This window comes from Blennius ocellaris (assembly GCF_963422515.1).
Source record: "Blennius ocellaris genome assembly, chromosome: 16".
NCBI lineage: Eukaryota > Metazoa > Chordata > Actinopteri > Blenniiformes > Blenniidae > Blennius > Blennius ocellaris.
In genome coordinates, this window is record NC_137665.1 from 3,669,254 (window position 1) to 3,791,149 (window position 121,896).

A 121,896-nucleotide genomic window follows, 5' to 3' on the forward strand; every position below is an offset into this window, starting at 1 on the left:
TGACTGGTACAAGGCGCGCTGCGACACAAGACACGGGTTGTGGAGACGGCCGCACATGGAAACACTCTATATATTCAATATAGTACAATGGCTGTTCTGCAACAACAACAAAAAAACGCATAAACATTTACGCCTTTCTGATCTCACCTCCATGAAGTCTTTCCTCTGGATGGACGAATGCAGAGCTGCTGGTAAAGACTGGCCGCACATCTGGTCCCAGTTCTGAGGAGTTAAACAAGTCTCACGTCGTGGCTCTGGAGAAGTGGCCGTCCCACGTTTAGGTTAATAGCCAAGGCTCTTACCTTTTTGTCGGTGAGTTTTTTGCCTGGGTTGGTCTCCTCTGGGTGGTAGAACCAGTTGACCCTGACCACCATGTTGCTGCCCCAGGACTCCCACATGCTCTGGATGCGGCCGATGAAGGGCAGGTTGGGCCGGCCGGCGGACAGAAACACGGCACAGTCCCCGATACGGATCATCTCTCGGCCGCGTACGATGGCTTTATAGAAGAGCTTCTTCGCCTTGCCCTTCATACCGCGCCTCTGCATGGGTCAGAATATTTCAGAACGAGGGTGAAGCACAACGTTTGGATGAAGAGTCCTTGATTTTTTCCGTCGTGTCGGATGGGGTTCTCTCACCTGAGTGGGTTTCCCAAACCACTTCCACAGCTGTCTGGCCGGAAGGAAAGCCGAGATTTTGGGTCTGTTCTCCACGCTGGGGAGCCTCTGACGTTTTGCCAGCTCCTTCGTCGTGGGAAGATGGACGCCCTCTCTCCGCTTGGGTCTGCCCGCCTTCCCCTCATCCCCGCTGGGCTTCGGTTTCGGGGGACGACCCCTCTGCCCCGAACCTTTCCCGCTGGCTGGTTTAGCAGGTTTAGCAGTAGTGGGAGTAGCAGGAGCTGGAGATGTTGGGGGGGACGGAGACTCTGATGGAGGAGACAGCTCCTCTTCTTCTTCCTCCTCCTCCTCCTCCTCCTCTTCTTCCTCCTCTTCCTCCTCCTCCTTTACTTCCACCTCCTCCTTCACTTCTTCTTCTTCTTCCTCTTTTGCCTCTTCTTTCGGTTTGTCTTGTGCCGGAGGTTTTTGGAGGGGACCCGGTGGCGGTGGCGGGGTCCTCTCCTCATCTGAGCTGCAAGAAGAGTCATCGGTTGATGACGAGGATGATGAAGATGAGGAAGACGAGGAAGATGACGAGGAGCCAGAGCAGGATGACGAGGAGGAGGAGCAGCTCGAGGTGCATTTCTTCTTCTTGTGTTTCCCCTTCTGGCCTTCTTCATCCGACTCCGAGCTGCTGCTACTCTGGGAATCCTCTTTCGCCTTCCTCTCCTCTCTCTTCTCCACCTCCTTTCGCTCCTTGTTTTTACATTTCTCCTCCCGAGCGTCTACCTCCGGTCCTCTCGCGGCACTCCCACGACTCTCTGCCTTCTCCTTCGCCAACACCGGCGCCTTGTAATCCTTCTCTGGCAGAGGCGTCTCTGTATCCGGGGCTCTCGCTTTCGCTTTCAGCGGCTTCTGACTGGCTGCCGCCGTAGTGATGGGGGCGTGGTCCCGCCTGACACCCCGGCCCTCCAGCAACATCAGAGCCTTGGTCTTCTTTGTCTTTGGGGACGTGACGCCCTCGTGGTCAAGCTTCACTAGGGGCTCTGCAGACAGGGACTTGCGCCTCACCGCTGAGCCCACGTCATTTTGCCCCGAGCCGGTCTTCGGCCTGGGGATTTGGCCGGGCGTTGGCCTGGAGGGCAGCTGGCTGGATGGCATTTTCAGCTTGGGTCTGGGGGCAGAGGACAGTGGAGAGGATGACGGAGGTCTGGGAGTCAGGGAGGAACTGGATTTGCTGGACGGCAGCCTGGAGATCGGGCTGGCCAGGAGTCCAGAGCCGAGGCTGGGCCTGGAGCCGCCGTGGTGGTCTGACGAGGGTTTCGTCTTAGGTGACGGTGCAGGAGTAGACCTGGGTGTGGACGACGAAACGCCGGACTTTGCTACGGCGGGTGAAGCGGTCGTACCGGGCCTGGACATGGGCCTGTTGGTGGTGGGGCTGACCGTGCTGCTGTTCTCCCTCTCCCTGCGCTGGCTGTTGTAAGAGCTCAGGTTGGGCTCGCTGTACAGATCCACAGTCAGGACTTTACCGTAGGTGGAGGGGTAGAGAGACGGGGGCAGAGGACGGGCAGCTTTCGGGGCAGGAGGCTGCGACGAGCTGCTCTTCCTGGGCACCGGGCTGGGAAGCGTGGGGCTGCTCGTCGGCGACGGAGCAGAGTTCTTGCGGCCCGGTTTTGGTTGCGCTGCCATCGCTGGCCGGGACGCCGGTCGGGGCTTCTCCTGAGCCGTTTTCTGCACGGCGGGTGTCCTGCCCTGGGAAGGCTTGGAAGGAGCCTGAGGTCTCTCAGCGGACTGGGCGGAGGACGGCGGAGGATCAGCCTTCTCGCGGCCATCTGGGTTCAAAGAAGCCTCTGAGGGACCAAAAAAAAAAACAAAGAAAAATTGAGTCCAGTGCTTTAACGAAAAATCCAATCACAGTAACTGAGTTTATGCTGACATTTTCGTTACGAGTCTTCATAATTTTTGTGGTCTGCAGCCTCACATGCTGACTGGGTTAAACAAACCAGCAAGGAAATGTTTCTACAATGAAAACATTAAAACTAAGAACTGCTTACCCACTTGAAACACGGCCGGAGTCAGCAAATAGGCCGTGCCTCGCATTGCAGCTCGTGTTTTAGACACGGAACAACAAAAAGCGGCTGCTTGGGCAAACTCATTAAGCCGAGATCAGCCATGACAGGCATATCTGAAGCTGAGGCTATTTTGGTTGGTTCTTTTGTTTTAGAGAAGATGACTCATCAAAAGATGAGCGGGATGGAAATATTTTTATTTTTACACTTTAATGCAGTCTGATGAAAACACAGAAAAAAAGCCTAAGAGTTCATTTTTATAATGACTTCTGATGAATGAATTTTGTGAGGTTTTTTTTTGTTTTTTTTTAGTGGATAAGAGGCACAGTGTACATGGCGATGATAATGAGGTAAAACCTTGAACTGTCTGGTGTTTCTTTCCTGTCAGCCATTCCAGCTGTCTAGCAAAGCGGCTCGTGAGGCTCACCCGGTTTTGGTTTAGGTTTGCGACCGGGTTTCCCTTTAATCTTGGGCGTCGTCTCCTCCGGCTTCGTTCCTGCATCTTTGCTGCACTTGCGGACCCTCCTCCGGTTGCAGCTGGCCACCAGCAGCGCTGGAGACGGCTCAGCGCCTGGACAGACAAAAGAGTTCACATGCAAGACACAGAACGTCTAGTAATAGTTCCCATTACGTCGGCAATGGTTCAACTCTGTGCACTCTACTCCGCTTGTTCCCCCTTCTTGAAGTCATTACCATGTTGGAGGCGCCCAACGCAGGGAAATGAAAAATATTTATATCAACCTCTTGTGATGTGCTGAAATCAACAGAAGCACCCACAGAGAAAAAGATGCGGTGTTTTCAGACTCGGCGCTCAGAGAGTTTTCATTTTTTATGAAGCAAAGTGCTTCATGTTGTCGCGGAGGCGTCATTTCATCCTCTTGTGTTTGATATGAACATTTGTAAAGCCTGAACCAGGTTTTAGTCCTCTGAGATGAGGTGCACACACACACATATCGACTACTACATGGGTATATTCACACGGCTTTGTGCGTCTTCTCGTATGTGTGCGCACGTGGGGGAAATGTGCGTTTGCGTTCATTTTTCCTTTCAGTTGTTTGTCAGTCGATCGAGATGCACTTTGAAGCGCACTGAACGTCTGAATAGTGCTTTACAAACAAAGTTTGATTGATTAATTGATCGCAAAGCAGACGTGCACAGAGAACACCGACCAATGGCAGATTTGAGTCCGACTGTGGACGTGTAGGTCCGTGTTACAACCATGTGAGCTCACAGTGGATTTTGTAGTCGGGAGGCAGCAGCCTAATGTGGGAGAGCGGGATGCGTCCCGTGTCGCCATCGTCGAACTCCACCGTGATGAGATCGTCATTGTCGTCTATATCAGCGCTACCTGCATGGGGGGGAAAGAAAAAAAAAAAAAAAATTCCAGGTCATCTCGCTTAAGCACACTTTGAAGACCGCACTAACTTTGTATTAAAACCATCACACTGTGTGGCAGTGAAACTGCGTCACACAGTGAGAGAAGAGCTGTGAACATCTCGTACTTTCATTTGTGCTCAAAGCTACAATTAAATCTGATTATGTATTGTATCATATAAGTGAGTTCGGTGCGTGTGTGTGTGTGTGTGTGTGTGTGTGTGTGTGTGTGTGTGTGTGTGTGTGTGTGTGTGTGCCGTTGTCGTACCGTTGACAACTGTGCCTGGGTAAAGGCAGCGGTACTGCTGGCTCCAGTAGGCTGCGATGCGGGTGCCCTCGGGGAGATAGCGCACGGACGGAGGCTTCACGTCAATGATCTGTACATAAAAAAAAAAAAAAAATTAAGACTTTGCATAAACGCACGGCATACACTTCTTCTAGTGGCTTATGTCTCCAGTCTCAACAGAATATCGGGGCAGAGAGAGAGAGAGGGGGGGGGGGGAGTGACATGTAAATGCAGAAGGTGCTCACAGCCTCCTGAAGCAGCTGCTCCAGGCAGTAGATGTGTGGCCGGTTGCCTCGCTCCCCCTCCACCACCACGCTGTATCTGCAAGGGGCAATCATGGAAAAAAAAAAAGAGGTCAAAAGTTTGGGGTCGCCGTGCAGGGTTCACCGCTTTTAACGACGCTGTCAGACAGTCTCCAGAGCTGCAAGCGGTGCTCTGTGAAGTGTAAATGGCCTCCATGTCAGACACAGAGCTGAAAGCCTTATCGCCAATGTGACTGTTCGGATGTGTGGGGGGGAGGTAAAAAAAAAAAAAAAAAGAAGAACGAAAAGTGGAAATATTAACAAGTTCCCCTTGCTGCCAGGTTTTATGTTAAGCTAAGCTGCTGCTGGCTTCAGGCTTATGTTACGCATACAGATGAGACTGTGGCATCTTATCTTTTCATCTCGGTGGACAAGAGAGCAGAAAAACACATTTCTGCACCTGCGAACTTTTGCCTGCGCCGTCCACATAAACAGTTATTACGGCTCATTCCAGTGTTTTGTCCACACGCGCAGACAATGTGTGCTTAGTACAGCAAGATCAATTTTTTATTTTTTTTAATGATTTGGGTGTTTTCAAGACGTCAGGTGTGACGACGGAACTCACATGTCAGGGGAGTGCACGGTGTTGACGTGTCCCGCGTACAGAAGCTGGTCGTCCATCGGGATCAAAACCCGCAGGCCGTCCACGAGAGAGTCCTTGTCCAGCACACACTGCACCGGAGCTGAACACACAACAACAACAACACTCCAACCGTCAGCGGATAGCAAGCGGGCAGGGTGTGTGAGACGGCTGGAGGGGGGGGGGGTGTCGACACTCACCTGGCGTGGAGGATCTCTCCGACACGCTGTTGCTCCGCGGTGGGAGGAGCTCGTCTTCGCTGAAGCTGCTGTCCTGGTTGGGTTCGAAGTCTTCGTCTGCCGCCATGCTCTCCATCAGGCGGCTCACTGCACCCCTGGAAGGCTGGATGGGTGGGGAGGGGGGGAATAAATAAATAAATAAATCGCAAATATTTGTACAAGAAGAGCAATCTGTCCATTGAGGTCATTCTTTTATTCAAGCATCTGCGTCGTGAAAAGTGAATTGGTCTTTTGCAGACGGTGCAATTTTTCGCCGGAACGAGTTTTATTAGATCCCGCTCGGTGCCAAATCAATCTACTAAAACTTGCGTGTGACATTGAGTTTAACCTTACAGTGTCAGCTTTCACTGTCCCGACAGCTAAAACTTCAGGAAGCAAGAATAACGACACCATCCTGTACATGATCTGTAAAAAAATAAAAAAAAACTGCTGGTGCAGACAGAAGATGAATAAATGAGTTACATCGTGAAAACATTTTTCTCTGTCAGGAGTTTCACAATATTGCAGTTTTTTTTTTTTGTAACAATGTGAATCGTTATTCTTTCTTTTGTAGTATTTTCTTGGATCTTTGTTCTTATTTTCCTGTGGTTGAAGCAGCGATCACAAAGTAATGACGGCTGCTCTTAATCATCTGCCGTCGACCTATATTTTTTCATACCGCGACCAAAAAGTGTCATCATCGTTTACTCTTCTTTACGCTGGGAAAAGCCAATATTGCACTGGGAGGTTAATATTTCACAGCCCAACCAAAGGCCGACACGCCACAAGTTAACTTTTAAAAGTCCAACAGTAACATATTACAACACTTATGCTGTTGAGTACACAATCTTTTCTGCTCTCCCACCACCACAAAAGAGCCCTGTGCACACTCGGGCTGTCTTTACTGTTTCCAAAACAAACTCTGGTTCAGGCTGGTGGCAGATGGTGAGCAATACAACACTTTGGCAGAATTCACACATAACAAGAGGTTTACTTTTTTTTTTTCTTTTCCCTTCTCCTCGGTGACAAAACAAAACTGCTAATTACAACACAAGCTCACAGTTCATTTCTTTAGATTTGCAGTATGTGCATAAGCATGCTTGCGCAGCTTTGTTGGCAGTAAAATGCATTGGAAGATTTCAGAATAATCGGCACAACCTCGTCCTTTTGTCTCGCTCAGGACAGGATAATTAAGTTGACACTCATAATGACTTTGCCAGGCGATGCATCATCTCACTGACCTCTCGTGCTCTGGCCTTGGCTTTCGGTTGGCTCTTGCGCGCCGGGCTGAGGCTCAGGGGTGCAGGCAGGTCTGCGACTGGACTGCACAGAGCGGACGGGCTCACCGGCAGGGGAGAGTCCTTCGACTTCTTCTTCTGTTGTGCGAAAGTCAGAGCGAGCGGGGGTTACGAGCATGCATATCAATAAATGGCGGCTGTAAAGCCCCGCCGGACAGGATTCCATCTTTTACACGCACACACTGACACACAGACACACAATGAGGGCGGGAAGCTGCCAGGCCGCCTGCAGTTTGTCCTTTCTTGTCGGCAACACGACACAGACAGCAGGGAAGTGCTGCAGTGACTGAAGGTGGTGTGAGACCCTGCTGGCACTCTGACACACACACAAATATGTCATGAGAGACAAAAGGTTGCAAGGTAATGGACAAGAGTGTTGAATGAAAGGGGGATTTAAAAAAAAAAAAGAAAATTAAATGTTAACATACTTTCACCACGTCTTTCCCCTCTCTGCTGGACGGAGCGGGTTTGGGTCTGGAGGCGGGTTTCGGGGTGAGGGGCGGTGCCGACCCGGAGGACGAGGAGGACGAGGACGAGCTCTGGCTGGAGGAAGTAGAGGCGGATGCGGACGTCTGATTGGCCGAGGCCGTCGCGTCGTGGAGGAAGATTCTCTCGCTGCGTCGGCGGTTCCATCCCTCGTCCTCGCTGAAGCCGGCGAAGCCGGAGCCGGTGGCCAGGTCAAAGCTGAATCTCCGCGGCGACCGGGGCGACGGGCGGGGTTTGGGCAGCGGCTTGCGTTTGACCGGCAGCGCGTCGTCGCGCTTCGTGGGGCTCGACTGGTCGATGCGACGGGAGGCGGGGGGCAGAAGGGGAAGCTCTGGGGCGGAGCGTTTTCCATGCATCAGGGAGGGGAACTTCCTCAGCCTCAAGTCCGAGCCCGAGTCCGACCACTCGCACTCCGACATACCTGGTGAGACAGGGTCAGGGTTACAAGGCCAGTGATAAAATAAGGTGTTAACGTCTCCTCAATCAATTACCGAATCCAAATCATTACACTTCAAACACGTTTTGAACTCTTTCAACCACTTAAAACACAATTGGTCTGAAACTCCATCAGGAAAAACCCAACAAATGGGCAGAAACAGAATCTGACTTTTTTGATTTTCTGTGAGCATGACGACAATAATACAGATTTACACATTTTCTCAGGTTGTTGTTGTTCAGTTACTGCAGAAATAGAAAATCTGCTTAGCTCATTTTACCCAGAGTGCTTTGCCTGCTGGAGTGTTTGCCATCATGGAGGAGACTCTGAGGGGTGGAGCTGACGGGGAGCGCGCTGGCGGCAAACCTCGCCAACAGACCCAGCCCGCTCTCCTCACAGCCGCCTTCGTCCGAATCAGACTCTTCCTCCTCCTCATCGTCATCCTCTTCATCCTCCTCCTCCTCTGAGGTTTCTGCATCAGAGAGAACATTTTCAGTTCAGTGACAAATGTGTTTGCAGCACGAGGCTGGGGGGGCAAAGGTCAAGCAGAGAACAGTGCACCACTGAGAAGATGAATTTAAAAAAAAAAAAAAAAAAAACAAGCCTGGATCTGAGAGAAATCCTTCACACAAGTATCCACCTGAACCGGTCAGAGACAACCGTGAAGCAAGATGCATAGAGAGCTGCAGCTTTGCCTGTACACTGTGAAGCTTTATTAGCAGAGCAAGGATCCTTGAGAATTACCATACACATGCATGTGAGCCTGGCAAACACACACACACACACACACACACACACACACACACACACACACACACACACACACACACACACACACACACTCCTGAGATTAAGAGCTGAAACTGTGACTTGAATCCCCGTCACTGTTTCAATAGATCTGAACAGAAAGAGGCCAAAACGGACGTTCATCCTTCACACGGAGGTCAAGATACGCTTCCTCACTCTGTCACAAACACACACACACACACACACACTCACACAAACGTAAGCAAACTGCCGGTTGGCTGCGTGTTGCTGACAGTTAGCAGTTAGGTCCATGGCAACAGATGAACAGGAGGAGCGACTCCTCGGGGGGGTTAGAGTGTTAACATTGAGGGTAGATACACAGTACAATAGCTGCTCAACTTTCAGACAACTTAGAAAAACAAAAGCGATTCAAACACAACACTTTGTGCAAACTTAATTTCGCTGCATTTTTAAGGTCAGCAGGGCCAGACTTTTAGAGGATGTTGTGTAACTTCTATATACCAAAACAATGGTTTCATTTATGTGCTTATTCAGAAGAAGGGGTTACTTTTTTTGTGGCTCCAGACAAGAATAAAGTACTGTTTAAAAAACTTACGCCAACCACTAAGCTTAGTACCTAAATGCAGGGTTGTACTGTGTATCCACTGTGTGTTAACCGTAGCAGACAGACGACAGGCAGGCACTGAGAGGACAGCCCTGTGAGGCCCCATGTGAGCTCCAAATGCTTCAAGGTGATTTGAGTAATCATGGTTACATCCTCCGACCCCCACTTACGCACCTAAAATTTCTCCTTTAAACTTTTTTTCAAGCCGTCAGGAGAGGTGGAGCAGGGTCGAGCGGAGGCAACAATGGCTACCGTTAAAAAAAATTTAATAATAAAAACTTCAATTTGTGAGAATAAAAATGAATAGAACAAAAAAAAAGATCGATGTTAATGCCCATTGTATGTAGTTCAAATTCAGCATAATCCATGTTAGTGGTCAATATATTGAAGAAATAAAAAAAAAAAAAAGAGGGAGGGGCACTTCCTACTTACAGAGCAGGTGACAGGGGTGTGGCCTCAGGCAGGGCGGGGCGGGGCAGCGCGGCGGCCAGAGCGCAGCCTAGCCGTAGCGTAGCCTGGCCTGAGCGCAGTCTAGCTTAAAGCAAAGCTTTAGCCACAGCGAGGTAGTGTGGGCTTGAGGCTGCGCTAGTCCTCGCCAAGCTTCTGTAATGTCGCAGTAGCAGCAGCAGCAGCAGCACAAGCACATGGAACAGGCTGAGAGACACTCAAAGCATCATGGGTAGGGTAGGGAGGGGGGCAAGGGAGGAGGTCAAAGGTGAGAGGACAGAGCAAGGTGTCTGAGAGAGCAACGTAAAAGGGAGAAGGGTTATTTGAAGGTTTAGTAGACACACAGGAGGAGCTCTATTGTCCAAATATCCCCAACAACTTTCCGCTCACGGAGCGTTTAGTTCCCCCAAAACATGGAACACCAGGCCACATCATCCAGAAACATTCAGTCCCAAGGCAAACCCCCCCCCCCCCCAAAAAAAACCAGACAGCTCAGAAAATTAGAAAACACCCAACTAGCATTTCGCATTTTATGATTTTTGAGCAGAAAAAAAAAAAAAGTCCAATCAGATTAACTTCTGTGTAAAGTCATCCAAGTTTTCCAGAACTGAAAGGTGAGCTGAACATCTTCCAACCTTTGCAGGGAGAACTAAAGGGATATTTGACGAAGAGAGCACAAGGATGTGTGAGGTGCAGTGGCAGCTGGACAGACGGACGGAGACGGACAGACGGATGAAGCAGACACAAGGACCACAGTGCTTTGCGTTCTTTAGCAATCAAGTCAACACCTTTAATAAAGCTTCAAAACTGCAATACAGTACTTTGTGGGACAAAATTCTCACAGTTGATACAATGTTTCTGTGTACAAATGCTACAAAAACAGTCTGCAATCCAGGCAATGTAAAAAAAAAAAAGACAAGCAAAAAAAACCCCCACCATGAAAATAGGTGAACTCTTTAAGAAAAATGGCAAAGTGGCTGAAAAAGCCAGCAGCAATAGAGGTAGAGATCGTCAAGCTAAATCACAGTCTGAAAACAGCTGCCTTAGCAAAAAGCACCCAAAAAAAAAAAAAAAACAACAACAGAAAAACAACACAAGCTGTCAAGGCTCAAAGACACACTGACCGACTCTACAGCGAACGGGCGAGGAGCGGTAAGATTTGCTCAGTAACCTTGGTCGAAGGAGTCGTCGGAGGAGCTGAGGCCCGCCTCCTCCAGCAGCAGCGATAAGTGCTTGTGTTTCCTCTTCTGAGATTTCTGGCTCGACAGCAGCGACGTCGGCGACGTCGCGGACCGCCTCTTCCTGGTCGGGTCGCCGCGGGGGCGCGTCCCTGAGAGAGGGGGCCAGCCCCCTCGTGCAGAACTGTGCTCCTCTGAATCGGAGTCTGGCGTGGAGAAAGTGCGTTTAATCATTCATGAGGTCACGAGGGCGACAACAAAGAGTCAGACACAAAGAGGATTTCTTGCTTTTGACCCCCCCACCCCACCCCTGAATTCGCCGCTTCACACGGAGCTGTAAAGTCAGCCTGAATTAATGTTCCTTCAACGCTCGGCGGCTCCGAGACGCTTAATCTGACCACTCTGCTGCTGCACCGACGCTGGAAGTCGTCGCCATCCACAAGAAACATCCTGTGGATGTGGCTTTCTCAGTAGGAACAGTATTTCTTTAGAATATAAATCACTTTGCGCACAGGTCGCCGGAATAAAAGCTCATTTTCAGTGCTCTTATAAATGTATTAGGTCGGGGAATTTCAAAGTGTCAGATGATTATCACAGGCTCTCTCTGGTCGCACAATCATGAGAACGGCTCAAGACCACATTGTCAAGCCCACCTTTTATCGGAGGCAAACAAAATGACACTGTGTGTGTGTATATATATATATATATATATATATATATATACTGGCCTCTCAAAGCAGTTGAATCACATCAACTGGACTCCATCATTGGTCTTGAAAGAAATTTCTCCCCTCATCCAAGTGGCTTCATCAGTTCATACTCGTCCCTTTACTGATCTTGCCACATTGGATACGTTTCTTATTCTTATGTAGATGATGCGATGACTAATTTGCTTAATAATTAGTATGCTAAGTTGTAAACGCGGATCTTCCTTAGTATTTCAGATCTGGAGGTTTTTAATAAAAGGAATTTCCCCGAAAAAAAAAAAACCTTTTCTTTTTAGATGCTTGACGTCTTCGGAGTTTATTTGAAACCGCCTTTAAATGCAAATAGAAACAACCTAAATTTGTATGATTACAAGTCCCAGTTGGCATACTTGAGAGCTCTTGATCGGCACACTGAACCGTCACTTACATTTTAATTCATATCGCTCTGGCTCTTATTTAATTAGCGACGAGACGCCAGGGCCCAGGAGCATTAAATACAACACTTCAAACTTATTTTTAAGGGCACCTTGATGTGCTGCACACTGGTTTATTTTCACTAAATTGACGCAACATCAATTATTTCCAAGCTGGTTTAGAAAGGGAGTCCATGTGTTGACGGCTATTTCACAATCATTCATTCTTTAGCAACACTTTTGGTCATACGTGCCAAAATTGCCTTTTGGCCACAACAAAATGAGGAGTCTGTTTATAGACGCAATAATGAGGAAATGTGCTTTTTGTGGGGAACAATGTCAATTTTTTTTATTTTTTCTTAGATGTTAAATCTATTTGAATAAGTAATGTGCATTTTAATTGGAAAACTACATTATTGGAGTAAAATATGGAGTAAGTTAAAACAAAAGATGTGACCCAGTCCAACGGAGTGTTTCAATGTTAACTAACCAATAACTTCTGGTCAACAGAACACATGGAGCACGCCGCCACAGTCGTACAAGTCGTGCATGAGTAGCTCCGAATCGTTGGCCGACTGTGATCATATCTTTGTAGCAAGATTTACCTCAGGGTTAAAATAAAAACAAACCAAAAAAAAGTTGTGACTTGTATATTTTTAACTGGAGCTCCACTTTATAAATGATCTGCTTTCTTCTCGTTGGCGGTTTACAATCACGACATGCGGCTCTCAAAAGAACCGGGTGAGTGGATTTGAGTCGAGGGCAACACACGCCACCGGCAGACGATGCAACACAGGCGTCCATTGTTCTCGACGCGGCACACCAGCTGGCGCTGGCCGCACATTATTGTGACTTAAAGAAGCAGCATTGTTTTTATTTGTTTTTTTAAACCAAGCAGCACTTTTTTTTTTTTTTTTTTTTAATCATATTTCGTCTTGTCTGAGGCTTCTCATGTGTGTGCGAAAAAGAATCAGTAAAGTTGTGTGACGTCACCGACGTGATGCAATCGAGCTAAAGGTATAGCCGTCTGCCGTCGTTATACCCCACTTGATCACATCGGACATAGAAAGTGGAGATTTGTTTCCAGGTACTCACTGTTGGAGCAGCTGCTGAGCTCTGATCTCATAGGAGAAAACACAGCGGCCTTCTTCTGACCTTTCGCCTTCCGGACGGCGTCCGGAGCCGAAGCCTTTGCGGCCATCTTGTGTTTCCCTCCTCTGGCGGCCGAGTGGACGCCCCGCTCTTTCATCCGCCCGTCGCTGGACTTGCTCCTCAACTTCTCCAGCTTGGCGGCGGAGGAGAGCTGTCGAGACGCAGCCAGCGAGCCGAGCTGCGAGAGGGAGAGCGCCCGGTCCAGGTCCGACGCCAGCTGCTCCTGCTCGCACATGTGGCTGCGCTTCCCCCTCAGCACCTGAGAACGCCATCAAGATCGGGGGGTTACCTGGAGCGGCCGCGGCTTCGACCCAAGCGAAGGGTCCAAAGGAGCCTACCTCCAGAGCGTGACTCGTGGACGGCTCCTGTTCGGACCAGCTCGTCTTCTTTTTCTTCTTCTTCTTCACCTTCACCCCACCACTTCCGACCTCGGCCTCCTCTTCCTCTCTGGAGACCCGAAACCGCTTTCTCTGCCCTTCCCCAGCTTCGGAGTCCTCGGAGTATTGCACAGTCCTACCCAGCCTGTCAGACGGGGGACATGGTTGCATTGTGGACGCGTGTGATGAAACGGAAGGAAACGGTCGCGTCAAGTCGGGGGGGGGGGGCTCACTCACTTTCCAGACCTGCTGTCCAGTTTGGGAGGAGTGGTCAAGTGTTTTCTTTTCCTGGGTCGTCCTCTGCCCCGTCTGGTCAGACTTCGCCTCTCGTCCTCCTGCTGCAGCCGCTCACTGGTGTAACATAAAGCAGTAATAGGTGAGTTGATGCATGTTGGACACATCCATGTTCGACCTGGACAAACGTGGAGACACACACACACCCACACACACACACACACTCGCCTTGCAATTTTAAACCCTTTGACTCAAATGTACCTCTTTTCGGACTGAGGGAGGAAACCAAAGCATGCTCAGTGAGAACATGCAAACTCTGCACGGAAAAGTTTCCGTCCGTGTCGCAGCCCTTTGAACAAACTCCATCGCGGCTCCTGCAGCAAGCCTGACAGGCGCTTCACACTAAACAACACTAACCGTTTGTCCCGCCGTCTCTGCAGCTTGCCCATCTCTCGCTGCTTTTCCTTGTAGGTCTTCTGCAGCTCAGCCAGGCGAACGCGATACTCCACTTCCACCGCATCCAACACGTCCACGGACATTTTGCTGTACAGCTGCCGAACACAGGGACAAGTAACGAGGGGGGGGAAAGAAAAGTGAGATTTCGGCAGTAGCATTTCACAAACCGACACATTTTGATATTCGAGCCTTGGGCTTACCGGCTCCTCTTTCCTCTGCCTCCAGCTGTATTTCTTGTTGGGGTCCAGCAGTCTTGGCAGATCGATGTGAGACTGCTTCTCGATGGCCTCCAACAGGATTTGTCGGCTCGCTTCAAGAAGGCAATCCAGCCCATCCAGTGTCAGATCTGCATGAGAAGAATAAATAATAATATAGTGAATTTCAAAGGAAATTTTGGGGAGGGGGGGGCTGATCAGATTACTGACCTTGCTCCTGGCACATGTGCTCCAATTCTTGCTGGGCCATTTGGCTGAGCAGGGCCATCCCTTCCAGAGCCACCATCTCCAGAGGCCCCGTGCTGCTGCAGTCTACGTCCAGAGGAGGGTTTTCTATCTCCGGCGTGAGTGTCGGCGCCGGCGGGGTGACAGGACGAGCCTGGGCCATCTCGCTGGCCGTCAGCAGGGCGAGCATGCCCGCCATGGGATCCTCCACGTTGACGGCAAGCGAGAGAGGGGAGTTTGGAGCGGGCGGACAGACGGTGGGTTCGGGGACACTTTCTTTCCGGATGGGAGTGTGCGAGCCGACTGGCGTGTCCGGCTGCGATTGCTCGCACACGACGGTGGCCGTTTGCTCGAGTGGGGGACAGATCTGAGACAGCTCCTGGCTGTGCAAGTCTGCGGCGAGGCACGGCGGATATTGCGTCCGGTCCGGGTCGTCGTTGACCTCGGGTTTAGGCTCGGCTTCAGTGAGGGGAGGAGGAAGGGGATAGGCTGCCTGACACGAGTAAGATGACACTTCCGTTTTGATTTGTCCGCCATCCTTCTCCGCTTCCCGGTCCTCCAGTCGTTCGTCTTGTGGGGGCCGGGGACTGGTCACGAGCAGAGGTAGCGGGTGTTTCTTGGGTGCTTCGTTCTCGCCACCTCGGTCCTGGTCGGCTTTCAGGGAGCTGCAGCCGAGCCGAAGAGGCCCGGCCGGCTCTGGTGTCATATCGTGCCGAGGCTGCTCCACGTCAGGCTCCTGTTTGAGGAACGATTCAGTCTTTGAAGGCTCCAGTTTCTGTGGCTTGACATCTGCATTCTGGAGCCGTGAACGGAGGTGAGCTGAGGGCAGAGGGGCAGCTGGGGTGGGAGAGCAGGGGCGAAGGGGCGGGACGGCGTCTCTGTTGTCTGCCGTGGGTGGATGGTAGGGGGGGAACGGTGAGCCGAACGGGGCAGTGATGGACTGGTATGGGTAACCTGGAGGTAGATCTGTTGTAAAAGCAAGAGTTACAGAATCAATGAAAGTGTCAGACACCAAATATTAATAAAAAAAACTTTTTGGTGCCGTCCGACTCACCAGAGTAGATGCCTTGAAAGGTTGCCGAGGATGGCTTCTGGCCCTCCCTCTGCTCCCTGCGTGCCACGTCCACCTCCTCCGGCACCTCCTGCTTAGGCCGCCGCGGTGAGGACGGGGGAGGAGAGGCCGAGCGAGGGGACGCTGGGTGGGGCAGCGGCTTCGGAGGGTGAGACAGCGCTCGCCGCCCGCCTTCCTCCGACTTGAGGGTGGTCACGGGGGAGGTCAGGGGAGGCAGCGGGGCGAGGGAGGACGTGGACGGGGTGGGCGAGCGGGAGGGAGGGGGAGGCTTGCGGGGGTGCAGAACCGGCGAGGGGGACGGGGAGCATAGCGAGGAGGGCCGGGGCTTTGGGTCGCTGTTCCGCTTGTCTGCCTTGTCTTCGACCTCGGGCCGGTGCTCGCCGGCCTTCAAGCGCTCCTGAAAACACAGCAGCGCAGAAGTTTTCTGGCAGATGTGTGCACGGAGTGTGTACGACATGACACACTTTGCTTTGGGGGTAAAAAAAATATTCGCATTGTTTAGACTTCCTCCGCTCTTTTGCAGCTGCAGGATGCGACGGCTGATTGAAGGCGCTACATACCTTCAGACAATAAGTATTTGTTCGACCCATGCAGGTGGAAGTGCACAATAAATTGATGTGCATACTTGTTCAGATACGGTGCTTGTGCACATGTCACACACACACACACACAACAATAACCCCCCTCCCCCCCACACACTCACCACTAGCTGGGCATTCCTCTGTAGCTCCAGGACCTGCACAGTGTGCTGCTGGATCATGAGCAGCTCCTGCTGCCGGAGCATCTGCTGCTGGGAGAGGAGCTGCAGCTGGGCGGCGTGCTGCAGAGAGCTGCCTGTACCGTACACACCCGACCACATCGGGGCTCCACGCTCCAGTACATCGCCTCCTGCAGCATGACAGAAGTGGGGCCACGAGGAAGAGAGAAAATAGAAATCAATTCAAACTGGACTTGAGGAGCGGTCGTCCGACTGTGAAATGTCAAACGCAGTCGTTTCACCTTCACTTCAAAACATTATGAATTCACACCATCAAAAGAATCGCACAGTTTGGTGATGACATTTTTCTCCGATTTCATGGGTGTTTGTTTTTACCTTTATGTGACTTTGAATCTATTTATTATCTTGGACACAAACACTTCCATTCCTTTTTAATCTGACAAATTTAGTCACTAAATATAAGACAAGAACGGGAAAAATACTAAACCGAAAGCTAAATATTTTTCCAGGACAGTGGATGGAGAGTTTTTAATTGTGCTATAAGAGATCGTAGCATAAATTGTCAGGGATTATCTTATTGTAGACAAGCTGAGCATCTTTTCTCTCAGCACCGTTGAACTATAACAGTGTTTTTTGAGACTTCAGAGCACTGCTGTTAATTATTTTTTCACTAAGCCAACACAAAAAATGTTGTATATGTTGGCTGTGAATGACTTTACTATTAACTTTGAAGAGGGACAGTTTTTTTTAACGAGTTCTTTAAATCCAGTAATCTCACCTAATAAAAATGTATTAAAACGAGACTAAAAAAAACTTAAATTACAGTAATCCCAAAAGTACATATTCATTAAAATGGTACTCTTTTAAGTATGTCTGCTTCATACTATAGAGAATAAACAGGTTTCATTCTCCTCTTTGTGCAGCAAACCGGCAAAAACAAAAACAGCCGCACACAGTCCACAAAAACATATGTTGGCTGTCAATCCTCTCATCTGTTTACAGTAACTACGAGATTCAACATCTGTCTCAAAGCAAGGTGGTAATTGCTCATTTCAGCTGAAATGTAACAAATGGCGGTGACACTGGAAAAAAAAAGAAAAGAAAATGTACAAGCATACTTTTGATTTCCCATGTAAACACGCCCAGGCGACAGCTTTCATACCGTAATGTGGCAGGTGTTCAGTAGGAATGACGATTAGCTGTCCAGACTGCGGGTCCCTGGCGAACTGGTAGGGAGGGGGCATGGAGCCTGGCAGCGAGGGCGGGTAGCCTGGAGGGAGCGTCTGGTGGAGCGACGAGGGGCCCAGGCCTGAACGACGGGTGGATGAAAGGGAGAAAAGAGATGGAAACGGGGAGCGAAACAGGAAAGTTTGATCAGCTACACCGAGTCCAATGTACTCCCAGTCTCATTTTCCCCGTCTGATCTTTATGCCGAACACACGACGACGCGCACAATGGAGCTTCATGCGGATGCATGTAAATTCAGATGTTTTTCGAGGGAGGATTTTGTTTTCTTGCCCCCGAGTGTCTAGACACCGATGGCCCCCGGGGGAGCCGTGTGTCTCTGTGTCCCGTGTTTGCAGACGTTATGTGTAAGCCTGTGTAAGTATGCGAGTGTGTGTCTTGGCACTGGTATTTCTGGACAGCGAAGCGTTTGGAGAAGCAAGCCTGGAATGTCCTGCAAAGAGCAGGAATGTCTGTGACACTTGACCTCCCCCCCCCCACCCCCCGGGTGGCGGCGGCGCAATCAGAGAAGGTTGCGCATGTGCATGCATGCTGTGTGTCAAATGTTTATCTCACTGAGATTCAACCAGTTAGCACCAGGTCGAATAACTGATGTGTGAGATGAACACACTTCGAGATAGGACGGTTGAAGCCCTAGGTTCACGTAACGGATCTAAACTGCTTGTGCCGCTAATTTGTTGCGTGTCGTGACCCCCCCCGTCTGACTGCGCTGTGAAAGTCCCAAAGTCACAAGTCATGCAAAGAAGCAGGTTCCATATTTGCCGCGGAGTCTTTGCCACGTACTGTATGGCGAGCTGGGCAGCCAGACCGGGGGAGCTCCGGGCCGGGGCATCCAGGGATGGGACGTCAGGGTTGAAGGGTCAGGGGGCCACCGGCCCGCCCCTGCCAGGGCCGCCCCGCCCGTCACCATGAGGTTGGGAGTCATGAGACTGGGTGTCATCATACTGGGCGTGTGGCCGCCAGACAGCGGGGCAGGGTGCATCTGAGTATACTCTGCAAGCTCCTTGGATTCTCTGGAAGGAGGGAAAAAAAAACAAAAACACAATTAGCCACTTTTTTTTTTTTTTTTTAAACCGCAGCTGAATTCCAACCCCATGATTCAAGCTTGAGTTGTTAATTTAAGGTTTTCTCCAGGGTGCTGACAGTCCAGCATGCCATGAGGTTTAAGTCGCCACCTGCTGAGCCTACCCAAAGAGGACAATTGTATATTTATTCATAGTTCGTAATATAGTCATTTCGCTGCAGCTGGTAGAAACATTAAATAGTCGGACATGTTTTTTTTTCAAAATGCGGGTTACATAAGGACCTTTCCTCCATCACGGAGTCGAATGAACAGAGGAAACTCGAAACCCCCCCCCGTTGAGAACAATATGCTGGTGTCATGTTATTATAGGACTGTCGGGCCACTGGTTGGGAAACATTGTTTTCTGTGCACGACTTTCCGAAAGTGTGGGAGGATGATCCAACCGCAATTTCTCTTTGAGGGACGCCCCGCACGTTGTGAAGCATTGGTTCAAGCCAATAATAAAGTGAGTGTGTTTTGTCATTGTAGGAGACGTACAAAGAGTGTTGGTCACTGACAATTACAGTTCTTAGAGGCAAAAAAAAAGTTTTTTTTAATTGATGTAACGCTGATAAAGCTGCTTTATTAATCCAATGCAGAAGTTTTGGAGATAATTTTTTCTTTGATTCATGCAGGACTCCAGAAGTCGCCACATGTATTCCACAGAAATGTAACACTTTAACTTCCTGTAGGGAAACCCTGGTGGAATCATTTGGCACAAAGTAAGAGAATAAAAACGCCTACAACCTCTCACCTGAGTACTTTCTCCTGCTCACGTTCCAGCCGGCCAGCCAGTAGTCTGTCATCATGGTGGCGAGCGCGATCCTCCCCTCGCTCCTCATCTATGACAGGTTCGGGCAAAAAGGAGGGTAAAGATTACAAATAAGAAGGTTTAGTATTTGCATCACTGCGGTTTCTTTGCGGGCACGTTTCAAGTCTAATCCCTTCTGTAACAAAAAAATAAATAAAAAATAAGAATATGAAGCTATGAAAGAATTAGACCGGAGCGATAAAGAGGGAAAACAATGTGTGTAGTGGGAGGAAAACGTCAGAGAGGAGAGACGGCGAGAACACAAGGTGACACCAGCTATATAATGATGACACGACACAGTATGTCAGAACGAGAAGACGAGCTAAAAATACAAACGCGGTGCTTCGTCTTCGACGCCACGAGTGTGTGCGCACGTACCGTACAAAACACAGACGAGTTGAGTGACAGCTCTCAGTCCGACTGTCAGCTCTTATCAATTATTAGTGTGGTGCCACTGGAGGAGTGTGAGCACTGCATGTTGGCTACTACTGTATGCACACACACACACACACACACACACACACACACACACACACACACACACACACACACACACACACACACACACACACACACACACACACACACACACACACACACACACACACACACACACACACACACACACACACACACACACACACACACACACGGGGCCTTAACCCTTCGGAGAACACTTATTGAAATAGCATAGGGCTTTATTTTAAAGATATTTTCTTCACGTTTGTAGAAATGACCAGTTTTAGGGCATTTATTATGTATTGAATCAGGTTTTGATGTATACAACTGGCCAGAAATGACACTTTTTTTTCACAACTTGACCTACATTTTCCATGCATTTTCCTCGCGCTAACTGACGTTAACCGTTACCATCCTCTCCTATCACCAGGACAGGATTCAGCAGGGTGCCTCTCATGACACTTGCAGCTGCAAGGCCTTTTCTAACGTCTGCAAAATTCGTAAACCACCAGAAAGCGGAGAAATTAAGCTTTGCTTCATTATCCTAATGTCGTCAGAACCCAGAAGAACAGCAATGAAATCCCAGACGAGAGTCACATTGAGTTACACATTTCTAGAATGAACCTCCCAGTGCTGTTAATAGAAACCCACCATGATGCGATGATCTGGAAAACTATGAAAGTCAAAGTTATCTCGGGGAGGAGGGATTAGCACATTTCTTCACCATTACACAGCCATGAAGTCAAACGTAGTCCAGGCCTCCTCGTCTCCATTTTTCTGGTTTTATCAAGACAACCCACCTGATTAGATATCTTGCAAAAAATAAATTCATATTTTCCCTATTGAAATCAAGTCTGAGATGTTTGGGCAAAGGGAAGGGAGGCCAAATACGACCGTCACAGAGTGATTATGAGAAGTGTAAAGCAGAATTACCATGCACAGCCACCACGTCCATTCATTCTCGATTCTCTACCCAAGCTGCCCCCGTCTCAGCGTCTCGCCCCGCGACTGCTGTGGCTGTTAACTTATTATTAGTTTGGAAGTAATGTGAAGAATTGTAATCACATGGCCCAATAAAGGGTTAACCCAGAGGACCAGCGGCTAAACAGAGCTGGAGAGTATGTGGGGGGGGGGGGGGGGGGATTGGGACTGGAAAGGCAGCAGCACTCAGCCGGGCAATCTAGAATAAACATGAGGATCTCCTCCTCGTACTCTCTCCTGTTAACCCTATTCCATCTCATCAGCGGTGACTGAAGGTCCCCGAGCTGCAGAAGGGTTTTATACAAGTGTGCTGAACCTTTCACTTCGGCTCTGTTTGAGTACATGCATGCATGTGTGTGTGTGTGTGTGTGTATGTGGAGCCTGTAAAGGGACAAGAGACTTTAACAATCCCTGACATGCTCCGCAGGAAAGGTTTCCAGACTGTTACCAAGGTTACAGGGAGCCTGTCCCACATGCTATCCTCTCTGCATCAGAAAAACCAGCGATTAGTGTTGCATGCCCCCCCCCCCCTTTTCTCCCCTGCTCCTCATCACCGGTGCTCCCTCCATCCCTGGCTCGCTTCACGTCCTGACACGCCGCTCTCTTCCTGTCTATCACGCCATCGATCGACATCCTTCTCCCTTATCTGGTAGACCGCCCTCTCTATACGTCCGCCCCGTGCGTCCATCCATCTCTTCATTCATGCATCCATTTGTGCCCCCAGAGTAAATCTTCTGCAGTTTATTTAGAGCCTCTCTTAGCGTGCGGGTGTGTGTGTGTGTGTGTGTGTGTGTGTGTGTGTGGGGGGGGGGTGCACTATTAGACAGATCACTCTGCTTCAGCAAGGAAATGAATAACCCCCCCCCCCACACACACACACACACACACACACTCATCAAGAGATGCACGTGCATGCACACACAAACACATAAACATCCACGGCGGCTCGTAAATACACACAATCCCTCATATACACACACGCACAGTCACTGTGAGGACTGATCCATTGCTTAGCAACGCACCCATGGTCTTATTGTAATTCAAGGCTTGTTTGTAGCTTTTAGCTGCACTCTGTAATGACATGTTTAATGCAGAGGGGTTGGAGGTGGGGGGGAGGAGGAGGAGGAGGAGGGAGGCGGGGGGGGGGGGGGGGTGCACAGAAGAAAAGAGTGGAGAAAGAGCAGGGGGCCTGAGGTGGGACAAGGAGGGAGTGCCTCCACAATGGCCCACTCAGAAAGGAATGAAGGGGTTAGGGAGAAGAGAGACATTCAAGTAAATGAAAAGAGCAAGAGACAGAGAGAGAGACAGAGAGCGAGAGAGAGGCTCCACTGTGGGAGAAAAGAACGAGCTCAATGACACATGGAGCTGAGAAAGAAACAGAAACAAGGGGAAAAGACAGAGACGGAGCTGGAGCACTGTAGCTCAATGACCTTGACGTCCAAGAATAGAGCGCACTCTGGCAGGGATTGCTATGTGGCGCAGAGAGTCGCCAAAAAGAAGCCTTTCAACAAAATACACCCTGCCACATAATTAGCAATTTGCAGGAGGAGGGGAAAAAAAAAAAAAAAAAAAAAGGTTCAACCATTCAAATCACGTTATGTGCACGAACGCCTCAAAGTCAAACAAGGAAGGTGGAAATATGACTTTGATGCGAAAGAAAATGAATCGTCCATTATTCATGAAAACCCAAAATGAGGAATCACTTTGCTCTTGGTTCATTTAACTGAGGGGATCTGCAGTCCCTGCAGTACAATTCCGAGAAAAGTCGCAGTCAAGAGTTGAAAGCAGAAATAACATTTGTACAAAGTTTCACAAATGGTGAGTACACTTCATTTCACTCGCCAGAAGCTATCAAATGTATTAAAAAAAAAAAAAAAAAGACTTGTGTGATCACTTCAGTGGCTGTTAGCACGAGACTCCGAGTATTTTCAAACTATACTTGATTACAAAGTAAATCTTATTTTGAGATTAACTCATGAAATGATGTGTGACATAATACAAACTGAAGTTTCACTGAACTTTCCTTCACTGTTTTTTTGTTGTTGTTTTTTTTAAACTAAATGAACCAAAACACAGCCCCGGAGGTAAATTACAGGTGTGAATCTGAAGCAAAACGTTTAATTATAAAAAATTATTGGGCATCTGAGGATCCGCATGAGATAAGCAAGTATTTTGTCACAAGATAAGCAGTGTCAGACCTCACATCCTGTCCCATTCCATTGAAGAACGGGTCAACGCAGGAAACGCTCGCCAAGTCATTACACGACAAACACAAAGACCACCTCTTTCATACGCTCGCTGCAAAATTATTTAAAGCCATCAACTCACGGCACATTTCTGGACAACTGGAGAGAAGTTACAGACAGAAGATGCAAATACAGAAAGCTCGGGGAATCAAACCAGGGGTTGTTTTTTTTTGCTGCCAGGAGACGGTGTCCACGATTCACCATGGCACCCTTCTTGAAATTCCCCGAAAAGGTTCACCAGGGGTTTTCCCAAACACGATCCACGTCTTAAAAATGTGTCATAGTCTGAACCAACAATCCACAACCCAAAATATTCATATTGTTACTTCTATCGCCGATTTGCCAGAAACCCGGAGCGGTTCAGGCGAAAGTACAACAACAACTTTAAACATTAGATGAGTTTTTTTTTACCTTTGATAGCCGATTGCAGCAGTGGCCTCTGAGCGTCCGATGATCCGCTCGTCTGTTTACTCGTGGTCCCGCTGTCCCTCTGCCGGGCCACGGCGACCGCGATCCCGACGGGAGGGTGACGCACCTCGCCTTCGCCCTCCCGGCCGAACGAACGTGCGCTGTCCGGCCGCTCCTGCTCCCGCTTCAGCTGAGGGGGGACCCTCAACGGCCCCGATCCACTGGACCCGACCGACACCCTCTCCCCGTCTCTCTCCTTCTCTCTCTCCCGCTCTCTGTCTCTCTCCCTCTCCCGCCGAGCGTCCATGCCAATGCAACCCAGTCCTCCGAAGGGTCCCCGGTTGTCTGCGATGTTCTTGGAGGACCCGGGACTTTCGGCGGCAAAGTTTCCACTGTACTTAATGAGGCTCTGCATGGCCGAAACCTCTGTGGGGTCCGAACCCGCTGCCCCGCACCGATCCCCGCCGCCGGACCCTCCCACCAGCGAACCCCCCGGTCGGTAGAGCGCCGATGGATCTAGATAGCGTCTCTGGCCCCCGTCCTCAGCCGCGCGGCCGTGTTGGGAGGGGTGTGTCTGGGGGGAGTGGCTGTGGGAGGACTGTGAGCCGCTGTTCGGACGGTGGGACGCGTGGGGGGACATTTGCGTGTGCGTCGGCTGGCTGTGGGGGGAGGAGAGAGCGTGTCCGTGCTGGGCCGCCAATGCGGCCATGTGACTTGTGGCGTAGTTCGCCAACGGGCTGATGGTATTCCACTTAGGCTCCGCCCCTGTCCGCTCCAGGCCCAGTCTTGCCGAGTGTTTGGGGACGTCCCTGCTCTCCGGGCTGAACCTTGATTGACCGGAGGAGAAAGGGGCGTCCTGGCCTCGCTTACCAATGGAGCCATTGGAACAGATGACGGAACCCTCCTCTCTTTGATTGCTTAAATCGCCGGATTGTGAAAGCCGAGGATGCTCCATGAGGTTCTTCTCATGAAACCTGTAGCTCTCGTGAAACCTGTAGCTCTCCCGCTCCCTGTCTCGGTCTCTGTCATGTTCCCGGTCCCGTTCACGATCCCGGTCCCGTTCACGATCCCGGTCTCTGTGTTTGTCGCCGTGTTTGTTGTCGCGGGCTTGTGATGCGATCTGGATGGGCCCCGCCCGCTCGTCGTAAACCTCCACAGAAGGCACGTACGTGGGCGCGCTGACCCGCTGCTCTCTGGTGGGCTCTCGAGCTGCAGAGAGGTGCGGCGGAGCGGCGGCGGAGGGATGGAGGGGGGGAGGAGGAAGGCCGTAGGGGGCGTGAAGTGTCCCAGGTGACGGGGCAACGGAGTCGTGCCTCCTCTGCCTGTCTGAGTGAGAGTTTGAGTTATTGGAGTTCGAGTTGTGGTGGGGTCGAGGGCCGCCTTCCTCGTCCCGGACCCCCCTGTCCGACTCTAGTCCGAGAAACCTGCCGCCACCGGGAGGGAACGAGGGCTGTGGCGACGACAATCTGAACCTGGGGTCCACTGTGGAGTGTGACTTTTGCTGGTGGGGATGGAAGGCCCAAGCGTCCCTCTCTCTGTCTGCCTCCCGCTCTCTCTCTTTCTCCCGCTCGCGGTCCCTGCTCGCCCGGCGGTCCTCCTCGCTCCTCCCGTCCTGCGTCAGGTCCACCACGCTGTGCGGACGCTGCTCCTCTCGTGAACGCTCCCGCTCCTTGTCCCGCTCCCGCTCCCTCTCCACCCGGTAGGACCGGTCCCTGCCGCCGTCCCGGGACGTCCTCTGAGGGGGCGTGGAGCTGGACGGCGCGCTGGGCGGAGCAGACGGCGGGTGGAGAGGCGACGGGTTGAGCGAGGACGTCAGGTAATATCCCTCTAAAAACAAACGACAAGCACGAGCATGAAATCACAAACGGCGCGCGAAGAACAGGCTGATAAAACAGACGATGAGCAGAACAGCGCTCTGAAGCCCACCGGCCGAGGGGGACATGATAAATATTTATGTTTCCACTTGCCAACGGAATGTAACAATGACACAAACATACAGTAAATCTGCAGCAGCGTCTCCCGCAAATATTATGCAGCTAGAAAAAGAATCGGATCTAAAACTGGTCTGGTGTCAGCCGATTGCTTGGCCCAGCTCCAGGACTGACTGCAGACCTCCTCGTTATACTGTGAAGGTGTAACACAAAACCCACTGCTACCGAAAGAATACGTATACTAAATCCATCTCCCCCCTGCCTCTATGAATGGTGCCGGTGACAGCGACGGACCTTTATGGGAGTCGTAGAGGGGGTGCTGGGAGAGCGAGGGCGGCTCCAGGTGGCCCAGGGACAGGAAAGGGCTGGAGTACAGGCTGCTCGGGAGAGGGGGGTAACCTGGAGACACACAGACGACACATTATTGTAGACATGCGTTAAATAATACAGTGCTTTAATTGCGCGGTTGAGGACACGTGAAGCTTTTGTCGACATAATGAATCGACACAAACGTCACACGTGATTGGAGCATGAAGCACTTCTGCCTCTGCGCCGCTTTTTTTTCACATTTAATGGAGCAAAACTTTGACTGAACAGTAAGCTGCAGGCCGACATCCAGCCGCATTGTTGCGAAGTGATGAGCGAGAACCGGCGAGGCAGGGTTTCGGGTTGTTGCATCATTCTGCAAATTATTGTAGTCGAATGAATTCCTGCAAGATGAAATGTCCAGGTTACACGCTTACACTGAGGGACCTGTTTATCGGAGACACGAGGTCACAGATACAGCTGCCTTCAGGCGTCGTCTTTGGCGAACGCGGTTATAGCAGAATTCTATACCGTCATCCTGTGTGACATCCGTCTCAGTAATTCTGGAAGGTCTAACAGACCCGACCCATTGAGGTCAGAACTGCGAGATGCAACTTGGGACAGCTTCCAGTTGAGGCTTCACTCTGGCCACGTGCAGATCGACATGACATGAAGAGAATATTCCTGGATCGCCCAGCGTTCCGAGAGCGGAGGGTCAATGGTTAAATGTCACTACTGATTGGTCACCGATGTGACAGCAACATCCTTAACCTGGTAATGCTCTTTGGATTAAATGCAGAGAACAGAAATCCCAGTACGACTGTGTACGTTGACAAATTACAGCAGCTTTCCTTTTTAAATCTGGCCTTTGGGCTTCTCCGTTTTCTCTGGACACTCTGTTGTCAGTCCAAAAACATGCATTTCAGATTAATTGGCAATGCTAGGACTGCCCATAAGTGTGAATGTGAGTGTGTCACTGTCTCTCTTTGTTTGTCCAGTAATGGACCGTCCACGGTGTCCCATAGTCATCCAGGCAGCTGGAATCGACTCCAGAACCCCGGTTGGATAATTCTTAGTCATTAAATTTTTTCATCTATTAATGACCCATACAAGCCACACATCAAGGAATCTTTTAACGTATACCCTGAAAACACAAGTACAAGAAACTATTTCATTTCAACCAGAAATGTATGCGAAAATGACGAAACTTGGATGCAGGATGAAAACTCAATGAATATTCCATGTTGGCTTTTCCTATTTTCAGTCCAAATCTACATTATAATCACAATAATTAACTATTATTCCCTGACAGCAAAATGATTCCCGTTTCCTGGCTGGCTGGGGTTTTTATTTCTGTGTGGAGTTTGCATGTTTCCATTGTCCAAGTTTATTTCTTCTCTGCGTGGGTACTGAAGCTTAACGCCACAATCCAATTACATGCTTGTTAGGTTAATTGGAATCCCTAAATCCTGCATAGGTGTGAATGTGTCTTTGCTTTAATCCTGTTACCAACTGTCCAGACTCATTGTCATTGTCAGGTGGGTTAGGCGTCATCCCCATGCCCATCTAGAATAGATAATCTGGGTGCATCAATGGTGATGGATGGTATTATTATTATTATTATTATTATTATCATTAATCACATATACTATTAGATTAATTCTGTTACTCCACTACGATCAATGATCGACTTGTTTTGTCATTGTTAACAGACTGAAGCATACATATTACTTCATAATATAGGTACAGTTTCGGTGATGTCACCTGACGATCATGTTCACAGGTCAGGAAGGGGTGTTAGGCAAGAGTCTGCCCGACAGCCAGCTGCTGCTCTCAGAGACCAGATCTTAATATAGACAAAGCCCTGCGCCTGGTTTTCTGTGTCGGGACCGGAGCTGGCTGCAACTCTTCTGTTGGCTGCTGTCATCACGTTAAGAAGCAAGCAGGGGGGGAAAAAAAAAAAAAAAGAGTGAGAGAGCGACAGAGAGAGAGAGAGAGAGAGAGCAAGATGGGCAATCTGAAAGGGCGAGACATTCCCTGTTCCCACACTCCAGCCATTCCAAGACGTATTAAAGACGCCGCTGCCGTCCCTGCACAAGAGTGCCGGGCAGCGGAGCTGAAGTAAAGACGCGCCTCCTTCCCCGTCTGAGCGAGGAGAAATGGGAGAAGCTGGGGAAGGCGGGAGGCAGGAGGTGGGAGGCGGGAGGTGTCAGCAGTTAGAGTAGAGTCAAGCGGTGGGACACAGAACTATAAGAGGAACGGCGGGTTGAGAGTGAAACCATGCAGGATGGGTTTCTTGCAAAGCTTCCTTTTAAACCAGGGCTAACCTTGATCTCTTACGGCTTTGATCTTTGGATCCCAGCCACATCCAACGTCTCCCTCCATGCTGCTGCCCGGAAACATCTCCAGCTTTTTTAGTAACTTTAGCTGCTATTAAAGCCAGCCACCCGGGTATTAGGAATCTCTCTGAGGCTATGGAGGATTCTCCTTATATCAGAGCGAGTCAAGTCGACGGCGACTTAACTCGGCGATGGCGGTTTAGCCTCCTGAGCGTCAGATACCGACGATACAGTTTCAACCCAACGTAAGCGTCAAGGTCCATCCATCAATGAAGCCTCATCCTCCTCCTCTGGCTGAACGGAAAGTCAGGCATGAGCAGTTTATTTCAGTCACAGGAAGGAGTTAAAATGTAGTCATTTTAAATTTATATATATATATATATATATATATATATATATATATATATATATATATGAACAATAGGACTTTCTGTATGCATGCTATAATAACTCTCTCCCCAGTCAGAATGGTGAAGACTTGTTGTCAAGCAACCATCTTTCACCACATCCTGACACACTTCCACTAAATGTGGCCTGTAAAGTGGCTATAGTGGGACTGATCTAATAATTCATTTGTTTAAAACGGTTTGCTCTCCCCGCTGCATGATGTCAAGTCTCGACCCCGAGCGAGGCTTCGAATTCCAAATGCGGCATGAATGAAGGGGAGCCGGTGCAAAAGCTCGCCGAGCCTGCAGCGCAAGTCGCAAATGACTTTTCTGTTGGCAATTCCTGCAAAAGGGAGCAGCTGAAAAGACGAGAATCCTCAACGTTTGTGTATTTGTTTTTGTGCAGTTACAACTCCACAATATCCAATCACAACGAGGTAAATTTTGCATCTTCTTGAAAATGTATTAAAGCTGCAAAATATGCACAGTCCCATCATTGTAACCCAAACATTCATTACTCGTTTTAACTTGTCGTTACGACATGTAACTTCATGTACTCTTGTTGATCAAACTTTAGCAAATCCAAACACTACTTAATCCAGAATACAGCTGATGATGCACAACATGCCACCCCGGCTTTAGTTTGTACATCAATTTAAAATGCAACTAGTGGCCGAGCACCCAAATCTAAAACCAAACGTTTGATTCCTTATGACACCGAACACATGACTATATCAGGTCTTCTATTGTTTGGAAATGTTGTTTTACATGTTTTCCAAATTCTGTTTGTGTGAAGCATTTTGTAACTTCGTATTGAAAGTATTTTGTTTCCAATTCTGATAAAGATCAATGTAAATAAGCACAGAGTACACGCCAAACAAACCAGGCCTTGATCTGCTCTAAAAGCAACGAGTCAGACGGTAGCTATCTGTAACCGGGCGGATAAGACCAATACAGGCTTTAGCTGACATTGACAAAAAAAAAAAAAATCTGCTCTATGGTGAGTTATTGTTCTTAATCTCACCGGGGAGCAACATCAGCCTCCTGGTGAGACTCTGACCAACAATCAAAGGTTCAAGCATGTGTCAGTGCTGCACCCTTTCACAGTCCTTCAACTTTGGAAAGTACTCTGTTGACAAAATCCCAGGAGGGGAAAAAAAAAACAACAACAAAAAAAACAAAACAAATAATCGCACATGATCCGATTTGCTGTGTTTGGAAAGTAGAGAAGTTGCTCCAACACAGGCGATGCAATCGGTTTCAAAATGAATGTCAGATGAAATCCATTTGTCCTTCTCCTTTTACCTTTCTTGAAATGCACCGTGGGCCCGCATCACTCCTATCTGACCTTCTCCTCGACTGAGATTTGATAAGGCGTCACAAAAAAGGACATCGGAGGATTGAGGAGCGACGGGAAAGATTCAATCACCTCCTGAACAGGCCTCCAGAAAAAAAGCACAGAGACATAAAAGGACAGGACGGACCCAAGTGAAGGACACTGCAAGCGTCTAAAACTGTGTCCCAGGGCCCGAACGGTCGGAGGCGCTTCAGAAAATTGGGACACGAGAGTCTGCGAGGCGTATTGCAATGGAAGCTGGAGAAAAGGAGGAGACAGAGGGGAGATGGATTACAGTAACGGACGCCTGGTAGAAAGAGGGAGGGAAGGAAGCAAGTCGCATTTGGGACAGAGCCGGGAGACAAAAATGGAAGCGGATCCCGGTGGTGTAAGAGATGAGAAAACAGAAGAGGAACGAGCCTCCTGGGCATTGACAGAGTGGACTGTGAGGGATGTCATGAAAAAACACCACGCCACTTTGTGTCGTTGAATTATGCACCGAGACGGGAGAAGAACCCAGGAAAAAAGAAAGAAAAAAGGGGTAAGATTCAAAGTAATTTACCTTCATGGGCGTGCGACGCCCAGAGCTGAGCCATCTGCAGACTGCTGGGATTGGCCGATCTGTACGTGGGGTCGGAGGTCAGGGGGGAGGGGCCTGGGTAACCTGACAGGAAGGGGCTGGAGCCTGCCGGGAAGGCATCGCCTGGGAGAGGAGAAGAAGCAAGTCAGTCCCGCTTCATAACCACCGCAATCATACAAGGACAATCAATTTTTATACTGTGGATGATGTCGGGCTTTCGTGCGCGTGGTTTTTTTTTGGTGGGGGGGTGTGGGGAGCCGAGTCGATAACGCTGATGTTTCTGTGCTGAAGCAGCGTGTTGTAATCACATTACTACCGAGCGGCGATGCACTCCATTTCAGCAAGACAGACCACTGACTGACTGACTGACTGCACTCCCAAGAAATGGACAGTTCATGCAACCGCCAACGAAAGCCCACAATCGTCGCGACGGGAGAGCGACCGGGCGGGAAGCATGTCGCCGAAGCACCGATTATCTGTAAGATGCATATCATCGGACAAGCAAACTGACTATTGTATACTCAAGTCAAAGCCAAAGAATGAAATACCACCACATGTTGTATATATTTGTGTGGAATCACGTTTTTTCCCCCAAAACATCCAACAGTGCCACATTTGGTGCTTTACCAAGGGAAAGAAAAGTGCTTCCACCTTCAGCCACTAGGCGGCCTGCTGGATGGTTATCTACAGCTATTTCTGCCCAAGAAGAAGTTATTGAGACTCGGGGTATCTGTGGCTGAAAAGCAATTTGGGATTTTATCAAACGATTACATTGTTTTTGGGAGTTGATACGCTATCGCAAAAATAATCATGCAAGTCATCCATCATTACTGGACACTCCTCAGATTAGAAATATATCGGGGATTTTCTTTTATATGGGGGGTCAATTTACAGCAGAAGTATGAGATAATGGTCTTATAAAGCTTGGAAAACCGACCATAAGTCAACTTTACAACATCAGTGAGATGATTTAGATTTTTAAGGCCACAGACTTAATAGCCAAGAAAGATGTGATTCTTTGTGTTCTTTATTAGATGTATAATTATTCAGGGCCACTTAATACATGTTTATCTAAGCGCTCTTTACACACAAAAGTATAAAAGCCGAATAGAAAGCAAAAACATACTCAAGATGAGGGGAAAAAACACTTAATATAAAATGTAAAAATGTATAACTTGGACAGAAAAATAAGATCACCATCTACTCCGTGTTTACCTCCAAATAGAAACAACCAGGTAAACATGTATTTAAGCGTGTGACATATGGCAAAGGCAGCGGACTTTCGTGTAAATCAAACAAAATGGAGGAAAGAGAGAACACTTCTACTTCACACTCCCCCCGTGGGAGTTTGGGCCGTAATGAGCGCTGTATATGCAGCTCTGAGGTCACAGATGGACTGATTGCTAAGCTGTGGCAGACGCAGGCTCAGTGATGCATGCGCTGCACGAGGACCGTCACACCAGTCGCCGCGAAAAAAAACCGGTTCCCTCACCGGAGGCCGGACCGAGTCCCCCCGCAACACGGTTCACAATTCAACATTACCGAGCGTTCCTCCCTCTCCATGTGTGCAAACTTCGAACCATTACAGCCCCGCTAAGAGCTGGAAAGGGTTTCATGTTTTTTGCCGAGGATCTCCCCCCCATCACCCCGCCCCGTCTCAGCCCTCCCCTCCTGGCCCATTACTGAGTGCACTGCACAGCCATTACCCTGATAAAACTAACCATGTGTGTAGGGGAAAGGGTGCTTTCTGTATATGGACACACGCAGGGGGGGGGGGGGGGGGGGGGGGGTTCTGTATTAGTCCTGTGGGAATCTAACAGACATGCTGTGCTTGCCGAGTTTCCCCTGCATCTAAATCAGTACATTAAAACCACAGTCCATCAGCGCGTGCATGCAGGCACACACACGCGCACGCGCGCACACACACACACACACACACACACACACACACACACACACACACAGTGGGCTTTGAATCAATACCAAATGCAGCTTTCCAATTAATAACAGCAGCGTGTACACACACACACACACACATACGAACAGGAGCAATGCGCCGGTGCCTTTATTCTCGGCTCTGAAAATACTGTGTAGGTGGAACCTTCCACACCCAGGCCCTATTAAGCACAGATTTATTAAAGTCTCCCTGTATTTGTATGCACGCCACTCTGTGTGTGTGTGTGTGTGTGTGTGTGTGTGTGTGTGTGTGTAGGGATGCACTGCACATGTGTGCACTGAGGCGCTCTGTGTGTTCACCGCCGTGTGATCGCTGACATGTGCAAACACTTCTGTGTGGGTTTTTGCAGTGAATGCCCTTTGAGTCAGAGACACTGCAGGAGCAACACACACACACACACACACACACACACACACACACACAAACACGTGTTAACAAATATGCCCACTTCCACAATTGCACACTCCAGAAAAAAAATAATAACCTGCTTTTTCTAATTCACACACACGGCGCTCCCACCCACGCATCTCTCCACACACACACACACACACACACACACACACACACACACACACACACACACACACACACACACACACACACACACACACACACACACACACACACACACACACACACACACACACACACACACACACACACACAGGCTGGTAAACACGGCGGAGAGCAAGCGCCATCAAACGACTGGGTGTACCACCTGAGCAGTTTGGAACAGACATAATAATGGTAATAAAAGCGGCCGAGGCTTCGCCTGCTTTGATCCATTATGTCCTGCTCACATCGACACTCCACAGTCTCACCATGAAAAGAAAAAGTTTGCGGCTCTCTCCACCGAACAACTGTGTTTTCTTCTCGATTCCGCAGGTGGATGATTGAGCCTCGCTAAGCAGCGGACAGTGAATCGGATTCTTTTTTTTTTTTTTATTTATTTTTACTGGATGCAACATGCATTTGCGCTCAGAATGCAACGGATTCAGACGCTGAACTCGCCGCATTTCTGCCGAGTGTCACTTCAAGGATTTACGAGACAACGGAGCGTTTCAAGTGGTGAAGCCATATAAAAGTAAATTATTGATGAAGTACATCACATTCTGCCCACTTCCAGGGTGTATCCAGGGGCGATCGTTGAAGTCGTAACGACCAGGAATTGGCGTCGTGATCCGGCGACATCTGTGGTTATTGGCGTTTACAGCAGTTTCGGTTCAACGCGACAGTAAACAGTCCCCGAGCAACAGAAATATCACAGAGGAGCAACTGCTGTCTGTTTGCAAATGTTCCAATTAAACTCTCAGTCAATAATTGGGCTTTAGTCACTCCGTCCTGAACAAGAGTGTTCGACTCGTTTTGGTTGTTTCTTCTCGTTTTTTTTGCCAAAGAACAAACCGACTTGTGGCCAAAATAAAAATCTTTATCACAGTTTATGCCAGCTTATCACTTCCCCGTCGCCGTTTTATGTTTTTAACGGAGGGCGTGTAACATGATGCAGCTTTATATCTGCTGTAACGTGTCAAAGGTTGATTAATTCAAACTGCGTTTGTCGTAAATCCTTTTACAGTCATTTTGTTTGTTTTAAATTCCCACTGTAAATTGACTGGCTGTTACAAAAGGGGCAGATTACATAAACTCATCCTCACTTGGGACACTTGTGTTTTGCATCGTATGAATCGTTTTGTTTTGTTAATGAACGGAATAAAAATAAACGTCAATTCACCGGGACCACAGATTTCCTTCGGAAACAATATTAATTCAAGTACCGATCATCTCGGCCACTCGAAATTCAACATAATAACAGATAATAAGTAAATTAGGGGCCAATTTGATGTAATGTGCAACATTATTTTAAATGATTTTAAAGTCATCATGAGAGGGGAAAAGATTATAATACTTCCCCATAAATTGGAGTTACGATTAAATGACCTTAATAGGAGAACTGCATGTGACAAAAAGCCCGACTTCTCTTTAGTTTGACTTAATTGACACAGAAGATAAGGTTGCAAAACAACTTCTGACTGGTTGTTTTAGCCTCCAACCCAGGCAATAAAAAAAAAAAAAAAAAGGTCAACTTCCGACAACATAACAAGCAGCTTTACGACAGCTGGCTGCTTCTGTCCACACGAACAATGACTGTTTTTTTGTTTGTTTTTTTTGTTCTGTGCTTCTGGTGGAAAAGTTTCTGACCAGAGGCGATTTCTGTTTGTTTTCAAGATAATTGTTGCAGGAAGTGCAAAAAAAAAGAGGCACCACTCCACTTTAAAAGAAAAAAAAACAGAAAAACAAGACATTAGGGAACCGTTTCACATCGTCTGTTATTTGCTGAAACACCCTTTTGGTGCGTTGAGCCGAGGTTTGGATGGACGACGCAGAGGAGATCTATTCTGATCAGTCCTGTTTACACTTTAATGGCAGTAATAGACAAGTTTCCTCCAGGGCTCAGTTAAAAATATGAGTTACCGTTGCTTAAAAATGTTGGCAATTAAAAGAATTTATCTTAAGCATACTTAAAAAGCGGTGTTTAACTTTGCTCAGGGATGCATAACATTTAACCGACCCGCCTCAGGGTCCATTCTGAACAGAAACAATAAGCGTCAGAGCTATTTTAACTTCCTTCACTGGGGATTGCGACGCTGCAATCATAAAACAACACTGACGTCGCGGGTCAAGAGGTCAGCAATGAAGCAGTAACCTCAACATATGGGCAGCGTTAGAGCAGTTGTGTGGGTGGAGGGCGAGTTTATGAAAATGTGCAATCAGCCAAACGGCGGGGATTTCAAGATGACGACGGCAACGAAGCGCCCAAAAGACGCAAAATGGGACAAAAAGCGCAACTGAATTTGCAGCAGTTAGTAAAAACCCTCAAAAGGCACCGGCTTCTCTTTAAATCTCTCAACTTCTTCAGGCTTCTTAAAAGGAGAGAAGCGATTGCACGTGTAGACCTTTCCAGAACGTACTTGATAGAGGAGAAACGTTTGAAGCCGTCACTTTAGTGTCACTCTCTAGATCGGATCGGGCTAAATGTGGATTAAACTGAACATGACACCACAAGCTGATCGGCTCTTGATGGATTTCACATAACGTGTGGTAGCAAACTGTCGCTTTGAAACTTTGGTCTTTCACGGGGACGGATCCTAGTCGGCATTTGTCCAATATGTGAGGCAAACCATGACTCATGACCTCTCAGCATGACGCCATCGGGTTAAATATGAAGTAAACAACCAATTACAATGAACAACAAAAAATAAAAAACCACTCTTTCACAGCAAAAAGCTCAACGTTTCACCACAAGGCGATGTTGTTCCAACAAATTATTCTCACCTATCGTCTGCTTTGTAATCGTTACCTGATGTGTGCGGGAGGCATAGCATTGACATGCTGTCACGATGGCTGCGCACACACACACACATACACACAAGACGCATTCACCAGCAGCACCTGTCGGGGGGGCGCGGGGGGGGGGGGGGGGGGGGGGTGAAGTCCTGGTAGGATGTCAGCAGTTTCCATTTCTTCAGGCTAAACATCAGGGTCTCTCCCAACACACACACACACAGATCAATCTAAGCACTACAGCTACAGGCTCCTTTATTCAATGTGTGCAGACTACACACACACACACTACAGTGATGCTCTATGCCAGTGACCAGTGGAGAAAAAAACAATCCCAAATTCCCTTCCCGAACAGTCGAAAGGAGGGGGGAAAAAAGAGGGAGGGAAGGGTAGAACGAGGGAAAACATTTGTGCTCCTTGTTCCAGAAACAACATCCAAATGGTAGCTGAGAGGGAAATGTTTCTTTAAATGTTTTGGAATTACGCTTTCATTACCGCCCCCTCTCTATTTCTCTCAGCCCTTTTCCTTCCTTCCTCTCTCTCGCTCTCTCTCTCTTTTCTCAACTCGTCCCACCCCACTGCCACACACACACACACACACTGCATTTGGCTCCCGGTTCACAACACAGTTAGTTTGCCATATTGGGATACGCGAGTTGCCAAGAAACACGCTCTCTGACTCCCAACACGTTCTGAGCCTCCATTTTCAGATCCTCATAAGAAGCATATCTCAATATCAGAGAAGAGGAAAAGCCTTGCTGGAGATCCATTCTGATAGAGACGCCACTGCAAACACACATTCACACACACACCCACGCACAGGCAATCGGTGAAATCAAACTGAGCAACAAGAGGTTTCATCGCAAATCGATCTAAGATAGGGCTGAAACACAAGAAACAGAATGCAACAATACTGGAACACGTACAAAAAGCACAAGACAAAAATATGAGGGAGGGGGAAGAAAGAAAAAAAAATCTGCAGTGTACACACACACACATGCATGCCACAAACACCTACACACACTCGCACACTCTGTGAACCCATCTGTTATCCATCAGTGGTACTCAGAGCAGGGTTAGCTGGGGGGGAATCACTATTGATCTCTGCTTTTTATTCCCTGAATGAAAAAGAAAAAAAAAGTAGCTTCCAACAGTAAAACTCTGCTGGAGAAACCAGGAATTCTGACTGTAAAAAGCTGGTAGTGAAGCACACGCACACGCAGAGATGTGCAGGATTTCCATACATGCCGGCGAACACGTTTCACTTTGTGTGTTGGGAGGACGCTCATTCAGGGTTCATTTGAAAAGACGCAGATGTCTGGTTTGTCCACGCGGAGAGTCGCAAAGCTCAAAACATTTTTTTTTTTTTTTTAAATAACTCCAAGTTTCTCAATTCCACTTGGAAGTGATGAGGTAATGTTATGACACGGCAGCTTGAGGTTTTTGCAATCTGCACAGCAATGCGTTAGTGTGGCTGCGATAATGTTCACTGATAATGGAGCGTTTGTCAAAGAAACCGCTTTGCAAGATTTGCCAGAAAATGGTTTGCCGTTGCTTTTCCATGCAAATATTAAGAATGCCAAACAGCCACACCGGCAAATTGCCCTTGAAAACATAGATTTGTGTCTCTCTCTCTCTCGCTATTACACCCAGTACGGAGTGCCCGAAGGGACATGGAGGAAAAAAAAAAAAAACAAAAGAAAAAAAAAAAAACTATCTCGGGATCTCGCAATAACTTTTGCGAGATCTCGCAAAAGCATGTCCTTTCGCTAAGCACTGCTTGAATGTCTACATTTTAGGCCGATTTCAAAACAAAACTCAATAAAACTCTCGTACGGGTGGGTGTCCTCCATTAGCTTCTCTCCACAACAGTGGGGTGTACGGTGTCTCTGAAAGGACAAACTTAGTCGAGGGGGGGTACGGTGTCTCTGAAAGGACAAACTTAGTCGAGGGGGGTACGGTGTCTCTGAAAGAACAAACTTAGTCGATCACATACACGATGCGCATATATAACAACATAGTTTTGAGAGATCTCGCAAAAGTTATTTCGTAACCCTGAAAGTGCAATGTGAGAGAAAATACCATTATATTAGACCAGGATTGTACATGTTCTGGGGAATATGTCGTAAATCAGAAGAGTACCACAGGAAACACAACTCTACCTGTTGTTTACTCCGATTTATTTGGTTGACCAAAATATAAATATTATTAAATTGGAGGGGGTCAACATACAAGTGCTTCAACTAGAATGTATTTCTATAACGAGAACTCGAGTCACCATCATGACTGTCATGACTAATAAAGTGACAAACAGGTAATGCAGACAGGTCGGTTAAGAAAACAACCACCATTATTACACCTTGTTTGCTTCGCTGATCTAGTAATTATCATGATTACTTCAGATAATCAAGTTAATACACCAGCACATGATTTTAAGTACTGGATTAAAGTTGGAATACTTTGTGTGTTACAACACAAGCTCATAAAAATCAGTATTAAATGCATCTTTTCTTGGTTTTGACTGTGATGCTCGTATACATTTTAATATAATTTAAAATCAGGTAATTGTACAAAAAAATATATGTTAATGGTCACCACGGTTTGTTAATATTAACAGGAGGTGCATCGGGTCAGAGACAAGCACATCGAACAATGGAATAAGTTGCAGTGATTGCTGCGGCAACCCCGATGAAAAGGGATCCACCAAACAGACACGTATTTAAAATGAACAGTCATATTGCTCAGCTTCATGCGCACGGGACAAGGCGGTTCTGCAAGGTCCTCTTTGGATAGGAAGTGAATCTGAATCCTTTTTCTGCTCGTGCTTTTTTTGAAAATAAATGGAAAAAGACACTGCAGCATCTCGACAGAAATGGACTTGCCTTTTTTTGCACAGTGCATATTTTTAGTCGCGAGTCGCTTTAAACCAGCAACAAGCATTTTTACAGACCGTTTGGTGCATGTGAAGCCTGAATGGTACAGTGAACGGTTAATTATAAACCAGGAATATGTTTAGCGAGCTGGATTGTCATGCGTGGCCATGAGTTATGGAAAAGAAATTGCGTTCAAAGTGTCATCCATCTCCTTAAAGTCAATTTAAGAGGCGCAAACAGAGAAATGGTGTGAAAATGCAATGTCTGCGGTGGCGTCCTCGTAAGTTATGAGAGCAGAAAGAGTCGAAAGTCCGATAAAAACGAAGACAAATGAAGAAGTAGCAGGCCGACAACGACAACTGGAGAAGTTCTAGCGGGTGCAAGAAGGAACTTTTAACCAGTTATTGAAGTTTCCCATGACAAAGCAAAACAATTTTCTTTGAGAAACATATGCAAAGACACCATCACCGCAAGCAAAAAAAACCAAAACTTTTGATTTCCCAATAGCAAGCTTATCTACATTCTGAGTGCCTCAAACACCAAGTTGACATTGAAGCTACCTGAAAGCAGCTCAATAGAAAAAGAAAAAAAAAGAAAAAACCTTCACAAGAACATGTGAACTTTTCAGATAAGAGGGGAAACGTCCCCAAAGCTTCCTTTATGACACAATTAGATAACAAAACCAAATGAGTCCTCTCAAACAATCTGAGGCTGAAAACTTTGCTTCGACCGTTTTATAGGAAGAGAATTCATTCGTGCGTCTTTGAACCTGCAATGTCACACTCAAACCTCCGGTGAACACCGGCAGGTGTTATTTTCGACACGAATGAGGACACGTAACAAGCGCACGAGGAATCACGAGGTGTCGCGGACGAGACAAGTTTTTTTTGCGCGCGCACAGGTGCAAAGAAAGGCTTTGCGCGCGCCTGCAGAACACGGGAGGAACATGGGAGGACTTCCTTGGCGGCTGCTGCAGCGCTGGATGACGTCTGGTTGGCCCTTTGTTTTTGTTTTTGTTTTTTTTTAATCAGAGGCTCAAGTGATAAGATAAGATAAGATAAGCCTTTATTGATCTCACAATGGTGATTGATGTTCTTCAAAACAAAACCGAGGAAATGGGATGGATGTTATCGGCACCATCAGTGACGATAAGTGTGCAAAGAAAGAGTAGCTAAATAAACGAAGATGGGTGCAGGCCAGGCCAGGCCGGGCCGGGCCGAGCCGGGTGACGGTTCAGGAACGTGTCGAGGAGCAGGGAAACAGAACAGACTCCTGTACCTGCACCGTGGCGCTTCCCTCGTCGTGTCACTACACATCTCTCGAGTTGTTATCAACACGTCCTGGGAGGAACATTATTAGGCTTGTGTAATGGGACGCGAGACAGACGCACCGCGGTTTGTGACCTTTGTGCGCTGGAGGCTGTTGTTTGCGCTAAAAGGGAGGGTTCTGGCGGGGAGAACGACTGAGCTAATGCTTCGGGTATTTCAACATGCCTCGGCACGCTTGTCCTCTCTCTCTCTCACACACACACACAGACACACACAAGCATATCACTCTTGCGTTTGACAGCTGTGTGTGAGCGTCGCATACGTGTGTGCGCGCGTGCACCGTTTGTCTGCGTCTGACAGGTTTATTGTAGCGAGGCAGCAGTGCCCTGTGCTTTCTCTTAAGGAGGCTGTTTTCTCTCCTGAAGGATTCAATTAATCTGAGAGGGGACATGTCCAAGCCTCATCTTCTCTCTCTCACTCACACACACACGCATATTTGGGGTGTGTGTGTGCCTTGAATACGTATAAACACACACTCACCGCATTAATTTAAAAGCAAACAGACACGCCAACCAAGCGGCGTGGAAGACAAATTGGTATCGGCCAAGACATCCGTGGCCTGGCCCTGCGAGCGCCGTGAATTATTACACTTATATGCTCGTGCGTGAGGCTGAGAGAGGGAGAGACAGAGAGAGAGAGAGAGGGAGAGCAAGAGAGAGCAACCGAAGGTCTACCACATTTATCTGGCTGTGTGTGAATGTGTTGTAGTATGGATAAATCCCTTCACTCTCTCTATGCACGGTCCCACGGGGGGGGGGGGGGGGGGGGGGGGGTAAAATGCACTAAGCACAATCACATGCTCCTGCTCCTATACACAAGACCTCAATCCTCTCATCTGCGCCGACACGCTCGCGCGCGCACAAACAAGCCACCTCAGCGCTTATCCTTGGGAAGGAAGAAAGAATAAATAAATAAAAACACTCCTCTCCCACCTCCGAGACCGTGCCCGTTTAGTGCTCCTTCCCCATTTGTCTCGAGCCGTTTTCACTCGCTTCTATTGACCTTCCTTCCCTGAACTCACGACAACACTTTTTACAGTTCCCTCAGCGTCTCGTTCCCTTCTTCTTCTCCCGCTTCCTTTTGTCAACGTTTAAACAAGTGTGCACAGAAACGGAGGAGCGGGGAGGTTGCTGGTTCGGGGCGTGTTTCTGAAGTAATAGCCCACTTGAAGTCTTTCTAACGTTTGACATTGAGGTAAAAAAAAACACACACAAAAAAAACAAACTTTACTCTTCAACGCGGCTGCTTGCAGCATTTTCATGTTTTCATGTTTGTTTAGACGAACCGAGTCGCGTGTTGCGTCAAAGTCCAAGAAGAAGAAAAAGAGCACCAAAAAATAAAAAAGCATCAATATTTTACTTCATTTTGAACCGTCTTCACATTTAAAGCTCCCTTGAAAATGTTCTGCTGCCACTGCAAGGGGGGGGGGGGGGGGGGGGGTTAAAAGCTTCCCTGGTCCTGCCTCTTCAGTGCAGTTCCATATCAGCAGGTCCTGCCTCTAATGCTCTCAGATATGAGATGGGAGGAAAGTGGAGGACAGCTGGCCTCAATCCGCTGATGGAGGAACAGGCGGGCTTCCAGTGCGGAGAGGAGCGTTTACAGACGTTTTACATCTATAAACTGCAACCAGGACTTGATCCTGTTAAGATATATACTCGGTGTGTGGAGGAGGAGGAGGGGGGCATATTTCGCTGCTGTTGCCGTGCAGAAGAGAATAGGACGTGTTGATGGAAAATGAGATGCCCTTTCGGTGGCGGAGCTTATACCAGCAGCACAAATGTCAACAAAACATTTGCAGCCTCACAATTCATTAAAAAAAACAGTTAAGTCGCCACAGTCAATCGAGATCTGTGAAAATAAGAGAGATACTGTACTCGGGAAAAGTCAGGAGGAAATCCTATTAAAATTGTACTAGAAACAATCAAATAAGAGGCCACCTGGGAAATAAGAGTGCACTGGTAGCTATAAACAGTCAAACCTGCTATCAAGAGCTCAGCCAAAAACAACTGAGCTAAAAAAAAAAAAAAAAAAAAAAAAAAAAGAGCTTAAATTCCACGAAATGCGTGTAAACAAAAACAGCGGCGAGGCTCTGATTGCACAGCAGGCCCTTGAGCGCTGGATCCATGCTGTTTATTGCAATTAAACTGGAACCATTATGAACATTTGCAATTAACGGGTAATTATTATGTAACAGGGCTGTATAGTGTTATTACGAGCATGGGACCGAGATCTCAATTGGTTTTGGTTAATGTAATGTGCGGGGATTTGATATTGGGAAGTGCCATAAAGCTAAATGACCTGCGTCGTACAGTGGCGTGTGTGTTTTAGTGGGCGGAGGCCCCGCGAGATGAGAGTCAGAAGAGTGAGAAGGTCAGCGTGTGGGCAGAATCAAATGCATCCCGTTTTTTATATTTTTTTTTTAAAGGAGTGTTTAAACTGCCAATCTAGACTGGAACAGTGACTGGGTCAATTCCACTTCACAACCCCCTCCTCTCCCTCCTACTCCTTCTCTGGCAACACATCAAGTTTGCGCCACACAAGCTCGTCTTTACGCACACACCGCGAGCAGTTTCCAGCTCGTTTCGGAGCCACGGGAGAGGGAAGGGGAGGCAAGGCGCATCGCGGCAACTGAAAACACACTGCTGCTGCTGCTTGCGCAGATATTTCTAACCCACAAATTACACCGGCGTTGTTTACACTGGATTCACAGCAACCGATAATGGCACCTGAAAAATATCCCCACCTTATTCACCAGCTGGTTAATTCGGTTCCACCATAAAACTGCGCCCTGGTGTGCGTCTCCGCACACAATTCACCCATCAATCATCCCATTGCACGCACACACACACTCACACACACACACACCTCCTGCTGTGGGTTGATCTCGTCTCCGACACCTTTTCATGCTGGTTGTGTCAAATTAACGCTTCATCAGAGCCCTGCCCTGCAAGCGTCGCCTCACTTTTACGAGAGCCCCCTTGTACTCGTGCTACAAAGCGCCGCATTGAACCCAAAGGCTCAAAGATAAGAACATCATCTGAAACGGAATAGTATTATATTTGGGGGGGGGGGGGGGGGGGGGGGGAGTTTACCTCCGAAGAGAAACCAGAGGAACCGTAATTGTATCTCTGTCTGCAGCCACATGACTTCAGAGGGATGTCAGTAACTTGATGAGTGCGTTTGTCAGACTTTCCATTTTCCACAGGCAGACACGTCGTTCCCACACGCACCAACATATGGTTTGAACATAGATGACAGCGCTCCGACTTCCCCATGTGACCGACCACAAAACTGTATGCAGACGTGTCCCCCTTTTTTTTTTTTTGTTTGTTTGTTTGTTTTAATATATGCATTGTGAGGTCAGTGCTGTCCGCTCTAAAAGCAAATGAGGAATGACTGAGTTGACAGAAAAGGCAAAGAAGGACATCATCAAGTCAACAGGGGGGGGGCCTCTACTGTGGAACATCTACTGAAAAGCATCAGAGCAATACATCCACACGCCCACATAATGTAAACAAACAAATGGAGGGTGAGTTTTGCTTTAAGGAGCATGGTTGGATAGTGCCACACCTTCTTTCTAGTGATTATTCTTTAATACCCGAACACATTTCCTGACAGATTCCTCAGCAGCATGGTTGAGTGGACACACTGCTCCAAGCGCACGAAAAAGAAAAAAGAAAAAAGAAGCAACTGACATTTGTGTAATGTTGCGTAAAAAAAAAAAAGAAGACTTTTACTCAAAATACACACGGCGACACTCCAGCTATGTCTCTCAGCTGGGTTGAGCAGTTGTCTGTCATCCATCTGGGGTCACAACTTCACCCCCACCTCCTCCTCACACCCCCCCCCCCCCCTCCACTCCACCAAACACGCTGCATCTGCCTCTCGCTGCAATGACAGAGTGATGGCTCACATTTAATCAAAGACCACTGCACCCTGACCCGCACACTGGTGCAATAACACCTCCACCACAACCCTCAATAGTCACACCGGCTTGACGCTGATGTGTGTGTGTTCGTGTGTTGCTGGAAACTGCCAAGTAATTTTCCGCTAATGCGCTGCCCATCGCAAAGGCTGAGAATCCTTAACACGATGTACTCGCGTCTGAAACTTGTCACAGCTTTATAACAGCCACTCCTCCCCGTGAATTCTCCATCTGGGTCCATTTTCCCAGCACATAAGTCCGCACCGACATCTGACTGATGACCGCACATGTTGCCACAAACTGTGCGCATTTTTTTTTTTTTTTTTTTTGCGCAGCGTTATTGCAAGTGATCGTTTCAAACACACCCCCCACCCCCACCCCCACCCCTTTTCCGTGCGCTTTCGGTGCAGAATCAAACGCTTTGCACTCACCGTGGTGTGAATGTAGGTTAATGGCCGATGGCAAGAATTTCCCGGAGTGGAGAGGCGGCGGATGACTCGCGCCCAAGTGACCGGGCGAGGGAGGGATCCTCCCGGCCGCGGCTGCTGCTCCGAGTCGGTGAGACTCCATGGCGAGCCCGGCCAACAACGGCGGCGGTACGTGGACGGATCGCGGAGGACCAAAATCTCTGCCATCCATTATCCACAGTGGGGAAAGTTGTTAAAAAGAAAATTGTCCGTTCGGAGTAGGTCCCTCTATTCCGAAAAAAAAAAAAAAACACCCCAGCCAGTTCTGGCTATAATAATGTCTTTAGTTTTCCAGACGATTCGGACTCCCTCTCAGCCATCCTGCTGACCTAGAAAAACAATATAACAAGGAAATTGATACACAATTTTTGGGAGCAAACTGTTTGGAAACTGGTACGTTTTTTTGTCGGATTTCTCTTCTTTCCAGCGAACCCATTACCAAGCAATGACGCAGTTTGGAAAAGCACTTCCAAAAAAAAAAAAAAAAACGCGCACACAACTAAACGCGGATTAGAAACCTGCTCGCCAGTAACACCATATATGTTGCTTCTCGCTGTATCCTAAATGCGGCTCTTGACACGGGGTTTTTAACTTGTATATGTGTGTTTAATATTGTGGCGTGGCGTTCGGGAGCTACTCCGCCCCCCCCCGTCGCACAGCGAGCGTGCAGCCGAGCCAGGAGCTCCGAGGAGCGGCCAGCTGCTCCGCTCAGCCCCGATCCGAGCAAACAACCACCGATCCTCCCCACCCCCTCCGCGATGGAAAAAAACACGAAACCTCGTATATTTACTACCTTTTCTCCGATCACACAGCTGTTTTATTTCCTTCCTCTTTTTTTTTTTCTCCCCTCTAAATCGTAAATTGTGATCAAGGCTACACGGGCCGACTCGCAAGTGTAAACCAATACAACCATAAATACTGGAGGCGCATCAAATATAAATTTGAAACGGGTTAAAAATAAATAAGGTCGCTAAAAAAAAAAAAAAAAAAAAAGCCTGCATCATTAATCAGCCGGGGGGTTAGCGGTGTTTTGTTGCCCGCAAAGGCGAATTTAGTCCGGGGGAGGAACTTCGCAATGGGTGCTGGCTGCCCGGGGAGAGAAATCAAACCCAACCCGTAAACACTTCCACTGTTTTAAAACTCCAAGTCCATTATATATCCACACGATCGACGCTTAACCGTCCGAGCCTCAGTTTGAAGCGACATTATGGCATTGGAATGTGTTTTTTTTTTTTTTACCTCATAATTCAGTTTAATCTGAAGCTGCTCCAAGCAAAAATGTGCGCCTCGACTCTAAAAGGGGGCTCGTCTTAAATAGACTACGTACAACATCTGATTCAAAATAATCTTAGGATAAGACGTTACAGGTTAAAACAAAAACGTTTAAAAAAAAAGAATAAAAGTTACTTAGGGGAGAATATCCACAAACGATCGCGACTTTTACGCGAGACGATTCGAAAGCGTAGATCGTACGTGTGAGTCATCGTGTGCAGAAGCAATAAATAGGGATGAAACACGGTTTAAAAAAAAAACACCTTATTATTTCAAGGGGAAAAACAAACAAGGCGAAGTTAACCTTCAAAAGGCAGCGAGCAAACACATTACAGCGACGACTCGTGATATCCAGGCGGGCGGGATCTGAGGCTCGAGCTCAACTCACAATAAACCTTTTCCCCCCCTTTTAAAAGAAAATATAACAATAAAAACAAAACAAGATCACGGGAGACGTAAATGTTTTCCTCTTGGAGCTCCTAAACAGCCTCCTACAGATATAAACAGCCGGCTCGGGGCTCCATGCGGCACGCAGGGCAGCGGGGGAGCGCTGCGCTGCGCTGCAGCCACGTTTCAAACTTTTTCACGGTTCCATTAACGACACGCGAAGAAACTTTCTCTGGAGGAAACGTCTCGAAAGTGAGACTCTCTGAACCGACAAGAAGAAGAAGAAGAAGAAGAAAAAAAGCCAACATGTCACATACCATTAAACCTCCGCGCCCTTTTCAATCACATTAATGAATTTGCTTTAAAAAAAAAAAAAATACGGAGAAGCTTCACGTTTGAGTTGAATAAAAGAAGCGGGCGAAGCAGGGGAAAAAATCATGCCAGGCGCTTACTTGAATAGAGGGGAAATACTGGGGAAGGACCTTAAAAAAAAAAAAAAATAAGTCACCGTTTCTTAAAATCCGTCTGGGTTGCTGGGAGAACTGGAGTAGTCCATTACAGCCTTGTCCGAAGGTAAACTGGGGGATAAGTTGGGGAGGGAGAGGGAGGGGGGGGAGAGAGAGAGAGAAAGCCCCTGACGCGTCCTCCTCAGCAATGAAACACAGCATTGTTTTGCAGGCCCCGCCCATCTCCTTCGCTACAACCCAACCCAGCACTCCGCTCAGCGCTCCTCTCTGATTGGCTGAGCCGCGCGTCAATCATCGTCCCCCCCAGTGTATTAAAAAAACAACGCACCCTGGCCGCTTGCCAGCTCTATAAAACCAATTATGGAGCAAGGAGGTTGGGCAGTTTCAAGGACCCCCTCTCCCTTCAAGACTGGGTGATCAAAACAAGCAGTGGGTTTCTCCCTAGGTGTGTGTGTGTGTGTGTGTGTGTGTGTGTGTGTGTGTGTGTGCGTGTGTGTGTGTGTGTGTGTGTGTGTGTGTGTGTGTGTGCGTGTGTGTGTGTGTGTGTGTGTGTGTCCATGCACTCACCCACCCATTTCCACGCTGATTATAAACTAAAGACGCAAAAAAAAACAAAAAAACCTGCAGGTTGTGATGACAGGGGCGTTGGGATCTTTTCCCACACTTTTAATGCTGACATCAGTTTATTATTTCTCTCGAGTGAGCACTGTATGTTTAACTTACACTCTGCAATTACTTTCCATTCCAAAATTTACATCCCACCCCCCTTTTATAAAAACTCGACTTCAAGCATTAAATCAACCCTTCAGATAACTATCTGGGTTCTGCGTTGTTTTCTGATTGACACACTCGAAAAAAAAGATTCATTATAGTATTAGAGTAAAGTATAAAACTTGTTCGTTTCTCTCTGATCGTCACATTTTCTGCATTAAAGACCAAAATCGAGCTCTTGATGAGAGGAGATAATACTCGCCCCAGCTTTATGGGACATCGTTATTCCATTATGTCCAATTATCTTTGCAATTCCATTCAGCTCGAGCTGATTAATTATATGCCGTCGCTCAGCAATCGTGGAGAGCAGAACCTTTATCACATCAGCCAAGAAACCGACTGAGAAGTGTCGTTATTGTCGCCTTAGCCATGGCAGCATTTTTTTTCTTTTTTTTTTTCTTTTTTAAAATTCCCGAAAGCCCTCTCACAGCAAGGAATAATGCCAGGCTTTCGATATGCAAATGTCCAAACCAGGCTGTAGGTAAAACAACGCTGGGTGTCTCCTTGCGCATAATGCGCTCTGCGACATGCACCGATTTGCATCAGAAGGCCTCATCATTTAGTACTATTATGTTAAAATTCAAAAGGGGAAGGTGAGAGGACAGAGAGGGGTCAACCTTTGGTCTCCGCTCTGGCGCAAACAACCTGCTCACGTGACCCTGTTGCGCCACTTTTATGCGCAATATCTCTTTTTTTATTATCATCATCATCCATACGTTTCCTTTGAAGTGCATCACTCACTCTCTGCGTTACATAGTTGCAAAAAATGTTGATTTAAAAAGATATATATATATATATCGGAGGCGGTTTCAAGCCGCCCATTGTCTCCTCTTTTCCAGCCCCTCCTCTTGCGTGGGTTGCCGGTTTCAAGGCGGCCCTCTGGTGGAGAGGAGGAAAGCGCTTCAACTGAGAGCAAAGCGCCGGGAGAGAGCGGCGGAGGCTCTCGGTGCGGCTGCCGCGGACATATGCGCGACAAATACATCGTATCCAACTCTCCTTTGGTGGTCGTACTTCGGCGTGACTCTATCTGACGTCCGATCGGACCATAAAAAAATTTAAAAATAAAAAAAAAATCCACCGAAGAGAGAGGAGAAGCCCGTCGCCCCTGACGGGACCCTGGGGAGGGACACGACCAACCGGGCGGGGATCCGCCGGACCGTCCGAGGGGACCAAGCCGGCCTTTTGTTCTCCAAAATCGTTCCGACTGGGAATTGAGACAGTGCCTTCAAATTAGGGCCCCTTTGTTGCTCTCTTTTCCCCCCGCGAGCAGGAGGCAGGTCTCTCCCCTCCCTTGTTGTTGTTGTTGTTTTCCTTGCTTTTTTTGTGTGGGGTCTGTCCCCTCCGAGGTGGGTTTGATCCGTGTGTGGTGGAGCCTTGGTGGCATTTAGAACAAATATATAGAAAGCAGTATTTTCATATAAAACAAACACATTCCGCAAAACGCCTTGTCCAAAAAAATTATTATTATTATTATTGTTTCATGCGCATCATTTAGATTTACATGAATAATGACTTTGTCCCGTCTGTGATATCCATTTGATATGAAGTGAATTGTTGAATAAATAATTGTGTTAAAAGCTAACCTTCAAAATAATGTAGAGTTTTGTGCAGAGTCTCAATATCCACCGTGTTTATTTCTAGGACAAGGCTGTCATAAGCACGCCTTACTTCACAAACAGATGGGACCATTTGGTAGATCATGTTGGGGGTTTTTTTTTCGTTTTTTTTTTTTTTACAGCCCATACACCAACTGGGACCTTGAGCTCATTTTCCATGTGGGAATGTGGTGGAAAAGTACAGCAAAACCATGATTTATAGCCTGAACGCTGCTGAGTCAATATAATACCACAGCCTTTCTGTTTCATTCCTCCAACATGGTTTTTTATTCAGAATGAGAACATTTTTTATTTATCCTCATCTGATTCCAACTGTTGTGTTTTATTTTTCTTGCTTCCCTTTTTCTGATGTGTTTGCCTCCAATCTTTAAAAAAAATTTTCCCCTGAATATCTCACACGAGACCCCAGCTGCGCGCTGACCAAATATCATTGCTGGAGTTTGGGTTAATTCTGTCTCATCAGCTGAAGGATAGGGTAAATGATTTGATTTGGCAGACAGACTATCTGATTTTCTCTGGGCATGCGGCTGCATTAAACCCACAGGGGACTGAGCCTGGAGACGCCATTGATTGATTCAGCTGGGGGGTGGGTGGGGGGGGGGATCAGTCCTCTGAGGGGTAAAAAGGAAACATACATATTTACACACGGGTGTCCTTCCTGCATAAGCACCTTTCAGCGAGAGCGCTTCCACTCTCACTTGTGGATAATAATGTGCTCATCTGCACCCAACGTGCACTCGTGTTCTCCCCTGTGGAACGTAGAATAGCGTACATGAGCAAATGAGGAGCTGCAATGAAACAAAATGTAGTGAGCACTCCCGAAGCACCCCCCCCCTACACACACACACACACACACCCCAACCATAGAGCTGCGTGCCCACAGGGCTAAATCATTCATCATACTATAGCTCGTGCTCCTCCAGAGGAGTTCATGTATTGAAGCTCCTGCACTGCTGCTGCACCAGGGGTTTAAAAACATCTCATTGCAATGCCCATGGTTTATGAGGATTGGGGGGGGGGGGGGGGGGGGGGGGGTGCATGCAATAAACATGTTGCAGTCTGACATGACTGACACCACACACACACACACACACACATATATAAACACACCGACCCCCACTGAGGCACATATAGACACACAGCTCTCATGGGGTACCTGCCAATCATCAGACAGCATAAGTTATCAGGGTTTTTATGGCGAGCTGTGGACTCTTCTGTCCCGCGGGACAAACAGCTGACCGCAGACCGAGGAGAGATGTCCGCTCACACAACTAAAAACCACTGCCACTGGTCGGTATTCCCGCTTTTCGTGAATTTAATTCAGGTGGGGGTTCTCGTTTTTTTTTTTTTTTTTTTTTTTTAGTGTCACAGACAGTTTCCATCAAATTTAATCTCGGGGTGTATTCATCCAGTAGACATAAAAGACCCCCCAGTGACGTCACAGAATATATGAGACAAGAGAAACATATTGGTGCTCATACTATAAAGAACATTTGTATTAAATTTCACGGCAAAAAACAACAACATATATGTCTAAAATACTGTATTGTGACAAAGACATACACTGGAAGCAAGATGGACTGGGGGGAGGATGGCTGCTGGCGTGGATGGGGTGTGTGTGTGTGTGGGCAAGCCTGCAATTGCACAGGGCGTGTGTGTGTGTGTGTGTTTTTTTCGGTGCCTGTTCCTGTTCCTCACATGTGTGGTTCAAGTTCTGAGGAATGGTGAGGTTTCTCTCAAGAAAACCAACCGCGGCCATAAGGAAACACTGATGCAACAGTCACACAAATGTGCTGAGCTCAAAAGTTCTGCGGTAATGTGTCAGGGTCACTGAATCCTTTTAAAAAGCATTTCTGCTGCCACACACACACACACACACACACACACACACACACACACACACACACACACACACACACACACACACACACACTACTGCTAATCCTACATTCTTACTCAGGATTGGCGAAGGTGGGGAATATTTTTGCCAACCCATCTTGGGGGGGGGGGGGGGGGGGGGGATGCTTGATTGGAACGAGATGTGGAACGAGGGCTTTTTAAGGCTTTCAGTCTGTCAGCCATTCACCGATAGACATAACATTTTCCCATCTGCTGTCAGTCAATCAAACCAAATATACACCGGGGGCAAACCACGCGAGGTGGGGGAGCACCGCCCTCTCCGAGCCCGCCGCTCTCTGTAGAATGGAAATCACTCCAAGGCTTACTAAAAAGAGGATGCCCTTTATTTGAATATGATCTATTATTCTCTCCTGGCCTCCTTCTGTCAACAGCGGTAGCCATCTTTTTGCCTTTCACCCACTTTATAGGCCGAACAGGCTCGTGTAGTGCAGCGGCCCCATCTGTTGGGGCGAGATAAGAACTGCACGTGTGGGGGGCGCGAGTCAGTGACCCGACCGGTGGAGCTTCTCTGAAGCTTCACACAGCTGTAGTAAATGTGGGGGGGGGGGGGGGGGGGGGGGCTACAGGGAGCCTCGATTCCTGACAAATTGGTCCCCCTCTGGGTGATATTTCTCAGGAGGGAGACATTGTGCTGGAACAGGCGTTTTTTTGTTGAAGCTCTAATGCTGGAGCGACTCATTCATAAACACCTGCAGCGCTCACACCTGGGCATGGAACACAACACACACACACACACACACACACACACACACACACACACACACACACACACACACACACACACACACACACACACACACACACACACACACCTACGCAGAGGAAAGACAAGGGCGATATAAAGGAGTGCTGAAGGTGCACTCATTCACTCACCATAAATGACACACACAAATACACGCACACACACACACACACACACACACACCAAGCACAGTTTCCCTGGCAGAGTGTTTTGCTGGCGTGGCAGTAAAAGGATATCAGAGGGAAGCAGTCTCAGCAGAATCACCGGGGTGCAGTGGGGTGGAGGTGGAGGAGGTGGTGGTGGTGGTGGTGGTGGTGGGTGGGTGGGTGCTGCAGTGAGATGGAATACATTTCCAACACCCAGCCACACTTGATCTTTCGTGTGTGCGCGAATGCACCACCAATCCCAGTTTGATGCGTGGATTTACAACTTCACCTCCATGCCAGCATATATTTCCCGTATCGGCGACGTGCGCGCGCAGCGCAGGCCCGCCGCGCAGCCCAGACTACTGCAAGGGAGTGGGACAAGCCTGATTGATGGAAGCCAGTGCTGGATCTCTAGTGTGTCATACACAGAAACAAGATATGGTGCACTGAGCACAAGGGTGTGGTTGCACCATCTCTCGCCACCCACCTTTCAACATCCCTCTTATCCTTTCATCTCTGTGAGTCGCACACGTGGAGATCATCTTTAAACGCACACAGGGAAGAGTACAAGGATCCGTGAATGATTTGATTCCCCCAAAAGTAGAGAAATTGTCCAATGAAACATTCGATTTTCACTGATCGGACAGCCCGGCCTTGTGCACTTGTGTCGAGTTCACTATCCATCACACCAATATTCATTTGCAAATAAAAGGCTGGAATTGACACATTTTGCAGATACGCGTATTGAAAAACAAACCAATCTGACTCGTGATTTGTGCCTAACAGTTATTCTGTATCCGAATATTGAGAAAGGGGAAAACAAATTGGAGGGTCACGCCTCATGTTCATGACTATAAACGAGACTTTGCTGCCATCTGGTGGTTCTGCGGTGCAACTGCTGTAAATATAGTCAGTCCCAGGGAAAAAGTGCTGGAGAGGCTCTTGGCCGAACAAAGTCTCAAGCAATGGCTAATAAAGTGACATAATAATCCTGCAAAGGGACGTATAATCACATGTTAAGTTATGACGAGACGCCCCGGTGTCGAAGATAAAGAGGTTCTGATGTGACATTTAGTGACTGACGTCATCGTGTGACTTGGACGCCACGTTAGAGCTTCTGGTGACCTTTAAGCCCTGGTCAGTCGGCTGAGCCCGGTGACTCTGCAGCAAACGGGTCAGCAGCAGCAGCAGCCACCCTGAAACACAAGACGCGTGAAAAGACACACGGTCACGCTTCTGTGAGCGTTTTTTAGAACAAACGTTTGCATTTCATCACAGTATTATTTATTACTAAACTGACGACTGATGTTTCCGTCGTCTGGAGGTATGGACATGTGGACCGAAGGAAAACAATTACTGAAAACTATTGTGGAATACTACAGTTTAAAATGTACCAGATTTCAAAGTGAAGTTAAAAAATAGCATTTAAATTGAATTGTAAATACAGGGCTCTTGATTTAATCTGCATACATGAAATATCTACAATCAAAACACATCTTGGACTAGTTAGATTTTGAATTTTATCTTTTGAAAGAAGACATTTATTGGCTGCAGAAATGCAATTACATGCTGCGTATTGCATTTAGATGTGCCAGAATTTATACAGCCTCTACTTATGCATGGAAAGTACACCATCAGCATCTATGTAGTAGTTAATGCCAAAACATTCTACTTATTTGCTGTAATGAGTTTTGTAAGTTGTTAATTTCACCTGGAGTAATTAAGATAAAGCCACGCAGACTTATCACCAAGATGAATGGATATGTAGTTTATACTAGTTATGCCATTATGAACTGAAAATGAAGCATTTATTACAGGGAAACAATAATTGACTTGCAAATGGGTACTTAAGTGGTGTAGAATTCTTTGTCACTAAAGGTCAGTGCTAAGAGACATGAATTAGGGTGCCTCCATGACTAAAAGAGCCATAATTACCCCACAACCAGAAAATAATGGACTGGCAGTGCAGAACATATCCAGTCACCCATTTTGAGTGTCCCACACACTCATGCTCACACCTACAGGTAAGTTATAGATGCAAATAAACATTTTGAGACTATTAGGAAATCAAACTGCCTGGGGACTTCCAGAAAAACCCTGAACCCCGAGATTGGAACAGGGCATTTTATTACTATGGAGTGTTTACTACAAACCTTCAATATAAGAGTAGGGGACATGCGAAACTTGAAAAGCCTTTTTGAAGCCAGCTGTGCAAGAACATTAAAGTTTCTGGTATTTTATACTTGGTAAAAAAAACAGGAAACATCTCTAGGTTGAACACTTTTTGCAATAACTTCTGAGCCTATTTTCACATACAGAAGGTAGCAGGTCTGGAATCTGTATTAAAGACTGCTCTAATGGGAAAACACTTGTTACTTCGTTAAACTTCTGGTGACTTCAAGTTGTCTTTAGATCATTTTCAGAGGAAACGGCCTCCCTGGTCAATATTTAACTGCATGTTAAGCTTCAGTGTCAAACAAAAAGCAATACAAGAGTCAACAGTCATGTCGGAACACATGTGCACTTTATTGGGATTGTTTAGTCAGTGTACAGGTTGGCCCCACCGGTCTGGCACCCCATGTTACCCCATCACTTCGAGACCCCTTACCCCACCACCCCAGGGATGAAACCTCCATTAGGGGGAAGTAGAGGTCACGATTGGGTTTTGCATAACAAAAACAAAAAAATTAAACAGGACCAAGATATTTTTTTAAGGCTGAAAGTACAAAAAACCCCAGACATAAATTTACATACAAGCGATACTACAACCATGTTTAAGTATGCGCCAACCACTGGGCAGCCTTCACAGAGGCAAATACGTGTCTGAACAATGCAGTTAACATTTGGAATCATGGATCTGGACAATGCAGTTAACAAACATTTGGAATGACTCAAAGAAAAAAAAACAACAACCGTGAACTTTTTTTTTTTAAGTCCCCAGATGCAACTGCAGAACCCTGGGGTGCTTTTTAATACCTAGCCAAAACATTACTGTATCCTTCATCGTTCCAGTTTTAAAATCCTGAGTCAAGCGCCAAAATAACTGAAGCCATGCCAATGAGTTGGTCAGAGGCTCTGCGCCTGAGTGTGTATGAGAAATGTGTGGTGTGGTCGTTTTGCACAGAGCTGAAGTTGTCGGGCGTTTGGTTGGGGAAGGGGAGGAGGAACAGTCTGTTTAGAAGCATTTGCGGTGGACGATGGAGGGGCCGGACTCGTCGTACTCCTGCTTGCTGATCCACATCTGCTGGAAGGTGGACAGAGAGGCCAGGATGGAGCCTCCGATCCAGACAGAGTATTTACGCTCTGGTGGGGCAATGATCTGAGGGGGGAAAAAAAAAAAGGTAAAACATTAGGCTTGATTCTTGCTCAGAGACATTTATACAACGTTACATTCAGTTAAGAAAAGACAGATTCCAAGTCAATATCCTCACCTTGATCTTCATGGTGGAGGGGGCCAGGGCTGTGATTTCCTTCTGCATCCTGTCAGCGATGCCGGGGTACATTGTGGTACCTCCAGACAGCACGGTGTTGGCGTACAGGTCCTTACGGATGTCGACGTCGCACTTCATGATGCTGTTGTAGGTGGTCTCGTGGATTCCGCAGGACTCCATACCTGAGGGCAGACAATAAAGTAAGCACATGCAAGTACAACACATTATGGAACAGGCAAGATGTTCAGGCTGCGCCGCTTCTTGGGCTCAGGTTTGTTACGTACCGAGGAAGGAAGGCTGGAAGAGGGCCTCTGGGCAACGGAACCTCTCGTTGCCGATGGTGATGACCTGTCCGTCGGGCAGCTCGTAGCTCTTCTCCAGGGAGGAGGAGGAGGCAGCAGTGCCCATCTCCTGCTCGAAGTCCAGGGCAACGTAGCACAGCTTCTCCTTGATGTCACGCACGATTTCCCTCTCGGCTGTGGTGGTGAAGGAATAGCCACGCTCTGTCAGGATCTTCATGAGGTAGTCTGTGAGGTCGCGGCCGGCCAAGTCCAGACGCAGGATAGCGTGGGGCAGGGCGTAGCCTTCATAGATGGGCACTGTGTGGGTAACACCATCACCGGAGTCCATGACAATACCAGTGGTACGACCAGAGGCATACAGGGACAGCACAGCCTGGATGGCAACGTACATGGCGGGGGTGTTGAAGGTCTCGAACATGATCTGCAAGTGAAAATTAAACAAAGTCAATATTTTCAGTCAAAGTTAAAACATCCAAGTTTGTGATCACTGCACCCACTCCATGCATCGGTGTGAGGCTCAGACTGAAGTTAGTAGATAAGGTGCAGAAGAGTAAACATTCCTTCACACTTGTGCATGTCAGATGTCTAACAAGTGCTGATCGAGCAGCTCTGATCAACACCAGACACAAGTGCAGGTAAAAGCACACAGTCAAGAGACCTGTTGATGATAGATCATCTTATAGGAGAGAGGTCCTGGAGGAGAGGAGGAGGAGGAGGAGCCAGTGAGAACGGAATGGAGAAGGAAACCAGGGGGAAATGAACGACTATTTGAAGTAAACACTGATCCACCAACTGACATCACTCTGCATGTGCATAAGTGAAGGGGTGTGTACCTGGGTCATCTTCTCCCTGTTGGCTTTGGGGTTCAGTGGGGCCTCTGTGAGCAGGACAGGGTGCTCCTCTGGGGCGACTCTCAGCTCGTTGTAGAAGGTGTGATGCCAGATCTTCTCCATGTCGTCCCAGTTGGTCACAATGCCGTGCTCGATGGGGTACTTGAGGGTCAGGATACCCCTCTTGCTCTGGGCTTCATCACCAACGTAGCTGTCTTTCTGGCCCATACCCACCATCACTCCCTGTGGAAAGACAATTTAGTTCATTAAAATTGATCCATTAGAGATAATTAGAACTGCATTCCAATTATGTTAGCCTTGTAAAAACATTGCGCAATTGTAAAGCGGTTTATAATATAAAGATTGCAGTTTAAACTCCAGAAAATAGTTAAGATAAAATAGAAACACTGCTGGAAATGTTAATGTATAAATTGCATGTCTCCTTTAGCACAAAACTCTTAGCATCCATGGATTTGCTCATATAGTGCAGTTAAACTCAACACGTGGTTCCACTTTTAACTTGGACATGTAGCATTTAACATTAAACTTCGAGGTTCACTGTTTGTATATAACCGACCTGATGCCTGGGGCGACCGACGATGGAGGGAAAGACAGCACGAGGGGCGTCGTCTCCGGCGAATCCGGCTTTGCACATTCCGGATCCGTTGTCAACAACCAGTGCGGCGATTTCATCTTCCATGGCTGAACTGTGAAATAAAAAAAAAAAAAAACGAAACACAAGCGTTACAAGGAGAATTAGAAGCCGTTCCCGTGTAGAGCGACGCAGCATGCGCTCGCTCACTCACTCACTTCCGGTTCCGACTTCTCCTGCAGTTCACTAGACCGGCCACTAGGTGGAGCGCGCGCCCCGCATTCCACACCGCCAGACAAAAGGAAGTGGCGATGCGTTCTGATATTACCATATAAGGACATGGTTCGGGTTTGAGCAGCTTTGCGGCTACCGGCGCGGTGGCGAGCGGCAGAGCATTGGACACGAGACCACTCCCTCCGGTTCTCCAGTCACCCCCCCCCCCCCACCCCCCTCCCCCTCCCTCACCCCCCCCCTCCCATTGTTGCCCAGTCACATCGCGTTTAATGCCCCTTTCTAACCCCCATTTTTTTATACCACTGCGTCATTTACTGCACAGACACGATCTATAGATCCAATTAAAAATCCAAATTAAAACGACTTCAGCAGTGACTCAAGAGAACGAGTTGCATAATGAACTTATGGTTGACTCATTGCATGAATCGCAAATCAGAGGTTCATTTCCTGAGAGCCACGCCTTTATGCAAGAAGCGGATGAGCTGTCCCAACAGCAAATTAACATACAGCCACCCCAGACGTGATCTCACCTCCAGGCTCATTTAAATAAACTTGTCAATTCACAAGTTTAGGAGGCCTTTATAAATCTTAACTTAATCGCCCAAAAAAAGAAAGAAAAGAAACTACTCATCATTGACTGGGATTTCTTAATTAAATACACACACGCACGAGAATCGTGCACTGGTGGAGGAATATTTGAGGGATGTTTTTTTTTTTTTTTTTGCCACCGTTAGGAGGCTGAAGGGCGTGTTAGCACGATGTGGCTATGCTAATGTGCTAAAGTAGGTCACACCCCGACGCAACGGGCGCACAAAGGGAGCAGCCGGGATCCAGACATCAACTCGAAAAAAAAATAATAATTAAAAACCCCACCCTGCTGGGGTGTTGACGAGACGTGAGCCAAATCCCCCCAAAAAATACTGCAGGAGTGGCGACAAGGGAGAAAACCACACAAAGCCCCGGTTTTACCGTTAACCGTTAAGTGCATCATTAACCATAAGCCGGCCTCGCCCGGGACACCTGTGAATCGCAGCTTTCAAATTACTTCCCCGTACAAATCATTTCCCCCCCTACTCAGAGCAAATAAAACATTTAAAGAGCAATAAATTCAATTAGGAGTCCAGTTAATGTGAAAGGACAAAGAGCCTCGTGGCCACCGACATCTTTCGTAATAAAAATAAAATAAAATAAAATAAACTCCTTTGAGCTGCGCTAAAACAAATACCTCAATTGTTTACGTTGTGAATACATCCAAATAACATGTGCGAGGTGGATATATTTGTCTTTCTTACCTTTGGGTGGGGGGGCTTTTCGCTTTAAGGGAACCGGTTTCAGGCAAATGATATCCCGCACGAGCTGCGTGAGACGACGCTCAGAGTGAATCCGTTAGCTGTGGGCGCTCCGCTTTTATACCCCCTCGGTCGCCCGGCTCGAGCCATAAAAGGTAAACTTTCGGAATGGCGCCCTCTGATTGGTCCGGCGTCATGCACTGGGGCACGTCGCGTGCACGCTGTGGTGCACTGAGCGCTGGCGATTTGAGAGGGAGAGAGAGAGAGGGAGGGAGAGAGAGAGAGAGAGAGAGGCGATAACGGGGAAGGATTGAGGCAAATAAAAATTAACGGATTGATGTTACGAGGCCCAGTAGATCTAATCTCTTCATATAGTGTTTTATGTACGGATTAAAAGAGGTATAAACTTCAACCGGGTGCAAAATATGTCTTTCTTTACTCTTTGCAGCATTTGGACATGTTTGACAATTAAAAGAACTCAGCACTTTAAGACTCCTCCCTGTGAAGGCTGCATAGGCCCAAGACTTTCATCCCCCCCCCCCCCCCCCCCCACCCTGCTTCTTTCCGTCTCGCCCAGCCTGATAGTACAGGATATTTGACATGAGACAGGGTGGACATGGTGCTGGTGTTGGTGTCCACTCTTTGAAAGCCAGCTGTAGTGGACTCAGTGGGAGTCACAGCATCACCGGGTCAAACACATGACTCACACACACACACACACACACACACACACACACACACACACACACACACACACACACACACACACACACACACACACACACACACACACACACACACACACACACACACAGGGCTGGGAATGACCACTCATTGTAATGTAGGCCACCTCTTTTTCCACATGCAGCTCTCTCCTGCTTACGAAGTTAGTTTATTGATCAAACAAGCGTGTTGTGCCAAATGGCGACACGACTGTATGTTATCATTGAAGGAATCCGTTGGCAGACTTGCTCATCTCTAATCGCAAAGTTGGGAATTCGATCGTCCACCTCGCCCTATTCGTATGTGTCGAAGTGTCCTTGAGCAACACTGAACCCCGAATTGCCCCGAATGGGGATGGATCACCTTGCATGGCAGCTGTCTCTATGGGCGTGGGTTTGTGAGGATGAGTTAATGTGACGAACGGTATAAAGCGCGTTATAAAATGTGCTCTATACTCTAACTAAAGTCCGTTTATAGGGCCCCTTCTAAAAAAAAAAACGCCGCCGTTGGCGCTTTCGCTCTGCTTCAAGTACGATAGTTTATCAGAGGCGTGTCGTTTTATTGGCATATTTCTATGCTGATCATTGACTACTCTCCTTCCAGCCATGTTGGCTGCAGTTCCACTGTGTCATGGTGGCACTGAAACTCTACTCACATTCAGACCCACCATTCTGGAGCTTCAGCTTCATCCATCAACCCCGACGGGTTAAAACAAGACACACGCCGCCCCTGTTTCCACTTCTTTGGTGGACTTTTTACACTTCACCCCGTCTTATTCACATCCTGCCTAATGAGGCCCGGGTGACACCATCCCAGACTCACGTTTCAGGGCAAAACCGTGGGCTAGTAAACTTTCCATTCTTGATTCACTGCCACACTGAGGTTTATTACTCAATCGCACCCCGGCGTGTTGGGGTTTCTGTACAATAAAGCTCCGCTCCTTGAGTGTACTCTTCCTCATCAGCCCTTCATCCCTTCATCCTTCATATGTAAAACATCTGGTGTACTTATTTATTCATCCACTGCACTCATAAAACATACACACAAGGAAAATGCCAGGGCGGGCTCACTGCCATTTAAAGCCGTAACTGTGTGGCTACTGAGACATGCAGCAACTTCTCTTCTTGGTACCGGATCACTTCCTCTTCCTCTCTCTCTCGCTCTCTCTCTCTCTCTCTCTCTTGGTTGCATCAATCCCTTTGTGTCTGTTCCTCTGTTAAAAAGTGTCTTTAAATGGACAACATAGCGTTCATCCACGTGGCTCAAAATAGGTGCAGATCAGTGATCCTGTATTATTAAAGAGTCGCTTCATTTTCAAAACTGCGGTCTGATCTGGCATTTCCCAGATTTTTCAGCAATAATATGTCGCCTTCCTCCCAGAGTGGCACGAGCATATTCTTTTTTTTCCATGACATCAGTGCTTCACCTTTATATTTATTCATGCTGAGTCAGATTTCAAGTTTGTGTTGTTTTTTTTGCGAGACTCTGACTCACGAGCGCGTTGTTCAGAGTTTACACGGTTGTTAGAGCGGATCAAAGCTCGTCTGGCTCCAAGTGTTTATTTTTGAGATTCCAGTGTCACCGTTGATAGTCCATCTTTAAACCTCCATGTACATTTGCTTCCACGTTTGTAAAAGCATGACTTCGATGACACAAATAAGAGGCCCTTAGGTGACTTTTTTTTTCCCCCCTTCTAACTCATCGACACAAAGCTGAAGGGAGTGTTTCTGCTGTAATGGCATCATCAAGGATTGTCTGGGAAATATTTCATCTGACCTTGAGGGAGTGTCTTATTGTCCAAATTCCCCGCGTGTGGCTGCACTTTAGCACACATACAAAAAGTGCGTCATTCTTCCGGTCAGGCCGGTATTTATTCAGGTAAAGAAAAAAAGAAAAAATGAATAGTATCACCTGTTCCTCTGCAGTTATTCCTGAATAAATAATGAAACCAGAGTTCAGGTTTGGTTTGTTTTTTTTGTAACACCACTGAATCAGTTGTTCGTCAGTTCACACAGGACTTTGGGTCTACATGTGTTTATGTACGTGTGTTTATGTAAGTGTGTTTATGTACGTGTGTGTGTGTGTGTGTAGTGAGAGTTCTCTGGCAAAGTGTCATGTTGTCAACACTTCACTCGGAATTTCTACGAGCCAAGTGCTTGGAATACTGTCCTGGAAGGACTCCTCTTCTCATGTATCACAACAGTGTGTGTGTGTGTGTGTGTGTGTGTTTATCCTTACGCCACCAGTGCCAGTTAAATGTGAATCTCTAAACCTGGACCTTCCCGCCAAGGTCCTCGCCGCAATAGAGCCACCTAATGAATTTTTTTCCAGGATTTCTTATTCCAGACGGGAGTTTATAGTGCGTCGCTTGAGGCGTTGTGCGAAGTAGCTATTACTATGATGAGTGGTTGTTTAACTAAACCACTTGTCAAACTAAGTGACACTTTAATGTGAGAAACAAGTGGAAGCTGCAGGCTTGAACCTGCCTTTTTCCGCCGTCGGGAAGAGCGAGCGTGCACCTGAAGACGGTCATAATTCAGTCTCGAGAGTTGTGTTTTGACTGTTCCGACAGAGCGTGGAAGCCCACACACAAGCCGGAGTGAGTTGGGACACTGTTAGCAAATGTGTAGTTGTTCAACTTGCAACTCTTGCTGGAACCACTCTTCTGTTTTTTGTTTCTTTTTGTTTTTTTGTTTTCCCTCTGTGGCGGGCAGGCAGCCAACAGGCTCCACCTGGACCATCCCAACTCACACTTACTCGGGTCTGACAATGCTGGCATGGGTGAAACACATTCATACGCTTCATTCACTGAATTCATACCCATTCATTAAACGTCTTGGCGGAGAAAACCTTGACGGTTTAGCTTCAGGCCTCTTATCTCCGTCTGTTGGACCTCTTCCATGTGAAGGCCGTACTGCACATATAATCTATGTTGGGAAATGATTATCTTACTACAGGGTCAAAGATTTCACACTTCGTGTAAGTCACTAATTTGTTCTGGTCTTTGTTGACTGTGATGCATGTTTATTCACTTTCTCGCTCAAACAAGGAGCTTCGCTATGAAGCTCAAGCTCAAGCGGGCAGGCGTGTCAGCGAAAATGAGAAAGTACAGCAACGTTTAACCAGAAGTCCGTCCTTTAATAACACATCTTACCCGTGAGCGGCTCTGCAACGACTGTCATTTGTTATTTGTGTTATATAAACATGGACACCTCAAATTTTGCTTCGCAGAGAAAGGAAGCTCTGGTGAACCACACGGATCCTGGTTCGATGAACCTCTTCTGCATTATCTAGACCCAGTTTTGTGTGAACCCGTTCTTCAGTTCTCTAGCTGTGCTTTTCGACTGTACTACATTTCATGTGAAAGTTTGGAGTCCGGGAAATCCTTTTATTTCCTGGACTCTGTGCCCTTGTACGGTTCGCTATTGATTCAGTAAATACTAGTAGAATTACAAAGAAAAATTCCACCTTTTTGTTTAAAAAAAAAGGGACACTTTTTGAGTTTGCTTCAATAGTAATCTTTCATGTGTCTTGAGAAGTTGGGGAGAAAATTTCCCCCACCCTATTGAATAACATGGAGTTGTGCCATTGTGTGCTCGGCGGTTCCTTTGACTCACGTATCTGGTGTATGTTAAAGAGCAGGTCATTTCGTGTCTTTTCACCTTTGACCTGCTGAAGTCAGGACGCACATCAGCCATGTGACGAGTCAATCAGTAACCCACTGAGGACCTGCAGCACGTGTGTTTATATTCTTTCTGTTCGGTTCAGCGGTTCAAAGAACTCTAAACGACAACATCCAGTCATAAGCAAAGCTATTTTTGATGGACTGCACATTAATGTGCGCGAGTAATTTTGGTGTCGGCGATGAGCTGTACTTACTTGTATGGTGCGAGTGAGGGACGTCATGGACGTGTGATTTGCTTTTATTGGCACAAACATCATGTTCACACTACTTTTTCTAGTCAAGATAACAAAACACTAACATCTAGGCAGTACTACTTCAATGAGACATTTCAACTTTGATGATTTAGGTTTGTCATGTATCTCTGACTCTACTCATTGACACCCAAAAGAGCGTGATTTCAAAAAAAAAAAAAAAGTTGATATATGGCACACAAAGTTTTACTTGCGACATGTTGTCGTGTGAAACACAATATGAATGAAATTGATGACTATAGTTTGACTTTTGCTGTGTACATGGTTGTGTATAGCTTCAGTGTTTTCCAGGCTGTGACATCTGGGTGACGTCACCAAGTTGTTTTTTTGTTTTTCTTCTCTTCAAATATGGTAACAGACCCTGTCAGCCATGAGCAGCAGCAGAGAAAAAAACAAAACAAAACCCCAGCCTGTTCTGCAGTGTTGCCACTCCCTGTGTACTAACCCCATCCCATCACAACTTCCTGTTTCTGTAATGAGCAAAGACGGCTGAAGGTTCTCTCTGCACTTAACTCAAAACGCCTTCGTTTGACTGACTTACTTCCACTACCGTCTTTCTCAGAACTTTCTGCATTTATGGTACTTGCTATTCTTCCTCTTTCTGAAGCACCGGGGTCAAACGCAAGAGGTTTTTCATGTTTGCATTGTGGAGCTTGAGGAATCGCGAGAGACCTGCTGCTAATGGGCGAAGCTGGCTATATAGACCATAGGGGGAAGGAATACATGAATACTAGATCTCTTCGTATACCCACTCACTCACGCACATGCAGTTGAACATTTTGCCGCATTGAGTCGAACTCCTACTAGACTGCGGCTCAATACAAAAAACATTAGTCGCAATTAGCCTCGGGCGAGGCTTGAAAGCAAATGTGGACGACAGAGGAGGAACGGGAGGCAAAGGGCACGAGACACAACCATCAAATGGGATCCGAGTGAAAGCCCAGATTGAGTCGGAGAATAGGAGACGTACAAGATGACAACAGATTTTTCTTTAATGTCTTTCTTTGGGGGGGAATTATCCTCTTTGTGACTTCCTGGAGTTTCATTCTCACGTCACTGCGAGGCTGAATGTGAGTGGGGTGTGAAAGGTCGAGGCCAAGACGGGATTCAGCCGTCATCTTGATAAGAGTGCAACAGGAACAAGGGGACAACTGAAAATAAATTCGCATTTCGGCACTTCCAATTCCTTAATCTGAGAGAGGAGGGACCATTTAATGGCTTATTGGTTAAAAAAAGAAAATGTCAGTTGATTTTCATCTTTTAGTTTCCTGATGGAACATAAGACCCAAGTCTTGACCTTCAGTGTGGTTCAAACCCCAGTGAGAAGAAGTGGCAACCCCTGAAAAGGGAAGCAGCCAAATGAGCTCTCATTTGCTGGTATGAATGCATCAATAATTCAAGTTATTGTAACAGAAGTCAGGATGTTTTGAAGGCATTTAAAGCGACAAGCCGCGAACAGGTGGCTAAATGAGACCGTAATGTCTGAATGATGAACGAGACCAGAGAGCGCTGACACTCATCCCGCCGTTTATGGCCGAGTAAACTCTTTAAACCCCAACATGACCTCCAAAGCTTTTCTGAGTTTGCAAAAGAGTTGAGACGCTTCCCTTTCTCCATTTGCGGTGGAATACTCTTTTGAAACCAGTATTTGCACGTTCATTATCTCGATCCGTAAAAAAAAGCCGAACACAAACAAACGGGTCACTCCTCCGATCACGGCCTGATGATCTCATCTGCTTGGGATGAATGTCGGCTCTTTTACTTTTTTGCACGTTAGCGATCGTCACGTTGCCAGTCTTCATCACTGAGTTGATTTTTGTGCAACAGTCAGCAGAAATACACAGTTGACTTTTTGTCTCGGGGGGGGGGGGTGGAGGAGCGATGCTAAACATCATCCCTGCAAGACACTTTATGCTCATTACATTTGCCAGCTGCACATCAGACTGATATCTATCTAACTAAAGACCAACTGGTTGTCTTTCTCTCTCTCTCTCTCGCACACTCCTTCTCTCATCCATTTTGTGATCCTGCTTACCGTGCATTTCTATCAGCTCGTCTCACACACCCCCTCTCCCTCTCTCTCTTGTCTTTGCAGTGAAAAGTGACCGGCTGACCAATTGTTTGCCATCTGTGACTGCTCATAGTTTCAAAGAGGGAAGTCCTATTCAGTTGCCCCCCCCCCCCCCCCTTCCCTGCCACCTACCATCCCCTTCCTGCTTTAAACGCGCCCCCCCCCCCCCACCCCCTTCCTACCCATCAGCCCCCCTTCTTTTGTGCCACAGCCAATAGATTGGTGTAGTGCAGCGTCATTGATCCTTGGGTCACCGTGGTGACAGTCTGACTCAAGGCACGGGCCAGTTACCAGCTGTGTGTGTGTGTGTGTATGTGTGTGTGTGTGTCTCCTGCCTGCCAGCTGGCTACTTCGTGCTTCGATTGGATTAGCTTCCCATTTACAGCCCAAATGGATTCTTAACCCCTCGCCTCACCCCCCCCCCCCCCCCCCCCCTCCCCGCCCCCCTCCCTTCCCCCGCTCGCTAAATGCACACACACACACACACACACACACACACACACTCACATCCAACAACAGTTTATTGGTCACACCCCACTACGGCATCCCAACCAGTTTCTTATGTCATTTATCAAACCCTAATGAATGATTCATGTCAGATTATTCCTCGGTAATTGATTTCTTGAGTTTCATCTCAGCACGCGCTGACGAGCTTCCAAACACCTTTTGAGTCCGTCACGACTTCGACAAGATCTTTTAAATCTATGACTTCTTTTAGGCTGCACTGGACTGTCTCTATGCTTTTTTTTTTTTCCTTTTTCCTCCCGAAATATAATCATATGATTACACTGACGAAATCTCATCAAGAGCTTGAAGTGTATAACCCAGTTTGCAGACTTTTTTTTTTTCAGACAAAGGAAGCTTGTCTATAATGGCTGGACTAACGTAATAACCACATGCAGAGCTTGAGGCGATGCTCCTCTCGTTTTTTTTTTCCTCTTGTAGACCCACACACACACGAGGGACTCTTGTCTTGTGTTCTTCTCTTCCTCTTCCTGTGCACCCACCTCACTTCCTGGCGTCGTCCTGGCTCCCGATTGGCCGGCTGTAGAGATTGAGGTGCCTTTTATGGGTGTGAGATTTCATTCAAGGTATTGAGCAAACCGTGCGGCGGATGACAAAGCCAATTGCATTGCTGCATGTCCAGCCAGTACGTGTTGACATCTTGCTGTGTTTACCAGCAGGAGCCCAGTTGACACATTTGGGAACTTTGTTCAGATTGACCGATTTGCATTTCCTCAATATTTCATAAGCACACTGTCAAGGTTTTTTAAGAAGTAGCATGCGAGCACTCTGACAACATGCACATGTTAATTTGACCATTTGTATTATTCGTCTCGCCCAGTTTGCAGGCCAAAGTGACCTTGAGCAAAACGTTGAACCTCAAAATTGCTCCTAATGGTTGGATGTCCATGTCAGCCGCCTCCATTAATGTGATTAACAGTGTGAAGGGTTTTGAGGGCTGCACAAGCAGATAAACAAACACTATATATATAATCGAAACAATTTACCATAGAGCTGACTTGGATAGTGTCATTTTGCAAGGCTTCCACAAGTAAATAGAAATATTCAAGGTTTTTTTTGTCTGGAACGTATACAACAAGGTCGTCAATAATAAAGCAATATATTATCCTCTGCTCTCGACAAGAGGCATGACAGATCTCTCTGTATTTAACTCTCACATACTCCTTATTCTTTTCCTTGCATGGTGGTTTTACCCAGGAAGGCTTATCTATCCTCTGCCATCTGTCTCTGTCTGGTGGGAGGACTCCTCCTCGCAGATTGGCTCCTTTCACGCGCTGTACCAAGCCTTTGGATTGGCCCATGTGGGAATTCTGAGGCTTCTCACTGGCCACGGCTGCACTCTTTACTTCCTGATCTTCATTATTGCATTGCTGGCCTCTCCGTTTTAGCAGAGCGAGAGAGGTCAGCCACCTACACACGCCCATGCTCTTTTGGTCAATAGTCCTTGGCAGTCAGCTCTTTACATAACATAACAGCCCGCGTTGCCGCCGAGTCTTTTCCTATTTGTCTTTTCTCCTCATTCTCTCCGTATCTTTTCTCGTGTCACTCACTGTCACTTAGTTTCTCTGCACGGATTAGGTTGTTTTTTTTTTTCTTTTTTCCCAGAGAAATAGGTTTTAAAGCACATGTAAAGGAATTTTATCTGTAACCCCCCCCCCCCCCCCCCTGTTCTCCTCTCCTCTGCATAGTAACCGAGCTCGCCCTCTACATTCGTCACCCAAAAACAACTCCAGAGCGGTGCTGCAGTGTGCTGCCGGCACCCCTGAACTGCTGAGTGAACTTTACACGCAACGCTTTGTTTTGTTGTATTGTGTCGCCGGCTTTTTTTTTTTGTCTCGTCATGAGCCGGCCGGCAGCTTTATGTGTGTGTGAGAGAGTGAGTGGACATTATTGCATTGTGTGGCCCGATGCTGCCCATTTCTGTTTGCGGTTCCCACCCTTCTCTTTCCCCTCATAGCTGTTTGAATGGGCTGCCTGCGCGTCTCCGATTGGCCGCCTGCGGCTGCCATATAAGGGCATAGGCGAGCGGCAGAGGCAGGAAGTGGGGGAAAGGAGGAAGTGGAGACTGAGATCAGGCTCTGAGAGACCGGCGGCAGAATGTGCAGCCCTGTAGCGAATTTAGAAGAAAACTGCCACACCTTTACTCCGATGCCTTCTCCATCTTTTCTCTTCAGTTCGGAAACAGATCATCGCCATTTGTGACACCACTTTTCCCTCGGTGCCTTCATGTACTCATTGATCACCCCTTTCATTTGTTTTTCTCTCTCTCCATCTCGTCCCAATGAGCACGTACAGAAACGTGTGGCGGGTCCAGTCAGTCATCGGTTCGTGTTTGAAACGTGTGACTTGGAGCCTCTTAATCACTCGTGGCAGCGATCGTCCAGCTTAGTTCACACTGGGCTTCCTTCACCGCCGAGGTTGTTGGGCAAAGTCCACTCGGGGCTGTGCAGCAGGAGTACATGGTGCTGTTGTGCAGCACTTTGGTTATATGAGAATGGTATGATGTAATGTGTCAGCGTGAGACATGGAGGGAGATACGTGCTCTCCTGTAACATCCAGCCGAGGCACAGATGCAGAGAAAAGGACAGGAAGATGTGGAAGTCGGCACAATGACCACGGTGTTATGAGATGGAGGCCACAGTTGGAGCTTTTTCTATTTAAGGCAACCATGAGATCATGAACAATACAAAAATAAATCACATAAAAGCAGTATAGAAGAAGCTCTGAGTAATAATGTTGATTAATAAGAAATGTAAGGTTATTGTTGAGCTTTGTGAACAACAGATCGTAAACCTCTGTGCATATTTGCAATTAATCATTGGCATCATTTACAGCCTACACTGATTTCCTGCCGATGTCATCACAAGAGCCAAATGAGAAAACTGTCAGGCCGAGCTCTGAGCGGATGACAGTCTGACTTCACAACTCCTCTCCTGCAGCCATTTTTGTTTATTTGGCTGTTTGTGTGTAAGTTGGCAGCCCTCTGTGAGCCGTCGCGCCGTAACGTACAGCACTTAGGCTGCATTCTTGCTTTGTGTGTGTGTCTGTCAGTAAATTTGTTGACCTCAGTGTGTATTAGTGAGGCCCCGCCCTCCTCTTAATGCCGGCGTCCATAAAAGGAGATCTTTAAGGTTGTCACATGACAACAATCTGAGGAATGCGAGATCAGTCACATGGGATGTCATCTCAAGGAAATCAGCCTCACCCCCCCCCCCCCCCCCCCACCCCTGCGGACTGTGAAATTATGCAGTTTTGGCTTGTTAGGTGTTGGTTCCTACTTACCCAGATACACTGATAATAAATGTACGATTGTGACTTGGGTGTCTTTAGGCGGTTTTCCCCTTCGTGTTTGTTCATGTGGGTATTTGTGATCAGAGGGGAATTCACATTTTCTCCGTTATGTTTCAGTGAGTAGAAACTGCAGAGGAGGACGATCCAGTTTCCTCCTCTTTCAGAAGAACAAATGTGTGTGTGTGTGTTCGTCTGTGTGTGTGTTTGTGGTTGCGTTTGTGTGCGCATCAGCCTATCCCAATATGTGCTGGATCCAATCACGTGTCCTTGAGTTACCGGAAACCATAATGATCGAGGCCTTTATTTGTTGCTTCTATTATATCTTTATCCTCGTGTCCATAGAAAGTGAAATAATATCTTCCATCTATGCACATTCGTGTTGACGTAAAAATGAAAATCAGCACTTCCTGAGGCTGAGGCCACAGTGTGGGCTGAAGCCGATGCTGCTCTGTAGTGCCTCCTGCAGCTGCTGAACGTCTACTGAAGCCACAAGGTTGTCACTTTTTTTTTTGTTTTTCTTGCCGCAAACACACAAGAGGGGGTGGGGGGGGGACTTCCTCTTTTTGTCACAGCAGGGCACCATATAAGGTTAACATTTGTCAGGTGCTCGCCACAAAAACTTCCGACACTGGCATTGAGGGAGTAGAGGAAGTCATTTTTGGGCAAAGCGGAGAAGCAGAAAACTACCTTTCCTTTCCTTTTTTTTAATCATTTGAGCTGCAAAGTGTGCATGTTTGTCATCGTGGCGACAGGAAGTTTTGGGCAAGATGTCCGATCATACTGTTTTGCAGTCATCAGCATGCCATTTGTGCTTTTCCAAACTGGACTAACAGCACAAGACAGTTCCTTTTTAGCGCTGATTAAGAGCATCAGTCTTCAGTCCCCCCCCCCATAAGATGTGTCATATCCTCGTCTACTTATCTGTCAATGCAAACTTTGTTCAACTTAAAGGATTTTGCCTTGAGACATTCCCTGTTGTATTCATACAAGACACCACCGGCTGTTCTAATTCAGAATGAGAATGCTTTGTGACTTTTATAATACATCAATGGCTCCATTCATTTAAATGAATGTTTTCCATAAGTCAGTTTTCACCCTCCCCCCCAAAAAAAACTAGGCATTGTAATAAAGTTGAAAACTCAAACTGAAAATTGATGCAAGCATAAAACGTGATTTAGAATTCCCGAACTGTGGCGACATGAACACAAAACTTCAAAAAGCACACACATGCAAACGTGTCTATATTTTTCGGTGGCGACTCCAGAATCTCGCTGCCAGATAATCCATTTTGTATTGCAGTGAATGTTTATCTTCTCATAGAAAACATCCAACAAAAACAGCATACATATTTATATATATATATATATATATATATATATATATATATATATATATATATATTATTTTTTTTAAATAAATGACAACGTACGATCGGCGCTGCCATGAAAATCACCGTCCGCTGGGTTTCAAAGCACATCCCACAGACTGTGGACTGACACTAAAACAAACATGTACACAAACATATTAATAAACCAGGAGCACAGATGCGCCATGATTTGGTTGCTTGTTATTTGCTGTGTGCGGGTGCATATTAATCCTCTACATTGATGAGTCAAATATGGCATTAAGGAATGCACGGTGGTAAAAAACTTTATTGATTCCCTTGGGGAAATTACTGCTCTACACTTAGCCCATCCTATTCACAGTGAACCGTACACTAAAGGGAATTGGCTGTCACAGCGCAGCACGCCGGGCGATGGAACTTCAGCTGTGAGATTTGAACCTACGACCCTCCAAACACAAGTTTGCATCGCTACCCTCTTGTCTCTGGGTGGGAGAAGCTCGAAGCCACTCCTGAACAGACACGTGCAGCGAATATAGCAAATGTTTCTCCTTTCAGGTGACTGTGACTCAAAAGATGAAGCTGATTTTGTCCTTAAGGTGTTTCTCGGTTAAAGGTTCTACAAACATAAGAGACGTGCGGTTGATAAACTGCTCTTCAAGAACAAAAGACCAATTGAGCTATTCTGGTAACGTCCCTTCGATATTATAATAGTAATAATTACCGGCTGGGTGTGTTTCATACAAGTCAAGTAGAATGAAAGCAGTGCGATGGTTCCCGTGAAGGCTCTCCCTTGTTATCTGAGGAATGTGCCGTGTGTCTTTTGTGTGGCAGGAAGTCAACGCGGTCGTATTTTAAGCTCGTGCCGTCCTCCTCGCACTTTGTTTCTCCGTCCGTGACCTCTTGAGCCCCGCCACCCCTGACTCAGCTGCACGGTTCTCCCCACCACGTCACCGGTACCACCAGCCTCTTGCCGCCATGGCGGGTTAGGGAAGGGCGAAAGACGGGAAAAGGAGGCAGGGAGGACGGATTACAGGGGGAGACTATGGAGGGATATAGGAGACGAGTGGAAAAGTGAGGCAAAGCCGAGAAAGAGAGGCGCTTAAGAAAGATCAGAGGGGGACAGATGAGGATGCATGTTGAATACACGATCTTTCTCTTGTCTGATTCAGGCATTTCTTTCTTTCTTTTTTTTCAAATCCCCACCATCCTCCTCCTCCTCCTCCTCCATTTTCCCCCGCTTTGAAGTGACGATACCGCCTCACTCCTCCTGCCTTCTCCGGCTCACACCACACATCCAAGAGGAAAATGGAGATGTTAACATCCTGCAATGCGAGGAAAAAACAAGATTCCACCTGTTCTGTCTTTTTTTTTTTTTTTTTTTACCCAATTTCTTTCTCACACGCTCCCTCAGTTCATTCATTTACTTTCCCAGAGACTTTGGTATGCTCCTCTGGCAGGGCAATTAAATGCGCCATCTGTGTGTGTGTGTGTGTGTGTGTGTGCGCGTGTAGGTTAACAAGCCAGTTTGGCAGTAAGTCCAAGGAAAACACCCCTCGCCTCCTCTCTCCTTCCTCCTCCTCTCTCCCTCTGCATTGTTACATTGAGCAAGAGGTTTGCACAGAGCAGTGGCCTAGTTGCACTCCTGCATCTCTTCTCGCTGTGGGCACTTCCTGTCAGGGGGGTCAAAGTAAAAACACTTCAGGAGTAACTTTTATTAGGTGAGGAGACCATGAAGCTGGACAGAGAAGAAGAGTGTGTGTGTGTGTGTGTGCGTGCGTGTGTGCGTCCTGTGCACGCATGCACAGTTGCATTTGTGCAGCAGACATGTGGGATTCCCTGAGCAGTCGGGACCTAGTTTTTTTGACAAACCCCAAAAATGTAGGTCAAGAGGCACAGCGTTTTCCTCGGGCTGTTGCGTAACCATGGGCGCACACACACACACACACACACACACACTGTGTATGTGCATACTTGTGTAGCGAGGTCCTTCACAGCCAACGTATGCAGCATTAGCTGTGACTGTGCTGATGTGCAGTGGAATAAATCCAGAGTAAGCAACTGTGGAAAATCTCGCTGCAGCTTTTTCCTCATGTGGGTCAAGCTTATAGAGAGCTGATATGAAAATCACAGAGTGAGTGTGTGTGTATGTGAGGTGAAGGTTAGGTTAAGGGCTGGGCAAGTGGTACTTTATTAGTGTGTGCGCATTGAGTCAGTAAATAACCGAAGACAGAGATAAGGCTGGTTACAGGTGCATGACTAACTGCCCTCTCATTGGCTGAGCTCTGCAGGTAATCACCTGGACCCGTTGGCCTTATAAGGAAGCTCAGGTGACAATCCGGCTGTCGGTCTTCCAATCACACAGAAGCCTCATCCCGATCCCCCTGTCTCAAATAATTAGCTTTCTCTTTATCTGTAATCCTTTCATTGCTCTCTATTCGTTGCCAAACGTGAATTTGCACACACTCTGCGTTCCGAAAAGCTTAGAACAGAGAGGGGAGTGGAAGAAAAGAGACAAAGAGAAAGAATAGACAGAGAAAGAGAGGGAGGGAGAGAGAGAGAGAGAGAGAGAGAGAGAGAGAGAGAGAGAGAGAGAGAGAGAGAGTTACTTCTTTATTGGCTCATCTGATTGTAAGCTGATAACCTGGAACGTACTATCAGGCCGTTACATAAGGGATAGGAGACACCCGGAGAGAAACTCTTTTAGTGTGTGTGTGCGTGAGTGTGCATGTGTGTGTGTGTGTGTGTGTGTGTGTGTGTGTGTGTCTGGGTGGGAGAGAGAAAAACGAGAGACAATAAGCAGCCGTCCCTCTTCTGTCTTGTTTTTCCTTGTTTCTCTGGTAACGGACACCAGATAACTGGGTTAGTCACACTGCATATTTTTTTTGTGTAAGCAAATGTGTGTGTGTGTGTGTGTGTGTGTGTGTGTGTGTGTGTGTGTGTGTGTCCTGGCTCTAATTCATCTTCCCCATGCTGACCTAATTTCACAATATTTCTCCGTCTACAAACTGGTGAATTGTTCTGTCTCTGCCGTACGACGAAAGCCTCCGAGCGTCTCGCTCAGTCGGCTGCTGGAAAGTCCGGCGAAACGTTATTTGTGTCATTTCAGAAGTACAACAGGGTGTGGACTGCTGCTGCTGCTGCTGCTGCTGCTGCTGCTGCTGCTGCTGCAAACGGAAAATGTGCTTCTGGCAGCATGAATGACTGAAATCAAACTTGTACAGGAGAGACATTCTTGCGTCACAGCATATGAAGGGAGATAGATACTGTGCAGTTCCCCCCCCCCTCATTTTATTTATTTTTTTAATGTAGCTTCTACTGTCCAAACCAATTAGGGACACATCTTGTAATGTGAAGCAGAGCAGCATCGCTTATTAATTTAAGATGTGTTATTGAGCTCCTTGGGTGGAGAGCGCGGTAAATATTACCATATGATCGTTGGCACTGCACTTAAGTTTGCCTGACTCTTCAAAATGGGGAAATCTTAATGTTTGGTGACCACACAAGAAAGCCTGGTGAGTCAGCGTTCACAAAGCATCATGGCAGGGAATAAAGAAAACAAAGCCAGAATGAACTTGATTAAATTTACAAGTGTTTAGCTTTTGTGTTTTCTGTTTTTGCTCGTAACTTTGATGATCGGTATTATTCAATCATGTAAGCTGTCGCTCGGCTGCTGTGCCCGCTGTCAACTTTAGCCTGTGTTTGATGTATTCCGGCATTCAGAATGTCTTAACCTCACGAGACCGTGTCCACTTTTGGAGGAGCATGTTTTGCAGTTAGAACTGCTGGACCTTGCATAATACAGGTAATAACTAACAGCTAACAGCTGAGGCATGCACCTGCAAATTAACTGAGAGGAAGATAGATCCCCCCCCCCAGTCTTCACGGGCTCTTGTAGTTCCCTCATTCAGCAGAGAGGGGCAGGCCTGAGAGCTGTCTGCTGCCAGGTGGGACACTTCCTGTCGCCAACATTTTCCTCACGTTTCCGTCAGTTGTTGTCATCCTAGTTTGGCTCATTTTGAAGCTGCATCAGAAACAGACGACAGACGGCCTCAGCGATGGACTGAACAGAGATTTTGTCCATCATAAAGGGGTGGAAGTCGTGCAAGTGTGGATATTCGGGAGTAAACATACATTGCAAGATATTTGTTTACATTTTTTTTTTAATATCATTGCATTCACGGTTTAGTTTGATTGCACACTAAAAAAAAAAAAAAATGTTGCCGGTATCTGATGACGACAAAAGTTGTACTCAGATCTACTACTACTGCATGTGACTGAAAGCAGTGTATCCCATTGTTTTCACCCAAAGGGGAAATGCCCAGTGTGTGTGTGTGTGTTTACAATGGCCATCTGTGCCAGGTGTGTGTGTGTTTACAATGGCCATCTGTGCCAGATGTTAATGATCCCTATGTGTGTGTGTGTGTGTGTGTGTGTGTGTATGTTAGCATGGCGCATGTGTGTGTGTGTGTCAGCAGATGGTGTGTGTCCATCACACACATGCTGTCTTCCATTATCAGGTCCCAGTCATCAATTATTCACACCAGGAGAGCGGAACCAATGAAGAAACTAAAATGTATTTACTGTACAATTTGCAGGATCCATTGCATTTCATTTAAATACATGAATACTATATAAATATTTAAAGCGGAGTCCACTTGGTTACTGGTGGACTGCTACACACGATGTACCTCTGTGACACAAACACCCCCCCCCCCAAAAAAAAATGACCCAGAGCTGCAGAGTCTTTCAGGGGGTCTGTGTAATAAGAGGCCAACAGAGAACAGCTGGCATTTGGTGTGTGTGTGTGTGTGTGTGTGTGTGTGTGTGTGTGTGTTGCCGGTGAGTGTCTTTTGTGCCTTCAGTGTGTGTGTGAGTGTCCAAAGAGGCTCACTACGGGGGCCTCCAAACCCCCTTTGTCGAGAGGGGGCACGTCATTAGCATCACTGCTCATTGGCCATAAAGAGAAAGAGGAAGAAAAAGATGAAAAGCTGAGGTGAAATGAACTGAGCAGGTCTCGGAGAGAGAGAGAGAGAGAGAGAGAGAGAGAGAGAGAGAGAGAGAGAGAGGAGAGAAAAGGAGTGTTTAGAGCGATGGGGAGAAAGAAAGAGAGCCGGGGGAAGTGGTGGCACAACTCAGCAACACCTGCCTCTTCTGTCCAAATGCATCCTCCGTGTGTGTGTGTGTGTGTGTGTGTGTGTGTGTGTGTGTGTGTGTGTGTGTGTGTGTGTGTGTGTGTGTGTGTGTCTACTGAGGATACACATGTGCTGCTATAATGCAGTGGGCGAGGGGACCATGAAATAAATGCATGACGTGAGAGTGATCTGGCCGGTGTAGTACAGCGCTGCCGCCAGTGGGTGGAGCAACAGAGCTCCTTTAGACTCCGTGAGCGACGACACGCAGACGGCTGCTGCAGCAGACAGAGCTCGAGGTGCTGGTGCCACGAGAAATATTCGCGATACCAGAGCAGAATCGTTGTTCGTGGGAGGAATTCACAGCTTTTCACGAGCTTTAAGCGTGAAGGTCAGAGACACACCGCGACTGTGAATTCTCCTGATGCTCCTACCAGGCATCAACAGGTGGTATTTTAATCTTTAACAGTCTAAAAAATATATATGAAATTGTCCTTGTTTGCATACGGTTTCCTATCAATTAGAATATATAACAATTTAATCTACACATCAACGCCATATGAGCATATAATCCTTTGAAATACAATGAATTGCACGCAAATGCAAATCAGCACGTGCACGACATATATTACCATAAAAATATACAGTATATTCCAGGAGGAAAAAGAAATGGAATATTTGACTCTGACATTTTATTTGATTGGTACGTTACAAATACCAATGAGGTATTCATAGATATGCATCTTATAACAGCATACTGAGTAAATTAAGTGGCTTAAGAGAGCCTGTCCTACCCTATATATATATGGAAATATAAAATATCGAACGCAGAGTTACACCATCATGAATATCTCAGAACATGATAAAAAAAAACAACGTTTTTTTTCTAACATAATTAAAGGACTTTAAAATATGACAAATGCAAAAAAAAAAATAAGAGCCTGTTTTTAAAGACAGGGATGTTTACACTCTGCAGCTGTTTGCTGCCTCAGAGATGAAACAATGTGTACCAGGTTATAAGAAAAGGAAGGAAATTAATCAGGAAGGAGGGGATATTAAAGCCACGGACCACAGTGTTCATTCATGAGGACAGGATGTGACGTCACCGCCTCACCGAGAGGCAGGAAAAGGTATTTTTAGTAGTGGTCCGGTCAGATTTCCCTGCTGTGAGTGCCGGCGGCTCCAGTCGGTCCCCAAAAAATGAATGCAAGCACACAGAAAGCTACTGCGTGACGGCTTCTCTCGTGACCTTGACACAAAAATCTCTTGTTTCATCTTCTGCAAAAATGCAGTGGGGGGGGGGGGGGGGGGGGGGGGTGGTAATGAGGTGATGTGACAGGCACACATGAAGCTGTGTTCTGGGCTATCGTACAGGCTCAGGGCTGTAAAACACACACACACACACACACACACACACACACACACACACACACACACACACACACACACACACACACACACACACACACACACACACACACACACACACACACACCCTGCAGTGGTTCGGTCAAGCCTCATTGCCCGTTTTTCTTGACTGACCTACATCTTTCTGTCTGTGACATGCAAGACACACACACACGCACAGACACACACACACACGCACAGACAATTCATAATATGTTAAACAGAGGGAGAAGCAATCAAGTGGCTTTGCTTATCTTGGCTCGACTGCTTTTGCTGTTGCTAGGACAAAAAAATGGGTGCCGGAGACGACACACACACACACACACACACACACACACACACACACACACACACACACACACACACACACACACACACACACACACACACACACACACACACACACACACGGTCTAACCTTTGACCCGCCCACTGTGTGGAGAGTGGAGGGGAGTGTGTGGTGTTCCCCAGTGGCTCCAGCTTCCAGCTCTTTGTTGGTGGAGGGGAGGCCTTTGGGTCGGGCTGCAGCTGTGTGCACACACTCACTGGCAAATACACACACACACACACACACACACATACACATTCCTTCGTGATTGCAAGAGACACCCGCATGCACAGTTTACAGTTTGCTCCCTCAAACGGACATTATTGTTGAAATGATTCTAAAAATATTTAAAAAAAAGAGCCAATCCTTGTGTAACAATGTCCACATGTTTCAAATATTCCTACAAAATGATCTTGTGGAGGTCAATTCATTGACTTGTAAAGACATTTCACAACACATGTGTGCAACATGGCGGAGGAGAAGTCAGCGGCCCATGAGAGTGGTCAGGTTTTATCCCCTCGCTGTTATGGAGTAACAAATTGAGCCACACTTGCACCCACATGGCCCTAAATAATAAAATATGGCATGGGAATCATATTCCACATTTGGGGAAAAGGGTTTAAAATAGCTTATTTTTAGACTAACAGGAGGATTGAAAAGAGTTGGACCCTCGTTTTTGCATTCATCCTGAATTTTAAACCTTTTGACCGTTGGTGTTCTAGAAACCCTATAATCATGTTGAAGGATAAGAGCAATCTTGACTCGTAGTCCGAGGGCTAGTCACTTCTTGATTTTTTTCCCAGCTGTTTTGATTCAGATCTGAATGCAGCGAATTATCTTTTTCCTCGAGCCAACATGAATACCCACAGCCTTCGATGCACTTAACTCAGCACGTGGGTCTTTGAAGCAGAAACAGCTGCATTCAGCTTTAAAGGCAGAATTTCACATGTTGCTTCAGCTAATAAGTATTTGGCCAAATGGACTAAATCAGGTATTTCTATACCTTGGTTTTCCTCTTTGAGTTTTTTTTTTTTTAACTTATTGACAGAGTGCAGGCAGAGCTCAGCTCGTGTGCACATTTCTGAGATTTGACATGTGAAAGTCACAATGACTGAGAATAAGAAACCGGTTTGATCCTAATCGACAAAACTGACCAGTGACAAACGAGATGTACTGTGTCTGAATTCCTCAGTGTTGACATGTCAGTGTGTTTTCGTTCCAGCCTTGTTCCTCTCGGCTCTTGTTCTGGTTTAGATTGCAGCCCATTTATTGGTTCAGTCCTGTCTCTTCCCCACTACGTGCCTTTGCCTTGGACCGTCTCACCGCGTACCAAGCTGCTGCCTGTCCAAATATTTGAGAGGCTTGCGTGCCTTCGCAACCAGAATCCTTGACAGTTGTGCGTTTGCCATGTGAACACTAATACAGCACACCGGCGACGTAAAAGCGAAGGGACATGCAGGAACACGTGACGGCAGAAGCAAAGTGGGGCACGTGATGACAAACAGACCCACCAGACAGAAAACACAGCGTGACCTCACCTGCTGCAGATCAGCCGCCGTCTATCTGGCGAGTCCGTCGCCACAGTAAAATGTAGGTTAACGCAAGAGAGGATTCACAAATCGTCACTAGGCGTGTTTTTCGTCAGGGCTCCGCTCTCATGAACCCAATGGTCTGCATTAAATCCGACCCAATACGTGAAGGCTTTGGACACGTTTGTCCGCCGACATGCACTGTACAAGGCTTTCTGTGGTTTGGGGGGCCGGGCGGTGTGAATATAGGTCAGAGGAGAACGACCGATTCCCCTCAAGCACCGTCCCGTCAGGTTTCAATGCATATTCCCACCATTCCCTTTCACTCTGTTTGTTCCCTTACTGCATTTGTGCTTTTGTTATATTGCAGGGCAGTTTTTGAGTCATGATTAAAGGTTGCCCAGCTGCAGCTACAAACTAAAGAGTTGAGTTAAATCATATTTAATTTAATACTTAATGAAGAAAAGGAAAAAAAAAAAAAAAAAAAACCTCTTGATTTCAATGGAAGAAAAAAAAAAACCTCGAACCGGCCTTTGGTTGAGACGTGTCGAATAAGATGCTTCCTTATTGGTCCGTGTTTTAATGCAGCAGTGAAAAGGAGGATTTGGTTGGCTCAAGTTCAGAGGTGTGTGGTGAAGAACGATGCCGATTGGCTCGCGTCGTGTCTTCTGATGCGCTGCTGCAGTGCCGCACCGCCGCCGCCGCCGCCTGCAGGTACTGAATGCAGCAAGTGTGTCAGTGTGTCAATGTGTGTCTCTCTCTCTCTGTGTGTGTGTGTGTGTGTGTGTGTGTCACTTCTTTCAGCAGAGCGCCTGCCCTTCATCAGCCAGCAGAGTTGAGGCCGGTCTCCATGGCAACCGCCCCTCAAAGCTGAGGCTGTGAACAAAGATAGCTCCCCTCGCCGTCTCCGTCCCCTCCTCCTTTTCGACACCAGCTGTGCACATCCCCTGCCCCGAGGTCTCTGCGGAGGAGAGTGGTGTGTTGCCGTGTGTGTGTGTGTGTTTATGTGACCGCGCGAGGTGTGGCGTAATCACAAATCACGATTAATCTCATCACCATAATCACACTTACAGCCCACAGTCTGTGGAAGCGTAACGCATGATGAAAATGTCTGTGCGTGCGCACGAATATCTGAGTAGAGAAGAATCTCGCTTGACTTACAACAAGAAAAGCCCTTCAGAAGAGGAAAATATAAGTGTGCGTATGCTCCTTCGTCTACTGCCAGACTTACTGACTCATCTGTAACTACAAACTGTCCTCACCCTAAACCCCCTCCTGTCCTAACCGTCACCGAGAGCACGTCGTCGCTGGACGCTTTGAGGTCAAATGAGTTATTTTCAGCCCCACAAGGGGAAAATCACAATAATTACGGGCGTCCAAAATGGTAGGAAATACAACAGGCTGCACGAGCTCGCGACTCTCTATGCATTTAAAATGACCACATGTTGGAATATCAAAATCTAGAAGGCAGGAAATAAACACTGGGATAAGACGGAAGCTCCACTGCTGTGAAGTCACACTGCCAACTAATGTAATGTCTGAAAATAAAATATGATTGTTGATGATCGGTTTCGCACTCTACTGATGACTTGCAGCTCTATAAGAGCTATAAACTTGTATCTGAACAGAAGAATACGAGGGGCTTTGTGTGGAGACAAAACTTGTTGAGCAGCGTGTTGTCTTCCTCAATAGGAGTTTATGACTTATTGCCTCCATCCATCCATTTTTTTTTATTATCCTACTTCATCCATGTCAGGGTTATTCCACTTTGGGAAATCCGTTCAGCAGCACGGAAGACGTCAGATTGAATTCTAAATTGCTGTTTCCCTACAAAGATCTCAGAGGTCCTTACGAAATTCAGTTTTCCCAACGTGGGCTGTTAAAAATAAATACAACACACATTAATACTGCCAAAACATGGCCAAGGAAAAAAAAAAAAAAGGGCCAGAACGAGTCAGATGATTTTATTAGAGTGGGATTCTGGCCCTGAAACGACGGTGAGATTTGATTTGTTTGAAGATGCTCTGTCTGAAGATTGGATTTGGCCACACTGCAGCACAGAGAGAGAGAGAACTGGGGAGATTACGTGTGATTAGATTACGGTTTGGGGTCAGATTACTGTGTTTTCAAAGCAAGCTGCATGCATGGAGCTGAACTAAATTCATTGGCAAATCATGACAGGAAAACAGGGATTTAAAAGATATTAAATAGCTATAAAGGAAAAAAAACCAGAGCTGGTTCTCTTTTGGCCCGCGAGGCTGACGGAGTCGATAAAGAAATTCAAGAGAAAAAATAAAGATGGAGGACGAGTCTTCAGCTCGACTCGGTCGAAGTTTGATGGAGCAGAACCAACGTGTTGATTAACCACCGTCACACTCATATTTCACTGTATGAAAGACCTCTGAGCAACACACATGTTAGTATTCACCGCAAGAGTCCTGTTTTATAACTGGGGCAAGTATGGGTTTGAGTTCAAATTTTAAATTAAAAAAAAAAGAAGAGTGCACACAGCTGTTGCTGATGTGATTCCCCACATTTAGGGCTTTCTGGGTTTGAGTGTCCGTTCATGTATTGAGATGAAGCCAGTGTGATGTTGTTTGGCTTCTTTGTTTGTGGATCTGGGGCCTTTCCTGCCCTCTGATGTGCTCAGGCCATGAATAGAGCTTTGTGCATGGACACACACACACACACACACACACACAGGCCTCATGATTTGAATGCTGGGTCCATCTGCCGAGCCTCACGTCACAGAAAGTGATATGATTTTAATCATCTGCTTAAAGAAAAAAAAAACATGGATGAGGGTGGTTATTTTTAGTTCGGAGCTCAGTTCAAGTATGTTTTTACTCTTTTGACCTATTTTCTTCCCCCCCAAATAATTTCAAGGTGAAATAGTGTTGCGGTGGAAAATAAAATCAGAGGCTCAATGATCAGGTTGTAGTGATTATTGCTCGTATGCAGTACACACGCACATTTGTTTTGGTGCAGAAATGCCAGTTAATATACACAAATCAGCAATAACTTTATGACCCACCTGTTAAACTCCTGTAACTTCCTGTGTTGCTGCCGAAACGAAGGATCAGATTTGCTGGTCAAGCACACGGGATTAATATTAGAAATTCGAGGCAGAGTCAACACCGGACCCTGCAGTGACCCTGGAAATATACCTTAAACATTTTGCTCCTGCCAACAGGGAATGCCATTTCCACAATCAGTTTAAGTCACTTTCTTCCGCGGTTTCAATGGAAACATGCACATCGTTGCTTTTGATACCCTGAATGATGTGCAGCTGCACCCATCCTATAGACAGCAACAATTCACCTCTAGTTTTTTTTTTTGTAAATCCAGCAGTGTCTGGATTATTTGTTGCAGCTTCATCGGACAGTCTGCTAATCCCGCAATAAGCCGGATTTGCAACTTTTTTTTCCCCGCCCCATTTGTGCCCTTTTAGTAAATTGTTCTGCTGTTGGAAGATAATAAAATGAGGGGATTTATACCACTATGGAGAGAACTGCTTTCTTTACATTTTTAAGCAATGCAGTCACCATAAAGACGTATGAGCATCAGCAAAAGCCATCCATCCATCCCTCCATCCATCCATCCTTCCATCCATCCCTCCATCCATCCATCCATCCGCAGATGAGAGAAATTTGTCATTTCAGCTCAGATTTTGTGTGACGGTAAAAGGAGGCGTGGCTTTGGTTGCAACGTCACTAATGGTTATATAGGCTGCAGCTGTGGCGGCGGGCTCGCGCTGCTGAGACAAGCAGAGCACTGAGGACCGGCGGCGCGCGCTCACAGACTCCCACTCAGCAACTCTCGCACACACACACACACTCACACTCACTCCCCAAACAAAGAGAAGCACGCGAGGCGAGCAGAGCATCCCACCCTATTCAGCCGCGAGCTCACTTGCAGAAGCAACCCCCCCCCTTTTTTTTTCTTCCCCATCCATCCATCCATCCATCCATCCCCCTCTCTCTCTCTCTCTCTCTCTCACGCGGTCCAAGCGGTCCGAGGCTCGAGCGCACCAGAACCGACCATGACGACCAACGGCGCGGCGAACGGAACCAGCGACATGCTGCAGATCCAGTTCGGCCTCATCAACTGCGGGAACAAGTACCTCACGGCGGAGACGTTCGGCTTCAAGATCAACGCCTCCGCCACGAGCATGAAGAAGAAGCAGATCTGGACGCTGGAGCAGAGCGGCGACGACGCCGCCAGCGGCAACGTCTTCCACCTCAAGTCGCACCTGGGCCGGTACATCGCCGCCGACAAGGACGGCAACGTCACCGGCGACAGCGAGTCCCCGGGCCCGGAGTGCCGGTGGGTCATCACGGCGCACGACGACGGCCGCTGGTCGCTGCAGTCCGAGACGCACGGCCGCTACCTGGGCGGCACCGAGGACCGGATCATCTGCTTCGCGCAGACCGCGTCCGTGGCGGAGAAGTGGAGCGTGCACATCGCCATGCACCCGCAGGTGAACCTCTTCAGCATGACGCGCAAGCGCTACGCGCACCTGAGCGACAAGGCGGAGGAGATCGCCATCGACCGCGACGTGCCGTGGGGGGTGGACTCGATGATCACGCTGGTGTTCCGCGAGCAGCGCTACCACCTGCAGGCGTCCGACAACCGCTTCCTGCGCAACGACGGCGCGCTGGTCGCCGCCACGGACAAGAGCACGGGCTACACGCTGGAGTTCCGCTCGGGCAAGGTGGCGTTCCGGGACTGCGGCGGCCGCTACCTGGCGCCCTCGGGGCCGTCCGGCACCATGAAGTCCGGCAAGAGCGCGCGCGTCGGCAAGGACGAGCTGTTCGTGCTGGAGCAGAGTCACCCGCAGGTCGTGCTCACCGCGGCCAACGAGAGGAACGTGTCCACTCGGCAAGGTGGGTGTGGTGGGTCCACTGTGTGTGTGTGCGTGCGTGCGTGTTTGTGTGTGTGTGTGATGGCACCTTCCCTGGCAGAGGAAGGGTTAATGTGATGGAATGTAACACTGCATGCACCCCCCCCTGCATCCCACACACGCGCTTTCACATGCACACACTCCAAATGATGGGACCAGGACCTGGCCTACATGTACACACACACACACACACACACACACACACACACACACACACACACACACAGCAGAGGCCTGTGTCTATTTACACGTCAAACAAATGGCCCGTTTGGCAAGAAACTGCCTTTTTTTTGTTACATGAGATAAAACAATCAGATACAGGAAACAAAACAGCCACTCGCACTCTAGAATGTGATGCACATGTGGAGATATTGAAACAAACACAAAAATCCCCTCAAATTTCCCCCCCTCATGACCATAATTCACAGAGAGCTGATAAGAATCACTGTGTCGCGGCTGGAGCTGTGAGTTCAGGGGCTTTTTTTTATAAACAAGAAAACAAGAAAAGAGTGCAACGTGTCCACGTGTGGCATCATTCACATGGTAATGAGCCTTAAACTGGCAGGCCGGCCTGCTGCACGGTGTAAAGGAATGACTGAATACCTCTCTAGCGATGGGCCTTTTCCCATAAATGAGTCGAGTGCAGAAGTGGGCAACTGCCATGAAATCTGAAACTCTTGGTGGGATTATTGTAATTTTACGTGCACGCATGACTCCAAATTACTGCATTTCTCGGTTTTTAGTTCAAGATGACCCCTCAAGACTTTCTGCCCAAATTCCTATGACTCCTTGTAGATTCCTTCAGTCACACAATGGTGGATCCTTAATCTAGTAGCTGTGATCACTTGAAGGCTGAAATAGAGGTTAATTTTGTTTGTTTGTTGGACGATTCATGCCTGTAAGACTTGTTGGTCCCGATCGGTTGACGGTTGAGATGACAAAGACCAATGTTCTGATTGTTCGGTTCGGATTGTTTTGGTGCAGCTGCTGGATTTTTCTGCCCAAACGTCGTCCTTCACTGTGCCAACTGACACGCCGGCTCATCTCTCTGTGGAAATGTCGACCTTTTGCTATTCGTCAAGCCCGCGATAACACCAGTTTTCTCATTTCCTTACTCATTGCCACCCCCACCCCCCTCCTCCTCGCCGTCCCCCTTCCCCCACAACCCACCCTCACTTTCACAGCCTTCGGCTCCACTGCTGCGCCTGCAGTCATTAACGGAGGCATTACTCGCGCTGGAAGGGCTGTCGGCATGGACGGGTGTCTAAATCCTCCTTGTCCACACTTTTAAATGTCCATTTCCATCTATAAACGGTGCAATCCGGGGAAATGTGAGGGGTCTTGGTGAGTCGGTTCCCCCCGGGTGTCGGCGCAATAAAGATTTGTAGGGGTGAGGACTTTTACCCGACCGTCTCTCCGATGATTGACGGGAATGTATACTCATTAATTCTATAATTGTTGTGTGGTCAGAAGAGCACAGTCGGTAGGCTTACCGTGTGGTTTGGCGGTGTTGCTTTTACTTTTCACAAAGAATAATCACTCTGAACTTTTTTTTTTTTTTCCTCTGCCGTCTCCGTCACACCCAGCGTACGTTTGTTCAGTCTCGCAGCTTTATTTACTCGTCAAGTGCACTTTTCCCTTCCATCAGCTGTTATTCTTTTTCCTTTCCTGAGTGGCACCCGGTCCCCAAAAACAAAATGGATGTCCGGTTGTGATGCTGGGAAGACTGTTGGGAGGGAGTTTACAAGCTCTACTGTTAGAAATGTGACCTGATAGACGCTGATCCTATTGGGTTTCAACTTTAGTTTAATCACGGCCGGTGCAGCTCTGCAGAAATCTGCTCGCCCAAATGTGCCGATTTGTACTGGAGAAGTGAGTTCGGTGCATTTTGTGGCCGTACATCTGGTTTGAACGAGTTTAGGCTTTTAAGCTCAGTTTCAGGGAAGTGTTGCCAATTGCATCCACGAAATGCAAAAAGCGGTTTGTGGAATTGGAAACGCAATTCGTCCTGCTGGGACATGACCAGACTGTGGACTTAGTGAAAACTGGAACGATCGGCTCAGTGTGACGTGGTTGTAGGATAAATCTGTTGCATTTGACCAAACATGTTCTCATTTATACAAACTAGACCTTTTAAGTTCTCGAGTGAAAGTTAAAGAATCCAGATGCTGAACTTTCTGTGGCGGTCAAAACACTTAAATTCCACCTCTGTTGCCACCGTTGGATAATTTGTGTTGCTTTGTGACCGACTCCATGTAAAAGATGGCTTTTGAGAAACGTTTTAGTAGCTGGCATCTAATTTGTTTATAATAACTGTGCCAATGGTAGCTGGGATGGTGTGAAAGGAAAGTTTGCCCCCCCCCCCCCCCCCCCCCCCCCAATGTGTCCCCCCTGACCCGGCTTGTTCCCACGTCAACCAACCAGGAGACCCAGATCTCCAGAGGAAGGCCGCCAACCACTGGATGGTTGTGATGTGGATTAAATGTTGGGTGGAATTAAATTGGCTCCAGATGTTTTTTTGTTTGTTTTTTCCAAGCCGACAGCTGCTCGTCGTCACATTGCGTCCTGCGATCAGCTATTTGCCCGCCGGAGCCGAGGCGAGATGAGACGGCGGTACAAATCGACTTTAGCTTTATTAGCAGCTGAAGCTCAAGCTCAAGTGGGTCAGTCCAAAAAAAAAGCTGCTTTTCCTCCACTCGTTTTTGTTTACGTGCTTAATTGTTGTTTATCAAACCGGCACACTGAAAATGGAGTTTCGGCATCCTTTCAGACTTGATTGTCGAATGCAGACGAGCCAAAGTTTTTATTTTAAGTCTTGACAAATGAAGTTCAAAATGTGCAGCAGGTTTTGTAGTTTTTAAAGCGCTTCGTAGTGTAAAGGTCACGGGTGATGGCAGAATGTACAAATTCTCACAGCAAGTCGTCCTTTGTGCCAATCTTGAGTCTCTAAAGCCAAGATGGGATCTGAACCGTGTGTTTTGCGATTCCCAAGATGCAGAAAGTTCCGGAAGACGTTTTAGTTGATGTCATAAACCTAATAAATCCCAAAGTCTCCGTCTGTTCTCAACCAAAGTACTTTTGCAGGTTGTCATGAGTTTGTCAATCCAAGCTCTTTGTTAATCAGTTATTTCCTCTCGACTGATGCTTCCAATAATCTCCTAATTTGTCCAATTTTCTACCTGATTAAGATCAAGTGGACATTTCAGCAGGTCTTTTCTTTTTTTTCCTTCCTTTCCGTACAGCTACTTGAACCCTGAGCCCTCGTAACTACCATTAAACTGGTCTTGCACCGTCACTTTTCTTTGGCTGTCGGGTCTCTAATCCCCCGAGAGACCGTTTTACAGCCCCCTCATGAGCGGGGATGCAGTTTGCTTCAATGGCTTTCTAAATGGCCTGTTCTGCCCCTCAAACTGCGGCGGCGAAGATCAAGCGCTGGGTTCGTCTGCCGGACGGTCGCGAGCCATCGTATCCCGTCGGCAGCTGGTGTGAGCGCACAGCCACTGCTTTCTGCAAATGACTGTCCTTCATCCTTATTAAGTGGTGAACGAGGGGCGACTACGACGTTTCGTTGAGGTTTTTTTTTTTAACTCGGAGTTGAAGTTTTCACTTGCTGTTTTTCGTCTGTGCTTAAATTCTTTGACATCTTGTAATAAACCAGGACGTCCCGTTGAGATTAATCTTCTATGTGTAGTTTTCTGGCTGCGTCATGGCGATAATCCAATCCCATTCCAAGTCTTATTTATATTGATACCGTGCACGTTTCTCTCATTGGAGCCACATATGGACTCAAATCGCACGTTTGTACTGCTGTGGAATGTTTTTCTTTTTAGAAAACATTAAAAATGTTTAATGTAGAACAAGCTACACAAGTTATAAATGTTGTAATATTGAAACAACCAACAATGCGTGAGATAGAAAGTCACGTGCAGAGAGCATGTTGGGAACACTGATACATCTGTTGATGGTAGTAAAGGTCATGTTGACCAATAATTAGCCAGCAGAAATGTGAAGTAAACAAAACTAGACTCCTCTATACATAAAGATACCAGAGCATCGCGGAGGACAAAACATTGGACTGGCGAAATAAGCGGTGCAGACGTGTCGGTGACGATTCATTTAACGGGTTGAAACGACCCAAAATCCAGAGAGACAATCGGCCTCAAGCACGTTTGTGGGTTGAAATGAAGAGAAACGGTGTCCTTCATGTGGAGTTTGGCCATGAGTCGACTCTGACACCCCGTATCTGTATCCTTTACCCACTGCCAGCAGGAAGTGACACGGCAGACACAACCAGCCCGACCTTGGCTTGGGGATGGGGGGGGGGGGGGGGTGGGGTGACGATCCCTGCAGGCTGGAAGGTGATGATTTGCTCTCTGTCTGCAGCACGTCGAGTCAGTCCACCGATAGGAGCAGAAGGCGAATGAGCAATCAATTTCTGCATCCTTGGTCATGCTGACGATAGATGCTCTTATCTGTGTGTGTGTGTGTGTGTGTGTGTGTGTGTGTGTGTGTGTGTGTGTGTGTGTGTGTGTGTGTGTGTGTGTGTGTGTGTGTGTGTGTGTGTGTGTGTGTGTGTGTGTGTGTGTGTGTGTGTGTGTGTGTGTGTGTGTGTGTGTGTGTGTGTGTGTGAGCATGCCAGACTCACAACAGCTGCATACCCACAGGGAACCTCTTTATTAAAGGTTCCTCCCCCCTTCAGACGGTCTCCAGTGTGTAAACCTGCACAGAAATGCCCCAGAGCTCACAGTCCAACTGCACTTTGCAACACGACAATGGAGTTTTTAATCAATTTGCCAAACATTTGATCTCTCTCTCTCTCCCTCTCTCTCTCTCTCCCTCTCCCTCCCCCGGGCACTGCTCTGGTGTATTTCACATGTCTGACCTGGATTTCCATTCAGGAGCATCGATGTGCCATTTGCCCATCATGTCTGAGTCGTGCGCTTCAGTCAGTCGGCGCTCTGGGTTTTGTGTAGGCTGCTTGGCACAGTCGTACTTTGTGTGTGTGTGTGTGTGTGTGTGTGTGTGTGTGTGTGTGTGTGTGTGTGTGTGTGTGTGTGTGTGTGTGTGTGTGTGTGTGTGTGTGTGTGTGTGTGTGTGTGTGTGTGTGTGTGTGTGTGTGTGTGTGTGTTGGGTCAGAACAAAAGGCCCGTGATCTGGCTCCCCCGTTTGTGCCCCAGCTGGTCGCCTCCTCGGTCAGGCCCGGTGAACAATGGGACACACAATGGCGTGCGTTCACAGCGGGTCTGGAGCGCCGGCTCCCAGTAGCTGAAGACGGCAATCTGTGGCTGAATGTGGTGGGAGGAGTGGACAGGAAGATGGAGGGGTCGTCTTCGTGTGTGTGTGTGTGGTCACTTGTCCTGCTGTGCTTTCTGTCAAAGAGAGATTGGAAACCCTCTTCCTTCGTCCACATGTAACTTGACAGGCTTTGATTACCGGTAGTAAAGATGTGTTTTTTTTAAAGTCTGGTTCTCAGTCTTTGAGGGCTTCTGTCACTGGAGGGATGAGGAAAGTGAAAGACAAATGTCTCTGAAGTACATTCAAGAGGTTAGATTACTTTTTTTTTTTTAGTGGATATTTATTTGGTGCTCTGAAACACAATGATTCGGAAACCAGAAGCTTCACCTGCTCTACTGCAGTCATCACTTTACACAAGGTGGTGTTACTGTCATTGTACAGATATTAACAGATTATCTCCAAAAATGAAGCCTAATCTCCTTTCTTGTACTTTACGTCAGTCGGTCGGTCAAAACTCCCGTCATAGGAGAATTTAAATGAAATTATTTACAAGTAAAACTATGCTAAAATTAATGCTAGGTGCATTTCATGTCTTTTTTCCAGCTCGTTTTCCTGTAGACTCATCAAAACGTCGAGGCAGGCCTTGAGTTGAAGCCAATATTTGTGAAGCCTGGACTTAATTTTTTTTTGGAAATCCCTGATGTAGTGTGAACTCACACGGCCACACCTTGACAGGCGGCCTCATCCTCCCCCTCCGGGCCACGGCCGCTGCGCCGCAGGGTTCAGGGCGGGTGTTTTGTCTCTTGTCAGGTTTGTGTTTTCGTACTCTGTGTGCAAGCGAGCGATATTGTTCTTTCCTTGTGATGACTTGTGACCGCTTTCAGAGGGCGTGTGTGGGAAGAGGAGACGCTCACCGTTTAGAGAAGGACACTTTTTCCCAGTTGGCTGCACGTCTCAGATATCTCGCATATCTGTTCTATTTTAAAGTTTGTCGTCTCCGATGCTCTGATACGTATTGTGAAATCCCATCGCCTCCAATCTTCTAGAATTCGAGCCGTTATAACTCCCTTTTTTTTTTTTTGTAGTTTGACTTGTAAAAGATCTTGCGGTTACTTTTCCAACCTTCACTTGAAAATACAGACGTGTTTACAGAAGCGTCCACCTCCACACCGTGCAGGGCCAAACCTTGAAATCATGAGCTTTTAATGGAGCGGCCTTGAACGGCCAACTGGACCCTGGAATACGTGATTGAGCACGTTAGCCCCCCCCCCCCCCCCCCCAATCTGTTGCTTTACAGCTAGCTTTCAAGCTGGGCCCTGGTGATTTCCAGAAGGTCATCTGAAGATTTCACTGAACGGTGCCACCCAGGTTGATAAGCAGGGGAGGAAGCGGATTTCTGTCGCTCGTCGTCCAGATGTGTTAAGCGGGATTGTTTCCAGATAAACCGGTTGAATCGACACGGGAGATTCTGCGGGACTCCGAGCTCGTTGCTCGGCAGTCGGACAAAAGACGGAGGAGGAAGAGGGTTTAACGTCGGGAGAGGCTCGACCTGGAGAGCCTCTATTACATGATGTCATGTTGGGTTTTTTTTGGGTGGGAAAGAGTCGTAGATCATTTACCACGCTGGGAGTTCAGCAGCTGGTTTAGTCTCCGCTGATAAATGTTCACGTCTGTGCTACTGTGTCGAGGGTCTGTGTCGGCCTGGCAGGAAGCAGGGGGGATTAGAGGAGAGCAGCTCGAGCCCTCTTCTTCTTCTCCTCCTCATTTTTCCTCTCCTCTCCAAAACGCTCCTTCAGTCCCTTCTCGTCTCTTGCAGCAAAACATACAGGCATTTCATCTGCCCTGTACCCCCCCCCCCCCCCCCCTCCTCTCTCTCCACCATGTGGTTCTCATTATGTTCAGTTATATTTTCCTTCTCGGTCGTCGCTACGTGTGAGCGCCCCCACATACTTCTGCAGAAACTCAAGCCCTCGCTCGACAGGAGACGACTAATGTGTATTTCTTCATTCTTTTTTTTAAATTTCTTTCTCCTCGACAAAAAAAAAAAAGAGCAGCAACTCTCTTAACAGCGAGCGTCTTATGTAATCCTGGAAGTGAAACAGAAACACAGAAAACATGTTGGTTTAAGCTCCAGAGAAAGTGAATCCACACATTGTGTGACGAGGATACAACTGTGAAACGTATTAGCTTGATTTTTCCAATCCTCCTCTGTGCCTCCATTGACATCAAGAACCAATAAACACCCACAATATAGCAGACATTATGAGGTTAAAGATAGTTTGACTCGTATCCATGCAGGAGGAAAGTGCAGCTTCATCATTTTTTAACTTCTGATATTTTTACCATTGAGATCTAGTACCCCCCCCCCCCCCCCCCCACTAGAGCAGAAAGAATGCAGAGTTGAAGCAACATTCAGCATTGATAAGATTAAAGAGGCTCCAAAGAGCTGCAGAAAGAGCTTTTTAAGTCTGAACTGTAAAGTGGTTCAGCCGCTTCCAGGGATGCATTGTGGGTAATGCATGTGGCTGAAAATGACCAGTTTTACATGCAAAATGTAAATGTCCTGAAATGAACATGACTGTTTGAGTCTGGTCTTCTGGTAAAACACTGTAGTTGATGGCGTCTGTTCACAATGGTGTCAGACGGGCAGAGAAATTCTCAATATTTCTATTGGAGGCAGATTTTCATCAGACATTTGTACCCTATTGAAATGAGAATCTCATGTACAAGCAGTCTCTTGCTCTCTACCAAAAATAATTGCTGAACAACTGATGCAGTGTTTCATGAAGCTTTTAACTGGAAAGGTTCTCGTTTCCCAGTTTACTGAATTCACATGACGGGGAGAAACATGGCCGCCTCCAGCACTGCTGCTCTCCGACTGCAGAAAATCCCATTCGAGCTATTTGCTGTACGACCATGACTTTGTTTTGCAGATGTACAGTCGACGTCCACGATGTTCCATAAAACAAAACCTCTACCATCTCCTTGACCGGGGTCCCCCCCCCCCCTCTCAAATCCTCTCACTTTCCACTTTGCCTGGACTTTATCTCTATGATCGCATTAGAACAAAGCTTTCTCTCTCTGCTCCGAGAGGCTGAAGCCAACGAGAAACATGGAAAAAATGAGGAGCCGCGGAGGGGAGGGTGTCGTGTTTAAAAAAAGAAGAAAAAAAGACGTTAAAGGAAAACATGAGTGCGCTGGTTTGTTTTCTCAAACACATCTTTCTTTCTCCGGCTGACTGGGTCACTCAGTCTGCACACATTTGCACAGACCCCCCCCCCCCCCCCCCCCCCTCCTCCCCATGTGTGTACCCTCTCGCTATACATCCACACACAGTATGACTTCATCATATACAATAGCACACATTGTCCTGTATGGAGCTGCTCCGTTTCTGTCTATCCATGTGTTCATCCTCCACTTGACTCATTTGTTTACCTCTTCGCCATTGTCAAGTGGCTGGTTGGTGGGATTTTAATGAGCGTTTGGTGTTTCTGTGAACACGGCAGTCGGCGGTATGGAGCCATTTAGACGCGAGCGGACGCCGCTCACTTGGTCTGCCGGTAAAATCTGAAGTCGATGACCATGAAAGTTTTGATTGGAACTGAAACCATGTGATTTAACTGCAGTTTGAAAATGGCATCCACCAAAATTGGAAACATTCGCCGGCCTATTGCGTCACACAATGTGTTTTGGTTTGAGGACGTCGGGGAGGATTCTCTGAAATGGGTCAACTCATCCACTGAATAATTTGCTGTTCAGACAAACCATTAAAAACACCTTGATCAAAAATGCACGCAGCTTTTGTTCGATACGCCAGTTTAGACAAGATGAAAAACATGGATGTAATCAGATTTAATACAACTGCTGATCTTAATGGCCCATTTTTACACTAAAACTACAATTACCGGAATGATTCCTCTTATTAAACGGCATTAAGGGCATATTTTGTGACGTATGGCTAATTAATTAAAAGTGAGAGGGTGTTTTACGTGGTGAAATCATTATTTTAGGTCAACGCCCGGGATATCGTCCATCTTCTGTCTAGATCGAAGAATCTTTTTCAAACTTTGAGTCTCTAATATGAATGAAGAGCGCTGGTAGAAGTCCCTCTGCGTCCCACTGTTCACCCCCCCATTGCCTGAATGCCTCATTCAGGTCTGACCTGAGCTCCCTGGTATTTGAGCAACTGCCATTAATTGCCTGCCGCGGTGGCGGCGGTGGCCGTCTTCAATGTCGGTTCGTTGACGGCTGAAAATGTAAGCGGGTTCAAATCTCGATCACGATGGGATCTCCGCAGAACGACAGTGTTTATCCGCCTCAGCTGCATTAGCCACATGCATTAGGACGGTCATTAACGTGCTCATTCAGCTTGAGCGCCACTCTGCCGTTGCACCAATTATGTAGCATTGTACTTTACGTCATAGAATCTCCATTCGCTTGGCGTCAAGATGACCACTTCTGTAATTTCATCACCGGACTGTTCGCAGACTTAACGTTCCGCCGCCCGGCGCGGTCGCGCCCGTGTTCTTTGTGCCGGGACGGTCGTCCACCATGACGACTGAGCCTTTGAAGCCCACCGCGACAGATGTGAGTGCAGCTGTGTGAAATCCCCAAATAATCCCAGCTGTCTGGCGTTGCTCATTTAGCACGTCTGATCCTGACCAAAGAGTGTGTGTGTGTGTGTGTGTGTGTGTGGGGTGTGTTTCCACTTCGCTGTCCGTGTGTTTCTCCATCTGGACTTTTGGTTTGTAATAATCTGGCCCTGCAGCTATTTCCAGCCCACTTGTGTGAGTGTGTGTTGGATGCCTTACTGACCCACTGGCCTGCATCACCCCCCACCCCCGCTGACCTCTCTTTCCCAATTGTCTGGCCCCCCCTCCCCAGGTATGGATCTCTCGGCCAATCAGGACGAGGAGGGCGACCAGGAGGTCTTCCAGGTGGAGATCTGTCGCGAGAACAGGAAGTGTGCGTTTCGGACGGCCGCCGGCAAATACTGGACCCTCACTGCCAACGGCGGCCTGCAGTGCACCGCCTCCACCAAGTAAGAGGCGACACACACCCGAGACAACGAACGGTCGCCGCGGCGACACCTGCTCCCGTCCGTCCGCCCGTCGGTGGCGGTTTGTGTGTTTTGAATCTGGTTGGTCTCGGCTCTCGATGTTTAGTCCTGCCCGGTAATCCGAGCTGAGTTTGGTGTGTGTGATGGTGTGGGGGTGGAGGTGAAGAGTGACTACACCCCCCCACCCAATCACAGCTCTGGTATGTGTCGGGAGACAAAGTGCATTCGTGCGCAGCCTCAACCTGCAGAGAGCGATTGTCTTTTATGCGCCGGACTCGTGTTCCAGCAGAGAGCTGGGCTGTTAACCTCTGACCTTTGACCCCCAGCTCCCGGATAATTTCCCTGACGGACCACACGGAAATTCACGAGTGGAGCCGTTTAAACCGCTCTTGTGCTAAGTGGACTACTTAAAGTGCCATTATCTTATGATAAACAACAAGTTTTTCCCTTTTTATTTTCCTGTCTGCGCGAATAATCTGATCCAGTATCTGATGGGTCAAGAAAAACATGTGTTGTGACTCGACCCGGAGGCAGACGACCCTTTGTTTTTTTGAAGATAAGACAGTTGGGACACTGTGGGGTCGGTCGGCAAAACGCTCTGCAGGATGTTCGTCACATTCCTCCATCGCATTCTTAAGATTTCCCTCGCTTTACTCCTAATGGACAAAACCACAAAAATCCCTCGTTGGTAGTTCTGAGTCTTATTGCGGTTTGGGGGGGGGGATTTAGGATGTTTCTGAGCTGATTTAATGAAAGATCGCCGGACAAAGCAGATTCACTGCCAAGAAAACAGGATTTAGAAAAAGGAACTTGATTGAACTTGAGCACAGACGACAGACGTACCCGACTAACCCAGCGGTTGGTTAAGGAGTGCAGGAAGGTTCCGGACTGAACGTAACCTGTTGTGCCACGGGAATCATCCCTCTCACCTCTGGCGCCGCCCCCCCCCCCCCCCCCCCCCCCTTGTCCGTCTCCAGGTCGGCTAACTGCTACTTTGACATCGAGTGGCGTGGGAAGAGGCTGACGCTGCGAGCCGCCAACGGGAAATATGTCGCCGCCAAGAAAAACGGCCAGCTGGCGGCCACCATCGACTCGGCAGGTCAGTGATTGTTATTGGAGACACACATTGGGGGGGGGGGGATCTGGAGATACGGGCGTTATGTGAAACTGTTTGGGTTTGATGGACTGACTGGGCGGACAAAGGCCTCGGTGTGCAGATTGAATGGATTAATAGATCCAGGAAAAGACTGCAATCTTCATTTATACCGTATCTTGATATTATTCATCAGACATTCCAAGTCCATGGAGGACAGAAGCCTTGTTAAGCAGGTTTGATCTTCCAAAAAAAAAATGTATACTCTAAAAACACGTGCCAAGCTATTTTTATTTCTGTGACACAGAGGCAGACTTTAAATAGTCGATGGCTTTTAAACGGGGAAGCTTTCATAAAGCGCCCACTAATGTTTCCTGATGGTGAATAATGTGGAGTACAGAGACTTTCAGTGTCGCCATCAGAGCAGCCGCTCCTCGCTCCTGCGAGACGTCGAGACGGCAAGCGGATCACAAAACGCTCCAATTATAGATTTGCTGTCGAGCTCCGGCGGATCAAAGCTGCAGCATTTTTCGTTTTTTTTTTTTTTTGTGGGGAGGCGCTGGCAGCCGCTCTGCTCCGGTTGGCGCGTATCTCTGAGACCAAGCCGCATCGCGTGCACTTTTTTGTTTAGTTTTCTTTCCCGATGAGTCGTGATGAAGACACGACTCATGACTGGGAGCGCAAAGGGGGGGTTGATTGAAGCCGTTGGGCTGAAGCGTCTTTTGTTCTCCCGTGTGGCAGGCGAGTCGGAGGAGTTCATCATGAAGCTGATCAACCGCCCCATCATCGTGCTGCGCGGCGAGCACGGCTTCATCGGCTGCAGGAAGGTGACGGGAACGCTGGACTCCAACCGCTCCACCTACGACTACTTCACCATGGAGTTCAGAGACGGAGCGTACAGCCTGCAAGGTCGGTCGTCGCGCCACGACGTTACAACCGGTTCAGTTTTACTTATCGGCGGTGGTTTTGACGAGGGCCGAATCTGTACATGCTGAGAAAAGCGTCTCCAGACGCGTCACCTCGGGTTCTGATCGCTCGGTGCCAAGTGGTCATAATGTTGTGGCGGAGCCGTGCGGCGCCCTGCAGGCACACGAGGGATTAAATCCTCTATTCTTCTCCTTGCTTTTCACCGATTTGCGGCCAAAAGGAGGGATTTGATTCGGATAATGTTTTTTTTCCCCCCGCCTCCACGGCGTTGTAATTCAAACGAAGCTAATTTAAGCCGAACCGTTCGTTCCCTCTCTCTTCTCCCCCCCGCAGATTCCACGGGGAAGTACTGGATGGTGGGCAACGAGCAGTCGGTGGTGAGCAGCAGCGACGCGCCCGTCGACTTCCTCTTCGAGTTCTGCGACTACAACAAGCTGGCCATCCGCCACGCCGCCGACAACAAGTACCTCCGCGGCGACCACGCCGGCGTGCTGAAGGCCAACGCCGACGACCTGGAGACCGCCACGATGTGGGAGTACTGAGGGGGGAGTCCAGTGGGAGGGAGGGGGGGGGGGACATCATGGAGACGACGAGGAGGAGGAGGAGGGGTTGTACTGCGCCCGCCTCCTCGCCATGATGCCAATATTTCTACCTGTTCACACGCCCACACACACTCCCCTTCCTTTCCTCACCTCGCATCCTGTACTTTTGACTTTATGTGTTGATGAACTGCACAGAGAGACCGGGAGGGACGGGAGATGGAAGTGGGACACGCTGCTTTCTTCTTCCCTGCATCCGTCCTTCCTCCTGTTTCCCCCCCCCCAGCCCCACCTCTTCTGTCGCCACGGGGGGGGGGGGGGGGCTGCACACTTTCCTCTGCTCCCGCCTGGTTCGCTGCTCGACCCACCACTCTCTCCCCGTCCTCCACCTTACGATTGGGCCGTCCTCCTCCTCCTCTTCCTCCCAGAGCAAAGCAGAGCTATGTTTAGCCCCCCCCCCCACCCCTCCGTCGTCCTAACTTCGAGTTATTTATGGTGCTAAAATAGTAGTAGAATGATTTTTGACTGTTTCTATCAATGTGTGTAATATGAGTGGTTAGGGTTAGTCGTGGGTTCTCTTTTCCCCCATGTCTTGACTCACAGGCTCATCGGCCTTACATCACTTTGTTTCATTGCCTCACATTAACGGCAGGTGGTGATTTTAACAGGTTGGACGAATAACTTTATAAACTGAATAACACCTTGGATGATGATGTTGAAAGGTTGATTTAGCATTAAGCAGGATGTGTTAAAAAAAAAAAAAAAAATCCACTGGCTAACGAGCTTGGGCCTTGCTAAAATGGTTTCTGAGCATCAGTGGCGAGAGAATATGGCCCAGTTCTGTAAAGTCGGGCTTTGAATCGTCTGAATACTGAGACTACATGCAGACTGAGCAAATGTCTTTCTTGCAATCTTGTAGAATCACAGATCTCATTACACACGAATCACGATACGAACATAAACGGTTTAATCATTCTGCTACTCTATTAGCCCCTTTGCCAACGAACCCTCCCCCCCCCTCGTCTATGTGTCTCCGTTGTATGTGTGAGCGCCGCCCGGTGGTTAGTATTTATGGTGTCTGAGCCGGTCTGGCGGAAGCGCGATTTAAAAAATGTTTTTTTTCTACACGATCCAGTCCGCGGAAGTGGTTCCGGTGCGATCGGATCCGGTAGAAACTCGATTCTCTGCGTCCGTCGGGCCGGGCTGTACGCGTTCAGGAAGAGGCCCGGCTTCCTGTGAGGACTGTGACGTAACCAGAGTGGATCTGATGGCGACGACGAAGCTTATGGAAGATGTAACGGATGGGCTCCACCCTCCCCTCGCTTTTCATCTCAACTTATAAGATATTCAAAATGTATTCCAGTTTTTGTTGTTCCCCCCCCCCCCCCCGTGTCGTTCTCGAGCTGTGGAGTCGGAGAGAACAGACGTAAACAAACTGGATGTTTACTGCACTCGCGTCTTATTGGAAAGAAGAGAAGTAAAGAAAAAAAAAAACACTCGCTGATGCACAGTTAGATTAACTTTCTATGTCCAAGGCACAGACATTATCATGGTTCAGTGTACAGTAGGTAGCAAGAGTAACTGGAGAGAAATGAGTTGTGTTTTTTTTTTATTTTTGAAAGCTGCTTTTTGATTCCCTCGACCAAACGTACACCTTTTCAGCCTTTACATAGACTTAAACCCTTCGAGACTGGATTAACTACGTATCATCTCGCGCACAAACTGGGAAACAAAAAAAAACAAAAAAACCCTGGAACTTGGTGCTACTCGCCTCGTAAACACGTCAAGCATCTCATTTTTATTTTTTTTCCCTTTTCTGCTGCGTCTCCGCCTCCCTGCACTCGAGAGCCTTGTCGCCCACCTTCTTCCTTTTGTGTTTGGTTTCAAGTCTCAACTTTCAGCCTTTCTACCGTTTTTTTGTTATTTGTTTTTCTGTCAACGGAGGAAATTCATCCTCTCGTTCGGGTTGAACTGGTTTTTTTTTTCTCATGCAGTCATGTAGCGCCCTCAGCTTCTGCCCTCTTTGATTCTCCACCCTTCTGCAGACATGGTTGTTTTTTTTTTAATCACAACTCTCACAGAAACCAACCTTTTTTCCTTTTGTTTTTTTAACAAAGATAATCTTTGCCCTGATTCATCGGGCTTCTCCTCCCATGTGGAAATCCTAGTCCTGAAGACTGACTGTAGTCGGTTGTTCCCCACACACAAATACATTTTGCATGAAGGGTTGAGAATCTCAAGCGAATGGAAGAAGTGTCTATGTTCTGAGGAACCAGCATCTCTGCGGTGACCCGGGACCGAGGCTCGAGACTAAACGGATGTGGAAGAGTAAACGTGTGGTAATGACTGTGCCTTACTCCACAAGTTTAAGGCAGTAGGAAAATAAATGAGTCCACATCTTTGCTTTGTATAACTGGAACTTCCTTTTGTATTATTATTTTGTATAATTTTTTTTGATATTGTGGATTAATCTCTCTTGTGCCATTTGGTTCACCCGAAATCCAACGACCAATAAAAGTGGGGTTTGGAACGCAACGCGTTTTGAGTGGGTTTTTTTTGTCTCGATCTAGTGAGTTAGAGGTGGAATGGTGGCAAACGTCAAGACCGTGAGATGGAACCGGACTCCAAGAGCCTCCAGTCGGGTCTGGCCATTCACATTTTAATAGATTTAATGAGGAACGCATCGGTGATATCGGCAATATGCCACAGTTATAGAATATTTGTCAACATTTCTCTCCATTTTGATTAAAATTGGCTTTATTTTTGGTACAAAATAGTTTTTTTTTTGCAAAAACGGACTTGCTTATAATTGTTCTCTAAAGTTGAGCTGGTTTCTGACCACGGTCCACTCCATGTGTCATCACACACACACACACACACACACACACACACACACACACACACACACACACACACACACACACACACACACTTTTTCCTGCCTCCTGAATGGAGCTTTTGTGCTGGAACATTTATTCTGGTGCCGAGACGAAGGCAAACCTTCCAAACCTTGCACCATTTGAAGTGGTAACGCACTGATGGAGCGCGCCCCCCCCTCGCCCCCCCTCCTGAAAAAAAGCAGGTCTTTAATCCATATACCCCCCCCCATGAGGTTTGCAGGTCCCAGAGGGACACCCAACATGGCAAAACAAACACACACCAGCCCCATTTAATCTCCTCCCCACTGCTACTTTGCCCCCCCCCCCCTCTCTCTCCCTCCCTTTTTCTCCTTTGAACGATTCTGCTGAAAAGATGAGTCACTCAAAATATGACCCAGATCCCAGGAATGGCTGCAGTGGTTTGTGGGTAAAGCGTCGGGCTGCAAGCAGAGCCGGGTGCTCCCCCCCCCCCTCCCCCCCTCGCTCTTCTCTGGGAACAAACGAACGGGTAGAGAGGTGGATGGATGGAGGAGGGAGGAGAAGCTGTGTGCAAAATGGCCGCCAACTCCACCCACCTCCCGTCCCGGCCAGCCACACTGTTACCATGGAAACAGCGGCTGCCAGAAGCAGAGAGGGCGTGTGTGTGTGTGTGTGTGTGGCATGAAACGGGCTAGAAATGTCAAAAACCTTCATTATATCCATAATGCCGGGGCCTTTAGAGGGGGTGGGGCAACACAAAGCTAGGAGGAGGAGGAGGAGGAGGAGGAAGGCAGCGTCTGCCTTTGATCACATCCGAGCTCATCACCGAGGAAACGGCACAAAGCTGCACTCTGCTGCAACCCTCCTCCTCTCGCATACATCCAGCTGCAGAGAGTATGTGTGTGTGTGTGGAGCGTCGGCCATCCGATCGCCAAATCACTCACGTGTCCGGTGGTTTGCGAGGCGACGGGTCACTGGGTCAGTCCGTAATCCCTCCAGGGGATGTGAAGCAGCGACGTAGGGGCTGCGAATCAGGACGAGCCTCACGGTTACAAATCGCCCGCCGGGGTCACTCCTGCACACGTTGGCCGGCCGGAACGGCAGCCCGCCGACATCCCCGCCTGTCGAAGCAAACCAGAACCAACCAATACACGTAATAACGTGTTGGGGGTACGAGCAGCTGCACCGTGGCCACAGTTGGTCTCATTAAAAATACACACGCTCATTAAAGATACACACAAACAATAACAGAGACAAACATACTAAAAAAAAAAAAAGAACTGTCGAGGGAGCGAACGCTGCCAGACGCCAGCAGAGGCAGGAGCCTGAACATGCCCTGAAACTGTGTTTATTTCGCATCACGAACCCGCTCCCGATCGGGGAAATTGACGTTTTCAAACCAACCGAAGGTGAAAGTATTACCTCGACGCGTAAGCGTATGAAGTTTGTCCCAGGACGGCGGCGTCTCTCTGCCTCGGCTGTCCCAGGAGACACGCGGGGGTCACGTCCGGTTCACACGTCCAGACCGAACAACGGCTGCAGTCGGCCTCATCAGAAGCCATTCAGGGCGGCGGCACCGGCGGTGAAAAGGCCGTGTTTGTTTGCAGGGGGCCTGAATGGAGGAAACGCCTCGTTTTGACACTTTTATATCTCGCAGCAGATAAGAGCAGGACAGGATGTGACTCCTGTGACTCTTTTCAAACACAATGACTGGAGTAAAGACCGCAGCGTTGCACACACGCAAGCCGTATTGAGTCTTGTACGCACAGTCTCTCTTCATTATCTTTACAATTCTGGATAAATCTTCCCGGCAAACAGTCTTGCAGGCACAAGCCTGATACCATTCAGCCTCCCAAATTGCTTCAAAGGTCGTGGAAGCATAGATTTTAGTCTCTATTAACACAATAACGTCACAGCTGCTGCAGATTTTTCAGCAACGTCCCAAAGGTGCCGAGCTGAACTGAGACCAGGCGACTGTGGGGGGAAATTTGAGTCCAGAAAACTTTGTGAACATTTTTATGTTAAATTTAACTTGTTTCATGAAAAAAAAAAAAAACAATACAGTACTATAAAAAAAATGAATGGGGAAAAACATGCCACCATCCTTCAATCTATTAAATACATGACATAAAGGGTAAATTAAATTACATTGTTTCCTAAATCTGTATTAAAAGTGCTGGTTAGACTAATGATGGCGTCTCGGCTCTGTGCCTCCTCCATTCAGCCTAATCACGTCTGGTAAGCCGCTTCATTGTTATTTGAATTAAATGAGTCATTAGCAGATAAATCTCTTTAATTCTATCCAACTGTAATCCATGACCCGTACGCCCGTCTGGATCGCCCTCGGGGTGTTTTCAAGGACTCGACGAGGAGGAAGGAGTCGGGTGGGATTTCTTGAGGGGGGGGGGGGGGATTTTGCTGGCAGTGACAGTCGGGGCGGACGGTCCGAGGTCAGGCCGTTGAAGGTCTTTATAGTAATCAGTGGGTTTTCAAGCGACCAGTGTCTTCCTGAACTTTGGCATCAAGAATATATTTTCTCAAACAGAACAAGACTAAGAAAACTTAACATTTTCTCTTGTCTGGACCGTTCTCTCTCAAACCGTGAAGGTGAATGAGTGTAAATCCATGTAGCTCACCAGCTTCCAACAAAAGTCACTGAAATCACCTTTCTAATCACACAATCTTGCAACAATATATATATATATATATAGAGAGAGAGAGAAATACTCTGAGTTTCTGCCGTGTGATTGGCTGATTTACTAACAAGTATTTGAAGTGACCAGCGACCAATCGCTCCACGTTTATTTCAACCCAAACCATGAGCTTTACTGTCGTAATAGAACCAGATTACATCAATCCAGCGGTTTGCTTAAGAGCTTAATCTGGTGACCATGACAACGACGATGGCCTGCAAACTTTGTCCCTATTGAATTGAGTGGACAGTTTAATCCTATAAGGGGTAATAATAAAACTCTCCATAGAGTCTAATCTGGCTAATCTTACTTACAGACGGACTATTTTTCAGTAACGGCAGTTTAACAGAACATCATTTTTTTAAGGTCATCGATGATTTCTTGCGGTTTAAACGTTGGTGGTTTTAGGATGGCATCGTCTCAACTCTCATTCATTTATCCAGCCTCTGAATGGGTGAAACTCAGGCCCCGTTTACACGACAACGAATACGAGTGTCTCCGCAAGACTTTCTTCACTTCACTTCTCTTCAACGGGGGGGGGGGGGGGGGGGGGGTCTGCAATTCCCAAAGTTTCAATCCGAAAACATTCTTTCCATGGTCGCTATTCCCTCCTGCTGAGATTGCCGGAGGCGATACTGTTACTGCGCATGCGCACATATCCCCTTCCCTCCGCTCATCCACTCGTAAACAAACATGGCGGCCCCGTCGTGGTGTTATTTGCGGTCTATATTCTAGTTTTATCGTCCATATCAGTAGTTTTATAGTTGAGACTCACCCCTGATAGCGTCCGCTGCGTCGTCAGTCCCCACGGACGTCGCGTTCTCTCCATTTTCTTCACGTGTATAGCGTATTTTTTCTCTGCTCACATAGGTGAGGTTTCATTAGAAAATCAAGCTACAGCGCCCTCCCTTGGCCCGGCAGACCAACTACACCAGGGTCTGTGTTGTTTAAACGGGGCAGAAGTATGACGCACTTTGAACTGAACCCTCAGTATTTCATCAATACTGCCCACTTTAACAGATGTACTCCATTTCTATTCGATCCCTAGAACAAATTGCAGTACGATTACATGTCCCGTCCTTGTTTGTGGCCTCGTGGCTCTATAACACCTTAATCATTCTGCTGTCCCAACATGACCCACCGCACCCTGCATAGAAGCGAACTGCTGACACTTTATTATTCATACTTTCATGCACCCTGTGGAGGCATCAAGTGGACCCGCGTCTATTTTAAAATGCAACACAGATAATTCGATTCATGACCGCCTGGCTGGTGTACGCTCAATCTGACTAAAGCCTCACGCTCCGTCTTCGGAGCCGCCGTGACGAAAGCCATTAGGCCCTCGAGGCCGACATGGAGGCTTCGCCACGCCGCGCTCCTTCTGTGTGTGTGTGTGTGTGTGTGTGCAGAAACATGCGGGTGTGTGACTGTGTGGCAAAGTGATTTGTCACACTCGCAGCACACTTGGACGAACAAAGAAGTCCCCCTCTCTCTCTCTCTCGGTAACATCACAAAGCCCGGCTGCCGCTGCGCCGCCATTGGTGGAGGGAAAACCGCTGCATGTAGCGATTGGCGGGCCGGGGGGGGGGGGGGGGTCAGTCTGCATGAGTCAGCCCAGTTTTCCCTGCACGGGGGAGGCGGAGGAGGGGAGGAGACGGAGGGACTCGCAGAGAAACAAGAACTTTTATTATATTTCCAAACAGTTTGTACAAAAAAATATCTTTAGAAAGTAGAAATAAATTCTCAAAAATTCTCAGCGGATGTTGAAACGGTTTGAACAAAACATGAGGAGAAAAAATGGGGGGGGTGGGGGGAAACAAGAAGAAAGTTCCAGTGGAGAGTCGTAGAACTAGTGAAGCCCCAGGTCTTGGGGGAGAAGGCAAAGTGTTCGAACGTGTTTTTCTTCTCTTCCGCTATAAATGCACTTATCATTTCAGTGTGTTCTGTCCTCAGGTCGGTAGCTACGGACACGGAATGAAAGGAAACGGGAACGATTGCAAAAAGTTTATCATGAAATGAAAAAGTGCAGCGACAAGCGGTTGTTTCGAGGACGTACACACACGGAACCGGGGTCAACACACTGGTGGTGTTGGGGGGGGGGGGGGGCATGTGCTAGAAGCGTCTGTCGTAGCGTTGCGCCGGCCCGTAGTGCATGGGAAGGTCCATCATGTCCATGTTGTGGAGGTGGTGGTAGTGATGGTGGTTGAACGGCGGGTTGTTGTGTTCCAGGTTGTGGTTGTTGTGGTGCGGCTGGTGGTGGTGGTGGTGGTGGTGATGGTGGTTGTTGTTGTTGTTGAGCGGGGGCAGGTGCTGCAGCGGGGGCACGTACGGCGCCGGGCGCAGCCGGGGTATGAGCAGCTGGAACATCCGGCCCTGCAGCGGTGGGGCCGGAGGGTAGCGGACGCGCGGCGGCACGAACAGCGGGGCCTGGACCGCCTGGGGGTGAGGGTGGGCCGGGACGTTGGCGTTGGCTGGGTGCTCGGGGGGCGGGCCGACGCGCGGCCGCTTGACTTCTGTGATGGGCTCCGGGGGCGGGCCCACCCTCTTACCTGAATTATCTGACAGCAGGAGAAGAAGAAGAAGAAAGTTAGCGGCTTCTTTTGGAGTCGGTTAAAGAAAAAGCGGCGAGGAGAGACAAAACAAGAGGAAACCAACACAAACTGACCTGCGGACTTCTTGTTCAGCTCTGCCTCGCCTTCCTTCTGAATCTCCTGAATGATTCGCTCGTCGTCTTGCTGCAGAGACACAAAGAGACGATGAGTCTCCTCTCCGCTGAGATTCTCTCAATCTGGAGACATTTTCTTGGTTTTAAAGAGTTTTTTTCCTTCATGCTTCTTCTACCAAACTACATCGTTGTCTTTGTGGAAGCGGGACATAAAATATCAACTTCATGTTTAGCCTTACATGTTTAAATGGCTTTTCCCCCTTTAAATTCAATTAAAGGATTGTCTAAATGAGTTTTTCCCGCCTTCCCTCTCTGCTTTACCAGACTTTAGACTTTACCAATGTGACCGGCGTCTCGGCTGAAATCGACGCAGCGCAGTAGAGAATCCACAATTCATTTCCACCTAATTTGTCTTTGTTGCCCAACGGTGTGATTTGCCTTCATTTTCACTACTTTACCACTTTCGGTTGGTAAGAGAAATGCCCCTCGTGAGTGTGTTACACCGAGCAAACTGCTGGGCTTTGGAAGATATCAAAGTTTTTGACGCCTCATTTTGAACAAATGCAATAAGCCGCAACTCCAATGCGTGTTCTTCGAAGAGAAATGTTGCTGCAAACGAGGGATTTCTCTGGAGGGATTTAGAACTCAACCTCCCTTCTCCTCCCCGCCAAGGACAAGAACAACCTTTTGAATAAAAGATAAGGCGGTGGCCGACCCCGTTTACCGGCTCCGGGGCGGCTCTGGTATCCGGCCCTCTTTTGGCATTTCCTCCAGGAGTTGCTCTTTTGCCAGCTCGGCTGTTTCTGCGGCGCCGCTGGAGGAGCTCCAGCTCATTAGCCGCTCGGAGGACTAATTGCCGCGTCGGGCTGCCAGTGATTCGGCGGCCATGTCGCAGTGTGCAAGAACCGTAGGAGGGAGGGAGGGAGCTCACCGTGGGGTCGGTCCAGAGGGAGCACTTGCGGCAGTGGCGGCAGGGGGCGCCGGGCGAGCGGGCGTGCTGGCAGAAGTGGTTGTAGCCGGTGATGGGCTCGCGGCAGAGGTAGCACATGTAGCTGCCGCAGCGGCACGACATCCGGTTGCAGCCCTCCGACTTCACCAGGCCCGTGCCGCACTTGACGCACTTCCTCACTCGGGCAGCCGTCATGCGCTCCTCGCTGCAGAGGAGAGGGAATTAAAAAAAAAAAAACATCAGGAAGATGCATAGTTTGAGATAACATAATGAAAATGAACAAAAACTAACAGGAAAACAAAATGCTGTGTTTAAGCCGTTCAGCGGCGTGGATTTTTCGCCCCGGGCGCTTGTGAACGCATCTTCCTAACATGTTTGGCGCCTGGTTGAGCAGGTGGGAGCGACGCCAGCATGTGTCCGGGATAATCTGAGTCTGGGTCCAGTATTTGTTTGAGATGAGATGCGTCGTCCGGCTTCAGCATCTTACAGCAACTAAGTCAAGTCAGATGACTTTGGAATCATTACGGACTTTATTCTGCTTCCCTGACGAAGCCGACTCGTCTCACTAAAAGGTTTTCGGTTGGGTGTGTTCAAGTCCAGCCGGTTTGATTTTTAAGCTATAATCACACGAAACAATTCATCTGAAAACAAAACATATGAATGTTGATGACAACCGCCGAAAAATCCTATTTTTCCGACAAGTACTAAAATGTGGAGTGTCCTGAAGTGTCGTTACGAAACCTTCAGTCCCGTCCTGTTAAAACCATCTGACCCCGGTGGGCTGATCTGTCTAGCAGGCGGCTTCCCGTCTCTTTCTGGAACCAGGAAGCGTCAGGAAGACGACCTGCTCATAACAGGAAGTCCTGCCCGCGGGCGGCGTGCAGGGCCAACAGGAAGCAGTCGGCCTCGCCGCTTCCTGGACCGTTGTCCGGGAAACCGAGCTGTTTAACCCAGCGTCCCCTCCTGTGGAAATCTAAATGGGCTTCGTAGGAACAGCTGGAGCGAGGTTTCCTTTTCATTTTTATACAAAAATGTACAAATAAAAAAAAAAAACCCTAAACTGTCGCCTATACATCTCCGTCTTACCGGCTCATTAAATCCTGGGACATTTGTGGTGCATCATTGGAGATTTGCCATCGTGGAGCAGCAGAAAGTGACTGAAACCACATTTTATTTTACAATGGTGTCGAATTGTTTTGCTACAAACAGTTCGGTGTCATATGGAGGTGGCTCACAACTTATTTGCACTCATTCAGGATATATCAAATATCTTGCATCAGGATCTTTATGTCAGTCAAGGCAGTTTATGTGTTTCAATAACGAGCTGGCAAATCTGCTCTCATTATAATAAACCAGCCAAATTGCCAGTGTACCTGGCTCTTAAAGGGAAAAAGAGACGGCAATCACGTATTTAATTGGTGCCACTCTCAAATCAGTTCTGATTTATTAAATGATTCGAGGTGGGTCACCTGCGTTACTCGGATTACTTGATGTAAAACTGGACACACCCAAACGCTCCTGCATCAGGACCTTGTGTGTTTTAACAAGACGAGCCTGTGAACGTGTCGATGGGCGAGCTGGTGTGGGAGGGGGCAGAGAGCTCTGAACGGGCTTCTCTGCGTCAATAAAAAAAAGGTCATTACATTGGGATGAGGCTCTCGAAACGACGAGTGAACGTGAGCAGACGTTGGCTTACAAGAGCACCCTCATGCGGATCTCGTCCCGCTCCAGGACCTGCTCACAGGTTTTCCCCACGTGCAGCTTCCACTGGACGTGGCACTTTCGGCAGCTCTCCTGAGGGAAAAGCAACAAAAAGCGGGATTAAAAAAAACCAAACAAAAAAACGAATTAGAGAGGGAAATGTGGCAAAGGGGGATGAGGGAGAACTGGCAGCCGTCATCGAGCATCATGGAATCCGTTCCTTGTGACATTTTTCAATGAACGAGTCGGGCTGCGGGTGGATGACGCTCTTTATGCTGCACCACACGGGGGGGTGGGGTGGGGTGGGGATGGGGGGTGTTGCAACAGACAAGGCGAGGTGTGGCTCGGCCTGCAAATGTGACTGCGGCGAGAGCACCTCGCCCGCCGCCTTCGCCGCGCCGTTGCCTAGAAACAGCGACACCGGCATCCGCCATCTCGCCATCTCTCAGCGAAAGGACACGCGGCCCAGCCGGCACCGTCGCACTCACACACACACACACACACACACACACACGAGGACTGTTAACCCTTTGCTGAGTGGTGTCACCATAAATATTTGAAGCATTCATATAATATTGAGAAGTGTGATGCAGCAGCGTGGGAGCCACGTCTCCACGGAGAACCCTCTGGTCTGACCCTGAGCTGTGGATAAAAGCTCACATTGAGTCATGAAACACCCCCCCCCCCCATATCCCCCCCCCCCTTATGACACGATTCAACTCTCTGTATAAATAAATGTATGCTTTTGTAGCTTCCCAATAGCTGCAGTAACAATATTCATTAAGACTGCTGGGAGGGTGAGGGTGTGTGTGTGTGTGTGTGTGTGTGTGTGCAGGGTCTGAACAGTGGGTGGGGATGGAGAAGCTCGAGCTCTTCGCCGACATTCGCAGCACTTTGAGAGTGAGAAGTGGTTAAATATTAAAGGTTTATGAAATTAAAATGAAGGTCAGGGTTTGGATACTTTCCATAAAGAACAGTGTCATGAGTGAATTATGAATTCATGACTCTTGATCCTGATCCATGAAGGAATCCACACGTGATAAACCAGCATGGCAGCAAGTAAAAGACAATAATGTCTTTGGTCGAGTCATTTCAGCAGAAAACTGAGCCTCGAGACAAATGGAGGAGCGGAGGTGAGCAGCGTGGACTTCGCGAGCCAGGAAGAGCCGGCTCACACAAAGACAGGGGGGCGAGAATGTGGGAGACGATCGCCCCCTAGCGGCGGCGGAGGAGGACGGCGGCATGACGGAAAGGGAAAGTGGCCATGTGTTGACTTGTGTGAGACCTGTTCGATGCGAAGTTGCAAAGCAGCGACACACCTGAGCTCTTATAGCGCGGCCAAAAATACAGCCGGTGACGTGGGAGCTGGACCTTGTGCTGGGGGGGGAGGGGGCGTGGCCTCATTTGAATAGCGTGGCTGTAAAATGTGGCAAAGGTGGCAAATGCACGCGGCACCAGCTCGACTAGGAAAGAAAACAACCGGGCTCTTCTTCCGCCAGCCTGAAACTCCCGTTCTCTCGGTGCTCCTCTCCTCCGGTCACGTCTCGCCTCGGTGGATCTTTTAGTTTCATCTGCTGCCGCGCGGCGTGCACGCTGCAGTGGCCCTTATAAGGCAGTGCAGGCTGCCTGCAAAGCTTCTGATTGGGGGGTTTGCGTCGAAGTGTGTGTGTGTGTGTGTGTGTGTGTGTGTGTGTGTGTGTGTGTGTGTGTGTGTGTGTGTGTGCACCAATGTGTCTTGATGTGTGTGTGGAGGGAGGTGGCCCGCTGCTGCAACCCAGTGCGACTGAAAAAAAAAAATCACATGACAATGGATCCGAGCCTGATGGTTCATGACACGAGGAAACGTCTGCATTTCTCTGCGACGCCTCGAATAACGGCCACTTTATCACACACCGAGAGCACCGGCCCCGGCTTCCAGTGGCCTACATTTCACATTCCCTCGGCTCCGTGAAGTAATCGCACTCGGGGCCGGGAGGAAGCGGGTCCAAGTGTCCTCATAACCACATGTGGAAGACATTAACATCTGGCGGTGTGTGTTTGTGCACATTGAGACAAGAGGCAGGGGAGGAAAGGGGGCAAGAAAGGGGGAACTGGAGGAAGTGGGGGAGGGGGATCTGGGTCAAACTCCATCTGAATCACAGTTTGAATTGGTAAGAGGAAGTGTGTCCGACCAGTAAGGGAGCAGCATGAGGGGCGTGGACAGTGCAGCCGGCCAATGAGGCGGCGCCGTGGCGGAAGGGCGGGCGTTGGGACTTAAGGAAATATGTCGGTTACATAATGAAGCTCCTCCCTGCCTTTGAGACCAAGCGCTCCATGGAGTCCGATGTACAGCAACTGTTTTCCACTCAAACTACCTTCAAATTAACTCATTAATTGAAAAAAAAAAAAAAAAAGCTATTGAAGGGATTTATAAAGACTTTCCAGCTTAAGTAGAATCTATCATTTGTGACATTCTTGTACCTGGGAGTGTGAGAAGTTAACCACACACACACTGATCTTAAAGAGGAAGCTGCTTCACGTCACACTCATCATATTGGACAAGGGCGTTTATGTTCCTATTTTTAATTAACGCTTCAACGTACGGACTCCTTCAGCTTGGCGTTTGGTTTCATGGTTTGCGCGCGGCGGTGAACAGCCATTGAGAAAGGAGTCGGTCCGGAGACATCTGGAGCGAGTCTGACTGGGTCTCTGGGTGTGGAGGAGCTTGTAATGGGGTGCAGCTGTGCCGAGACACTGCAGGGCAGCCACATACAAACCTCTGGCTCCACCTAGAGGCTTCGGGAGAGAATTGCAGCTCGCGTCGATCTTTGGATTTTGGATTCTGAAGAAGCTGACTTAATGCTGATCATTTTTAAATGCCTGTGCAACAATAGCAAGCTTGTATATCACGTGAACGTTTGGAATTCTGATGTTAAACTGAAAACGGATCAGCTAAACAACAATATCTCTAACTGTGAAAATAGACGATGTCCAGCAGTTAAGATAAGCTCCTTGGGTCACACAAACCGTGTGTGTGGGCTGAATGCGAGGTCGGCGTGCGTGAGCGAGACAGAATTCTTCCACAAAACAATAGAAATAATACACAAGAAGGCTGGAATGCCGGAGAGAGGCCGGTACCTTCAGAAATGGCAGCTATTTTGTCAGATCAACCGCGGAAAGGACCCCGTCTTTGTCACAAGTATCTCCACTCGGTACAGCAGGAGAATAATTAACTGCAGTTCTAAACTCACGGGTCTTCAAGTCCTCTGTAAATGATTCCACAACGGAAAACGACCAATAATGTTTGAACCTCAACAACAGAGCTGTTCACTGCCCTGATGCAGCGAATTAATTACTTCTCACCAGTCGTGAGAGCTAACGAAGGAGAAATATGTTAGATTTTGGAGTGATATATATATATATAATACAACCATTCATTATTTTCTAGGACACAATAAGGCCAGAAATGAAAACAGTCCCAGACCAAAGTTAATGGAGAACCGAACATGGAATGCCAGGGTGCCAGACAGTGAAAAATAGAAGGGCAATAACACAACCGCTTCTCTCTACTCCCTTTGAGGAATGTGGTGATAACTGTGTGTGTGTGTGTGTAAGTGTGTAAGTGTGTCTGTGTGTGTGTGTGTGTGTGTGTGTGTGCGTGTGGTCATGATTCGGGCAGCCTTGAGGCCTGAAACCTCAGAAAATCCTGATTTATGTGGCGGCCCACTCCACCTGGCAGACCACGCTTCTAGAACGACGTCTTATCAATATTTACAGGGTAATTTAAAATATGTCAACGCACAACTGGATACAGGTTTTGTGTAAGGTAAAATATATAAATAAATAAACCTTTGTAGTGACGGTGAGGATTCTGATCTAAAATATACGTTTCTGTCAAAGAGAAAGAACCTCGAGGACAGACCTCGTTTATAGTCTGTACTGCGTCTCATTGCACATCAGTCCATGGGGGGGGGCTCTGAGGGTAATCATCATATATCGCTATTGTGCGACGACAAAAAGGATTAAAACTTGAAATGGTGGCAGAGATTAGTCGAGACTTGCAGGAAATAAATGAAATTCAGTTGCACTGTCCTCACCGGGCATGACACCATGACACGGGTATGTGGGTGTGTGATTCAGTGTGTTGGCTTCGGCTAAAATCCACTGAAGGTTAGTTATGAAAAAGAGTTGCTGTGTGTGTGTGATTGGGCCAAATAATGGACGTTTTTTTGACTGGAATTCATGTGACAGCTCTGGCACACACACACACACACACACACACACACAGCAGCGCCTCCCCCTGCATTCCTCAGACAGAGGGAGGAGGCCCAGAGATAAACAGAGGCCGAGGTGGCGATCTCGCCAGATGGAACGGTTCATCATCCTCAAACGCTGCTCATCAATCTCTCCTGTCGCACCGATGTTGATTGGCCTCAGATTCATGTGTCTGTGTGTGTGTGTGTGTGTGTGTGCTGACATGATATATGCTGAAGTGGGTCCAGCACACGAGCCCTGCAGGTTTTCTGTGGCAATGCGCTGAATTATTCATGTTGCTCCAGTTCAATTCAAATCAACCCTCGCTCTCTCTGCTGTACATCACAACGGCGCTCTGACAAACAAATGTCGTGGCGATCCGTTGTCAGAACGTGCGTACAACGCTTACGGGTTCCGACTGTGAATAAAACCCGAACCCTCAGTTTTGTTTTTTTTGGAGCTGCAGCAGCAAAGGCCTCTCGCCGAGATCAAAGTGGAGGAAAAAAAAAAAAAAAAGACGAGACGGATTCAGCGGGACTGACCTTGCGGCATCGCGGGTTGGGGCAGCTGAACAGAGACATGTCTTTGTCCAGCAGGGCCGGGAAGTTGCAGAACGGACACCTGCGAAGTTCAGAGAGGAAGAGGAGGTCGAGGGGAGTGAAGGTGAGAGGAAATTTATGATACAGCTGTATCCGAGATCGCAGGAAACGCAGACGGGCGAATGTCACAGAGAGGCGAGACAGAGAAAGCCTGTTTTGTGCACAGATCCCCTCTATACCGACGCCTCGCACACTGGGACCCTGTTAAGAGGCCAGCGCCAAGTTTATTAAGTCACGTTTCTACAAAAAAAAAAAAAAAAAAAAGACTTTTACCAACAGCCAACACTGAGGGAGGAGAAAACTGTTCACAGGAACATGAAATCTATGAGTTTGATGTTTAATGATGGAAGATAAAGCTGCGATTGATTCCTTTATGTTCTAGTATTAACTGATCTGCATGGTTTTAGTCACACGTTACCAGGAAGATGTAGGAAACTGGTGGGAAACATATGATCCGAGTATATATATTATGCACAAGAAGAGTCTCCACCTGTACACTGTGTCTATAAGCGTCACTTCATTTTCCACGCGCGAGGAGGAATCGGTACCCAAAGCGTCTCGTGGCAACATGACGGTTCGATCAGCAGGTGGATCGCGGCGCCACCGAGTCATTTAACCTCGTGACTGGTTACGTCAACCATCTGTAAGTTTGATCGCGCAGTGATACAGCTTCACGTTCCATTTTTACTCAATGAGTGAAAAAACAAAAAAAAACAAAAAGCCTTTGATATCACCCGGAGAATCACGCTGGTGCTGCGTCGCAACTGTTCCCCGATGAGGGTCACCAAAGCAGAGCATGTTTGAATTGGCTCACGCTCACACCAGATGCCCTTCCTGCTGCTGTGGGGAGCCGGTGGGAGGCTGAGGTACCAGTTTCCCGGGGCCGATGATGGAACATCAACAACAAACATCATAGAGTTTCCCCAAGAAGAGCCAACCCAGACGCCTTCACTGGAAAAGCCACTCGGTTTCCAGTGATCTTCTGCAGACTGCCTTTCAGCTTGATGAGGATGTGCAGAGACGCACACACACTTCACCAGTGATCTCGCTAAACCCTTCAACCTGTTAACCGGCATTACAGATTACATGGTACATAAACCACCTAAGTTGCAGTGACTTGTGGTGCACGCAGGCACTTCTGTCATTTCTCTAACCTGTTCTTCTCACCACACAGTAAAGGAATTTCTGAAACAAAAAAAATGCACGCATGTATCTACACAAACACGCATGAATTTAAATAAAGATTCACAGCTGAAGCTGTCATTTACCCCACATAGGGCCTATATAGGTCAGTATCTGATTATCTGGACAAAAACTTTGTAATATTTGTATTTCCGTTTCATCGCTTTGGCCACGTTGTGTTTGCAGCGGAAGGTTTTGTGTGATTCTGTGATCTCGCTGCACTAAACCTGCCGCCTTCACCTCCGCCGGCGATCTTGCCGGGATTCCCCCGGTAAACGACACGACACGACTCGAGAGGTTTCCCGGCCTCGGTAAACAAACCCTGCGGAGTTCTCCGCAACGTCGACGGACGTACCTCACGAGTTCGTCGGCGCAGGTGGCGGCCACGGCCTCCTCCGCCTGCCTCTCGTAATATTTACACAGTATGTTCTCCGGTAGGACCTTCTCCAGCTCGCACACGGGGTAGGAGCACAGGCAGCCCGCCTCCATGCAGCTCAGCTCCGACTGCAACCACAGACACGGGGAGTGACTCGCAGAGAATCGCAGCCGGGGAACCATTTGCAACTTGTTTCGAATGTGGAATAAAATCAACAAAACAAAAACGAAACAGCAGGCCTATTGGTCTGTACCTTCCCGGAGCCAAACACGGCCTCCTGAGCGTATTTAACCAGGCACTCTTGACAGAAGAGGTGACCGTCCGAACACTGCGTCATCTTCTCGAACGCAAACTCCCCGTAGCAGCAGCCGCACTCGATCAGCTGACCGTCCTGCAACAGGAAGTCACACCGCCGCATGTCGTTTCAGCGCGGCAACATATTTCACACATAAACAAGCCTCTCAAAGGACGAAAACAACCTTTCGACTCTGTAAACTTTCCTAAAAAAACATTGTTCTTTCAGTGGTGAAGACACAGAATCTCAAACTTTTACCAAATGGCTACTTCGAGACCAATTATTGGCACCGCTGACGAAAACGCTGCACGCAGGCGGTAAACTTCTCCACAACACTTGAATGATGAAGTTTTCTTAAGTCTGGATGGAGAATTTCCATTTCTTACCTTCTTGTATTCGTCCTCATTCACTTGCAGCGCAAGAAGGAAGTCCTCGTGCTGGAGAAAGACGGAAAGGACACTGATAAACTCAGGCATGACGCTGAAGTGAGTGGCGGCCTTTCTGTGAATTTCATTAATATCAGCAGACTTGAAAAGACCCTCTTGGTATGTAGATTTTTTTTTTTTTATAAATTAGTCGCTAAAGACGGAAGTCGTGGCAAGATATACTTTCTTAAATTAAGTGAAAAATTACTTGTTTTTGGCTAATAAAGTCATTTTTGCTTAAAACAAAATTGTCCGCTAAGATTATTATTCTAGTTTTAAGATGATTATTTCTTTATTTTCTTATTAGCTAGAATGGTTTTGGCGTTGAGTATTAAAAACTAGTCATAAGTACTGTTTGGCTTAAAACAAGCATTTTTTTCTCATTTTAAGACGACTGACCAGCAATCAAAGGACCTGAACTGGTATTTCATAAGTCCAATCTTCTTATTTTAAGATTTGAAAATAATAACACGTGAAAAAAATACTTGTTTTGAGTCTAAAAATGCTATTTTCAAGACGCTGGGTCATATGGGGCTAGAATTATTTTCTTATTTTTGAAAATCTTGTCAAGTAAAATTTTCTTGTTCTGATGGCAGATCATCTTGCTTATTTTAAGTATTAATTTTCTTGTTTTGGTATATTTTTTTCAGAGGATTTTTTGCAGTACTGGGCTTTAAAAAAACTTTTTTGTTTTCTCTTCGAAAAAGCTTTGCCAACCTCCGCTCCAAATCATCCATAGGTGTGAATGTGTCAAACCATTTTTCCCCCCCCTTGTATTTGCCGTCTGATGGACGAACCACCCGTCTTCATCAATACTGAGTTGGGATTTGCTTTCGGCATTCGAGCCTTATTGATGGACGTGAACTCTGCAGGCGCGTATAAAATTAGCAGTCAATATTCGCGGAGTATTTAACGCCCATCTACAATCGGCAGACGGTGGATCCTTAAAATAAGACACGGTGCGATTCTCCTCATGCCGACGAGTTATCTGCCGACACCGTCAAAGTTTGACGGATGGTTCACCTGCGGAGCGACGGCGCTCAGTAAATGACCTGCAGATAATTCAGCGCCTCGCTGGCCGCCCTTTCACGTTCACACGGGGAGGAAGATTTATAAAGCCGAGCTTGGAATCCGAATAGCTGAACACCGGCCAGACGAAGCTTCGGCATTAAATGTAAAAAAGGCGGTCCGACGACCAGCTGGTGATGCGGAAATGTTCGCTGTGTGTGTGGTTTCAAACGCGAGCGGCGAAGCGTGGACGGATCATTACGACGCTCCCGCCCGCCACAGCGGCCTCGCCCGGGGCGAAGTGGTCGTACCTCTGCCCATTCCTTGGCCTTCTGCTGGTAGAAGGACAGCTCCTTCTGCACAGACGCCTCCAGGTTGCTGTACGTCCTGCAGTAACGGCGGTCGTTTTCCAAGAAATACATCCTCTTCTCCGCTTTTACCGAACCTGGTGGACATTGAAATGTTTTTCAGATTAGACCACGACAGACTCCACTCAAAGCCATGCTGTCGGGGCGAGTTTGTAACACAAAAAACATGCATAATGCAAGAGCTCTCTGTGATGATTACAGTCTGATCAGTGGAAACGAGCAAACTCACCATGCTCAAAATAAAAATCTATGTAGCATCGCTCTGAGGAGGTCCTGCTCCGCCGCCTCTTTCCTAAAGGATCACCTGATTCTTGCCACTTCTTCAGCGCTTCACATAAGGCCTGGAGGAGAGGACATGAAGGAGGAGTTAAAATAAACAACAACAACAAAAAAAAGCAACTCAACACAAAAATATCTCAACTATCACTCTCGACTCACCACATACTAAACTACTGCTTGTAGCCCTAACCATCGCCAAGAAAACCATACTCACAAACTGGAAATCAAAAAATAATATCAGTATACGTCAATGGAAAAATCTGCTGTCTGACTTTATTATTACGGAATCTCAGTCGACACTCTGGATTTATGACAATAGAACCTGAATTCTAAAACAAACTCATTCAATTTCACTTCTTTTTTCTTCTTTTGCTCCTTTCTATGTTACTATACAAGCTATTTCCTCTCTCCTCCATTTCCTCCATAAACATAACCAAGTCACACTTAGTATTTCATATACAAGCACGCACGCGCACACACACACACAAACACACGTTATGTAAATATTATTTGAGGTAGCACTTGTTTGTATTACTTTTGTATATAGAATGTATTGTTCATTTTCACACATCTTTGGAATTATTTGCTGTTTTGTATCGTTTATCTGCACTGCCTTAAATAAAAAAAATTAAAAAAAGGAAAAGCAGCTAAACCACGGTGGACAGAAAGAAAAATGAAGGTTATCGTAGCACCGCCACCTTGCGTGTGATTGCATAGTGTCCCTTCAGGGTGTTGAGGGCCCATTTGATGTCCTGACAGCTGAGCATCCGGAAGTCGGCCATGAGCAAGTCGGCGGCCTGCATCACCACTTCTGGGCCCACGGTGCTCAGCTTGCTGTAGTCGAACAAGTCTTCGGTCACCTGGACGATATATAGAAACGTGTGGATGAGCGGCGCGCCGGGACCACGGACGACAGACCACAAGCACTTCATTAGCTGAGACTCTATTAAAGCACTTTATGCTGATGAAGTGAAGTGAAACGGATCAAACTAAATTGTTTAAATGCTTCTACTAATAGTTTGAGTTCAGCTCAGAGTCATAATCCCGCCAGAGAGGAGAAAAAAGAAAAATAGAAAAGTGGAGCTTGACGGATGTGCTTATGCAATGGGAGGGGGGCTCTCCGATAATAATTAGTACACACACTTTACATAACTGCTTATTGTCCTGGCGTGGCCATTCAATACTGACCCACACTGCTTCAACTTACAGCTGAACAGGATTCATGTTTAGTTTTTCCTAGTTTTGCTTAAAAAAAAGAAGAAAAGAAAAAAAAGGGGGGGAATTATTGAAAATAATAAATCCAGTCCAATGCAATAAGTTTATGGAGATTAACCAAAGCTCTTGTAGGTTGAATTCGACTGTATATTTGAAGAGCGTGCAGATTGGGTACGTAGTGCAGCTGAGCTGCAGTTTGAGTGGATTATTTCTCATCACTATTAACGCGAGTTGACGTCGTTCAGAAAATGCTGTAGAAACACTTTAAGGTTTGTGGACAGACACAAGCCAGTGGCTTCATCCAGAACTTTACTTTTTTTTTTTTTTTATTGTGTTAAAGTTGTGTTTTTAACAAATGACCGAATTAAACAGGATGATTTGCCACTTCTCATTCTCAGATGTACTATAAAAGGGAACAATTGAGATAATTATCACATAACAACGTTATGTTAGGAGTAATCGATACCGACACACACACAAAAACAAAACAGATGTAAACCTCTGTCTCGGCGTCTCCAGACTCCAGCAGAATGCTGGTGGGAGCTGCTGTGGATGCTGCCGTCTCCCTCCTTGGATACTCGGGATTCTCCAGCAGCAGGTTACAGATACTACAAACAGAACGGCAGTGAGAAGCGTGAACATCACAGATCCAAGCACGGACAGATCACTCAGCAGCCCACGTGACCCCCCCCCCGGCAGCGCCGAAGACTCCAAATATCATTTAAATGGCAGCCGTAAAAACAAAAAGTCATCGCAAAACAAATAGATGTTACGCGAAATGTATATAGAGTATGACTCTGTATGCAGTTCTAGAGGAAGAAAAGGTAGAGGCTCATTACACATTCAAGTCTTTCACATTATTCTTTTGGATCAGTTCTGCTACATAGGCTTCTTGGACATCAGGGAAGAGGTCCATCTGTAGGGGGACAAGGAGTCGAGGAGGAACATGGATGAAGCCAGTCAATAAATCATATTTAAACAGAATAGTGAAGCAGGTGTGGTACTCACCACGCCGGTGATGAGGGATCGAACGAGGCGCTGCTCCGGCCTCTCGCGTGGCGCGGAAGGTCCGGGTCTCGCGTCCTCTATTTGGGGGATTTCCTCCGGCGCGGGGGGGACCGCAACCAGGACGGGGGCCGGGTTTCCGCTCCCGGCGCTGGCGGACAGCACGATGCGAGCCGGCCCCCGGTTGTGGGGGGCCGACGCCACGGGACCTGCTGGAGTTAGGGTGTTGAAGTTCACATTGAGCACTCTCAAGCTGAGGGTGCCGGCTTGAGGGACCGTGCCGGAGGGGCCGGTGTGCGACGGAGTGTTGGGAACGGCGTCTCCGGGAGCCTGGCTCCCCAGGATGATCCGGTGGCCCGCCTCCGGGGGGCCGAGTCTCTCGGGGGCGGCGGCTATTAGAACGGTGGCGGGGACCCTCTGTGTGACCTGAGGGGCCTGCGGGAGCTGGGCCGCGGCCTGGGCGGGGGCCTGGGCCAGCGGCTGCGGCTCAATCTGAATGAGGTTCCCCTGCATGTGATTGACGGTGACGGGCTGCAGGAGCACCTGGGGCCGGAACTGCGGCTGAGGCTGCGTTATGAGGGCGGAGGCCTGGACGCTGGGCTGCTGTGGGACAACCTCCTGCTTGATCCGGCCCGCCGGGTTGATGGGAGGCTGCGGTTGTGCGACTCCGCCGGCCAGAGGCTGCGTCGGCCTCCCGAGCTGAGGCTGCGTCCACGTGCGGGGCTGAGGATGTGCAGATGAAGTGCTGGCCTGAGGATTGTCCTGTGTTACACTACTTGTGGTCGCCCGGTCTCGAGTCTCCGCGCAGCAACTCGCTGCGGCGGCCGGACACGTCCTGTGCGAGGCGGCGGCCGAAGAGCTCGCCCGGTGCTCCATTGCTAATTGTCCTGAAGAGCCAAAGGGCGGCTGCGACAGTCCAGACGTGCTGGGCCGAGGCTGGAAGAGTCCCCGCGCCGGCGCTCTGGATGCGTCGGCGCGAGCCTGGGCATCGGTGGAGGTAGATGGGGCGTGGGCAGAACAAAGTGCATGGGGCTCCGCATTCTTATGTGCCGACGTACCTTCTTGCTGCGGGCCTGGATTAACTCTTGGCTGAGGCGGTGCGTGCGGGGAAGCGCCGGGCTGCGGCTGTGCGTGTCCCGATGTGCTCGGCCTCTCGGGCGCGTGTGCTCTCGTGGCCGGCTGGGGGCCCCTCGGGGCCCTGGCATCCCGGGAGGTAGAGGGGGCGGAGCCGGGGTCGCCTGTGGAATTACCGGAACTCGCGCTACTTCGACCCGCGGCGTCGACGAGGTTGCTCGAGGCCCCGTTCCACTTCGCCGCCGGACGAATCACATGCTTGCGTGCAGGAGTGACTCGCTGTGGGGAGAGTACGAGAGCAGAAGAATCCACACGTGAACACCGAGACTGTGGAACTTGTTGTGACTTGGGATTTTTCTAAAGCGCCTGACGGACAATTCTTGCTGGAAAACAGATGCAAAGTGTTTACGGAAGGTTTTGCATTTGTCAGATTAGTTCTCTGTTGTAAAAATGCATCCCAGGAGGAATCTTGTAGAAATCAAAGGCCCGTTTGTTTCCCACTGAAATTGTGACATTTTTGTGGGAATCAGCATTTGGGTTGAGAGAATTTTCTCAGAAATATGCTCAGGAATGACAAATCTTACTGGTTAGTTTTAATGTTTAACTTGAAGGATAAATCTACAACATTATCTTTAGTACTGCAGTTTCAATTCTAGCGACAGCTGAGATAATACGTAATTTCTACCATTTGGAAAAACTCCCCAAAAAACTGATAAGACTTCAACACACTTTCATCTTAGTGGTGCTTTTCATGTGCATTGACTGAATAGAAATCAAAGAATATTTTTCAACATCGAAGGAAAATATGCCATTTTAACAGTAAAACAAGATCCCAATGAAACACAGGAAACTGAATCCATTGAATTTACAGTAAATTATATTTAGTAGAGTAACTGTTTCGTATATTGACACTGGACTGGTAAATGAGATGGTTTTAATGTGGCTATCCATCATTTTTTTAAGCATTTTATGCTGGCATCCATATTATTCATGTTAAGCGAATGTATATATGTCACTTATCAATCACCTCCAATATGCTGATGTCGTCGTCATCTGCATCATCCGGGACTAAAACAGGACTGCCAGGCACCAGAGTCACAGGCTCTTCGTCGGAGTCGTCAGAGATGGTGATCAGCTCTCTCTGACGCGAACGGGAGCCTGCGGCGACACGAGACAGAATGTCACCGAGGCCATTTAGAGAGAGCGAAGCCGAAAGGGACGAGGAGCGAGAAAATGCCACCGTCGTGACAGAGACGGCGGGTTTGCGTCTCACCTTGGCTACGGTGGACGTTGAAGCTCGCCAGGTGAATGACTTCATCGTCGCTGCTTCCGTCTGCCATCGCGAATCGACGCTTACCAGCTTCCTGAATTAGCCCACACGCAGGTTCACTGGCCAATCAGTACCATCTAGTCCACACGCATGCATTAAAAACAAAAAAAACAAAAACATAACTGTATTTAGCACCATGTCAGGAGATATTACATTACGAGCAACATCATTCGGTCTCGATCTAACCTGAACCAAAAGTTGAAGCAAACATCCATCCAACTGTATAAAATCACTTTATTACAGAGATGAAAGGGCTGAAGACAAGCAAGTGCACACACGTATTCGTTATTACTTCCTGCTATATATCAAACAGGTTATGCTGCATAAGCAATACTAAAAAAAGAAAAAGAAAAAAAGTAGATTATTATCACAGGGTGGTTTCAGATTTGACTCTTCATGACACAAGGATAATCGGTATTCCCCTGAGATTCAACACATGGTTTCTTTATTGAACGATATACACGTCGAAACCGTCACAACGTGGAGGGTGGAACTGCTGCACACCCCGACATTATGACTAATCACCACCATAAGCATGTATCAATCAAACAGACCAGAGAGGAGGAATTTGAATACAGTGAACGACAAACACGAAGGAAAAAGCCTCAACTCAAAAAGGTTTACTTGATGCGTTAGTTTCTCCTCAACCGTGCGAGATGACAACCTCTGCATTAGTTTAAGCCCCCGGTGCACCGTGATCGGATTAAACGGGACGTATATATTAATACAAATTTGCATGCTTAAACAACATTTGCACGCGAACGCTGCGAGGAACTCCCAATGTTGTTACACGAGCTGCACACAAGCTCGCGCGACATCGTTCCACTTGACATTACACCGGAATCTGTGCAATTACTATGCAGTTTAACAAGGTCTAGTGAAAGAAAGAAAAAAAAGACAATAAACCGACCGTTTCCGCCCTCACAACACATAAAATCGCTGCCCTCGGCTAAGCTAGCGTCCATTAGCTCGGCTGCTAAGCTAGCCAGCAGGGTAACAAGTACTTCGCCGACTTCCATCGGGATTTTGAGCTTTAACGTTGCTTCCAGTCGACAATGCAGCGTGCGAGGGCGACGTATGAAAGAAAAAATTACAAAAAAAGGTACGTGCGTCAAAGCACGTAAGCTCACCCTCGCTGTGGACAACCAGGATTCACGCGTCTCAATCCGTGAATATCGAAACAAACTGCCAAAACAAGAAGAACGGCAACGAGCGTCACGTAAATGACGCGCACAGCGTGCGCGCGGGGGTTCTGGGAAACGTAGTCCACGGGACAGGCCTATAATGTATTGTATTTAAGCAGCGTAAAAACATACAAGCGGGGCTTGGAAACTTTGGCAAAGAGCAAGAAAGGTCTTTTTAAGCTCTATATTTACGGAAGCGTATCGCATTCACAGGAAAAAAACGACTC

General features: G+C 47.7%; 4 protein-coding genes across 5 annotated transcripts in view; 1 reads left to right on the forward strand and 3 right to left on the reverse strand.

The window, feature by feature from the left end:
- The window catches only part of tnrc18 (trinucleotide repeat containing 18), a 44,688-nt gene extending 276 nt beyond the window's left edge, over positions 1 to 44,412 (reverse strand). Inside the window, exons 1-29 of one of the 2 annotated variants that reach the window (XM_080512097.1) lie at positions 44,156 to 44,412; positions 30,282 to 30,422; positions 25,647 to 25,751; positions 23,425 to 25,248; positions 19,271 to 19,358; positions 18,237 to 18,466; positions 17,371 to 17,517; positions 16,194 to 16,378; positions 15,473 to 15,887; positions 14,404 to 15,384; positions 14,179 to 14,324; positions 13,940 to 14,073; positions 13,526 to 13,639; positions 13,250 to 13,433; positions 12,915 to 13,170; positions 10,633 to 10,845; positions 7,923 to 8,114; positions 7,149 to 7,627; positions 6,664 to 6,798; positions 5,405 to 5,546; positions 5,190 to 5,307; positions 4,568 to 4,643; positions 4,305 to 4,413; positions 3,894 to 4,010; positions 3,090 to 3,233; positions 636 to 2,443; positions 303 to 539; positions 148 to 222; positions 1 to 18 (exon numbers count right to left, since the gene is read on the reverse strand). The exon at positions 1 to 18 is cut by the window's left edge and continues 276 nt beyond it. In XM_080512097.1, coding sequence (XP_080368223.1) covers positions 1 to 18; positions 148 to 222; positions 303 to 539; positions 636 to 2,443; positions 3,090 to 3,233; positions 3,894 to 4,010; positions 4,305 to 4,413; positions 4,568 to 4,643; positions 5,190 to 5,307; positions 5,405 to 5,546; positions 6,664 to 6,798; positions 7,149 to 7,627; positions 7,923 to 8,114; positions 10,633 to 10,845; positions 12,915 to 13,170; positions 13,250 to 13,433; positions 13,526 to 13,639; positions 13,940 to 14,073; positions 14,179 to 14,324; positions 14,404 to 15,384; positions 15,473 to 15,887; positions 16,194 to 16,378; positions 17,371 to 17,517; positions 18,237 to 18,466; positions 19,271 to 19,358; positions 23,425 to 25,248; positions 25,647 to 25,751; positions 30,282 to 30,422; positions 44,156 to 44,363 — 9,021 coding nt within the window. In that variant the 5' untranslated portion in view covers positions 44,364 to 44,412. Of the gene's footprint in view, positions 19 to 147; positions 223 to 302; positions 540 to 635; positions 2,444 to 3,089; positions 3,234 to 3,893; positions 4,011 to 4,304; positions 4,414 to 4,567; positions 4,644 to 5,189; positions 5,308 to 5,404; positions 5,547 to 6,663; positions 6,799 to 7,148; positions 7,628 to 7,922; positions 8,115 to 10,632; positions 10,846 to 12,854; positions 13,171 to 13,249; positions 13,434 to 13,525; positions 13,640 to 13,939; positions 14,074 to 14,178; positions 14,325 to 14,403; positions 15,385 to 15,472; positions 15,888 to 16,193; positions 16,379 to 17,370; positions 17,518 to 18,236; positions 18,467 to 19,270; positions 19,359 to 23,424; positions 25,249 to 25,646; positions 25,752 to 30,281; positions 30,423 to 44,155 lie in introns of both variants that reach the window. The other variant, XM_080512096.1, reaches the window with a different exon arrangement.
- Positions 44,413 to 54,014: 9,602 nt separating this feature from the next.
- Positions 54,015 to 58,304, reverse strand: actb2 (actin, beta 2). Its single transcript, XM_080511009.1, has 6 exons — positions 58,194 to 58,304; positions 56,653 to 56,782; positions 56,079 to 56,318; positions 55,228 to 55,666; positions 54,944 to 55,125; positions 54,015 to 54,831 (listed from the first exon to the last, which is right to left on the reverse strand). The coding sequence occupies exons 2-6, from the start codon at positions 56,773 to 56,775 to the stop codon at positions 54,688 to 54,690; spliced, it is 1,128 nt and encodes a 375-aa protein (XP_080367135.1). The 5' UTR covers positions 56,776 to 56,782; positions 58,194 to 58,304; the 3' UTR covers positions 54,015 to 54,687.
- Positions 58,305 to 82,244: 23,940 nt separating this feature from the next.
- Positions 82,245 to 96,233, forward strand: fscn1a (fascin actin-bundling protein 1a; the record flags this gene model as incomplete). The annotated part of the gene is made up of 5 exons (XM_080512217.1): positions 82,245 to 83,360; positions 93,497 to 93,653; positions 94,649 to 94,770; positions 95,506 to 95,673; positions 96,025 to 96,233. Exons 1-5 carry the CDS (start codon positions 82,517 to 82,519, stop codon positions 96,231 to 96,233), a joined length of 1,500 nt encoding a protein of 499 aa, XP_080368343.1. The 5' UTR covers positions 82,245 to 82,516.
- A 7,212-nt stretch (positions 96,234 to 103,445) lies between these two features.
- Positions 103,446 to 121,657, reverse strand: rnf216 (ring finger protein 216). The gene is made up of 17 exons (XM_080511219.1): positions 121,616 to 121,657; positions 120,429 to 120,562; positions 120,183 to 120,313; positions 118,085 to 119,434; positions 117,916 to 117,992; positions 117,576 to 117,684; positions 116,560 to 116,721; positions 115,812 to 115,923; positions 115,526 to 115,659; positions 114,168 to 114,218; positions 113,740 to 113,877; positions 113,466 to 113,614; positions 111,872 to 111,950; positions 107,092 to 107,189; positions 105,378 to 105,600; positions 104,447 to 104,516; positions 103,446 to 104,339 (listed from the first exon to the last, which is right to left on the reverse strand). Exons 2-17 carry the CDS (start codon positions 120,493 to 120,495, stop codon positions 103,894 to 103,896), a joined length of 3,396 nt encoding a protein of 1,131 aa, XP_080367345.1. The 5' UTR covers positions 120,496 to 120,562; positions 121,616 to 121,657; the 3' UTR covers positions 103,446 to 103,893.
- Positions 121,658 to 121,896: the final 239 nt, after the last annotated feature.

Coding starts and splice junctions, on each gene's coding strand:
- actb2 (XM_080511009.1), bottom strand. CDS start 56,775: ATGGAAGATGAAATCGCCGCACTGGTTGTTGACAACGGATCCGGAATG. Junction 55,126..55,227: donor CTTCCAGCCTTCCTTCCTCG/GTACGTAACAAA, acceptor GTCTGCCCTCAG/GTATGGAGTCCTGCGGAATC. Junction 54,832..54,943: donor CCTCCACCATGAAGATCAAG/GTGAGGATATTG, acceptor TTCCCCCCTCAG/ATCATTGCCCCACCAGAGCG.
- rnf216 (XM_080511219.1), bottom strand. CDS start 120,495: ATGGCAGACGGAAGCAGCGACGATGAAGTCATTCACCTGGCGAGCTTC. Junction 115,660..115,811: donor AGATTTTTATTTTGAGCATG/GTGAGTTTGCTC, acceptor AATGTCCACCAG/GTTCGGTAAAAGCGGAGAAG. Junction 104,517..105,377: donor CCCTCTGGACCGACCCCACG/GTGAGCTCCCTC, acceptor GTGTCTCTGCAG/CAAGACGACGAGCGAATCAT.